Source organism: Coenobita brevimanus, chromosome 87 (assembly GCF_032717465.1).
Source record: "Coenobita brevimanus isolate Jiangsu-jjx chromosome 87, ASM3271746v2, whole genome shotgun sequence".
Taxonomy (NCBI): Eukaryota; Metazoa; Arthropoda; class Malacostraca; order Decapoda; family Coenobitidae; genus Coenobita; species Coenobita brevimanus.
In genome coordinates, this window is record NC_137040.1 from 5045329 (window position 1) to 5180328 (window position 135000).

General features: G+C 42.6%; 1 protein-coding gene across 1 annotated transcript; it reads right to left on the reverse strand.

Moving 5' to 3' along the window:
• Positions 1 to 15101: 15101 nt before the first annotated feature.
• Positions 15102 to 112891, reverse strand: LOC145410968 (protein Wnt-2b-A-like). Its single transcript, XM_080281024.1, has 6 exons — positions 112833 to 112891; positions 22121 to 22356; positions 20105 to 20220; positions 19761 to 19922; positions 16494 to 16758; positions 15102 to 15441 (listed from the first exon to the last, which is right to left on the reverse strand). The coding sequence occupies exons 1-6, from the start codon at positions 112889 to 112891 to the stop codon at positions 15119 to 15121; spliced, it is 1161 nt and encodes a 386-aa protein (XP_080137150.1). The 3' UTR covers positions 15102 to 15118.
• Positions 112892 to 135000: the final 22109 nt, after the last annotated feature.

The following is a 135000-nucleotide window of genomic DNA, read 5'->3' on the forward strand; positions in this document are numbered from 1 at the left end:
TTCTAACTCATACGTGGTAAATTTCTTGCCTTCATGTGCATTTACCTGACATTAACTCGCCACCTATATATTTTTTTTATTAGCATGTTCAGTTGCGGACAAGATATTCAGTCCATTTTTCAGTTTAACCACCGTGAAACTCAAACTCATTATTCTGAAAAGTTTGTTGGTCTCCGAAGATCGCATTGTTCATTTTCGAAAGTAATTGTTCACCATTTAATCATATATCGCTATTATGTGTACTGATGTTTATGTTCGCAACTGTTATGCTCATTTCACCTGACCTCGCTTCCTACCGGTGCCTTCCTAACATCATCTGGGAGTTGACTTCACTTCCTACCTCCCTTTAGCCCTCCCCTCACCCCACCTGGCTTCTCCCCACCCCACCCTCACCTCACCTGGCTTCTCCTCACCCCACTCTCACCCCACCTCCCCTCACCCCAGCAGCTCATCCCACCAGCTCACCTGCGGCCCCACATCCATCTTCCCGGGGCTGTTGTTCTGAGTGGGAGTAAAAAGTGGTGACCCTGAGTGGTGGTAAAGGTCAGATATAAACACCTCACCGGTTATACCACATATACACCACACATGGGTTACACCACACATATGTATCACACGTACACATCACCCACACCAGCCACACCTTGAACATACTGTAGATATACCACACATACCCCTCAGATATACCACTTATACATCAGCCAAAGCACACATATACAATACATGCACTTTAGCCACGCCATACACTGTTTACATCACACATACATTACGATCACACCAAAACTACACAACACCATAAATAAACTTTGCCACGCCACAGACATACCACCACACCACGCCATAGCCACTCCACACACATACCCCAGCCACACCAGTGACATAATTTTTACACTTCGACGTAGCACATGCAACACATCACACCACTCCATACCACCAGTTCTCAGCCACATTACATTTATGCTATGGACACACCAACAACTTAAACACACACACACACACACACACACACACACACACACACACACACACACACACACACACACACACACACACACACACACACACACACACACACACACACACACACACACACACACACAGTGCCAGATCGTTCGAAGCTGTTTTTTTTTTCTCCATTTTCTTAGCTGTCTCTAGTGGTGTTCTTTTGGGTACTATCTCTCCGACTCTTCTTCTAAGTCACCAGGGACCCTACATATATGAACTGACATCCACATTTACTCAAATGCATACTGATGTTTCCACCCTTCACTCGTGTTTTGCAGTTTTCTCCCACCAGTCATTACAACAGTCAATACAACACACGCAACAATGCAGTGACACACTTAAACCTATGAATAACCTACTATTTCTGACTGGCGATAAAGTGGCCTCAATTCTAAAGCATCTACACTTTAATTCGTACACTTTTCTTCTCGGCCCAATCTTCCACCTGACTTGGTTACCCTCATACCTTCAAGAATACACGACTCAGTTCCTCATCTCCTCTTAGTACCTTCAGGGTTTCATTTTCTCGTGATCAGTTTTGAGATCACACTGCCTTTCTTTCAAAAACAAGATTCTCAGAGGTTGGGTATGCTGGATCAGTTCCGTGCTTTACTTAACTCTATACACCCGTTGACGTACAAGGGTCTTATTCGCCATCGTGTTAAATACTACTTTCGCGCGAGCTTGTGTGCGTGTGTGTGTGTGTGTGTGTGTGTGTGTGTGTGTGTGTGTGTGTGTGTGTGTGTGTGTAGGGAGGGTGATGAGAGAGAGGAACACTGCAGCTTTAACAAACAGAATGGAATTAAGGCGTCGTGTATTCATTGCTTATTTTTTTTTTCTAAATCTCCGTGTACATTGGTGTTTCCCGTTACGGTGGTCACACAACACCATATACTGTAGCCTACATATTCTCACACTGTTTCTGTCCAACTCTCAAATGCAAGAGTCAACCGGCCTTCTTATTCCTTCGTATACACAGCTGGTCGCCTCTGAAATAGTCTGTCTTTCCCTCTGCCGACGACCTCCACTATCTCGATTGCATTGAGTTCGGGCATCTTTCAAACCGAGATGGTCTTGAATTTGGCGGTATAATTATGTCAGCTGGGGAAGGAATAACCTTTTCAGGCTTTCAGCGTTTTATGTATTCTTTCATTTTCCATGAAATCCATCACACACACACACACACACACACACACACACACACACACACACACACACACACACACACACACACACACACACACACACACACACACACACACACACACACACACACACACACACACACACACACACACACACACACACACACACACACACACACACACCAGCGAACCCCCACGACTAGGCGAATGTAATTGATTGTAGCCCCTCATTACGCCTGCCACTCCCCGGTGTAATGACGGCAGGGGTGTACATTGGCACGTCGGGAGGTAGTACAACAGATTACACCTTGAGTACACCTGGGGAAGAGCTTGATTGCCTCCTGTTCATTACACACTTAGGTTCTTTAATTGTGGGATGTGGGATGAGAGAGGTGGGATGAAAGATGTCTGAGAAACATGAGGTATGTGATGATGCATGTGAGGGTGAAGGGACTGGATTGTGTGGTGAGCGGGGTGTGAGGTGATTAGTGTGAGATGTAGGATGTAGCGTGTGAGGTATAGGGCACAGGACGTGTAAGGCAAGAAGTGTGTGGTAAGGTGTGAGTGTTGTAAGTTGTAAGATGAGGATTTTGTGATTACGATAAGCTGCAAAGGCGAAGGCTGTGTGAGTATATGAGGTTTGAAGTAAATGCCAATGTTATATATGGATGTGATACTGGGCTGTGGGATGTGAAATGAGGTGAGAGATGAGATGCATGATGTGTGATGTGGAAGGATGCATTCTGAATGTGTTCTGAGGTGAGGGCGCACTCTAAATATAATGTGTGAGAACAATGGAAACGCGACTGTTAAGGAATGTGAGGGCTGCGAAAGTTGGATAAGATAACATATATATACTGTAGATTCATAAAAGCGGTGGAGCAAAAAAGTCTGTTGATAAAATAGTGGAAGATGGTGTTCTTAGATGGATGGTGGAAAGGGTGATGAAAAGGTTTAAATGTGAGTCTGAGGGTCGGAGGTGGTGTGGTAGACCAAGAACATGGCTGTGTGAGGAAGCGAGGCACTGAAGGTGAGAAAGCTGAAGGAATGACGGAGGACAAAACTGTATGGATAAAGTATAAGTAATTATGAAGAAGCACATAGCTAGTACTGCATTTAAAAAATCTTGATAGGTACTTGAGTGAGAGGGGATGCGAGCTGGAGAGAAGGCAGCTTGATGTTGAGGGAGATGGTGATAAGGAGACTATTCGTTTGTGGCCACTCCTTCAAGGCGTCTGACTGAAGATAGATGGAAAGACAGACGAAGGAATGGTCTCTATTACAGACATTACGAAGCATTTTTTCGTGCATTGTTTGGCCACTGATATGGAACTGAGAATTCTGAAGGCTTAAATGATGAGTGGGTTTATTGCTCACGTAATGCCACTCAGGGATGAGTGAGGCTGGTCACTCTCATCTTAAATGTCGAGACCAACTGCCTAGCCCCGGGCTCCTACGCTCCTCATGGGGCAATGTAGGATTGGATGATGATGATGATGATGATGATGAAAAAGTGTACAACCCATTCCACTGGACACTCCAATGATAGTTCTTTTTCTTGTAATTTCCTACTTCTGTACCCACCTCACCCCATGTATTAATGGCAAACTGAGCTACGGCAATGATATCGGCAAAAAAAAAAAAAAAATGATGATGATTATGATGATAATGATGATGATGATGATGATGATGAGAGTAAGATTAGAGGGGTGTGAGAGATACTTGAGATATGTGATGAGATGTGAGGTGCGTGGCTGTATATAGACAAGAGAAACAGTGGGTATGAAGTAGGCATGCAGTGGGTTTCATCAGCGTCTCAGGAGGTGCCTCATTAACTTAAGAGGCGCCGTTGTGGAGATGATGAGGAATGGTGGGGGGAGAGGGAGGGGAATGAAAGAAGGAGGGGAGAAGGCGAAGATGGGAGGAGAACGAGATGACATGAGAGTCGAGACAAGGATAGGATGGTGATGAAGAAGACAGAAAAAGGATGGAAAGAGTGATGGAATTAAAAGAAAGGGAGAGTGGAGCTGATGAGGGGGGAGCAGGGAAGGATGGTGAAGAGGAGAGAAGAGGATGGGAAGGGAAAAAGGATGATGATGATGATGAAAGAAAAGGGCTGGAAGAGAAGAAGCGAAGAGAGGAAGGGAAGAGGGTGCGAGGAGTATACAGGAGAGGGGGAAGGATGGAATGCATATAGGAATACATGGGAGGTACAGACAACAGCAGGCCTATTAGTTCACAACAAGATGAACAGAAGGGGTCCCTAAAGGTCTGACCAACGTGTGCGGGAAAAAGGACAGAAAATAATAAGTATAGGGATTAAGAAGAGACAGTATGACTTGGGCAGGAGAGAGTGGAGGAAGTGATGTTGGTGAAAAAGCGGAGCAATGATGGGACAAGACGTGGGTGTGGGTGAAGAGGGGAAAAGGCTGGAAAGGAGGATGAGGAATCTATGCAGCTTCGGAAGGATCTTTTGGACATAAAGAGTTAAAAAGTATCAGTCAATTCCTTCACTACAATTATTTTATCTGTTTTACTTTATCAATACATTTGATTTACCTAAGGAATAATATATCGATGTCAAAGAGTTAACTCTATTTTCCCACCAACAAAAAGGGGCGGTAGGACTCATCAGTAGGAAAAGGAAAACACAAAGGCAGGAGAACCATAAACAGTGCCCACTGAAATGAGGGAGATACAAAATTGCGCGCGTTTTCGATTAGGCGAGTAAAAGAGGATAGATGGAGCAAAGAATCCCACTACCATTGACCACATTAATGTGATGACACTTATTAAAATTCCCTTCTTCATTCTCCCAGACTATTTTATTCAGTTACGGAAAGCCCTCTTTTAGTGATGGGGTTAACAAAGTCTGCATCTAACTCCTCCAGTTTGAAAAAAAAAAAAAAAAATCTTTAGGTACGTGGAACTGTCTGTGGATGGCAAGAATGAATTAAGAAAGTGGCCTTGTGCTATAGGTGTTAGAATTTAATAATCCACCCTCTAAAAGGATTCGTTGGCCTCGGTAAATAAATCAACACTGTAAAACGCACAGAGGAGAAGAGAGAGAAAAAAAGGGGAATATTCTTTATGTAAGTGCAATCGCTGTCGGAACCATGGTGGTTCAAGGGTTATCGCTTTCATCTTCCAATCTCTGGTGCCCTGGGTTTGAATAAGATTGTAGCGGACATTTGAAGTGGCTGCCGGTTGTATGCCCTCTCATTATGTTCCAAGCCTATGGGTTTAAGCTGATGACATACACGGACAATGAGACACAGGAACATACCCCTTGCAATATCTGACTGTCATGCTTTACTTTTATTTAGATATTCTTTCTTGATTCGTACTTGGTCCACCTTAGGAAGGGTATAATCTGCCTCTCACCACCTCCCCCCCGAGAAGAATGTCCTATCCTGCAGGGTGCCTCATAAGGACTGATAAAGATACATATATACAACACGGTAGTGATAAATACTTCCTACTTACCGTTCCGAAAATGTACGAAAACCTATTGGGATATTTTCACTTTAATTTAGCCGCAATGTGTAATCTTTTCATCTTCAATGATGAAGAGAGAACCTGTATTTTTACACAGGAAAAATCATCAGAGAAATTACCAATATGCCGGGAATCGAACCCGGGTGCCTGGCTCCCACCTGACAGTCCCGGGTTCGATTCCCGGCATATTGGTAATTTCTCTGATGTTGAATGATGTGTTGTTCCAATAGATTAAATGTGATGGTGGTCACAAAGGAGTGCTATGCCAAACAGGGTGAGCCGTAGTATTATAATTTTCCGTTACTGATTTTCGGGAAATAAGCAGCAAAAAGGCAAAATTATGGGCCAAATTAAGGTGAAAAAAGTATTATCAATTGATTGCTTGATTGGAAGCTAGCCTCACGAAGCCAAAAGCGCAAAAGAATCACAGATCGAGAATGTAGACTCAACCAGGATGGGGTGAGAGAGGTGAAGGGGTGACTTGCAAGATGGGGTGAGGCCTGAGAGGTGTGTAAAGGTAGTCCATTAAACACACAGTCCCTCTGGAGTTAATGGACCCACCGTCGGTATAATGGGAGTGGGGACACGGGGTAAGGAGGAGAGGGAGGGAGACAGGGGGTAACGGGAAAGGGGAGGGAGATAGATGATAGGGGTGGCAGGGAGAGGAGGGGATAAGGAAAGGGGAGGACAGGGGGTATGGGGAAGGGGAGGGAGACAGAGGATAAGGGTGACAGGGGAAGAGAGGAGGGGAGTACAAAGGAGTGCAAAGGAAAGCAAACAGCAACAGACCTTATGGTCCTTTCGAGGCTGTTTGTTACAAGATGGGGAAGGGGAGGGAGACAGAGGGCAGGGGTAGAGGACAAGGGGAGGAAGGGACATGGAAGAAGACAGAATGGATGGAGGGAAGGTGGACTGGAGTGAAATGGCAGGCGAGTGGGTGTGGGGTAGTGCATAGTGACTTGAGGATATTTGGAGTACTTGAAGGTATGTATGTGCGTTTATGTGTGTGTATGTACGTAAGTGTGTGTGTGTGTGTGTGTGTGTGTGTGTGTGTGTGTGTGTGTGTGTGTGTGTGTGTGTGTATGTATTACTGTAAAATGGATTACACAAAGGTATGTATTTGTAAACATAAATATATGTATGTACAGGTACTCCTCGGTGACGGGAAGACATGTGGGCAAGTGGAGGTATGTACTGCTTGTTTGTAGTGGAAGCGCGGAATAATATGAAAAATATTTTTGGATGTGATGAACCTCAAAGGAGAAGAATGGATTTTGTAATGAACAGTTGCACAAGGAAAGATGATACGAACTGATCAGCTTAGCTATGAAGAACTAATCTAACTTGAACGTATTTGGCGATATTTATGTTTACAGCATTAGAATTGTTTGTGGAAAGCAGCTGCTTATACGTTTGTACTGGTGCTAGACTGAGAAATGCCATCGTGAAGCAGAAACACCGACTGCTTGAGCACGGAACCGGTCCCTTTCTGTTTACTCACCTTGCCAGTGGAAAGAGAGAGAAAGAGGGCGGGAGAGAGAGCCGGATTACAGCGTTTTATAACCCGGATCAGTGCAGGGGAGTGAACACTTATTTTTTTTTCTCTCTTCCCTCCCCCGCCATATAAATATATATATATATATATATATATATATATATATATATATATATATATATATATATAAATATATATATATATATATATATATAATTGTGGTAGGAAACACTGTGATGGTGGTGGTAAGATATGGGTGTTGATAGTGATAACAGGGGTGTTAGGGCTGAGGTACAGTACTGTATGTGCCAGTTGTGATAATATATGTTATTCGACGAGGGCATCGAAATAATAGTGAATGTGTATACTTACTGTCTCTGTGCTGGACTCTGAGTTGACGCTGTTATTGGCAGTGTTCATGGATCAGTGGTCTCCCACGCCCCAGCAGATGGTGCAACACACTGAGTCCTAATACTTATCCAGGTGACTCATAGGTCGGTTTGGTTCTAGCCTCATATTCAGATGATGCACTTTCGTGAGTTCGACCCCCCTGATTGCCACTGAATTTTGGGTGGAAGCTCACAAGATAACGCCATTCTCAACAACCGAAACTACATCAGTAGCACTGTCTACTACAGTTATCGTAAATCCACACTGGTTTTGACGTCATTATTCCTCACGTTCTCGTTTAATGGGCAGGATGTCAGAAAACGTGATGTTGCTACAGCTGACATGATAAATATGAGTTTTGCAAGAGTAGGTATGAATAATGAATTAAAACGTTCAGACTGAAGTACAAGGAAGTTACAAGGTTAAGGTACCAAAACAAAGCTTCAGTTCATGCTGACTAATAACCAACTAAGAGACAAATAATTTTATCCACACTCATCAGATAATAATAAGAAGTAATTAACCGTATAAGTTACATTCATTAGTTTATCCCTAAACGATAGAAACATATATACAAGTAGCCAACCAAATACAAACTGCTTCAGTTTGTCCACAGCCAGTATGACTGCCCAGATTAGAACGACAAAGTAGCCCCTTAATTCTGGTCATATCTTTTTGTCTTTTTTTATCCCTTTTTGAAATTAATTCCTAGTATATGGAGACATTTTCATTCAGCTTTTCGAGAGCCCTAGTAGCAAGGTGGTTTAACAAGGCTGTCTCTAACCTCTCCAGGTTGAAAAGTGGTATGACCTGAATAAAATCGTCAGGACATGGTATGAAGAACTTAAAAAATAATTGTGCAGAAGAGGTTGATGAGTTAGAGACGAAATGTTTGAGAATAAGTACACCAGGAGATATCTTGATTTTATTATGTCATCGCTATAATATTTATATACTGTATATATTTTAAAGATAATATATATAAAGGTTCTCTATGTTACAGATCGTCTTTCTCGATACACCGCCATACTGAGAGACAGACAGACCAATGCGGCACATGAAGGAGGCGAGACCAACATGGCGGCCGTAAAAAAATTAATGAAAATAAACTTTGGATAAAATGGGTGGGAGGGAAGCACATGAAGGAGCGTAATCCCTTCAGTCCGATAGCGTATTATATATATCTTGCAACCTCTAGACGATTTTGTTTAGCCTGAGGAAAGTCTTTAGGCTGAGAAGTTAATGGAGACGATTTCTAACCCTAAAGCTACAAATCGTCCCTCCGAAACTTAACAAAACCTTCAGGAGATGAGAAAAAAAAAGACAAAAAAAAAAAATGGCAGGATAGTGAAAGAATTGTAAGTTCTTTATATTCCTAATGCCTGGAACTATATACAGTAGAGCCCAACCTCCTTCCTGTACTTTCTCCTCCCACCAGATTTATTCCTTCGTCACTCTGAAGCAGCTACGTAACGAAGGGTGTTAGATACGCAATTGCAGAATTTTCTACATTCAGTCGTTTGTTTGTATATAACACTTGCAGGAAGGTAGCTACACCCACTGAAGCCACAGCCACAGCCACACACACAGCCCCCCCCCCACACACGCACACGCACACGCACACACACACACACACACACACACGCACACACACACGATCATCTGTATTAGTGCCTTTTTTTTTTTTCCTGGTTACAAAGTGCAACTGTTACGTAGCCAGCCATGTCCCCGCCTCCTCCACAGCCGCTTTCATACCGCAGACAAAATATTCAACCACAGTTTCATTCCATTCCATTGACAGATTACCTCTGTATCACTTAGTAATAGAACATTTTCATTATTTAACTGCATTTCGAAGCACTGTGCCACAGATAAGGAATGAATTTTGCACATCGTTGGATAAAATCAGGACTCAACAGTGGCGTAGCCAGGTCTCCTTAATTGGGGTGGGGGGGAGGGAGATAGAAGGAGGGGTCAATTCCTGTTCACTATTAAGCCCTCTTTGTAAGCATTAGCTGAACTACAACTTAATGTCACAGCTGTGGTAACAGCGCTGCATACTCCTAAACTGCCTAGCAGAGTAGGAGTTAAAACTGTGAACGATTTTTAAAACACCCAGATCAAATTTATAGAGAGTGTAATTTCAAGTGGGGAGGGGAGGATCTGACCGAGGGGCCTCCTCCCCCCTCAATCCCTCCGTAGCTACGCCACTGGGCTTCAACGATGTATTTTGATGTGGTTTGGAAACTATGTCATTGCACCCTGATTAATAGTCCAGGCCGATGTTTTAATATTATTCTGCTTTAAAAAAGGATTTTTTTTTTTTTCCCCCCCCCAGAGGACTGAAGTTTTCTCGGCAAATGTTTTCTTAGAGTTTCCTTAGACTTTTCTTAAAAGTTCCCTTTAAACAAAGTGAAAGACGTGACTATGCTCCACTTACGATGCTCTTAAAATGATTGGAATTATACTGTACATCAGCCTCACCGACTTGTGTAGATAATAAAAAATTCTTATTCGATAATCCATGGACTGTCAGGGTTACAGACCGGAAGGGACTGAAATTCAAGTCAACAGTCGCGAGAGACGTCAACAAAGTTGCTCTCTCACATTTCACTCATATTTGTATTGTATTCTGTTAAAAAGTTGTTTACATCACGATCAGAACCACAACCACACGGATGCTGTATAATTGGTGTTGATATCCGCCGTACCAGAACAAAATTCCACAGAGACTAATCTATGCCACATTATACAACCTACAACGGGAGAGGGAGGGGGGGGGAGATCAGTTGGGAGGGGAATTGTACAATAAAATATCCGTATAATCAAGGGCAATAGAGCTGTACCGCCATTACATGTACTACCTCATATAAAATCAAATTCTCAGAGATTCATTATGTGCAAGTGATTTGTAAGTACGTGGGATGGCGGCAAATATTTATCACAACATTAATATACTGAGACGAGCTGTAGTACTTGGACGGTTTAGTTGATAAGGATTCCTTCATCTGTACCTTGTTTATCGTTATCAGGGTTGTCCTTAACTGAGAAAATTGTACTCAAAAGGATAATTTCATTTTGATAGCGATCTGATAGTGATACTGGTTAATTTTTTCGATAGTTACCGGCATCAATTATCTCCTAAAATCAGCTACAAGACCATTGTCATAATTATCAAGTGAAACCTGCATATACGGATAGAGTAAAACCCTAGAATAAAAATAGACCGCACAACTTCCACCACAGGAGTGCTTCCTTCACCCGCAGAGTCAGTGTAGGCTAGTTATTGTTACAACGTGATTTTTGAGGCTGATTTATCCCGGCCATTGCCAGGACAGCCATACACTGCTGAGTTGGCGACAGACGCAACACAGTGACATGATTTGTGCCACCTGCGATTACCGTTTATACTCTGGTAACGTGTATTGACGGGACAGCACAGTTGCCCAGACTGTACTTCCTACATGACTAGGATCACCGGCACCCAATCACTCACTTTTGGCGCCTATATACACATTCTTCGTAACAGGAAACTGGGAAGACCAATGTTGATATTATATATATATATATATATATATATATATATATTGTGTGTGTGTGTGTGTGTGTGTGTGATTTGTAGGCTCGAATTTAAGCAACTTCGTGGAGACTATATATATATATATATATATATATATATATATATATATATATATATATATATATATATATATATATATATATATATATATATATATTCTGAAGTTCCAGATTAATGAAACGAGACTGAAATTAGTTTCATTTTTGCTGGGCAGAACAGCAAGATGTCATAAGGTTTTCACAAAGTTTTGAAGTAGTACAGCAGAACCATTAACAGTACCTGTACATTGTCGAATCGAAAGAACGTCGTGAAGATAACCTAAGCATCATTTGAACAAATGTACATATTAGTGTTGTAAGTAAATCACGATTATTATCATGTTCATAATCCTAACTGTGATGGACAAGATGGAGACACAGGAAAGATTAAACAAGAACAGCAGAAGCTACAGAGGCAATAGACCCAGTCCCCCAGTGAAATGGATCATACGTCCATGCACTTATTACTCAAAGTTCCTTAAATGTGAATTAACATTAACATGAAATTAGGTAACTGAGCCACGATAGCACAGGTTAATCCTTTCAGTACGATGACAACTGATTTTATATTAATCTCGCTGTTGATATACTGTTTTATTCGGCTCAGAAGAGCCCCCTTGTACTGAGAGGGTTAATGAAGGCTTTATATAACCCCCCCACCTCGAAGTCTCTCCTAAGCTAAAAAAAAAAAAAAATGAGAATAAGGCAAGAACAAGACAATAAGGCGTCATCGTGGTGGTCAAGGAGTTAATTAGAGAGAAGCCAAAATGAACCCAGCTTGAACCCCTGTAACGTGGCCCTCGTCGGGTTCAGGGAGTCCGTAGCAGAGAAGACGGAGGGAGGGGGAAGAGTGGAGGGGGTCGCTTGTGGGGTAGAGAGAGAAAATGAAGGGTCGAGTAGGGATGGGAGGTGGGGGAAGAAAAGGGTGTGGGCTACTAAGATGCCCTTGTCCGTGTACACAGCGAACCCTAGACCACTTAGGTACACTTAAGGTGATAATTACAGTACAGTACAGTCACGCCCAATTATCCCTCCACACGTCTGGGACTTTCAGCTTCCAAAAGGAGATATCTATTCTCTACTCGTGTGTGTGTGTGTGTGTGTGTGTGTGTGTGTGTGTGTGTGTGTGTATGTGTGTGTGTGTGTATGTGAGGGAAATTAAGGAATTGAAGGTTCAGAGTCTGCAAAAACTGTTCGTTTACCAAAAAAGTACAAAAAGAGAGAGAGAGAGAGAGAGAGAGAGAGAGAGAGAGAGAGAGAGAGAGAGAGAGAGAGAGAATCAAAACCGTGATCGTTTCATTTTGAGATTCCAGGCCACATTGTGGTTTGACTCAGCTCTGATACAGTGTAATGAAATGTTTCACAGGAGCCCCCCCCCCCCCACTTATATTTTTTGCCCAGTGCCCCTTCCAAGAGTCGATAATTATTAGTGCTCCTTCACCAAATTCTGGATAGCTTTTATAACTGAATCACTTCTGTGGATACGTATGTGTAGGTATGTTACAGATCAATAAATGGTAGGCTACTGATCTGCAGCGTACCTAAACATGTGGTATACAATATGATGTCATGCATAAACATTTCTTTTATAATTGACACCTAATGAAAAAGTCTCATTTCATAATGAGAACAACAAATATTATACATACGGACTTTTTTTGTGTCGAAGAATATCCCATAAAAATATTAAAGGCCTAAATTTAATTGTACCATATGCACATCAATATCTCACTTCTAGCTGATGTTCATGAGAAATATTAACTATATCATTATCACTGGGCCGACAGCCTGATTATGCAATTAGGCCGGCTGGTGTACTGTAATTTTCATACATGCCTGTGTAATATCAATAATAAAGGCAAATGCACCAAAAAATTCTGAGCGTCCCCTGGTGTGCGATTTGTCTTTATCGCTTCCTTTATTTTGAAAACGCTGACCAAGGAGATGGCGGATGGGGGGAAGGCCACTGGTGTAAAGGAACTATAGGCATTATCCGAAGCTGTATATGGTATATCCCAAATAAGATATATATTTTGGTACACCTCACACCCTTTCACACCTGCCCATATTCCCTCAAACTGACTCCATTTGTAACTAGTCCATGCTAAATTAAATTCATAATTATAGGTAAGAGAGCATAGGTGGGTGTGGTAAGGTGCGAGTTGTGGTCGAGTGTGGATATTGGAGGTTTTCAGCTGGCAAAGCAAGATTTCACCCGCTTTATTGAATATTTTAGTAAGATCTCTCTGGGTCTAAACACAGTTCCGAGACAGTGTACTGTAGAGGTGTTGACTGCGACTGTACGTGTGGAGGAAAGGAGCTGATGAGAGCGTATAATTGTTGGGTTCTCAAAGGTATAGAGGAAGAGCGCCTCTCTCCACTTTAGCCCGAGATCCTCCTGCAGTACATTTCGTAACACCAGCACATCTATTATATAACATAAATTCACCTTTGGACATAGTTCTGTACAAAGTATAGTTAGGTACATCATTTCAGCATAAAACCACGTATTTACACAGGTTTATATTCACATAGTCCATGCATTCGCAGATACATCAAACACTCATTCGTTATACCTAATTAATATATTGGTTAAATGGTCTCTGTTGAACACACATTTTTACATTCATTTCTAGTTCATGCATTCATGAGTTTTTCAAAAACTCATTCGTTATAAGTACGTACTTGGAAAATTATTTCGATGGTATGTAAGCTTAAAATTACAATATATATATACACATTATAATCCACGTATTTATATGTACTTCAGAAATTCATTTATTGTAAGTACTTGACAAATTCATTCGATATACCCCTTTTTATGATACACAAGCTTTTCATAACACCATAATTTTTACTCAAGTATTAGTTATCTTATAGTCCTTGTGTTCCTAATTCTTTCAGAAATTTTTAGTCCTTGAGAAATATCACGGCTATTCAATTATTGGGAAATTTTCTGGGTGTAATGTTTTTGTGTGCTGTACCGTCATAGTTTGTGGAGCAGTCGTTAGGACTTGGCGGGAAGAAAAAAAAATTATAAAAAATAAGTTCTTATTCTCCCACGGTGAGGACAGTTTTCTGTCATCGGACGTTCTTTAGTATTATACCCATCTTGACCCACGATACCCGATATGATGCCTTGATAAGATACGGCTCTTCCAAATACGATTTTTCTTTTTCTTTCTTTCTTTTTCTTCGTATCCTTACATCATCAGTTATTGCAGTGTTCGTAGGAGAGAAAGAACGACCGAGGAAGTTGACTGTAAATAAATATGCTACTCTTATCCCCGTGGTCGCTAATCTTTAACTCATTCATTTTCCATCTCTGTCCCGTTGATAGTGCTGTTTTCTCTCAGAGGACTTTTGGATATCCGATTTTAAGCTCTTCAGTGCGAGAATTGAGTCTTCTATCCTTTTCTCTTACACGTTGGTTAGGTCTTAGTAGACTTATTTTTTTCTTTTTTTCAATAGGTAACTTCATCATGGGCCAAGAGGTCTCCCGTCATCTGTACTTCCTGTGTACTCCTATGTAACGGGTAAAAGTCTGGCGGTAGCGAGATCAAAATAAAGAAAAGGCGCCATTGTACTGAAGAGTTTATTCAAAATTGTTCTCACATCTCCACGACGAGAACTAGCTCCTAAGTAAATAAGAATCGTCTGGAGGTAACAGGAATAAAACAGACGACCTCATCATACCGATATTAGATGAAACACAAGAAAGTGAGCAAGACTGGCAAATCCTATGTTCTTCATCCAAGTTCTGTCCTGTGTTCTACGGACTAAGAGTCAGATCCCCTTATTGTTTAACACTGCCAATACTGTTCCATAAGTGGTAGTGAGAGGGCTGATGCTGGCTTGGCGATATGGCGGTAAAATTCAAAGCACTGTTGTTGTTGCCATGGCCGTTGTCAGCAGTGGTGTTCGTAATGGGAAGACCTCGTAGTGAACGAACCATTTGTCTTGCCAGTCAGTGCCTATTCGTAACGATAGCGGAGTTTGGCAGAGAAGACGTTTGTAGGGTAGATTGCGCCAGAGCAGACAAGGCGAGGGGCGACGTAGGTGATGGCCCTAACGTGGAAGGAGGCGCGTATTTCAGGTTGCAAAAGTGTAGATCCTTCCACGCCGAACACGTTTTGCAATCCACGGAGCAACACCACTGAAATCTGCACTCGCACTTGCTGGTCACAAGGCGGCGCTGTGTGGTGTACCCGCGGCCGCAGCACAGGAACTCACACCCGTCCTGACCCCGCGATGTGGCGTTGCATTCCCGACCCCCTGTACCTGTAAAACCTGTAGGGCAAGAAGAGGAAGGGTTATATTTATGCCTATTGACTGCACGAGGGCCATTAAGTCTGACAATCAATTAACGCTAAGTTCCAGTGATTCCTAGGGAATCACTGGAATTTAGGTGAAGGAAGCCGGGGTTGGATTACAGTACATTTGTCAGTCAGTAGATTGCAGTTAATACAGCAGATTATAGGTGCAAGACGCGTTACGGTCACAATCGCAAACTAATGAGACTACAGTTTCACCCTCTTGTGCCGGCGAAGTGTATGGGAGTGGCGGGAGAGAGATGTGAGAAAGTTTGATTCGACATCAGTATCGTTACCATTACCATCGTCATCATCATCAAAATCATAAGCTTATTTCCTCTATAAATAAGGTGGCTAGGACCAAGACACCTGTAAAGGAAAACACAGAAGGGAGAGAAGTATCAACATAGCAATCACCCATACCTCTGAAACCTGTGAGGAAAAGAGAGGTACCGTAAGTGTTATGTGTTGAAGATGATGATGCAGTCCCGTATGTAGTATTCTAGATACCATTGCTATCCTTTCCTCCCATATCTATCTACCTGTCTGTCTCTCTATGTTACATGCATACCTAAATCAATCAGTTCGTGAAATGACTAGTCAGTTTCTGAAATAGGGTTAAACCGGGTTGGGTAAATTTACGTTAGGTTAAATTTGGCTGAGGTTTGGTCAGGTTGGGATAATCTAGGTTAGGTTTATATTACGAAAGGTCAGGTAAGGTTAATTTGGAATAAGATATATATAAGAGATCCTAAACCATAACCACAGTTAACCATGATTACTCTACCTAACAAATTTAGTTTTAATCTAAATTAACCTAACCTACCTTAACGCTGATTATCCCAGCCTAATTTGACGTCAACCTAACTAACGTAACTCAAATTAACCCAACCCAATTTAACCCCAATTTACGAAATGACTATCCATTAATGAAATTACTGATTTCACAATCTGCCTGTAACGTATGGACAATGTGAGCACCTTCTCTCCTCCCACGGAGTTTAATAATCTATTCTTTTTTCCACGTACCGTAAGTGGCATCAGCGAGGCAGTAATCCGGCGAAGGCTCCAGGAATACCAGGTCCTTCTTTCTCGGGGGTCTGTGATGTGCGTAGCTGGGCACGAGTCTGCCCCCATCAGGCAGCATGCTCACCTCCGTCGCCTCGTCATAGCGGGACTTGAGCCATCGCGCCGTGGCTCCGAAGGGTGCCATGGTTTGCCAGCAGGTCCGTACCGTGCACGAACCAGAGACCCCGTGGCACTTGCACTCCAGCCGTAGCTTCTTACGTACGCCCTGTCGGTGACCCAGAAGGAGCGGAAGAGGGAGGAGAAAGTTATTATCAGTCTTAGGTTCCTATACTCATTCTTACTTAAACATAATCGTATGGCGTTAATTGGAATAGATTGCTAGGGCTGCTCAGATCGCGCAAGGGTTAGTAAAGGAGTGGATATGAGTTACTACTGCTGTGGAAAGTAACTACTGTAGGGATACTGGTTAGCCTCTTCAATACGATGATGTCTTTTTTTTCCTTTTACTGCCAAACTATGTTTTTCAGCTCAAGATTTCCCTAACTTTAGGGGTTGCGTGAACTGTAGCCTTCAATAGCTTCGCTACTTGGGTGCTCTCCTAGCCCGAGTAAAATCGTTTGGTACTGTCAAGAATATGGAGAACGCGATGGCTTTAGGCTGGAACTTAATTACTGCAGGAGTGAAGAAATTAGTCACTGGTACTAAATAAGTTAAAAGTGATCACTGTAGGCCTACGTCTTTTAGTACTTAGGTGTAAAGGAAAGCAACAAGCACAATCATTTAATAATCTCGTCCAGAATCCTCCTATTTGGAGTGGTCATGGTGCAGTTTTTATTTATTTATATATTTGCCAACTCGTTATTACCATCAGCTGCTGGAAACGGTTTAGAAACAGGAAATCCAAGATATTCATTAACACTTGCAACGGCATGAGTAGCAACTGGACTTGGGCTGTGCGTGCTTGTGGCGAAGTTCCCGCTCAGATACTGATCGTGCGGATTGATGCTTAACTTGTAAACATACAACACTCATGTGTTTGTATTTCTCTGGGTCTGTGGTAGCCAGCCAACTACTACCGAACTTAAACAAACATTTTAGCTGAATTTATGTACTGTACAGTATGTGTAACACGACAAAATGTAACCAAAATTAACAACTGTTGTTTTTTGTGAGTGAAGAAAAAAGGTTCTTAGTTCAGAGCTGGCCTTCATGTGTTTGTCCAAAAAAAAAAAAAAAAAAAAAAAAAAAAAAAAAGCTGGTTAGGTTAGTTCTCTGCAGGGAGACACCCATTTCATTTCATTCTCCTCGAAAACATATTGTGATACTAAGCACTGGCTCATTCTCTCAGCTCTTCATTTTGACCTCTCCAGATCCCACCCATTTTTTTAAAAATCCATTCCCACTCTCTGTTCTCCCGACACCTCACAATTACTGTGCTGCTTGCGAAGTTGCAGACCCCCGACCCTCCCCGCTACCCATTCTTCACACCTATGCAGCATTTCCAAGCTTTGAAAACCATCGCATTTGGCTTCCCTGCACTCCCTCATTGCCTCCTCTCCGTCACCCCGACCCTCTCATTAAACTCTCACTCACTCCCTGGCCATGATCACGCTCACCCCTCACCAATCATCTCACCTGCCACACTCACCGGCTCACTCCACCTTCATGCCTACCAAATACCAGCCTCACTCATTTCACCAGCCTCACTCATCTCGCCTGCATGATACCAACCTCACTCATCTCTTGGTTTTTCCTCACCTTGCACTTTTGATCTCGAATTTTCATAATCGTAAGAGGGTCCTTGGTAGATACCTCTGCCTTTCCACTTTGTTCCTAAATATGGTACGTTAACCTATATCCCAGAGACGTCTTTCCTCCTTGCTAACACCAGACGGTAATAACTAGCTTAGGACAGACCTCACGTGGCTATAGGAGTTAGAAGAAATATCAGCAATAATCTCTTGTATAATACTGATTGAAAGCATGTCCACATAAAGAAAATATAAATAACATACAGTTGAACTATTGAAAAGTAATATGGAAATAAATGACTAAGTAAAAGGCGCTACGAAGCCTCCAAAGCCCATCAAAATATGACACTATCTCTAATCTGTATTTAATTCCCGCTTCCCCCTTAGTTATTACTCGCTTCCTCGTAATTTTTACTTCTGTTGTTATCTAAGTAAGTTGATCATCATGTCCTTTGTTTCTAAGATCTCTGCTGTAATCTCTTTGCCAACGTTGCGCGACCCGACGATGCCTCCTGTGACAGACACCTCGACCATGCGACCTCTTAGTGTTTCTGTCTCTGCTTAATAACAAATCTTCCTGCCCTGAGATTCCTTCTATAAACTAACACACTGCCGGACAGGGGTGCAACTCAGCTGAATAAAATCTTCTAGCAGCTGGTAGAACAGAATGTCCAAGTAATATCCTGAGTTTAAGCATCGCACGAAGGTCAGGGAAAGAAGGGGTGTTGCTACGTAGAGACAAAAGTACTTCTGGAGGTCACTGGGTAGGAATCATGTTTTACCTCACCATCAGCATCACCTTCTACACGCAACATCCAACCTCACGCGATGCTCTCCCCCTTCCCCTTCCGCTCCTCCCCACTCCCTACTCCACTCTCACAGCTTGCATTCTGACCTCTCCCAATTCTGCAGCCCACCCTCTGCGTGAAATAATGGAAGGAAGGATAGGGAAAGGTTACGTACACATTTAGGCTTGACTTCTGGCGCAGTTTGTTGAGTCGTGTACGGTAGGGTGGGATAGAAACTGGTAAAAGGCCAGACCATTTCACTGGTTCGTATCATTGGAATTCCGTTCCTTACTTTTACCTGCAGTAAGTCTGGCAATGAGAACGGCTTGCTCTGACAAAAAGGTGTTTTTTTATTATTTTTATCTCGACCTACACGATCAGACACCTTGGGACAGAATACACCTCATGTTGGAATCCGACCGAATACATCTAACGTTCATCTCTTCTCTCCCCCTCCTCCCTCTCTCCTCTTCCCCACGGACCCTCATCCTCTTTTCCTAATTTACTAGCCCTACTCACCATGCACGTACAGTCTCCCGGCACCATTCCCCTCATATTGCTTCCGTACTGTCTTCCATTCCTACCCCCAACTCCTCGGTTTAGGATAACAGGAATGAAGGCAGGACCTAAATTAGGCTATGGAAAGACTCACACTGCATTCAGACCTCCTCCCTACCCCTCACTTCTCTCTCTGCTTCCCCTTACCCCACTATTCTTTCTGCTCCCACCTTGCGGCCCGCCCTGTTGTTGTGTAGGTTCATGAGGGCTCGGGCATCCCTCTGACCGCGATCTCTGGCGTCGATGAACTTCCTGGCGAAGGCGGTACCGTAACGAATGTTGTCAGAGCACCCACCCCACGTGAACTGACCCGCCCTGTCATGGTGCTCACCCTGCAATGTGAGAGAGAGTCTGGAGATTACGTAAGGATTAGGGTATACATCATTACCATCACCGTTACTCAACAACAATACGGCACAAGAACTACACTGCTATTATGAGTGTACGTAGCCTGAAATCAAGCCAATAACTCTGGAATTCCGAAATAAATTATCAACAGTATATCAATAACTACCTGCTTCGTAAGGTCGCAGGCACAGTTAGCGATGGCGCCCCGACTGCAGGCACGAGTGAGGGCATGCACGACACCAGCGCTGTTGATGCTGTACACGAAGGCTGACTCCCGCGTACCTGCTGCATGGAGGAGAGGAGAGGAGAGGAGAGGAGAGGAGAGAGAGAGAGAGAGAGAGAGAGAGAGAGAGAGAGAGAGAGAGAGAGAGAGAGAGAGAGAGAAAGAGAGAGAGATAGCGACAGAGACAAGGTCAATCAGGAGGGCAAATGATGAGGGAATGACCGAGGAGGAAGAGGAAGATTGAGTGGCAGAAGGGGAAGAGAAAGGGGAAAGATAGAGATGAAATGAAAGATAGGGGAAGGGAGTGATGATGAAAGGAGAGAGATTGACATTGAGATACACAGGGAAAGGGAGAGAGAGGTAATCAGGAGAGAAAGAGAGAGAGAGAGAGAGAGAGAGGGAGAGAGAGAGAGAGAGAGAGAGAGAGAGAGAGAGAGGAACAGAAAATCAAGAACGAAAGGGGAGAGGGAGAAAATAAAACGCATGGTTATTCGTAAGATATGTAGAATAGAAAAAAAAATCACATTAATACCATGACTCTAATTCACAAACTCACACTGTCACTAGCTATGTAACATCTACTCATCCCATATATATAAATATGACACATTAAGCTTTTATTTCGTGCGTCAGTCTGTAGCTGAAGTATAATAATCGCCTTGAAAAAAAAAATATAAGTGGGTTTCTAGAGGTTTCTTTCTAAGTGGTTTTCTTGGCTTTGCAGCAACGCCTTCTTAGCGATTGTTTATGCATTTTACATCTTGATGTTCTTTTTTTTTTTATTTTATTTATTAAGCCTGAACTCGCAACAAGTTTTGGTCGGAGTGTGTGTGTGTGTGTGTGTGTGTGTGTGTGTGTGTGTGTGTGTGTGTGTGTGTGTGTGTGAGACCTACTGGACCTCAGGGAACAGTCATCCTGATCTATACCTGGTCAATACCTAGGTGCAGCTGAACAGTTCTGTCTGGTGTCATGACTTGTTTCTGACGCTGACGATTTTCTATATGATTATACGGTAAATACGTTCATATATGTAGCTATGTATATAGAGATGTTGTTAACATTAGAGAATGTGTGAGTCCGTGTTGCTGGTGCGTTGTGGGAAGATTACTGGTCCAGGTTAGAAGTTATAAAGGATGTTTCGAAACCCTGTAAGAAGCTTCAGGACGTTATCTTTTTTAAATAAATATGAGGAAAAAAAAAACGCTGCACCAACGTGTGTACAATTTTCATTCGTTAAAGGAAACACAATTACTGGCGATCTTCTGAGTGAATAAAGATCATTTTTACTCATAAGGCCATCCTGCATCTCCGTAATGATTGAGATATCAGCCAATGCTGACAGAGAATTTATTATTGAAAATTAGCCCAAGAGTTACTCCCTGAAATTTCTCACACGATTTCTTTAACAACCTGTATACGGGTATACATGCTGCAACCAACATGGGTACCTATGGAGGACAGCCACACTTGCTCGAAGCATGTGATCGACAAGATGACGAGAAGCTCATAGTTAATAAAACTGCTTTAACATTTTGTGAACTTTGAACGGTGGTCTGAGTCTCGTTCACTTTTATCGGTCTATGTATCGAGCAAGTGTAGCTGCCCCCAAAACGCGTAGAGGTATTATCAGTCGCAACCGCAGTATCCACTTCTTATTACATGACTAAAAAAAAAAAAATCCCGCTGTACAGTAAAGCAGTATCCATCTGGCTTGGTGGAACTGCTTTTGACAGTGCCGTCCCCTGTGGATGGCTACGTGTAAAGGCACTGTTGACATGTATGGGTGTGTGACGTGTGTGTGTGAGGTAGAGGGGGTTACTTCTAGTTCTGAGAGAACTATGCGATAGCCAGAGCTAGAGTGCTGTGGGGAAAGACGTAACCCAGGAAAAGAACTGTGTATAAATGTCTGTATGTCAAAACAGTTGGATTCACTTAAAGCATGAAAATAAAACTACCTACTTTTAACTACGTGTCTGCCAAAAACCGAAGCATCCCGCGGTATGGTAGAACAGTTCCATCTGGCGTGGTGGAACTGCTTCTGACAGTGGCGCACCCCCTGTATGGCGCCCTCCGTGACGGCCACCATGGCGTCGGGGTGTCTCTTGCACAGCACCCTTTGTCGTCGCACCAGCCCGGGGATGTTCTCACAGTGGACGCGAGTCGAGCTGTACGAGGCGCTCAGCTGCGACATGAACCTGGGGAAGGGGACGTAGAAGGTGAGGTACTGCAGTATAAAAGGATATGTATGGTCTCACAGCGCACACAGGCTGAGCCATACGAGGCGCTCAGCTGCGGCGTGAACCTGGGGAAAGGAGATGATGAAAGCGAGATAGGGTACAACCTTAGGTGAGATAGGGATGAAAAGGAGGGGATAATGATGAATTTGAGATAGGGCAGAAGCAAAGGTGATATAAGACGGAAAAACACAGGCCTCAGGAGTCAACACTTGTCGGTCCCAGGTCACAGAGGCATAGTACCCTAGTATATAGATCAGGAAACACTAAAAACAAAGCTCTCTATCTAATTAGCTTGAAACATTGATTGACTAACCTTATATAGATTGGCATATGGACGGATGGATGATTAGATGGATAACTTGACACAAACAGATGGATGGACTAAACTAGTAAAGGGGAGATAGCTAAATAGACGGATTGCTAGCCGGCTAAAGAACTGGCAAGAGAGTGATTAGAGCTAAGAAGTAGGAAATTGAAAGACAGAGACAATAGACACTGAAGAAGAGAAACACACACACACACACACACACACACACACACACACACACACACACACACACACACACACACACACACACACACACACACACACACACACACACACACACACACACACACACACACACACACACACACACACACACACACACACACACACACACACACACACACACACACACACACACACACACACACACACACACACACACACACACACACACACACACACACACACACACACACACACACACACACACACACACACACACACACACACACACACACACACACACACACACACACACACACACACACACACACACACACACACACACACACACACACACACACACACACACACACACACACACACACACACACACACACACACACACACACACACACACACACACACACACACACACACACACACACACACACACACACACACACACACACACACACACACACACACACACACACACACACACACACACACACACACACACACACACACACACACACACACACACACACACACACACACACACACACACACACACACACGTCAATGGAACTGCTCTTTTCAGAACCACCAGAGCCCCTCCCCGCGACTCCTCCCCTTCTTTTTTCCTCCTTTCCTTTTCGGTTCTCTCTCCCTCCCTCCATCCTTCTTCTATTCTGCCTCCCGCCCTCCCCCTCTCTCATTATTCTACCTCCCTCTCCTCCTCCGTCCGTCCCTCTCCCCTCTTCTCCCTCCCTCTCTTCCCTTCCCTCCTCTAGATAGTCCTTCCTCTTACCCTTTAATTCTTCCCCCATTTTTTCCACTTCCCTGTCTGTTGTTTCTCTCTCCCTTCTTTTGCCCCTATTCTCCCTGATTTTTTTCTTTTCATTTTCTCTCCACCTCTGAATCTTCCTCGTTTCTAGTCTACCTCGCCCTTCCTCTAATCTTCCTCCCACTCTTATTCCTCCCTCTTCCCTTTATCCCATTCCCTCTCTCCTTACCCCTCCTTCATTCCTCTCTCCTTCCTTTCTTTCCTTCGTTCCTTTCTTTTCTCTCCTTCTCCCTCTGCTTTTCTACTCTTTCCCTTGCACGTACACACAGACACACACACACAAGGAGGAGCATCCTATTGACGTGTTCGCCACTCCCTCCCCCGCACACACACACACACACACACACACACACACACACACACACACACACACACACACACACACACACACACACACACACACACACACACACACACACACACACACACACACACACACACACACACACACACACACACACAGTAAAATCCGTACACGCACTATAAACTCACACAGCTACCCTCTTTCTCTCTGCCATACAAATTTAGGTCGTCAATATTAAAACGATACAAATAACAAATAAGAGAGTAATAAGATATAACTCCACGATGGACAAGATATTACGAAGCCTCCTAATCCACCAAACGACCGGCTGTAGACTGATAACTGAATGGACGCTTGCCTGATCTCAGACTACGCAGGGAACAGCTTGGGGCTTTGAATTTTATGAAGACAGTGGTAACCAATCCTTTACAAGATAATAACGGCGTGACATACTTTCCCCTCCACTAATGCCATCACACTAATCCTGAGTGAGACAGACATCGCATTTATTCAGCATGGACGCTGGATTTTAACACCCAAGCGGTGGTATAAGAAGGTCCATTGAGTCAGTTATTGTGCAAAGTTCTGTTAAGTCTCAGGGAACGAACTGTCTAGCCTGTGCCTATTTGGCTAAAATATAATGAACTGATGACACCACTTCCATCTTTACCACACCGCCCTTACTTTTACCTTAGCCATCACTTTTTACTTAATTCTAGTAGTCAAATTGTTAGCCTGTCTCAGTTAACCTAATTGCTGCAGTGAGGGCAATTGGTTTTATGAGTTTTATTCAAGCTAACACGAAGCTATTTTGTACATCCGAGAGAAATTCTATCCACCAGAGTTTTATATAGAAGTGGTAAAATGGAGGAGGGTGAGTAGGAAGGAAAGAGTGGAAAGAGGGAAAAATGTAATTGCGAGGAAGAGAGGAGAGAAAGGGGCCATAGTCTGTTGTGAATGGCCATCAAGGATGGGGTAGGCAGGGTGGGTGGGTAGGGTGAAGAAGGGTGAAGGTAGAGAAGAACAGGGTGTAGTGAAGAAAAGTGTCAGGGTGGAAGAGAAAATGGATAGCAAAATGGTGCGTAAAAGTGTGCCGGTGAAGATGGTAAGGTGAACAGTGTAGGGTGGAACATAGTGACATAGTGAAGTACGGCCAGGGTGAAGGGTGGCGCTGGATGAGAGTGGAAGGTGGCGCAGGATGAGGATAGAGCGGGGTAGAGTGAGGATAGGATGGGGAAGAGTGAGGATATAATGGAGATGGCTGAGGACAGGGTGGAGCAGGGTAAGGGGGACAGGATGAAGGTAGGACGTAGAAGGGTGGAAGAAAAAAATAAGAGAGTGCCCCCTGTGAGAGTAGACTGTGAGGGCGAATAAAGCCAGAAATTTTAGACTGAAAAAAAAAGAAGAAAGACTAGAGTGAGAGGGAGGAGTGGGATGGACACAAGGATATACTTGGAAGATGGACGAATTTGAGTATCATGAAAATCGTAGACCGTCGACTCTTAAGCTGACTATAACTGCATGACGTTGGTTTAGATATAATGGTTAATATCTCTACCGTCGACTTGGGCTTAATATCTCACACAAAAATTCAAAATAGACCAGGCTGCCATCACTATATAATATGCATAACTATCACATTCTGTTTGTGTGCTCGAAGTTCACTGAAGCTGTATAATGAGCAGAAACTGATATTGCCTGCAGAACTGAAATTACTGGTATCTAGACGTTGAGTGTCAGCCTCCTTGTAACAGAATTAGATGGTAAGGATTAGATAGGCTATTACACGGACAGAGAAAGAGTAGCATTTTATGGCCACACGCAAAATATCTTGTTATTACTCGTACATATTTGCGTCGAAATGAGTCGTGTGTGTTACAGAAAGAGTATGATTGGTTATTATTATTTTTTTTTTGCAAACCTATAATGAGTTACAACCTTTTTTAACCTTGCAATCAATCGCTTCTTCCCGATGACTTTTTCTTTACCTTCATTTTCGCTACCCGTACTTACAGACGATAATACTCAACAGAAGGGAGACTTTGCGTACAGGAGGGGTTAGATAAAGGCTTAATTAACTCCTTCACTGCGATGGATTCTCCCTATGTTGAATTAAATCGTCCGGTGGTAACAAGAATAGAAGATTAAATATGTCATCGGAATAAAAGCGTCGACATCATAGTCTTTACCCTACAGGAGTTGTGAGAGGGACTTAATCATTATAAATACTATAGTGTGCAAGGTGTATACGTTTGAGGTGTATACAGCTGAGTTTTTCGAGATTTTACATGATCAGTGAATGGATATGCAGTCCATTTCTTGCTTGGCATTTTGCTGGTAGATGTTGGTTTGGGTTTGCCATCTCCTGTTTCTTAATCCTGCCTACTCCATTTATTACCGTGAAAAAAGACGATGATGATGTTGATGATTTTGAAGGCGACGTAGATGATGATGCTGAAGAAAATGAAAACAGATGATGATGATGATGATGGTGATGATGATGATGATGATGATGATGAGCCTAACTGATGGGAACAGGGGCACAGCTGGGTGGTGGAGAAAGGATGGGCGGGGCGAGGGGCAGGCAGGGATCACCAGCAGAATGGCAGTGTAAGGGGAGCTGTGGGGGTAGAAGGAGGGAGAGGTAACCTGAGATGGGGCGGTGCTTGTGTGTGCTACCTCCCTCCCTTACCCTCTCCCTCACCTCTAACTCCTCCCTCCCCCCCCTACTGGCCCCCTACAACAGCCCCTACCTTCATTGTCTTGTCCCATATGTTGCTCCCTCGGTGATTTATAAAGCATCCTAGCTGAGGTACCCATGAATTGTTAGGCAAACCACTATTACTACTGCCAATGTCACAATCATCTCTACTACTTTATTATTCCAGCTACCATTAGAAGATATTTAATTAGCTTTGGAAAGATCTCGTACTGAAGGGGTTAATGATGTGTCAGTGGTGGGTACCCTTCAAGCAGTCGATGATGGAGGGAAGCAAATTACCTGATATGCTAACTGACCAGGTGATATGCACATTTACATATATGGCACTTTCACTTATATTTTTCTTGTGCGGAAGATCTATTGTAGAAGCCTTGTTCGTCTGTCTCCCAGCAATGACTTTCGGAAGATCTATTGTAGAAGCCTTGTTCGTCTGTCTCCCAGCAATGACTTTCGGACACGAGATGCTTCACTCCCGTAGACTTCAGTGACTTTAGTGAAGCCACACCACACCACATCACACAAAACACCATTCCATCCTCTCAAAGCAGACTACACAAAATCACCCCACCACACCACACCACAACACACCACACCAGTGACATTAACCGAAGAACCCTGAAGTTCCTGCATCAAATATTATTGTACTTGTTTCTTGCTATCATCAGACTCTTTTATTCATTATAGTGAAAACCTTTCATTATGAGAAAGAACTGGAAATAATCTCCATTTACCTCTTGTATACAACGATGTCTGTATTCTTACCATTCCTAGGCGTGTATGTGAAGAAATGTATGCAGAAATGAGTGAAGCGAAATGAAGGTCTAAAGTGGAGTCAGATTAATGACTGAGTGTATATCTGTCTATCTATCTATCTATGTATATATATAGGCCTATATATATATATAAATTGTAGCACCATACCTATGTCTGTCTATATGAGGAGTATTACATTCATCTGTAAATTATTGATAAATTCAATTATGATTCTCACGGATCTAATCCAGGCACTATCTTCATCTTATTCTTTATACATTTTGCAGTGCAAAATTTGGTCTTTTCCTCGCTCGAGTTTCCTGGGAACGAATAATTTAACAGACTCTGAATTTGGTTTCATCTTTTTTTTACGTCATAAACCAGTAAACTATCATTGCGCATCTCTCCCTTCTGCGGCATATAGTAATAAAGTGGCTCTGACTAATTTTATTCATTGCCAGTTTGTAGCGTTTATGTATTCAGCCAACTCAGAAAGAAGAGAATAGTACTGGAGTTGAGATGCAAATTGCGTTATAACAGCTCTTAGCCCAGTGCAGGGAAACTGTATCATTGGGATTCTCGGCTCACTTGTGCATTCGGTCCGCTAGATAGGCGTGCAACCCTGTCTTTACGGGATTCGACCCGCCTGAGTAATCGAAGTTAGATGAAGACAAGGAATATTCGCCTCTGCAAATGTTCACATTTCTCAAGGGAAGCCGAGATGTGATGCAGAGATTTCACTCAAGCGTTACAAAAAGCACACTGAATCGGTCACTAGAGGCAGGCAGCGCCCTCCTGAGCACATTTTTAAGTATAGACCCCCTTGCCAGACACTCCTTGTAATCGCCTCTCAATTAAGATAACAACAGAGCCAGAAAAACCTAACCTACATATTCTCAGTCTCTTCAGTATCATATTAACATTTTGTATTTTATTCACGTTACCACTGGACAGTTTTATTCAACTTAGGATAGGCGCCTTAGGCTAAAGTAATAAGGCTTTCATTACCAAGCCTTTTTATACATTATTTTGGCGAACTCCAGACGATATAAACCAGCTTAGGAGAGAACCCTCCGGCAGAAGGAATTAACCTCTTCAATTAAGTAACTTTTTCCTAAATATATATATAATGCATTTATTGCATTCTGGCAGTTCGCCAGATGATATTATTAAATTTTGGGGAGACTTGTGGCAGTGGAGGGGTTAAGCATCTAAAATTATTTTTGTGGTCGTTTAAGAACCTGCGCAACACAACCTGCCGAGGTACACTACCCACCTCACCCTTACCCCACCATGACTCACACTCACATCCACAACCTCACCCCAACAATGTCACCTACTTCACATCCATATCCACGCCTTCATCCCCACCCACACCCTCACCCACACCAATACCCACACCCTTACCATCACCCCCACTCCCTCACCCTCATTATCACCCCCATACACCCTCACCATCACCCACACATCCTCACCCTCACCATCATCCTCCCTCCACACCCTCTCTCTCACTATCACTCCCCAAATCCTCACCATCATCCCCCACACCTTCACCCTCACCATTATCCCTCTCTGCTCATCCTCACCTCTTACTCCTTCCCCTGTCCGTCTATGGCCGTCGGGTACACAGTCGGCTTTGGTTCAGCTCTCTGCCACAAAAAAGCTGCTCGCCTATCCCCCGCATCCTATCATTTCCTATGCAAATTTGTGCGTGATCGTTCATGAGGCGCCGTAAAGCAAGCCGTAATTATGTGGCATTACTGGAGCGCTGGTGGTGGTGGGGGTTGGGTGATGGTAGCGGGTGTCGTGAGGTGGGGAAGCAGCCATATTGCAACACCAAGGAGCTTATATGCATACAGGCTAATACACTGAACGCCACATAGACTAACAAAATCATACCACCAAATTCACTCAATGTACCAATCAACCCACACACCTGCCACACTGCACCCTACAGACCTTTTCCTTCACAGTGGGATCGCAGCGCCCGTCTTTTCACACACACTCGCCTCTTTTCTGTCCAGTTCTATAATACAAGAATTAATTGTATTCTCAGTTCTCCACGTATACAGCTGATTAACTCTGGAACTGCCCTTTTCAATATGACTCTGTCCGCTTACGGCCTTCAGTCTGTTAACCTTTTCAGGACTAAATGAATACTTCGGTAAATTCTGGCTAACATCAGAAGATTTAATTCATTTTGAGAATAATGCCTGAAAAAAAAAAAATCCTGCCTTGATTAAACTGTAAAGTGTCTTGGCATCTCGATATGAACAGTTCTTATTTTTGTCGCTCTCGTTCATTTGGTTTTGAATGGGAAAACTTTTGGAAACTTTCAGCCTTTGCTTCTGGCTTTGTCTATTAAAAAAAGGAAAAAAAAAAAGCCAGTACATGCACCCAATCCGATAAAAAAAAACATCCAAGAATTACTGTGAGTATATTATCAAAGATGAGGATAAAGTTCCACACTTAGTGATACACACACACACACACACACACACACACACACACACACACACACACACACACACACACACACACACACACACACACACACACACACACACACACACACACACACAGACACATAAATAATATACAGATACGATACCAAACAACAAACCAAAGTCATTGGAGTTGGCAACCAGTGATCACAAGATATTATCACCAGCAACAACCACCAGGAACCTGTGTATTGGCCTCACACACACACACACACACACACACACACACACACACACACACACACACACACACACACACACACACACACACACACACACACACACACACACACACACACACACACACACACACACACACACACACACACACACACACACACACACACACACACACACCAACGGTAGGGGAGTAGACTGGTGACCGTGGGGCCGTAAGATCAATCCCCGACTGTGGCAGGGAATAATTTAAGAGTTGAATAGCGCTAAAACCGTCTTAAATAATCTTGCACAGGACCCACCGACATAATCTTAGAAACCCACCCGCTAATACCATCACACCAGGTAAGAATGAGACAACCCTAGTATGCTTCGGTATAGATGGTGCGGTGTTAGTGCCCAAACGGTGACATGTGAGGGTGTGTGCTGTCATATCTTGCATTTGAGAGGACTGTTGGCCTCTGGGAACGGAATGTTTAATCCTAGTCTATGCCCAGAGTTGGATACATGAAAAAAATCTCTGTCTGTCTGTCTGTCTCTGTCTGTCTGTCTGTCTGTCTGTCTGTCTCTCTCTCTCTCTCTCTCTCTCTCTCTCTCTCTCTCTCTCTCTCTCTCTCTCCCAGCACTGTGCTTAGTAACCGCTGTATATAACGAAAACCGGTCAAATTTAAGATCAAAATAGCTGGGTATTGCGGATCTGGCACGATAGAAGAAGAAGAAAAAAAAAGAAAAGTAGGGGTAAGGCAGTGGAGAGGGCCGACTTGCTCTCTGTGTGTATGTCTGTGTGTATGTGTGTTTTTTGTGCTCATCAGTGAAGAGGACGAACTCTGTGTGTGTGTGTGTGTGTGTGTGTGTGTGTGTGTGTGTGTGTGTGTTTGCCGTATTTCTGCTCACCACACCGTCTACGTCTACTATTTACTTAGGCCTATTAATCCATCGCCTGCATACTTTAGTCAGGTTAAAGTTGTGTCTTGGAGGCAAAGGATCACAATTTACCTCGTTTAACCCCATTTCTGATTAGGACACGCCTAAGTATTTAGTCAGGGGTTTGTACTTTGATTACCGTTTGACATTTTTATTTGGCTACCTTTGAGGGGCTATGTTCTGGTTACCACAGTACTTTGTTCTTGTTCACTCTTGAATAGCTAAACTGTTTGCTGCCGAATCCTCAATGAAAAGGCTAACTCAGCTTTATGTGAAGAAAAAAGTCTGAACACATGAGCAAAGTAAAATCCATTAAATGCTTCACGAAAATCTCCCGGCGTTTCACGGAACTCTTATCCCCTCCCCCACTCAAAAAAAAAAAAAAAAAAAAAAAAAAAAGTTCTAAGCGACTCCTGCCGGATGGACCATCTAAGGGGGTCCTAAAAAAAGTCCCTGTAAATGTCCTGGAGGCTTTAGGAGGCTGCAAAGGAAAAAAATATCATATCAGGTACTCAGTAACTCAGCGACAAAGGCATCTGCAGGCCAGCCCCCTACTACGAGGGTCCGGAAATTAGGAAAATCTTCAACATTTAAGGGTATAAATTTTTGCGCATCGATTAACCCTAATATTGGGCTCCCACGTAAAAATGATTCTGGTTAATGCTAGATGATTTTTTTTTTTTTTTTTTTTTTTTACCGATACCCTTAGTTCATCGTGTATTTTATTAGTCAGCTTTGAAGTGGTCTTCCTCAGTCTGTATTACCTTCTGCTCATGAACTTCTGTCCTTAAAAACAATATGTCCAAGCATATCGAAATGAATGAATCTTCATTTGGCTTGCGTTCAACTTTTCCCTGGAAGAGAAACCTTTTTCCTAGGCCTGGGTGTTCAGCCTTTGCTTTCCCTTTTTTTTTCTTTCCTAAAATTACAAACTTCTAGCAGAAAAAGGGTTATGAAAACCCATGAATCCATGTTGATTGCATGTATTTGCGAGTTTAAGCGTATCTATGACATCACTGCGCTGCAAGGGCAGTTTATAAATGATAGGTATATCAGATAGCTGGTGATCACAGTGCTACCAGTTTGGAAGAGAAATCAACTTTGGCCGAAACTGTCGGATAATCAGACGAGATAAGGTTTAATGTTGGGAACTTTATTTAAAGCGCAAAATAATGTGCTTTGTACGTGTGTGTTGACATTCTTACAACAAAAACGACACTTTAAAATAGTTCATTGATCTTATGGTGTTCCTCTTCACTGTTTTTCAGTCCTTTGCATGAAACATTTAAGACTGTAAAAAGTTCAGGTTCTTGTGTACTTTAAAAAGTTCACAAAAACCTGACATGTGTATGGATTTCTCTTTTAAGTCCACAGTTTAATTGTCTCGTTTAACAACAGGATAAATCTTTACTGAACATAATCATCCTGATTTGCAGGTTGCTTCATGTGAGCAATACCCAGAAACTGGATGTTTTCCGGTTTGCTACTGAATCCAACACACTCTCCCATAATCAGACAAACCAGAAGTAATGGTTTTGAACACCTACGGTTTAAATGGATGAAGCTTAGTTTAGTCAGCGTATGAGCGGGTAGAACTGGCGAATATCGCTAATTTCAGGAGTATATAATATATATATATATATATATATATATATATATATATATATATATATATATATATATATATATATATATATATTAATGCAAGAAAGAAGGAACCAAAGGCCAGGGCCCGCAGACCGTTCCCTCCAAGAAAAAACAAAAACAATACAAAAGAGAGCAAAAATCAAGATCCGTTCATTTCGAGATGCCTGGATACACTGCGTTTGAAAAACTGGAGATCATAGGAAGCAGGAAATACAGACAGAGGGAGACAGTTCCAGAGTTGACCTGTTGCATAAATGAAGGACTGGGAGTAACGGTTAACTCTTGCATTAGAGACTTTGACAGAAAAGGGATGAGAGTTTGTTACTAGACGGGTGCTACGCACCCGTCGTAGAGGTGGAGGGATGCAAGCAGACAGTTCAGAGGAGCAGTGACCTTGGAAGTAACGATAGAAAAGAGATAAAGATGCAACAATGCGGCGAAGAGACAGGGGTTGAAGGGAGCCAGTAAGAGGAGGAGAGTTGATGAGACGAAAAGCTTTTGACTCCACCCTATTGAGAAGAGCTGTATGTGGGGAGCCTCCCCGCACATGAGAGTTGTTCTCTAAACCGGGGCGAATAAAACCCGTGTATAAAGCCAACAACTGTGCAGGGGTAAAATAGGTACGGAGTTGGCTTACCACACCTAATATCTTGGAAGCAGATTTTACAAGAGATGCAATATGATCTTTCCAAGATAAGTCCCGAGTGAATGAAACCCCAAGCATGTTCAAGGATGATGCAGGATTAAGCTGAATATTATTAAACATTAGTGGGTACTCCTGTGGAAGATTGTGTCGGGTTGATAGGTGTAGAAACTGAGTTTTTGATGCATTAAAAACAACAAGATTATTTTTACCCCAGTCAGAGATACGAGCCAAGTTAGACATTAGGTGTGCCATAGCCTCATCCCTTGTTTGTTGAAGTAACTGCTGAGATGGACGTTGCGGGAACCGAATGGAAAGGCGAAGGGTGGAATCATCAGCTTACGAGTGGATAGGGCTAGATGTACACCTTAGAAGGTCATTGATGAATAAAAGGAAGAGAGTTGGTGATAAGACAGAGCCCTGAGGAACACCATTGTTGATAGATCTAAGAGAAGAATGATGGCCGTCTACAACAGCGGCTATAGAACGACCAGAAAGGAAGCTAGAGATGAAGGCACAGATAGACGGATAAATACCGTAAGAGGGTAGTTTGGAAATTAAAGATTTATGTCAGACTCGATCGAAAGCCTTTGAGATGTCAAGTGCAATGGCAAAACTCTCGCCAAAGTCCCGAAAGGAGGATGACCAGGTGTCTGAAAGGAAGGTGAGAAGATCACCAGTGGAGCACCCCTGACGGAACCCATACTGACGATCAGAAAGAAGGTTATGATAGGAAAGATGCTTTAAAATTTTCTGTTGAGAATTGACTCGAAAACTTTTGAGAAACAGGATGTTAAAGCAATTGGACGATAATTAGAGGATTGGGAATGGTCACCCTTCTTTGGGCCTGGCTGAATGAGAGCAAACTTCCAGCAAGAAGGAAACGTACAAGTTGACAGACAAAGGCGAAAGAGTTTACCTAGGCAGGGTGTAAGCACTGAAGCATAGTTCTTGAGGACAACAGGAGGGACTCCTGGTTAGTTTTGAGGTCAGTGATGGCAGAAAATACATCAGCTGAAGAAATTTCAATGTCAGCCATGAGGAAGTCTGAGGGGGGAAGCGATGGAGGAACAGCACCGGAATCGTCTAAGGTGGAATTGGAGGAATAAGTCTGAGCGAAGAGATCTGCTTTATCAGTAGAAGAAATAGCTACAGAGCCATCAGAATAGAAAAGAGGAGGGAAGGATGATGCGGTAAACTTGTTAGAAAGGTTTTTGGCAAGGTGTCAGAAAGAGCGGGAAGAATTCGAGTTGGAGAGTTGGCAGCATTTAATATGGATGAAATTATTTTTAGCAGAGCGAAGAACAGACTTAGCACGATTCCGGGCAGAAACAGAAACAAGATATGATTCAGGGGTGGGTTGGCTCCGGTACCTTTTATAAGCCCTCTTCTTGTTGCGGACAGCATTAGAACACGAGTGATTAAACCAAGGCTTTCTTGCATTAGTCGAGGATATGAGAAGGGAATGTATGCTTCCATGGCCGAACGAATAACCTCCGTAATGCGCAAGGCACACTCAGATGGCTCCCGGCCATGGAAGCAATAATCATTCCAGGGAAAATAAAAGACGTACTGCCTGAGGGCCTCCCAATCTGCAACTCCAAAGTGCCACAGACGACGTTGTTTCTTTGGAGGGTCCGCAGGCCGTACCGGAGCGATAGGACAGGTTAAGGCAATAAGGTAATATATATATATATATATATATATATATATATATATATATATATATATATTGATTAAACATTTTTTGCTTAGAATTCCCTCATCTATCATTTCCCAAAGTTATGCCCTTTCTTCCCGGGACACTCTGTTCATATGTACTCTTGCCTATGGTGAATAAAATCGCTTGGAGATGATAAGAATAAACTCATGAACCTACGCCACCGGATTCAAGGAGATAAAGTTGGCTATGAAGCACATACTACACCAATGCCCAGGAAATGACGCCACACACCAAAAGGTAGGCGCCACACACCCACACACACCACCACTTGGACACTAATACCCAGCCGTGCATAACGAGATAAGCCAGGGCTATCGCATTCACGGCTGGTATAGTGATGCTGGCGGGAAGATTTTATGATGACACTGAGCCTTCTGGAAACGCAATAAAAACCTGAGATGAGAGTCAGATCCATAAACTATTTTCTGCAGAATCAAGAATTAGACCCGTAGCCTTGCTTAGTAAAGGCCACGTCTTTGATACAAGGGAATATTTTCTTTTCATTTATTTTTATTTCTTTCGCTTTGTGGTTAGATATTTTATTTTTGTCCGAAATGGCGCGAATTCGATGCCAGGTTGGGAAGGGGAGCTGTTTGATGAATTTCACTCAAACAAACTTAACTGATCAGCTACAAGACCTATCGGCATGTTAAAATTATATCCCCGTTAATATAATTGCGCCAGCCCTACCCTGTATTCATTATGGACGGTGGTTGTTCGTGCCCAAGTGGTGACATGTGAAGGTGTGTGGAAAATAGGAGAACTGCTAGGTTTAAGTGAACTGGACTGTTAAGCTTATGCCCAGAATCGGCAACAATAACAAAAAATAAATAAATAAAGTACAACTAAGGAAAGACGTCTTCTTGTTGGGAGAGTTGATCAGTTGACCATCAGCTTTTTTTTTTTTTCTTTTTTTTTTGCTCAAACATCTGGCTAGAGGAAAACAAAATGTATCCAGTGTTTGAAAATTTCGATTCATTACCTTTCGACTCATCACAGACTGACAAAAACATTCCCTTACCCCTCAACAACATATTTTTGTCACGTAAAATTTGTCTCCTAATGTATCTTGGAAAGACCACATTATTTCTCTTGCATAATTATCATCTCAGAGGTTAGTTGCATTGAATTAGTCTCTTGCTGACTTTCAACTCTCTTAGGCTGCTGTGACTCACCTTCAGCTTCATTAAATCTTTCTACTTTACCTGGAATACTAAAGATACTATTAACACTCTCAGGTTCTCATAGTAACTAATAAAATCGGGCGTTCGCATGTTTGTGAATCTACCCCAGTTCCTAATTCCCAACACCCGATATCTCAACACCTGCGTGGGCTTTACATCATGCTGCTGTTTACGAGGTGGAGGGAGGGGGGTTCTCTCTCTCTCTCTCTCTCTCTCTCTCTCTCTCTCTCTCACACACACACACACACACACACACACACACACACACACACACACACACACACACACACACACACACACACACACACACACACACACACACACACACACACACACACACACACACACAGTCAGCCAGGCAGGCAGATAAACAGACCAGACATTCTCTCTCTCTCTCTCTCTCTCTGGTTAATCTTAAATATCATTCCTTTTTACTATGTTTTCTCTTTATCCCATTGCTCATTCTGCTTCTTCGTATACAAATCTCTTATCATCATCATCATCATCATCATCCTTTTTTCTACTTCCCTTCGTCTTCTCCCCATTCTTGTTTACTCTCCTTTTACCCCCTCCTCCTCCTCCTCCTCCTCCTCCTCCTCCTCCTCCTCCTCCTCCTCCTCCTCCTCCTCCTCCTCCTCCTCCTCCTCCTCCTCCTCCTCCTCCTAATCTTCTACCGCAAGCCAGCGTCTCACAAACAATAATTAATAATTCCTCCAGGTAGCGATTACTTTAATGACTTCTCCCTAAAGTTTAAAAACCTATTGTGTTCTATATTTAATCCTTATCATCTTTTATCTCAAATAGCCGGACGACGCAAAAACAGCTCCGATGGCCGCCATATTAGGACACTTTGATATTGTGTAAATGTTCGTAATTTCGTTGTATTAATCAGGAACTGTCAGATATATTGTAGGGCTTTTGAAAGGGAGTAGCATTTTCTTGTACCTGTTTTTTTGTGGGTGTGTTTGAGAGTGGGGAGTGTGTGCTTCGGTGTATGGGTGTGTTGGAGAGATACTGGAGGGAAGAGATGGAGAGGAGAATGAATTTTGGAATTGGAGGGATGTGTGTTTTAAATGGAAGAGAGAGTGTTGTAGGAATGAAGGAGGGAAGGGTGACAGGGTGTGCCAGAGGGAGTGAGGGGTGGGTTAGGTTGTGGCGGGAATGTTGGAAGTTTACTTTGAAAATAAAAAAAAATAAAATACTTTGAAAATAAAAAAAAATAAAAGACTGAAGGCTTGCCAAGTTTGGCCCTTTATAAAGAAAGATGAGCAAAAGAAAGCCAAAATCTAGATCCGTTCATTTCGAAACAATTGGACACATTTTGTTTTAAATAATGGAAGTAATAGATACTGTATTAAGAAAAACAGACTATTGAAGACAGCTGTAGAGCTGACCAGTTGTGCACATGAGACAGAGTACCGGTTAACTCTGAAACGGAGAGTTGGACGAAGTACTGGTGGCAGGATATTGCTAGACGAGTGTTGCTTTCCATCCACAAGGAGGAAGGGGTGCAAACAGATTGTTCAGGGGAACAATGACTACAGTAGCTGCAACAGAAGAGAAACGGAGGTATGTAATATTGCGGCGAAGATGAGGAGCCTGATGGGAATCAGTGAGAGGGGGAGAGCTGAATCGACGAAAAGGTTTTGATTTCACTCTTCTTGGATATGCTGTATTTGTTCAAATCCCCTACTCATGAGAGCTGCATTCTATACATGGGCCACTAATGCTCCTGTACGATGTCAAAATTTGAGTACCGTTAAAAATAACACGGAGTCGGTCCAGCACGCCTTTGCAAAGGTCATCTAAGTATCTGTCTATATATAGCCCGATGCCCTAATCCCGCAAAGGATGTCCGCAGACAAAATGCCTCCAAGTCGCTGTCACCCACAATTCGGCTGCCCTCTCCCCAACTCACTCCCCCCTCCCTCATATACCTCTCAACTCCATCCCTCCGCCTCATCCTCGTTTATTTTTTGTTTGCACAATTACCTTTGCAAAGCAAAGCAAGCTTTACAAAGGTAATTCGCAAAAAAAAAAAAAAATACTCGTATGATTCATCTAAGACGCCTCCAAAGATAGTGTGAGATGATGGCACGTTAAATTGGTGTTGTTAAGATAAGTGAACTATCATGTGGAAGACTGTGCCTAGCTAAAATATGGAGGAACTGATTTTCTGAAGGATTTAGAACAAGGTTTTTATTGCTTCAATAAAAAATATTAGATAACTCAGAAGTCAGGTGAACGATACCCTCATTTTAGCGAATATGATAGGATAGAGCTGCCCAAGATGTAAAGCACAGTAGGTTATTGATGACGGTGAAATTTATAGCATGCGATAGCAAAGAAATATGAGGAATTTCAGTGAAAAGTATGCCAAGCCTCAACCGAGCTACCCTCACACTAATTAATCAAGCCCTACCCCTACCCCCCCACACCCACCCCCGCCCTCCCCCCACTCACTCTCAATCCCTCCTCTCCCCCCCCCGCCGACAGTGCCTTAGGGAGGGAGCCTCACATCCTACCACACCCACCACCACCACCAACAAAACACAGGGATGGATTCTCGGACATATTCTCGACCGTAACTTAGATTTGCTTTGTGCAGGAGGAACAAAGACATGGGGAGATTTTGCACCATCCTTTCCTTTTGCGTACTGCAGAAAAAAACATAACTTACGATAATTTTCTTTTCGTAATGAAGATAGTATTTGTAGGAAGAACAGAAAGCATGGGAAGCCTGTGTATTCTCCCTCCCTTGTCCTTCCTGCGAAAATAAATCATGGTTACTACAAAGAATCGATCGTAAGTAATGTTAGAGAATCCAGCCAAAGGGTCATGTTCTCGAGGACTTAGGATGCTCTCGTAACACCTCTTCTTTTGCGAATTATTCTACGGACTACAACTTATTTTGCCCACGCGAGCATGTGTGTACGTGCGTGTAAGTGCTTGTGTGTGTGTGTGTGTGTGTGTGTGTGTGTGTGCTATTTATACCTTGTTCTATGTCGACATGGATTGCAAGAATTAATAAATATACCAGAGTACAAGAATTAATAAATATACCAGATACAGAAATATACTGGTAAGGGAGAAGCGATAAGGGAGCCTTCTTGGCCTATCTGAATGTAAACCCGGTGGACCGCAGACTGACGTTGCTATTCTTCTACAGTCCACCTTTCTCCTTTTGTGGGATAGGGCGGAAATTGAGGAATGTTTGTGTAACCGGGTAGCTCCACCACTTGGTTATATAAATGCCACCACACGAAGGCGTCCCTCTCCAGCACAGGGAGATTTCCTAACCGACGAGAACACGGCTCCCAGACTCTTGAGCAGGTTTCATGCTTGTCAAACAGATTCCCTCTTAGCCTCATTATATTTACATGTAATATAAAAACGAAACTGGCTTCTTGTTGGATGATTATATGCAACTAGTGAAGCGTAACGAGAATCTTGTCTTAACAAATGTGTATCTTGGATGTAGTCTGGAAAATCTGGAAAAAACAGTTGGTTTTAAGGTCGCATTCTTCTGAGTTTAGGAGGCTGTCTAAAACTTATCGTCTGAAGGGAAAAAGTGTATATAATGTGAAGAGCAAATGAGTAATGGACATGTGCTTAGAGAGCCTCTTAAATGTAGGAAAATGCAACTCTTACGGTTTTGTCGATTTCAGCAACTACTTACTCGGACATGTGATTTAGAGTTAAGACTAATTCTGATATCCATTATACTATCATGTTCCTGTAGAAATTTGAGTCAGGATGGTGAAGATTATATGGGCTTCACCCCCCCTCCCCGCAAAAAGCAGCGATTTCAAGCTAGTGAGAGGGACATAAAGGATATCAGTAAGGTTTATGTCAATTCTAACAACATTCTGGTAAGTTTACATTTTAAAAATATAAATATTTCAGAACAGTAGTAAAATTGACCAACAATTCATACTGGTATGCTTTACATCTCTCATACAAAATCAAAATCCCTACACTGTTTTTGGAAGACCCAACAGTTGAGGTAAGGAGTCTGTATTGCAACTCCGCATTAACATTTGTAAGAGAAGAAAAAAAGTTAAAATTGGTGAGATTGTTGTTGTTGGTGTAATCTTAGGATAATCGTCTAGTTACACACAAATTAGTAAGATGGTATCTGCTTAACGTGCGTGTGTGTGTGGGCGCCATGGAATGCTGTCAGAGGTGGGTGGGGACGGGTGGGATTGAGTGGGAAGCTGAGGTTGGTGGAGATGGGAGGGGATGGCGGGGTGAGTGGGAGGGGTAGGTAAGATGATAGGGGTTAAGGGGGTTGATGGGAAAGGAGAGGGTGAGGAAGGATGGGAAGGGTTATGGGTGGGGATGAAAGGAGATGTGGGGGTGGCTGGAAGGAGTGTTTGGGGATGGGTAGGAGGGGAAGTGGGTGGGGATCAAAGAGGATGAGACAACGTGTGAGGATGGGTGAGATGGGAGGTGGGTGGAGATGGGAGGTGGTTTGGAGATTGGTATGAAGGGTGGGTGGGGATGGGAAGGAATGAGATAGTGGAGGTGGGTGGGGGTAAAGATGAAAATTGGAGTTGATAGGATGGGTAAGTGAGGGAACGGGGAGGAAGACCTGGTTAATGGATTCCTGTCAAGATGATTGTGTCGGCGGGTCTATTTTTATCCATAATCAACACCTTGAGTACCCAGGCGTCTTTTGTATTTCTTTACTGGGATCCTCCGACGGTTTCATTCAGCCCGTGGATCACCTCTCGCAGTGAACGGGTTAGAAACAATCTCTATATATCACTTCAGTACAATCACCAAAGAGTTAAATCTGCAACACCCTCGGCAGACCTATAGTTGTTTTTTTTTTTTTCTCATCTGACAAAAATTCTTAGCTCCTTTCAGCTCTTCTGATGGCCAGGTGTAGTCAGATGGCCAGGTGTAGTTAGATGGCCTGGTGTAGTCAGATGGCCAGGTGTAGTCAGATGGCCAGGTGTAGTCAGATGGCCAGGTGTAATCAGACTGGAGGGTTCATTCGACTCTTAACCAGGCAGACTCTCTCCTACCTCATAAATAAAGCTTATCGAATTTCATGCAACCACGGTACAGCGTTTAAGTTGTGAGAGTGGCCCAGTCCCGTCAGATGAAAAAATTATACAGTAGTTACAGTAGAGGTCACGCGTTTAGGTACCGTATTTTAAGAGGCACAGGAGGCTCCGTAGCATCTCCCCCATAGCGATTTATTTTGCATATTTCACTTTAACATTCTCTTGCATGTTATTCCTAGCGCTTTATCACCACATTTTGCTAACATACAAGAGGATAATGAGGATTAACGTGCGGAATAAATCGGTAAGGAAGAGATGCTTCGAAATCTCCCAAGTAACTTAGGCCCATATTCTTGTCGGTTAATGAAGCTTCCTAATTCCACTTCCTATGCGGATTATTTTACTTATTATACTTTGCTATCCTCTTCTGTGTTATTTTAATAATTTTAATATAACCATACTCTTCATAGATAACGTGCAAAATTATACTAACCAGACTTATCCAAAAATTAATCGCTAAGGAAAAGGTATTAGGGAGTCTCCTTAAGTGACGAGAATACGTGTCTTAGAAAAGGATCGTGGAGCCGGTGAACCCACGGAAGGTCATTACGTACTGTGCCATTTCCATAAACCATAAAACCTTTCAGTACGATGACGTCTTCTAATTTCCTTCTTGCTGCCTCCAAGATGTTTTATTCAGCGTGGGAGGAAACAAGTGGAGTAAAGGAGTTAGAAATAAAACTCCATACTTGTTACTGTAGTGTGTTTTCGCTAACCTGACAAATATCCTCAGTCCCTTTCAGCTCAAATGTTGTCCAAGTGTTGTCAGATTGAAGGGTGGATATGACTAGACTGGAGGATGGATCTGACTAGTAACCAAGGAGAGCCATTCCTACCACATAACTAAGGCTCGTCGAATTTCTTGCAACCATGACTTAATAATCAAATTGTATGAGTGACCCAGTTCAGTCAGATGAAAATAAGGAGACTATGCCACCTGAATGTTCCAGCTTTAAAAGACACCTCTGGTACGGAAAGGTTACTATAATCCTGTTATTTTTTCCTCGCGTTTTTTCCATCAACAATCAGTCATGGAACCTGTGAGACTTACGTTCAATTCTGATGGCTGCGATTTCTGTTTTGGTACTAGTGTGTATTTTATTTATTTGTTTATTTATCTGGGTGGAGGAGACACACACCAATAGACAGCCTGAATGATGAATGAATGGAGATGTTTATTTTTCTATAAAGGTCAGCTGAGTATTCCCATGGCTAAAACAGGGAGCTAGTGAATATGTGACCCATTTTCCCTAAAGACTCAGAAGATAAGACGCATGGTGGTCTAGTGGTCTTAGGCTTCGATTGAGGTGAAGATCATGGGCCGTGTACCCAGCCAGGAACCTAGGACGGTTACCTACCCCTTAATGGCCTGGACTCCTGTGCCTAACCTGCAGTCCCTGTACAATTTACCAGGGGTATTATGGGGCAGGTTATATGACCTCTAATGATAGTTTTCTTCCGAGTGTGTGTGTGTGTGTGTGTGTGTGTGTGTGTGTGTGTGTGTGTGTGTGTGTGTGTGTGTGTGTGTGTGTGTGTGTGTCCTGTTTTTGGATCCTACTCACCTTGTTTACAACAATGAGTACAGAGCTGAGTTGATGATGATGACGATGATGATGATGATGATGATGATAATGGCTGTAATAATAATAATAATAATGATAATAATAATAATAATAATAATAATAATAATAAACAATAATAATAATAACAGTATAAATAATAATAATAATAATAATAATAATAATAGTAATAATAACAGCAATAATAGTAATAATAACGACGATACTAACATTAAAGCTCTACTTGGCTGGAGTGTGTACTTGTGGGTACTGGTGGGTAGGTGTTGATATTGCTGCCCCTGCCCTGGGTTTATCAGGCTGGTTATCAGTGTATCGACGGCTGAGGGCCTCATAAAATACCTACACGCTTGAGGTGATCGCACGATGCACGCTGAGACGGGTCCACCAGAAACTGCACAAAAACAGGCCACTGACTGGGGTAAAGGGATAGTAAATAATTGCCTTTACCTGACTGACACCGCAAATATTGCTGTAGAGGTGCTAAGAGTTGCAACATTCGTATTCGCGTACTGCTTGAGTGATGATTATTCAGCGTGACATCCGTGGGATTATATTCTAGGAAGATAGTTTGAACCTGAAAACACTATGAGAGCGCATACCTCCGCCAAGACCAATATGATTTATGATTTCCCGTTGTAAATCCTCTTTCCTATCGGACGACTACTTTTACAGTCTCACATAGTCAGCTAGATCTACAATCTTAGTCTATTATGCTTTCTTAGAGAGCAATGATTTCGACAACGCCAATAATATTTATGATTATTCACGCATCAGGTCTTGATCTACCTCAGAATCTTATCAAATCTTTATTGACCCGCTGCCCACCTATCCACCAGATTTCATTAAAATCTGAGAGCAACGTTTTAAGACATACCGAGCACAAACAGAGAAATGGGAGGGAAGTTAAGTAAGCACTCGGTAGACAACATATTTCTCAACTACAGTGGCGTATTTGTGCTTTATTCTCGCTGCCTCTGTATGACTTTATTTAGCTCAGGAGATAATGAAGGCGATATCTCACCCCTCCACTCCGAAAAGTCTCATCTGAGCTAAATATAATTATTAGGAGGGAGCAAAAATGAGAGCGAGAGAGAGAGAGAGAGAGAGAGAGAGAGAGAGAGAGAGAGAGAGAGAGAGAGAGAGAGAGAACGTACATCACAGGATTTAGGTGACTAATGTGGATCGTGTAGTGGTAACAGACTTAACAGTAGCAGTTGTAGTAGTAATGATAATACTATTACTAATACTAATAGTAATAATAATAACCTATATTTTAATGATCCGATTTCTGTACGTTTGTTGGTTTGTTACCGTAACACAGCAAAAACGGCGCAACGTAGCTCAGTTTTTGTTAGAGCATGGTACCGTTCAAATGCTCTAACTTGAAGAATAAAACAATTTTCAGTTCAATCGGGCCACCCGTTCTCGAGTTATGACTCATTTCTGGCCTTTGAAGCAGTGGAGGGGATGGATTCGTCCTTGGTCCGGCACTGAAATTACCAGCATGACAGAAGAGAGAAGAGTGAAGTGTTTGTTGTAATATCACTCTCTCGCCTCTCCTGCCTCCCTCCTTATGCTTCTAAAATTATATAGCATAATGCTATAGTATAATTTAGTACAGGTGCAAACACTACTATCCTACCCCCACCCCTCTCTCTCTCTCTCTCTCTCTCTCTCTCTCTCTTTTGTCAACGGATGTCCTAGCAGGACAAAAATAAGGGAAAAATACTCGCTCCGTCTCGCTCACGGCATGAGTAATTCAAACTTCTTTTACATTTCGACTGAAAATAGGAATTGGCTTGACATCGAGCGGAGGTCGCCGAAGGCGGCCAAAAGAGGGTAATAATAATAAGAATATTACTACTACAAACTAGAAAGCGCTGAGAGAACGCATACCTCCGTCAATGCCATTGTCATTAAAAAAGGATCCGGATCCGGAGTAGAATCTGGATCCTCTCCAAAATTTAATCAATTCATTCTTGGTCCATGGCCCATTTTCCCCCAAAATTTCATTGAAATTCTTTGAGAACTTTTGTAGGTATTGTGCGGGATACTCTGGATCCTGCTTCGCATCTGGCACAAAATTTAATCATTTCTTCATTGGACCATGGTCCACCCTTCCACAAAATTTCATCAAAATCAGTTCATAACTTTTTGAGTAATCCTGATAAAAGACAAACAAACAGACAGACACACAAACCAGCGCTGGTTAATACATAACCTCCTTGGCGGAGGTAATAAAAACTAAATTATCGGACCCAAGGCATTAAGGTGGGTCAAAATGGCGGGCAGGAGGCTTTACAGGTTATATTTAGTCATGCGTCATTCCGGGTCTTCCCCCTCCCACCCTCCTGCCACCAACACGTCCAGCCAGATTATCTTCCTCACTGAGATGACGTCTCTCTTATCCTGTTAAACGCTATCACCAGACGATTTTTTCCATCCAGCTTTGGTACGATTTTTAACTATCTGGAGGGGTTAGACAGTCGTCATTAATCTCTTCATCACTATGAATCCATCCTACCAGACGATTTTTTTTCAAGCTTTGGAGGCTTTTCAAACTGGAGAGGTCAGATACAGTTATCATTAATCCTCTTCAGTACTAGATTTCCTTTCAGCCAGACGATTTTATTCATCGTTAAAGACGCTTTTCGAGCTAGAGGTGTTAAAGGTAGCCTTCCTTAATCTCCTCGGTAGCAGAATTCTTGCCTACCAGATTTCATTAAACTTTGGAGAGACTTTTAGATCTGGAGGAGTTAGATACAGTCTTCAGCAATCCAGGTCAGGTCTAGATTTCCTTCCAACCAGACGATTTTATTCAGCTTTGGAGAGACTTTTTATTCCGCAGTGGTTAGAAAGTCTTCATTAATCCGATTCAGTACTAGAAAACCTTCCTATCAGACGATTTTATTCAGCTTTGGAGACACTTAGGGGTTAGATGTACCCTTCATTAATCTCTATAGTATACCAGAATGTCTTCCTGATTCGGATAAAACCGTCTGGTGGTAGCAAGAATAAAAAATATATGTAAAAATGTCATAGGATCCACTGGGGTTAAATCCTCCACTGCGACGATGTCATTTCAGTTTACACCCTTGAATGGTGATGGAGAGGGACACCTTCGTGTGGTGGCACCGATAGAACGCGGTCGATCAACTGTCTGGTTATACAAATTTCCCTTCAGCTACTTCCTTATCCCCCCAAAAGGAGGATGGTGAACTGCAGGCAATTAGTTTAAGCCTGCAGTCTGCCAGGTTCACACTTCAGATGAACTTGGGGCTACTACTACTACTACTACTACTACTACTACTACTACTACTACTACTACTACTACTACTGCTACTACTACTACTACTACTACCACTACTACTACTACTACTACTACTACTGCTACTACTACTACTATTACTGCTGCTGCTGCTGCTACTACTACCACCACCATTACTACTACTACTACTACTGGTACTGCATCCTTGAATCAGTGTGACGTCCTTGTTAGCCTATTCTTCCTACCACCAGATGATTTTATCCTGCTTAGGAAAGGCCTCTCGTACTAAAGGGATTACTTATGCTATATTTAACTCCCTCCCATTCGAGCAGACTATCCTTAGCCGAACAAAATCGTCTGAAGGCAACAAGAATAAAACAGGGAATACGTTACACGATTTAGGTTAATACAAACGATTTTATTCAACTGAGGAGAGGTTTTTCGATCTTTAGCGGTGAAGGGGTTAACCCTGACAATATCTAACTCTGTCAGCGTTAAGATTATCCCCTAAACTAAATTATTATCGTCTGAAGGTATTAACGAGAGTAAAGAAAGACGGCATTGGGTGGAAAGCGTTAGCCCCTATATTACCAGGCGTCCTTGAAAATAAGAAAAAATAATAAAGAAAATTTTGGTAATAAATAGAATAATATAAAGTAAGGAATCACCGTATTTTTTCACATATTTGGCCGTAGACACATGCTCTACTTTTTTCTCCTCAGATTGGAACTGATTTTTACCGTATTGATTGATTTTTTTTTTTTTTTTCACGTCCTTAAGTTTCCTTCATTTCCGTGCCAACCAAGAGCTCTCCCCCTCACCCCTCCACCCGGGTGTTTGTGGTGGTGACGCCCTGAACCGAGTGTCCCATGACGTAACTGGCCACACGCAGACCATAAATCATCGCAGGAATGATCGGAGTGGGTGGTGAGTGGGTGGGTGGATGGGTGGACCGGTGGGCGGGTGGGTACATGGGTTGGCGGATGCGTGGATTGGTTGGAGGGTGGGTAAATGAGAGAGTGGATGGGTGGATCGGTTGAAAGGTGGGTAGTTAGGCGGGTGGATGGGTGGATTGGTAGGCGTGTGGATACATCGGTGGGTGGATGAAAGGGTAGGTACAGTAGATGTGAGTGGCTGGTGTGCATTGGTGGGTCGGTGGGTAGGACGACGGGTGCCTGGATGGGTGGGTGAATGAGTGTATAGCAGGTCGAGTAGGCAGAAGGGTGGTGTAGCTGAGTATATTAGTAGGTAGGTGGGTGGAGAAAATTAATGTGTGTGTGTGTGAGGATGCTTGACTGAGGATTTTTGTTGTTGTTGATGATTTTTGGTGATGATGCAGATGAAGTTTTTGTTTTTTATATTACCAGGTGGGTGGGTCTATGTCGTTCTCGTCATTGTTGTTGTTCATGGTGTTGATAGTGGTGGTAATGTTGATGTTTTTATTTTTGTTGGTGAGTGGGTGAGTAGGAGTATGGGTGAGTGAGTAGGGTGGAAATGCGTAGGGTGTAGCATTATCTCCCTTCGTCCCTCCCCTACAGTCTCTCCTGCTTACATTATCCCTCCCTTCATTCTTTTCTCCTCCCTAATCCCTTCTCATCGCTCTCCTTCCCTCACTCTCCTACCGTATCTCCCTCCCTCTCCTTCTGTCTTCTCCCCCTCTCCCACCAACTCCCTCCCTTCTCCATCTCCTCCCCTTCTCAGTCTCTTTCTTCCCTCCCTCCCCCCATGCCCTCCATCCCCTACTCCATCTCTTCCCTCCCTCCCTCACACCCTTCGTAAAAATATCTCTGATTTTATCTCCGTACAAACCAGCGATATTTTTGCAGCTTCGTCGGCGCCTTTGCATATTTATTTATTATTATTTGCTGTCAGTGTAGCCGCAAGATTTTTTGCAGAACATAACTCACTCTCTCTCTTTCTCTGTCTGTCTGTCTGTCTGTCTGTCTGTCTGTCTGTCTGTGTCTCTGTCTGTCTGTCTGTCTGTCAGTCTCTCTCTCTCTCTCTCTCTCTCTCCATCAAATAGGATGTATTCTCGCTGACCTAGGAGATTCCCAAGTATCTTGTCCTAAGCGATTTATTGTGCTCATCTCTTGTGTAAAACGTAAATGCTCTTGACCTGTTTACCAACAGAGGTTTCTTCTGAACTGAATAAAACAGTCTGGCAACAGCAAGCGTAAAATCTGAAGTACGTCCTCATGCTGAGGGAGTAGCTAAAGGAGAGTGTTCCTATCCCCTCAGCCACCAGAAGTCTTCCCGAAACCGGATAAAATCGTCTGGTGGTAGCAAGAGGTGTGTATTAAAAAAATGTGGTGCTGAGAGGAGTAAAGTCGTTAGGATTATCTTAATAATTACTTCACTCTTTTCACTCTAACTTGGCTTAAAATTGTATGTGGAGTAGTAACAATAGATTAACACTACAGTATGATGGTAGTGGCGAAGTGCAGTGGAAAGGATGTGGAGCCGTAGCATTGTCTTATTCTGTTACTAAGCTACATGAAATAATCAGCGAAATGACAGCAATCTGAGCCAAGTTAAAGTGAAAAGAGTATAGCTTATTTTTGTATAGATGGAACTGGGCCGTACTCAGAGTGGCGTGAGAGGCTACGTAGCACCTCTTCCTCGGCGATTTATTTTGCCTAATTCACCTTAACACTTTCTTGAATGGTGCTTACATCCTTTTAATATCGACATAGTTTGCATTAATAGCACACAAGAGGATGCTGAAGTGTAATGTGGAGGATAAGTCGCCGAGGAAGAGATGTTACGAAATCTCCAAAGCCACTCAAAATACAACCCTAAATCTTGCGACAGTGATTCGTTACAGTTCCCGCCATCTGTGAGTTATGGCTGACCTTATGACCTCTCTCTCTCTCTCTCTCTCTCTCTCTCTCTCTCTCTCTCTCTCTCTCACACACACACACACACACACACACACACGCACACACGCGCACACACACACACACACACACACACACACACACACACACACACATATATGGGTTCGTAATTTCGTGGGCTTCGGAGGCTCCCTAGTACTTCTCCCTTGCTAGTTTATTTCTACATGTGGTCATACAGTGCGGTCCGAAAACAGCCTTCCACTGAAATATCTCACTTGGACCTATCTTATGTTTCGCGGGGAAGGCTCAGTCTGCTAGTGTGGGTGTGGATTTGGCAGTGGGAGTAGGAAATGAATAACTGGTGTAGGATAGGCCTTAACAACACTGAGCCGCCCCCACAACACTCGAGAAATTACCCTGCTGAGAGAGAGAGAGAGAGAGAGAGAGAGAGAGAGAGAGAGAGAGAGAGAGAGAGAGAGAGAACACACACAGGTAAATACTGAGGTGTAATACATGAAAAAAATGATAAAGTGACGAAATAGGAGAATCTAACCCAACGAGAATTAGGCCAAACTCTGAAATGACCACCCAATGAACAGGATACCCAGTTGTGTTGGTGGCAGCAGGAGGGTTGACTTCTTCATTCCATGGCGTCTATTAAGTTTCGTAGTTGCTGCCTTCAGATGATTTCACGAAATTTACAAAAAACCTCTAATATTGTTGGAAAAAAAAGGCCATTTGTAACTCGTCTAGGGTCGAATATCTCCCAAAATCTATTTAACATCTGGAAATACAAAAAAATGGAATACATATGCGACGTTCTTGGACTGAAAGAGTGAATCATCACACCCGTCCCGAGAAATAAAGAACAGTTAATAATGTATTATGATGTAAACTTAACCATTTCAGCGTGAGTCTTGACACCTTCAGACTTAGCTTATGGAAAATTTCTGTAGTTCTTTCATATTAACTTGGCCCAGATGTTCTTGTTGTTGTTGTAGAGTCTTTTTGACTCTACATTCATTCTCCCTACGGCTCTACATTTTTTTCCATGGCATCAATGAAAATGAATGATGAATCTTTTCAAAACTGTCATCATATTCAAATATCAGTTCATTCTTACGATTCAACATTTTAGACGAAGAGATATCAATTTTCGGCAAAGTTAAAGTAAAAGGAGTTTAGTCATAAATGGGCAAGAAGCAGTCTCCAAAAACCCCTTCAATGCGACGTGCCAATTTTTACTTTATTCTTGGTATCCGTAGAGATTTTCTTCAGTTTAGGGTACAGTCTACTTCCACTAATTCCTACAGTATATTTAACTCTCTTGTATTTTATTTCTGCTACTGCCTGATGATTTTTTGTTTTCAACTTGGGAGAGACACCTTGCAGCGAAGGGGTTAAGAGCGTGTTCGTGCCAGCTTTCGAAACCATTTTTTAAAACAAGTACACACACACACACACACACACACACACACACACACACACACACACACACACACACACACACACACACACACACACACACACACACACACACACACACACACACACACACACACACACACACACACACACACACACACACACACACACACACACACACTTCTAAGTTGTCTGAAAAATCTTTGTACTATAGGAAAGAAAGGTGTGGCAGTGTGAGGTGATGTACAGTAGTTTTAGATTCTGTGTGTGTGTGTGTGTGTGTGTGTGTGTGTGTGTGTGTGTGTGTGTGTGTGTGCGCCTGAAGTGTGAGAATGTAAGATATGTAAGGTGAGCCAATATGAGGAGCGGTAGTGTGAGGTGTGGCAGTTTGAAGTGTGTGGGAAGTGGCAGTTTGACTTATAAATGAACTGTGGTAGTGTGAGAGGCGACTGAAGTATGGCAATATAAAGTGTGACTGTGTTTGGTGTTCCACTTTGAGGTGTGTATAAAGTGTGAATGAAGTGTAACAGTGAGAAGTGTGACTGTAAGGAGTGGCAGTATGTAATATGACAATGAGAGGTGTTTCTGCTTCAGTGTGACTTTTCTTACTCTCTGCATATGTGAAATAAACTAAATTCTCACTCCAAATCTGAATTCTTTTGGGGGAAAATAGAAAGAAAAGTAATGATGATGAAGATGGAGTGTCAGAAGAAAAGAGCAAAAAAGCAAGAAAAGGGACGTTACTATCTCTTCGACGGAGGCTTAATTAGAGGAGGTACCTGAAGGGAGCGAGGCCGCGTGTGTGTGTGTGTGTGTGTGTGTGTGTGTGTGTGTGTGTGTGTGTGTGTGTGTGTGTGTGTGTGTGTGTGTGTGTGAGGGGCGGGGTGGAGTGACCGTGATCTCGCATCCATTATCTCCTACTGACATTTCCACTCCACTTCTTGCACGCACACACGCGCACACACACACTTACGTACTTACATAGGCTACGTGCATACATATACACATGCCGGTAGATGCATAATTTCACATCGAAATATACATAGATATAAACATACACAGATACATACATGCGTACACAGGTAAACACAGGCAGATACACGGACAGTCATAAACCACTCCCTGGCATTTATACACTCACGTATTTATATTTACACACACACACACACACACACACACACACACACACACACACACACACACACACACACACACACACACTTTAACTCAAACACTGGTTCATACATACATACACACAAGCATATGTACACAGACAAACACATGCAAATATACTCACATGCATACGCCACTCCTTGGCACACATACGGGCACACATACATACACATATACCTTACATACATTCATATATGCATACGTACATAAATACTCACACAAACTCTTAAATAAGCACACATGCGTACATACATACACAAATACCATTTGGCACACACACACACACACACACACACACACACACACACACACACACACACACACACACAGAATTCCACATCAGACCCTCTCTCTACGATCCATTAAGTAAATATAAAAGCAGTGTCATCAACCGTAAGAAAAAAAAAATCTCAACCTGCTTCACCCGCAAAACATTTATTTTTCACTGAATTAAGAAGCTGCATCAGAATTGTTCGTCATATTTCGCAATTTATGAGATTCTTTTGGGGTCATTATTTCCTTGTTTGCTCATTCAGTTATTTCGCAGGGATTTTCATATGAGTGTTCATTTATTCCCATTCTTTTGTTTGTCACATCTGTTTACTGTATTATTATTGTTATTATTATTATTACTATTATTATTCACATATATTGACTCTTTAAACTTTTAAAATAATACTTCTTTTAACAAGTATTCATTTATATGTGCCTATACATTTAACATTATTCATTTATACGTGTAAACTGGTATGCTTATTTTTTTCATTGCGTTTTTGTGGATGGTCTTGTCTGTCTGATGAGGCTAGGAATTCCAAGGACTAGAGCAATGAAGTGATGAAGGTGGGTGGGGTAGATCTCACTCGATACTCTCTGTTGTTGTTCCTGGTATTTGCTGGAGCTCTCATGGTTCACTCTAATGGAACGACTGAGATAGAAGGATAGACAGGTAGATAGATAGAGACAGATAGATAGAGAGACAGAGTTGGAGACAGAGATAAATATATAGATAGATGGGGATAGAGATAGATAGACAGACAGACAGACCGATCGACAGACAGACAGATAGACATAGATAGATAGGTAGATAGATAGATAGACAGACAGATAGACTGATTGATAGATAGATAGATGGATAGATAGATAGATAGATAGATTGGTTGATTGATTAATAGAGAGAGAGAGAGAGAGAGAGAGAGAGAGAGAGAGAGAGAGAGAGAGAGACAGACAGACAGACAGACAGACGTAACTACAAGGAGAGGCAGTCCAAGTAGAGCGAATAAGGAAAGAGAGACTGATCAGGAGAGTGCATGAACGTGGAGTGGCTGGAAGGAGAAGAACACGAGTATCATGAAGAATGTATAGAGGAGGAGGAGAGAGAGAGAAGTGTGCGAGAGTGAAGTGACTATTTAGGAGGGGAATAAAGGAAAAGGTAAGGAGAAGGAAGAATGAGAGACTGACCGACCAGAAGAGTGTATGAAAGTAAAGTGACTGTACTTAGGAAAAGAAGGAAGAGCAAGATAGAGAGAATGAAGTGTGAGACTGACTAGAAGAGTGTATGGGAGTGAAGTACCTATCTAGCAGGGAAAGGCCAAAAACAAGATGGAGAGAATGGAGAATCAGAGACTGACTTAAGGAAGTGTATGTGAGTGGGGTGACTGGAAGAAGGAATAGAAAATGTAGATGGGGAAAGATAAGGTGGAGGAGCATATGAGGGAATGTGGTGTCTCATGGGAAGAGACATCGTTGCTGGATAGGTAAAGAAGGATAAATAGGAATGTGTGTTTGGGGATGAGAGGTCGTTACTGAGTAGGGACGGAAAGGCCTACTCAATCCTCTGTCGAAACTAACCCTCATAGGATGCGGTGTCGGTCAGTAGAGAAAGATAGAAAAGCAGAGAATCGTACAGAGAGAGACAGAGAGACAGTCATGAAAACGGGCTGTCTAACGGACTACTGACTGGTATATTGCACAGAAGATGCAGGCAGGTAGACAAACAGACTCATACATATTACATTTACTTTTTCCACTTGGGGTATGCGGCCGGGATATGTGTTCGTCTCAAGGAATTGGACTCCCTTGCCCTGTGTAGTCCCGGGTCACCCCTGGGCAAGACGTTGCACCCGTTAGCCGCCAAAAAAGGTAGTAGGTGGATGGTAACCATCGTCCCGGGAGGTACCGGTACTACCATGGGAGAGACATGAGGCCAAGGTCCGGTAGCTGGTTTTGCACATTCCCAGGCGGGGAACTCAGCCATGTTTATCAGTACCAAATAGTCAAGCTCCAGTACAACTCGTATTCGTATTTATATCCCATTCACAGCTCATCCTCTTAGGAGCTATTCCTCCTCCATTTTCCCTGCACCTCGCCGTGTGGAAGGACCTTGTTCCAACACTGGCGAGGTTCTGTCTGCCTCAGGAAAGCGGCTGCTTGCTTGTGGTCGATGGGTCTGTTCGGCCAGATAGACTGGGGTAGAGCAATAACAACAGCAACTCATTCTACTTCAACTCGGTCATCTCTCCCCCTCGAATGCTGAGCTGGAATATGAAAGTAACGCTAGAATGATGCTAGTCATGAGGAAGTCCTATGAAAAGGATATAGAGCCGTAGTAGTGTCTTAGTCTACCACTGAGTCACGAGGAATAAGCTGCAAACGGACGAAGATCACCAAAGTAAGGTGGACGAACTAGCTGAGTGAAAATGGAGTTCATCTCTCCTTTTCCTACACGCTGGTGTAGTGAAGAGCTGTTACTGAATATAAAAAAAAATGCCGATATCTTTTTGTTCAACGATAGATAAACAGACAGAATGGACAAGTCAACAGATAGACATGTAGGTAGACAGGAAAGTAACTACATGTAAAGAGATACACAGATAGATATAGATGGACAGATTGACAGACAACACCAGAGTAAGACAGAGACAGATAGACAGACAAACATGTAGCCCTCGATGGACATGTGTGTGTGTGTGTGTGTGTGTGTGTGTGTGTGTGTGTTTAAGTGAGGACAGGGGAAGAGAAGAAAGCCAATGAAAGGAGAGAATAATAAAGAATGAAAAGGAGACTCCAACTCCCCTGGCCAAAATCTTACTCCCAGTCCATCTTCCCTGAGGACACGGTTATACAGCTGTCATAAACCCCGCCTACGAGAACATCTAAGTACCCCATAAAACACATTATTTTACTCACGCGTAGAGGTGTGGGAGGGGGAGGGGAGAAAATGTGGTGTGTACCCCGTTTTCTCTCCCTTGGACTGTCTGTCTGTCAGTCTGTCTGTCTCTACCTGAACTCCAGCCACAATATTTCTGACCTATTTAGCACTGCAGCGGTAATTTTGTATTTAAGAAGTAAATTAACTTAAACCAAGACTTCCTAAGATCTGTTTACTTCTGCATGTGGAACGTTAAGACCTTCATTATGGTGCCGTGTTCTAAGGGCCGAACATTTCACTTTGCCCTGTGACCTTGACCTTCGACGATTTCTCTCAAAAGAGAATTTCTTTATCCTTTCCTGATCCTTAACACTTCCGCCAAGTTTGGTTCAAAACACATCAAAACTTGTTTACGTTGACCTTGCCTTATGAGCATGAATTTTGATCTTTCCCTGTGACCTTGACCTCTGACATTATCCTCAAAATCGACTCCTCTTTACCTTACCTGGAACCATTACACAAAGTCTGGTGTAAATGGGATAAGTATTTTGAGCTAGTAATGCCGTATGACCGTGACCGTAGATCTATTGCTCAGATTTTAAAAAAAGTAGTTAATCCTCGACTGATCCTGAACACTTCCACCAAGTTTGATTGAAATAGGATTGAAATTGCTTTAGTTATTGTGTTCACAGATAGGTTACACGGGTCGAATTTTGACCTTGCTCCACTTTTGACCGATTGCTCCCAGAAAAAAAAAAAAAAAAAGCTTTCTTTTTGCATCACCCTCAACTGTTCGACCAAATTTGGTCTAAAAAAAAAAAAAATGCTTTAGATGATCTTTCAAAGGCAGAATTTGACCTTGCCTTATTACCATGACCTTTGACTTATTGACCTTGAAAAAGATTAGTCGACTTCCTAAATGTCTCTACCTCTCCACCGAATTTGGTTAAAATGAAATAATAACTCTTTGAATTATTTTGTTCACTTGCATGCACATAGACAATGAGTAATATGCAAAATAAACAACCAAGGAAGAGGCGCCAGGGAGCCTCCTACTCCCACTAGAACACGGCTTCATCTCCATTCGGTGGGTACGAAGTAGTGTACTCCAGAATTTCACAACTCTGTTCCCCTTTCCTTCGTCGAAGCTCCAGGGTTCAGATCAGTTAATTTACGTTTTAGAGGATATTACATAGCATCGAAAATTTTACCTATTTCTAAAGCAGTCTGTCGATCTGCTGATAGATGAGTAAGAATCACTGGGGTTTGGAGATAGAAAATGTTACCTACATATTTTATGTTTTTCCTGTAATATTTTCTTTTCAGTTTGACGACCTAAAATTTCCACCTTTCCATCTTCAATACTGAGCTAGTATAAGGCCAGAATGCGGTGGTAGTCACGAAGCGCAGTGGAGAAAACGTAGAACTATCGCAAACTTCTCTTCTGTCACTGGACCATGTGAAATAAAGTGCAAAAAATCGGAAATATGGCCCAAGTTAAGGTAAAAGAACAACAGTGTGGTTAAAAAGAATTGTGTGCGGGCTGAACTGACACCTCATTAATTCCCTTCTTGTATTGGTGCAGGAATGTCACATAGCTTACACCACTGATGGTACGAGCAGCCTTGTAGCTCCTACTAGAAAGGAGGAAGGAAATCAAGGTGAGGCTACAGCCTCCTCTTGTTCATGTTCCGAATTAAAGTGCCGTTCTCAAGACCTTGTCCAATTGCACATAGGAATCAGGGCGAGGGAGATGATTGTGATCCATTATAGTGGATTATACATGTGCCTGGATTCCTTTTTTCTCATATCAGTTGATGATATTACTTTAAATCATAAAAAAAGGAAAGAAAAGAAAAAGTAAGCACGTGCTACTTTCATACTCTTGGTACAGTCACAGTCAAAAATTTTCTGGCACTTCCCTGCTGATAGTGGCGATGAAAGGAGCTACATGAAATGTTTTTATATGATGGCAATGAGAAGCACTCGACAAAAGATTATGAGAAAGAAGAATACTCACTGACGTCCGGGAAGGAAGAAAAAGTATGGGGGGAGGCCAAAAGCTGGCAGGGGAATATCGGCGAACTTTCGCTCGTGACAGAGCATTAAGACGCAGCTAATAAATTCCTCCACAAACACAACCTCTGCACAGGGAGAGTGGCGGTGAGAGTGGGTGGGTACGGCGATGCAAAATTTCCCGCTGATTGAACTGTCAGCGGCGGTGTGTGGTGGAGCGAGATGAGGGCAATGGCGTTTTTTACTACTCCTTGTAGTGGCGCGGCAGACACGGGGCACCATTAAGGATTCTGGCCATTAGGGAGTCTAGCTATAAAACGCGGCCAGGTACCGGGCGGGGGCCATTTGTGTCAGACCACAGCCGCCTACCCTTGTCGGACGGGGAGTGGGAGGAGTGTGGGGAGCAAGTGCAGGAGAACTTAGAGAAAGATGGGGAGGGAGGGGGAGAGGAAGGGAAAAGGGAGGGGAAGGTTGCGGTAAGAGAGAGGGGGAGGGAGGGTGGAGGGAAAGAGAGAGAGAGAGATGGGTAGGAGAGGGCGGGCGAAGGGAAACAGAGATGGATAGAGAGAAAGAGGATGACATGAAAGATAGTTAGGTAAAAGAGGGAGGGTGAAGGGAAAGAGAGAGAGAGATGGGCTAAGGGTTAAAGAGGTAAAATTGGGTGGAAAGTTCGTATATTTTGCGTGGGGGGAGAGGTTAAGACGAGAGAAAGAGTTATATGAATGGTGCTATGGAAGAAATATAAGGCAGAACACTGGATATAGGAGCGTCCCTAGTGAGAGATAATGGAAATTGTCTGTAGTATTATTGTTTGGTAATGATACTGTTCTGGCAAATGAAGACGAGTGGGGGATGCAAAGCTTGGTGAATGGGCTAGAGGGTTTGTGTAAGAAACGAAAATTGGAAAGAGACTGTGGCAAAAAGTAAAGGATAGTTATTAAGTTTATTTTACTTAAGGAAGCTATAGAAACCAAAATTAACAAGAACATTAAAAAAAGGAAAATGAAAGCATGCTCTCTCTCTCTCTCTCTCTCTCTCTCTCTCTCTCTCTCTCTCTCTATCCTTATCTCTCTTTTAGGTCAATGAAGTCGCTGGGTGCATAGTGAGAATGATTGGTCAGAAATGGAGAACATGAGCATCTCCACATATCTTGGTAGCGTGATGAGCAAGAAAGGGAGCTCAGAGGATGAAGTGCAAAATAGAGTGTAGCAGGGTAGAAGGGTTGCAGTTACTGTGCATGGAGGTTGGTGGCAAGGAGTAGGGAAGTGAGTATGAAAGCAAAGTAGTCGTTGAATGACAGTACCTCGATACCCACACCAGCATATGGAAGTGAAACTTGAAGATTAGAATTTGCTGAAAGGACACGGGCCAAGAGGAAGAGGAGTGGAAATGAGTTGTCGGAGAGGGACGTGTGAATTTGTACGGAGAGACAGACGGACGAATAAGGACGTTCGGGAGCGATGTGGCCTTTGGATGTGGATATGTTGAAAAGTGTTGATGGAGTTAACCTAAAATGGCTTAGCCTTTTGAGGCGAATGGGGAATTCTATTGCATGGACCTCCTTTCTTCAAGATTATCAGCTCATTCTTATGGATAATTTTATAGTGTGAATTTTCGTTTTTGGCATATGTAATCAATTCTCTTTCCTGAAAGAAATTATTGGGTGACTATCCTTTTCTGTCTGCAAAATTGTTCACTCAATAGCATTGGATAATAAATGAGAACTGAGCATAAGGCACAGAGTAAAATACAATCTCCACTTTTCATAAACAATCTGTAATTAATTTCATATGAATCACCGTACAAAAGTAGACAAGACAGATCAAGAGTACAGTGTGGAGCCCAGTGATTAAAATTACTCACTTATATTTTATAATCATCATTACTAATTCCGAATTATTAGAAGCAGCATTTGTCTCCTCAGGGGTTAAGTCGTTGCCCCGATTTAGAGGACATTGTGGGGTCGTGTAGTCCTTTGTTACCGGAATCTCTTCTTAGCGTCAATCAATGGATCCAGGGCTGGATCGAGTATTGTAAGACGAGATAAAGAAAGAGAAAGCGAGAGAGAGAGAGAGAGAGAGAGAGAGGGAGAGGGCCTAGTCGCTGAAGTGGTCATATGCCTCTTAGGTAATTTTTTGTTGTTGTAGACTTCATTAAAGAAACGCATATAGAAGGAGATATAGACCAAGTAAAAAGCTCAGTGTAATTCCCTCTTTCCCCACCGGAGGCGATGGGTAAGAGGGAAAAAACTAGAGGGTGGGGAAAGAGGAGCTAAGAAAAAGTAAATGCGGTCTGCGTCTGAGAAGGTGCTGGCAGGCTGGCATTACATGGGCCAGGGGGCGATGGGGGAAGAAAGAAAGAAAGAAAGAGAGAAAGAGAGAGAGAGAGAGAGAGAGAGAGAGAGAGAGAGAGAGAGAGAGAGAGAGAGAGAGAGAATGTCTTTACACCTACGCACTAAACTTCAAGCCATTACGTCACTGGTTCCAGAGGTCTTCGCATGAGACGGAGAAATGATCAGGGCAGGGCAGAGAGAGAGGAGAGGGAGAGGAAAGGGGCAGGAGACAAGGGGAAGGAGTAGGTTAGGGGGATGGGGGAGTAGACCCAGGGAGAGAGGGAAGAAAAGGAAAGGAATGGGAGAATATGGGAAGGGACCGGTGAGAGAGGAAAGGGAGTTGGAGGAGAGGGGAGAGGTAAGGGAGAGGAAAAGAGGGGGAGAAGGGGGGAGGACTAGGTGAGAGGGGTATAGAGAAGTAAGAGTGAAGGTAGTGATTTTTATTGGTTTTTATTCGCTTCACTTCTTACCTGGAGCAATGTTTCTAGTTATTATAGATGTGCGTAATCCTGTAGTGTTTATTTTCATGGGCTGCAGGTTGGTAGAGGGTAGGGAGAGGGACGGGGGAGAGGGAAAGAGAAGAAGGGAGGGAGAGAAGGTATGAAGAGAGGAGGGATGAGGAAGAGGAGAAGGGGAAGAGATAAAGAGATAAGAGGAAAGAGTAATGCTAGACGACGGAGTATGGATGGAAGAAATGAAGAAAAGGAATAATAATAATAATAATAGTAATAATAATAATAATAATAATAATAATAATAATAATATAAAAGGAAGAGGAGGAGGAGGGGGAGGAGAGAGAAAGGAGGGGGGGGGGTAAGCTACTAAACGCACCCGCCTCTTCAAAGCGACCGACTAGGTAATAAAACAAGATGGCGACTCCACTACGCACTCACACGCACGCACACACGCAAAAACACACACCCATGTGTGCGTCTGTGTGTATGTGTGGCCGCACGCCAGGCGATAGAGAGAGAGAGAGAGAGAGAGAGAGATCTGCGAAAATCTCTGGAACCAATGATGTAATGGCTAAGTTTATTGCGTAGATGTAAAGGTATTCTCTCTCTCTCTCTCTCTCTCTCTCTCTCTCTCTCTCTCTCTCTCTCTCTCTCTCTCTCTCTCTCTAATGCTGATTTAATCTCGAATGGAATGAACATAAAAATCCGTACAATTCCTTAATGATCACAGATTTTCCCCTCGGCCTCACGTCGCTTATCTCCACCTTCTTATGCCAAAAATAGGGAACGTGCAATCACAGCCACAAGTCCCTGTACACGCTCCGGAGTCGAATTCTTGAAAATGCCACTCTAGGTCTTGATAATTACTTGTTACCCTGTCGAAGTCTCATCAATATTTTTACTCGATTTGCTAGTGTTCAGGTACTGTCAGTGACAACTGTGCATTGTTACTGACACTGAAAATGTTCGGGATTCAGCGTTAATATAGCTTCGTTACACACAAATAACAATAGACAGGTAGATAGATATACTGATTAGTATAGGCAGGTGAGAAAGATAGATAGATACAAATGGATAAATAAATATAGTTAGATAGCCAGCTAGCACGTTAAATAGATACTGTAGTTAGAATGATGGGTTAATAACCCACGAAATACTTAGATAGACAAATAGATAGGTAGACTGACTGATGAACTGAAAGAAACATAAACATATTTCTCTAAATTGTAAGGTGGAGACTTAAGTTCTGACATACTTTTACCTATCTAGTGTCATGATGGTCCTCCTTTCTTTTGTGTTTTCCTCTCTTAGAGTTTATCCACCCCGTGTATATTACTAGGAATGGAGTTTTGATAATGATGATGATGATGATGATGACGATTGTGATTATTTTTATTATTATTATTTTTTTTCCAGATGTCGCTGACAGATTTTTAAGACGCACACCTTACTACGTAGCTCATTATGGCGATTGTTTTAGCTTGCGTTGTGCTCTCTCTGGATGCACTACCCACCCCATTTGTAATATGGGAACCAGGTGATGATGATGTTGATGATGATAATGATGAAGATAATAATGGTAAAGATGATGAGTTCCAGAATTTGTCACTGCATTTCGAAGTTCATAAAACCATTATACAAGGCACTTCTCGCACTTCTTATCTTGGTAGTCTGACGTCAATGTCCTGTTTTTATTTTTATTTTTCCTGTTTTGGGGAAGGAGTTTGGAATGGTAGTGGAGATACTAAACCTGTGCGTGCATTTTAATGAAAGTTCGCACCTATTGACTGCAGGAGAGAAACTGAAGCGGATAATAATTTTTCCCGTCTTTTTCTGTCCATCTCCCGAACTGCCCTGTAAGGTGAACATGGACATGGCGAGAGACAAAGTTTGTGCTACAGTCTGACCGGCTCGAAATCGGAGTTTTGTCCATTATGAACTTGATGTAGTAGTATTGAATGATATCTAGAATTTATGTAACGACGCAGTTCTTGCCTGTTCCCCTGGCTCTCCCCCCAACCTTCATTCCCCCTCTAACCGATTGCCAGGCTGGAAAAAATACGTCTGTCTCGGTTTCTTATCGCAATACTTCACTGAGGAAATTCTCGGCATGCGGACGGAGTGACAGGTAAATTGGTGAGGGTTGGTGTGCCGAGCTGCCTTCCTCCTACCCCATCCCACCCCAAAGCCCAGCCGGCCAGACACAAGCCTCATCAAAAGCTCTTCATCGTCTATGTTGCCGTGTGGGAGGCCTGGCGTTATCGGCGTGGGAACTATCTCGCCATTGCATCCTGTACCTGGTTTAGTTCTATGCCTTTGATTACCTTGCAGTTCCCTGTGCTAAATGGTCAAACTGCTAGAACGTAAAGTAAACCTGTGTGTTCTGCAAACTGGATTTCCGCAAGTGAGGCTTTCCTGCGCCGATTACAAATGACACCGAAGTATCCCAGTCTCGCCTTGCTGGAGGGCGGGAGGGAGGAGGTGGGTAGTAAGCTGACCGTAGAAAAAACCCGCCTCCTTGACTTGTCCGCTTATTAAGTCCACATCCAGCAACTGATTATCATAAATTTCTGCTTCCCCAATTAGCCTGGCATTTAGTGGAGCCGGTGCAGGAAGCTGGTGCCTCCATTTATCAAGATCACTGATGCAGATCGCGAAGTCCGGCAACACCGCGACCTCAGGCTTGGCAGAGGCGCACTCCGATTTGATTTGATCTTAATTTATACCGCAGTCGGCTTTTTTCTACTGCTCTACTTTTAATGCCCGGCCGTATTATCGAGAGTCATTTGCTCTAACAGTCGTGGAAACTACTCGAGGCGCATTCAAAAGCGCAGTCAGGACTTTACAAGGGGTGTATTTTGTCATGAAAAGATTTTATACTTTTGGTTTAGCGAGCGAGAGAGAGACAATTTGCGGACAGGAGAAACGTACGGTGCTGTGGATAATTTGCCAGCAGGGTGATATTTACGACGAGGCTGTAAGTTACAACGGCAAAATTTATAACTCTTGGGAGGGGATTTGTGGCGAAGGAGAAATTGTTCTAGGAGGGAGCAGAATGCGGCCGAGGAGTGAGGAACAGTCTTGAATGGCGGATACTTGGAGCAATTTGTGGCACTTCCCTTGCATAATCTCAAGTTATTATCCTCTACTAATGGGAAACTCCGGCCTAACTGACAGCACTATTGTTTATAATTTAGCGATGGAGCTTGATAGGATTATGATTGGCCTGAAAACTCTCCTTAATATTTCGGCCAGTGGTTAGTTCGGCGTCCACAAAGGATTCACTCCGACTATCTCCACTCTGGACGTAATCTATCTGTAACAGGATCTCCAAGCATATCCGTCCCTACTAAGTAACATCCACTCTTCCCACGCCACACCACCTTTCCTCATGTAGTTTCCTACCAAATCTCTCCACCATTTAATTTTTCTTCATTTTCCAATTACATCACTTTCGTATTATCTGTCTATCTACCTGTTTATAGCAAGATGCCTCAATTAGGGACGAGGGGGGAGGGGCACAGAAAAATTGCCTCCATGCCACCCTATCCTCTGCCATCAGTGTACCAGATCCTCAACTCACATCACCCTCACCTCACCAACATAGCCTATCTTTCCACCCTATCCCACTATCTCATCCTCGGACTCCTCCTCCACCTCACATACACGTTCCTAGTCACACATCCCTGTCATTTGGTCACAGGTCAGTAAAATTAGTGTCATTTAGCTCCCTTTCAGTGACATTAATGTTGTTTGCTAAAGATTCAGAGATTGGTTTTCAATGTCCATGGAGAAAAAAATAGGAGAGGCGACAGGATATTTGTTGCCGATAATATTTTAGTATCATGTTCCCGTTATCGGCATATATAACTCTAGTACAGTCATTATCATCATCATCATCATTCTCACCAACTCGACCTCTTTTGCCCAACCAGCGATAGGGAAAGGCAGGTCTCAGAAAGCAAGGAAAGACAACGACAGAGAAATCGTACAGTCCCATTCCACCACAGGGGACTCTAACAGTGACCGCAAATAAAAGAGTGGCTCCAGAGTTAGCCGAAAACCGTTTTCTATAATGTTTTGAATTAGAATCACATTAGTCTCCATCTCCTCCTCCTCCTCCCTGGAAAGGAGCCGTATCATAACCACTTCCAACGAACTGTGCAGTGGAGAAATACGATAGAGGGACAACTACGTAAAGCATACTCAGTAAAATTGACCACATACTCGTTCACTTACCATTCAAGTCATCAGATTCCTGATTCCACCTCACGGGCACGATCATCCACATGTTTTTTGTCACAGATTCGCTCCATATTACTTATCATTTACTAGACTTTAGTGAGCACGGTTACCCTTGTTCTCATACGCGGATATGTATGTATGTATGTACGTGCGTGTGTGTGTGTGTGTGTGTGTGTGTGTGTGTGTGTGTGTGTGTATAGAATGATGATATATATTTTTCCTTCATTCGTTGCAGCTATTGGGTGAAACACAGGCCCTTAACCCTTTCACAATAATGACGTTAATTATGTTATTCCTCTTACGTCTAGGCGAGATGCTGAAGAGGAGCCTACAGTATGCATGGTGACGTTGTGAACCCTGGGTGGGCAGCTGCGCCGTCCACTCGGGAGCCAAACCTTCTCATATTTCTCTGCACCTCGCCTTGGGGAAGGACGTTAGTCTGACCCAGGTGAGACGCTGTCTGCCACAAGGAGGAGCCGGTTCCCTACACTGTGTACTGTATGTCCTATACTGTACCTACAGGACGACCCCACAGAAGTAGTTTAGCACCTGTCAACGACGAATCTACAGTACGTGGCCAGGCTGGGGTTAAGCAACAACAGCAGTAACGACAATAGTAACGACAACAACAACCTTCAGACGATTTTATTTAAGTTATAGAAGCTGTCTGATAATAACTCATGGCTTATTTATCTACAGCAGCCAACAGGTGAAAATATACAGGTCCTTAACCTCTTCACAACGATAATGTTGGTTATTTAATTATTCCAACGTCCAGATGATGTAATTCAACTTAGGGATGATTTCTGGTAATAGGGGGTTAATGGAAGGCTATATTAAACTTCGCCACCTCGAAGACTCGCCGCTTAGTTGAATAAAAGCGCCTGAGAGTTGCAAGAATAAAGCTATCTCGTCATCGTAGTGCCAGTGTTCTATCCCCACAGGAGTTGACCTGCTGACTGTGCCGGATCTTAACCCCTTCAAACCCAGAATGCATTTTTAGGTCATTCTTGCAGCCTCCAGACGATGCTAATCACTTTTTGTCGAGAAATAAGATTGTAAAGGGATTAACTGAAACTGCTCCTAACCCTGCCACTACAAATGATCTCTTCAGAGAGAGAGAAAAAAAAGCCTGTAAATAGCAAGAATGAAAAGGAAAAATATTCATCGGACTGAAGGGGTAAAAACGTCACTGAGGCGGGAGTGAAGCGCAGGCACAAAAGGACACACCGTCTAATTTCAACCCACACCTAGTTTGGAACTCTTGCGGATCACCCACCACGGCGCGCCTTAGGTTACACTTGACAGGGGTAGAGCCCACCTCCCCCACACGGCTTAGGGCGGTGTTGAACTCGGGTTATTTTGACTCGAAAATAGCGCCTTATTAACCACGCCACCAGGTGTGTGTGTGTGTGTGTGTGTGTGTGTGTGTGTGTGTGTGTGTGTGTGTGTGTGTGTGTGTGTGTGTGTGTGTGTGTGTGTGTGTGTGTTCAGCCCTTGGTCTCACGCAAAACAGGGACAGTATTAAATGGATTTTTGAGTTTTAATTTCGTGTAAATTCTTTTAAAGGAATAACAAGAAAGGGCACAACAGTAGATCAAAGGGCCAGATCTTTGCCCTTCCCCTGTGATCTTGACCTTTGACCCTTTTCATTCAATACTAAATCACTTGTTCATCTGGTGGTTCTCTTCATTGTTCAAGATTTACTCCTTCCTACCCAACAGATTTTAGAGAAGACATCAAACATACCAAGCCAAACACGTGACACCAATCAATCAAAATAATTTAAGCGTGTTTACTGTGAGGTTGAACAGCTCTGGCCAGATTTGGATTGTCCTCTGTACAAGTTGTATCTTTGCAATAGATACGGCACCTTGAGATGGTTTGGCTATGTGTTGAGATGGAGAATGAGAGATGGACTAGGAAAGTGTACGCGAGTGAGGTAGAGGGGGAAAGGGGAAAGGGGAGACAGAGAATGAGTAGGAGGGATGGGGTGAAGTATATGAGTGAGAGGATGTGAGGTGGAGAAAGGGCAGCCAAATGGCGGAGGACAGGGTGACATGGAGGCTACTCGATTGTGGCCACAGCTTCATAGATTAACGTGTCTGGCTATAAATAGAGAGCTTAATTCGTCCATTATATTATACCTAAGATCACCGTCAATACTATGCGATTTCCTCAATGGTTGTCAGCGGCGCATGTTGATAGGATTACGATTCAAGATTGAAGCCATAAAACAAGATATGATTATACTGTTGAGCCTTGTCTATAAACTGTGTGGATATGATCTTTCTGAAGTCTTCCAACGACCAGGTTTTCCACACTCACAGGGACGACACGTGTAACTGTTGTATAGCTGAGACTCAACATAGTAAACACACACCGTTACTAGATAATTTCCGCCATTGTGGTACCTGTGTTACCCACAAAGCTGCTGCTGTTTTTGTGGCCCCAGGCTCATCTGAACGTGAACCAGGTTAACTTCATGCCGGAGTTGTACCTTTCCCGAAACTCACCATCATCCTTCTGGGGAATAGGGAGGGAACTGAGGTACACTGGTATAGCCGGACAGTTGATTTGTCAGGTTATATCAGTGCCACCACTTGAAGGTGTCCCTCTGCAGCACCCAAGTAGTTGTAGACATTGCTAACTCTTGTAATTCGTATGGCTGGTTAATTCAGAAAATTATATAATATAATGACATTCAGTAAATAAAATAAAATAGCGTGTGTTTCAATGTACTGAGGCTTTCATCAAACAATTTTAATCACGTAAGAAAGGTCATTAATAACAGAAAGGTTTCATGAAGACCATATCTAATTCTTCAGTTCGAAAGGCCCCTCAGAAGACTTAAGACGAGGTCATACAGTGTGACTTCAAGGATAAGCGACCGAATAGAGAGGCTGCTAAAGATCGAGAAGAGTAGAGAGCCGCCACTGGGTGACCAGGGCCGACACATGCAAGTATGTTGGAGGATTTATAAACGAAATGATACGGAACGAAGTCGAATAAAATCGTCTGGGGATAAGCTAAGAAAGACGTCGTGGTTGTGAAGAAGATGAACCAGCCATGCGGACAAATACTATAAGGTCTAGAAGCCACATGCGTTATCAGTGTGAACAAAACATATAAACTGACAAGAGTAGCACATCCAAAGCCGACTCCCTTCACTTTCTCTTCGGTGGACATTGCTCTTCTGAACTATCCGCTTGCATCCCTCCCCTGCTACGGTGGACACGCAGCACCCGTCTGACCACACACTCTCACTCTTACTCTGTCCAACTCTTTATTGCAAGTGTAAGTCTGTATTCTTATTCCTGCATATGCAAAACAGGACAACTCCGGGATGTCTTCTTCAATCTGCCATTCCCTATGCCTGTCCAGTCTTTTAATCGGATGTGTGGAGGCATCACGAAATGAACAGATCCTCCTCCTCCTGTTCGTTTTCTTCTTCTTTCTTTGTTTCTTTCTTTTTCTTAGTTTTCTTTGGAAGGACAATTTTGCTGCCATCCAGCTTGACTTTTTAACTTTTACTTCATATTTTTGCAGAATATGAAAATTATTACGACATTCATGTTCCTTAAATCAGTCATACACGACTGTAGTGGATATTATCTTTTTCGTTGCTTTAATGTTTTGTGCGTGGCATATTCGGAAAGAAACAGTGTGCGGGAGAGTTAATGGAGGAGAGGGGATTATTATGTAAAAAATGGAGGAATCAAGACTGATCATGCAATATCCCCTGCAGATTTATAGGATTTCACGCTTTGGTTTCTTAAAGATTGAAGAAAGCCTCATTCAAGATCATTTCAGTTTGAGACCTCCTTGGAAACAGTTGCGTTCGGAAGACTGGAGCGACGGACACCTTTGCCCTTACAGCAGCAAATCGAAGAATTAGCGTTAGGAGGGGGTGTTGTTGGCAGGGTGTCTGGCTCCGAGAAGGGCATGGAGTTGTCGGGTTTAGCGTCATATTTAAGTGGCTTTAGAAATCTCGTAACACCTTTTTCTTAGTGATTTATTCTGCACATAATATCTTCACAACGTTTTGTATATTATTAATAAAGGAAAAAATAGAACTATGTTGATATTTTGGTAATACGAATATGATACATGAAATAGTGACGGGAGTAATGTGGAAATAATGTTGGTGTTTGGGGTGGGTAGGGGGGGGGAGGGAATGGAAGGGGTTGGGGGATGAGGATATATTCCGAGATCACAGTAGACACCTCCTCCTCCCTTTTCTTCCCTTCCCCTCTCCATCCCTGCCCCTCTCCTCTCCTTCCTCCTCATATGTTGTTGCCATAGGGGCGTATTCTCTGTGTTTAACGAAGCTACCAAGCACCTCTTCCTAACCCATCAAAATTTACATATAGTACAGTCATAGTCGACAGTGATATTCATACAATTTCGCCGATATTTATTGGCTAATCATATAGGCAACGGCGAGGTGTGATATATAAAGTGAAACATTATAGAAGAGATGCCATAAAGCCTTCTAAGCCCACGAGAATACGGCCCATAATCTTGACTGACACTGATGGCTGTAAATGCATCCAGCAGGTTGGCTGACTCGAGTGACCGGTGTGAACATTTCATATAAGAGGAAGGCCTTGGTGGGGATTAGGAGTGGCGAGGTGGCTGTGTGAATATGTAAATATGTATATGTTTTTTACCACTTCTGTGCAGTGAGGTCTTACGTGTCTTATTCTTGTTATCACTAGATGATTTAATTCAGCTCATTCCCCGCACTCTTAAGACGATTTGGTCAGTATGTTCAAAATAGGGCATACTTTTCGAACTGGAGGTGCGACATACAACATTTTGCCGTCTGGAGCTTTCTTGTGCTTAACAAAATCGTATGGTACTAGCAAGAATAAACTACCCAAATAAGATATCGAATTGAAGTGGTTAATGGAGACCTACCTTAGTTAAGTGAATTATGCCTGTACAATCAACAGAGCATCGTTATTCTTGCTTTGCTATGCATTCTCAAACACAGAACGATAAGTCTGAAATAAGTGTATTCATGTCCTATTTCAATTTCCATTTAATTTTGTTGTGTTAGGAGCTTCCCGTGGTTGGGTTGGAATCGTGTGTGCAACAGTGAACTTGCTTCGATCCCATCAGGGCAGGGCATTTAAGTGGATACGGTGGTAAATACTTACACGCTTTCCAACTTATGCGCACGTTGAGGAGGTTCTCTTGACAACATATGCATCATAATCATTAAGGCTCTAACAAAAGAAATTTTCACGTGTACTTTACCCAATTGTTCCAATACGTCTTACATAAATATACAGGCAAGTAGCACACGGTGAGGGGATGGCCACTTCGCTATTGATGGAACGTGGTCTTCCACTGTCTTACGGGTCAGTTCACTCTCAGGACTTTAAAAAAAAAAAAAAAAAAAAAAAAAAAAACTCTCCGGGACCCAGATCAATAGAAACCAGTGGTCGTTCAGCAGAAACTAAATGGACATGAGAACCTTTAGGAAGGAAACCCGCACAGGATTTCATATCCTTTTAATCTTTTTAATATCCATATCCTAGCCTTACAAGTCCCCCTCCGCAAAACAGCTGGTTCCACTCACCTTACCACATCGTCTTTTCTGCACCATTGCCCACTGTCAAAACTGACTACATGCTGAAGGTATCTCATTCAAAAAGATTGTGATGGCATTATCGAGGGCCCTGTTATGACATATCGACTGGCTTTGTGGAAGATAAATAAAGATTGGCTCAACAAAGTTCCTGTTCCTAGCGTAGGATTGATTTCAAGTGCTTTTGAACGGCAGTCTAGCACCATTAAATGCCTACCGATTCCCTGTGGAAGCCGTATGATAAATTTAGATGGTATGCATAACTGACGTCATTGTGGTGCTTCTGTCATCTACCGAAGCACCGTAAATACTCTCAGCTCTTGAAATCTGTATGGGTAGTTTATTTCAGATATTACTACAGTTCTTTGAACTTGGCTCAATTTGTTGCCCTTTTGAGGCATATTTCGCGTACCTCGATGGAAGAATGAGACAATACTGCTGCTCTTCATTCCTTCCATAGCATTTATTCGTGATGGGAGCTGTGTTCTTGTGCTAATCTCTTGCTATAGCTCAGTATACAAGAAGTAGAGGCGTCAATTTTAGGCCAAGTTACAGTGAAAAGAATAAAGGGCATTCAAGTGCTTTAAACCTGTCATACAAATCACAGTAGTTAATTGCATGCAACACTTGGGTGAGTGACAGAAGCCTCACATGGCAGATGTTAACCAGCCTCTGTTTAATGTACGGGTTACGGTAATCCCCAAACTGCTTTATCAAGGGGAAAGCAGCGCATCTAACTGTTGTCTCCCGTTACTGTGGCCTATTGCTGTTCATTTATTTATCGTTTAATTTATTCCATCGCTATCAATCTCTTTTTCTGATTTATGTCTCTTATCAAGTAACCCATTTCTAAACTTAAATAATAAAAAAGATCTTAAGGACGGTTGAAAATGTGTAGTTGTTGCGGCTACTCTGATTTTACTCTATTAAGATGCGGGTAATTGAGTTCCCCCTTCTGAACTTCTTAGTCGATCAACCAAGTCCACGATTTGTTGTTGCAAGTGCCATAAAAGTCAAATGAGGCAGCACCTGAGTCATTCAGCGCACAGAGTTTATTAGATTCTATCCAGGGTGCGGGGGAGGAGGAAGGCGGGGGGGTTGGAGGGGGCATGGGGGCTAGAAGGTGATGGAACTAATTAAGAGGTGTGACGGCCAACACAAGGTAGACATCAGACACTCAATTAGCACCCAGGTGGAAAAGATCTTCACCCATCAACCTATCACTGCCATTATTAGACATCCAAGGGCTACACACCGCCAAAGAGCACCTTACAACAACACACAACTTGATAATAGATAATACTAAGCAACACACTGGCTGATAACACAGCTACATCCTCACTGCACCACCAGCGGCCACAACACGCACTCTGAACAGCGTTGTGTCTAATTTAGGAAACCTCCGGGCACTGGCAATCCTGCTCAGCTCACAGAGACACTAAAGACGATAGTAAATGCAAGGATGATCGAGCAGCCAATGTGTGCACGAAGCGGATAATGGGAGAGCACACGACACTGCTCCTGTACATACATAGGTTAAGGCTAAAGAAAAAAAAAGATCACTGATGAGCAGCTACTAAACTAAAAAGCCAGAGAAACAGCACAACAGACATCGTGGTGCCTGATAGAGGCATGTTACAACTGTACTCTACACCATCAGCTACTGAAAATGGGGTGGGGGGAAGAGGCATTGTAATAATCTTGTTCGAGTAATATGTAAAAGAAAAATTACATAACTTCTAAGTCCTGTCACTCTGGCTTCACAGTAAATTCTACAAACACTATGATAAAAGTCATGTATATGTTTAAGTATCATTCAAAAAAGCAAACGCGCGTCTAATATTGAATCTATAGGTTTCAGTTCCGTAGTTTCACTGGAGACAGTTTAGATGAATGTAAAAGATGTGGTTTTGTAAATGTTACAGGGTTTACCAAATGGTCCCCTTGAGTGATGATGTAGAGTGAGGGAGAGGCCCCGTTTCACTGGGCACTCATGTGGTAATTCTAACTTTGTTGTTTCCTTTTTCCTGTTTCTTAATACTACTCATCACATGTGTAATCGTGGGAATAGGATAGTTATACAATGATGATGATGGTGATGATGATGATGATGACGACTCGCGTTTGCAGGTTGTTTATCGAGGATTCGGTTAGATTTTTGGAATTTAATGCTATGGATACTTAATGCCCCAGTTAGTGCTTTTATCCTTAGCAATCTCTAACCCATAAAACAAAGATAAATACGGAATCACAGAAAAAGTCAAGACACTGCTAATATTTTCCCTGATCTCTTCATTCTCCTCTTCTTCCTCCTCCTGCTCCTCATCATCATCATCACCATAACTCTATTCTTGTTACTATGTACGGAGTGGGTAGAATTCAGACACAGATTAACATGCTAAAATCAGAGAACGATTAGCAGCGAATCCAGTGAAAATGGACCACACCTCCATTCAGTCATCATTATCTCTTTGTAGGGCAGAATTTTATTAAGGTAGTTTACAGTTGCTACCACCAGACATTTTTATTCAGCTGAGGCGGACCCTTGACCGACAAAGCGTTTACAAAGTCTTAGAATCGCTGAGCTCTTTAAAAGAATGAAAAATACGTGTACAATCAATCAGCATTATACTGGCGTGACAGTGGTGGGGTATTAGGGTATTGTATCGGTCATTAGCAGCCAGGTAAGAGTGGCGGCACACCTGTAATTATGGCTGGTAATAGGTGGAGTGGGCAGAATCACCATTTATATCTGTGTGGCCGCCGGCTGATGGAGCAAGACAAGTGAGGCTCAGTACTATTAGTCACCTCTACATTACTAAACGATAGTAACTGAGTCTTACACATTTCTGTAACTGGGTACACATGAGTGATGGCTGATCATCCAGCTTCAGTAGATTCACATTTAAACTTGATGACGAGAACTTTTTATCTATGTCTCTGTGAGACTGTCACCTAACTTACTACTAATCTGGCTCCCACCAGACGATTTTATATATATATCTATATATCTACTGTATATATCTCTATCTCTATCTATCTATCTATCTACCGTACGTATGTATTTCCTACTGCCTTTGATCTCCAGTCTTTGAAACGCAGTGTGTCCAGGCATCTCGAAATGAATTGATCTTGAATTTGGCTCTCTGTTATCTTGTTTTTGTTTTTTCTTGGAAGAAAAATTTTTCGGTCTCCTGGCCCTTGGTTCCTTCTTCTTTGCATTTAAAAAATTTATATGCATACTTACGAATACAGAATGTGCTCATGTAGTTTTACGAGTATATGAGAGTTTGTAAATATGGTAATATGTTATACGAGTATTCTGGACCTTCATTTCTGTATAGATTTTCAGATACATTGATCGTGCTGCTTCGCAAACGAGCATGCACACACACACACACACACACACACACACACACACACACACACACACACACACACACACACACACACACACACACACACACACACACACACACACACACACACACACACACACACACACACACACACACACACACACACACACACACACACACACACACACACACACACACACACACACACACACACACACACACACACACACACACACACACACACACACACACACACACACACACACACACACACACACACACACACACACACACACACACACACACACACACACACACACTTAACCCAGCATTAGCACATCGCTCTTCGTACTGAATGCTCACTGTTGAGTATGTGTGTGGTGAATAAAACACCACTTTTCATGTTATCGTATTGATCAGTCAGATATTTTACGTGACATAGTGAGAGAAATACACGTAGGAAGATTGAATAACCATAAGCATCGAACACCCGAACCTACTGTACTGTGAGCTTGACCTTGCTCACGAGTAGTCGCCTCTTAACATTTTTTTTTTTTTTAATGCAAGGATGAAGGAACCAAAGGCCAGGAGCCCACGAATCGTTCCTTCCAAGAAAAAAACAAAAACAGTACGAAATCTGACTGTGGACTGACTGGGAGGTGCTCGGAACATTGACTAAATTACTCTGCTATTAACCGGTTATACACAGTCTCGTAATATGTGTGATCAAATGGGTAAATGGACATCTTGTGTTGCATATTTAACAGTCATGCGTAACAAGCCAGATTTAACTTTCAGTACAATGACGTCCTCTCTCTTTTACTTTCGTTATCCCCAGATGATTTTTATTCAGCTTATTTTAGACTTTTCTACCTGGAGGAGTTATCGTTAGCATTCGCAACCTCTTCTCTACAAAGGGACTCTCCTATGTTGCCTATGATGTTTTGGTAGCATCGAGAATAAACTACAAAAAGGACTTGACCGAACTAAACTGATTAACATCTATGGGAGTTCATGTTCTATGTCCTCTCTAGGGCTGGTTAGAATGTATCGTTGCAAATATTTAGTAGTAGTAGTAGCAGTAGTAGTAGTAGCTGTTGTTACTGTATTGTTGTTGCTGTAGCCCAGGTTAATCTGAAATGTTTACCCAGTGGAATGCAGGCTAAGGCTGTCATCTTCGTACAGTCCATTATCGTCTTTTCGGGGTTTAGGGAGGAAAATGAGCACGTTAGTATTACCAGGTAGTGGAGCCACCCAGCTATATCGGTGCCACCACGTGAAGGCGCTCCTCTCCAGTACCAAAAACGAAGTAGTATAGTTGATGCGATAGAAGGTAATGTAACTGATATGACATACTCGCACGGTAGGTCAATAGTTAAATAGCATACTTCCCGGTATATTGCCTACCAGTATATTATCTGTTATTGGACCGTAAGCCTACTGCATTATCGAAGCCGTGTGAATTATGAAAGAATTATAGAGTAATGTTTTATATATGGGAAGTGAAGAGAAATTTTCCTGACTTATCCCAATCAGCCGAGGGACGTCTTAAATACAGGGTCGTCCTTAAATAGCGCTGCACTGGAAACTCATCTAGTGGTATCTTGCTGACTGCGGGGACGGCTCAGTCTGCTAGTGTGGGTGTGGGTGTGGCAGTCAGAGCAGGAAAAGAATAAACGATATGTAACAGACTCTGATAACACTGACTAAGCCGTCCCCAAAACATACGAGAAAATGCCCGGCGGAGTGGAAGAAGAGCGCTATACATGGACTACCCTGAGGTTTATATTTAAGATAGAGCCATCATTAACCCCTCCATTACTAGGGCTCTTTCCTATGCAGTATAAACCTTCTGAAAGCAGCAAGCAAAAAAAATGGAGACCTCGAGCTGAAGGGGTTAATGATAGGAGTAATTAGTAGGATGTCTGGGTAATCTGGTCACTTCCATCACAGATACCACCACCACTACCATAACTATTACCATCAGTACCACTACCACTATTGCCACCACAACTACCACCAACACCACCACCACCACAGCTACCACAGCCACCACCACAACCACCACCACCATCACCCCCATTACCACTACCACAGCCACCATTACCATCACCACAGCCACCACTACCACCACCACCACAACCACCACCATTACTACCATCACCATCACCACTACAACCACCACAGTCACAACAGTCTCCACCACACCTTCATCAGCCATCACTTCCAGAGATCTGTACTCACAGCCATCACCACTCACAATCACCACCACTTTCAGCCACTACCATCACTACCATACCTACAATCAGCACCACCACCAGCATAATAATAACCATGGTCATAACTACTGCCATCATCACTATCACCACAGCTATATCCAGTTATCACCATACCTTCAGTTGCAACCCCCACCAACACCACCACACCCTCAACCACAATGCCACAACACCGTTATCTCCACAACCACCGCACCACTACCACCACCTGACAATCCGCAGCACCATAACTACCACAATTATCACCAGCACTACCACACCTCTGAAACAGCCACAGCCACAACGACTACTAACTGCCTCTGTCACCAGCGGACAACCACTCCTACCACCACCACTACAATAACAATTATCTCTGTCATTAGCACCACCACTACCACCACAACACGCACTCCTGCCACTAGCACCACCACTACCACCACCTGCAACCACCACCGCCACAATCACCACCACAGTCACCAGCTGCTACAACTACGGTCATCACCTACCGCCGCCACAATCACCACTTACTACCACAGTCACCAGTTATTGCTACCACCATCAGCACCATCACCACAACACCCACAACCACCACAACTACCGCAACTACCACCACCAGCAGCGGGTCGGCGTCCTTCATCATAATTAAATTGTTTATTGCCAGAAAGTCCGGAGCAGGAAAGTGGGCACGCCTTTTTTGGGAGGAGGAGGAGGGGGAGAACTGGTGTGGGGAGAGTGGGAGAAGGCAGGGGGGAGAGGCAAGGGTAAGGAGAAGAGGGAGAAAGAAAGAAGGGAGAAGAGGTGAGGGGAAGAGTAGGGGCTGAGAGGAGAGGAAAAGTGGGAGAGAAAGAAGAGGGCAGAGAGAAGGGTGAGGAGTGGAAGGGACAGAAAGAAGGTGGGAGTGAGGGAGAGAATGGGAATGAAGGAGAGGAGGAGGGAAGAAAATGTGAGAAGCAGGGAAGGGCAAGAAGACCGAGAGAGAAAAAGAGTGGGGAGGGGGGACGTTGTAAGAAGAGGGAAGAGGAGGGCATGGATGAGTTGTAAGGAGAAGAGGGAAGAGAGATGGACAGAAAAATGAAAGGGAGAGAAAAGAGAGATGGATATAATATAGAGAGGAAATAGAAAATAGGAGGGGGGGAGGATGAGTTAAATGAGACAAGTAAAAAGAGGAAAGAAAGGACTGAGGAAGCAGTGGAATGATTAAAACAAAAAGAATGAAGGGAGCAGGGTGAAACGGAAGGGCAGGAGCAGGAGGGAAGGGACAGGAGAAGGAGAAAAAGACGGGGGAATGGAAGGGAAGAGGAAAAGAGGAAGTGGTGTAAGAAGGGAAGCTAATTGAGGAAAGACAGGTGAATAGATGGAAGGACAAGGAGAGTGAATGGCGGAGGGGAAGGAAAAGAGCAGGGGCATGTGAAAAGATAAAAAAAAAAAAAAAAAACAGGAGGGAGAGAGGGAAAAGAAGAAAGGGCAAAGGAGAGAGAAGAGAGGAGGAGGCGGGGAAGGAGTGAATGGAGGGAAGAGAAAGAACTGGAAAAGATGGAGAGAAGAATAGATAGGGAGGAGAAAAAATTGTAGAAAAAGCTATAGGAAGAGGAGGAACTGGAGAGAAGAGAGAAGAATAGCGGTAAAACGGAACGAGAAGAGGGAGAGAAAAGAGGAGGGAAAGGGAAATGGACAAAGAAGAAGATAAAGGAAAGACGGAGGAGGGAGAGTGGAAAGGGAAAGGGAGGAGGAAGGAGGAATGTGAGATAGTAGAGGAAGATTCTGATATTTAGAATTTGAAAAGGTATGGAAGTGGACAGGGACAGGGATGGGGAGAATGGAGAGAAGAGGGAGACTTTACAGGGGAGGCAATGGAGAGAGAAAGAAGGGAGAGCGGAGGAAGGAAGGACTGAGAGGAGAGGTGGATGGGAAGGAAAGAAAGCGAGGAGAATATGGGGAGAGAAAAGGGAGGGAGCTGAGTAAATTGGATGGGTGATTGGTGGAGGGGAGAGGGGTAGGGGAAGGAAGAGAAGAAAGGGGAAGGGGAGGGGAGGGGAAGGGGGAGGAGGAGAGGAGATGAAGCTGAGGCTAATCGATAATTACAGAGTCTCCTTATGTGGCGTGAGGGGGGAGAGGGAAGGGGAGGGGAGGGGAAGAGTAGGGAAGGGAGGGGAGAAGGGAGGCAGGGGAGACAGAGTAGTAGTGAAGAGGTGGAGAAGCAAGAGGAAGGGAGATATGGAGGCGAGAGAGAAAAGCAGGAGGAGGGAACAGGGAGAGAAAGGGAAGGGGTAAGAGGAGAAGGGAGAGAAAACAGAGGATGCTGGGAGGGAGGGAGATAGGGAGTGGGGAAGGGAAGAAAGATGGGAAGTGAAGGAGATGTAGCGAGGAAAGGAAGGAGGATAGTAGGAAGAGGGAGGGGGGGAGAAAAAGAGTTAGGAGAAGAAGAAGGAGGGATTCAGGGAGAGAATGAGGTAGACTGGAGGGGGACTGAGAGAAGAAATAGAAAGGAGGTGAAAGAAAACTAGAGGTGATGAAGAAGGGTGGTAGATAGGAAGGGAGGAAGTAAGGAGAAGAATATGTAGGGAGGCACGCAGGCAGCAGAAGAGGAGAGACGCAGGGAGAAGAAAGAGGGAGTTATGGGGGTGAGGCAGGAGCAAGGCAGGGAGAGGAGGAAGTAGGAGAGTTATAAGAAAGAGAAGGAAGTGGGATAGAGAGGGAAGAAAGGTAGGCAGCGAAGGAGATAGGGAGGGAAGAAAGGTAGGGAGTTAAGTTTTGAGGAAGAGAGAAAGGACGCAAAAAAAAGGGAACAAGAAAGAGAGGATAAAACCAGGTGTGAAAACGGGGGAGAGGAGCAGGAAGGGAGAGTTTGAGAAAGCAGAGAAAACGAAGGGATCAAGGAGGAACGGAAGGATGGAGGAAGAACAGTGGGAAGCAGGGAGAATGGGGGAGGAAAGGAGAACGGAGAGAGGAGGGAGAATGAGGGGAACGAGGGAGAATGAATGTGATGAGGGAGAATGGCGCGAAAATGGGAGGATAGGGGAAAGGAGGGATAATGGAGGGAGGAAGGGAGAATGAAGAGAAGAAGGAAGAATAGAGGGAAGGAGGAAGAATGGAGGGAAGTAGGGAGAATGATGTGAGAGAGAGAGAAACAGAGGAAGGAGGACGAAGAGAAGAGAGAAAAGAAGAGTGAAGGAAAAATGAAGGGAAAAAGGGAGGATGGAGGGAAGAGGGACGAACAGTAGGAAGAAAGGAGGGAAGAATGGTCAACTGCATGAATGAGGTAAATGAGAGGGAAGGAGGGAGAACAAGATGGAAGTGAAGGAGGTAGAAGGAAAAGTAAGAGTGACAGGAAATAAGGTGGGAAAAGAGGCTGAAGGTAGGAAAGAAGGAGCAAATAGAAGCTAATGGTAGTTGGGTGATGTATATGAACCACTCCTATATTTAGCTACATTACTTCCATCAAGAATACCTTTAATATAGTTCGACTTAAAAACTTTACTTTGAATCTCCTTTTCTATCATAGCAAAAACAGTCAAGGACAAAACTTCGCCCACGAGTCCACTGCGTCTACTTCACTCTTAGGCTCGTGTTCTCGCAGGTTTAGGAGGCTCCCTTGCACTTATTTCCCAGCGTTTTATTTCTGAATACTCCTCGTTAATATCCTTCTGAACGTTATTTTTGCTGAGTATGGCGATATTAGACGGGTTTACGTGACGCAGGGAAAGACAGTAAAGTGTTATAAGCAAAATCAACCACTTAAGAAAAGGTGTTGAGCTTCCAAACGCGACAAGAATACAAACCTTAGGGTATGTCCGTGATCTTTCCTTCCTGTTGCATAATATCAAAGAAAATCAGTAATGGGCAAAGGAACATACCAAGCCTATCTGAGCCAAAGAAATATTAGTTAGGGGAGGTTAAGTGAAGAGTAGAAGTGGTGGAATATTAATTAACTTTTGTCTCTGGCTGTACACCTGGCAACCCTGACATATTCGCGTGTCTGATGGCGGTAAGAAGATGAATGAACGGGGTTGCCAGTTATTATGCCCATTTTACTCTAATTTGGCGTAAAACTACCATCTTTCTATCTTGAGCAGCCTACTGACTTGTAACAACAGATTATCACCTGAATATGATGCTAGTCACGAAGAAGTGCTCTGAAAAATATGTAAAACCATAGCACTGTATTTCCTGCCACTAACCTACGGGAAATAAACTGCAGAAGGAAACAAATCTGGGCCAAGTAAAGGCAAGAAATCTGTAGCTGAGATGCCCCATGTCAAAAAGTGTAGCCAGACCGCCGCTACATTGTCCCTCTTTTAAATGTAGCAAACCGTACATCGGAAATCACTATAGCCATTTACTTTCACCTGATGGGACTGGACCTCTACTACAACTTGATTACTAGGCGGTCGTGGCGTGAAATCCGTCGAGTCTTAGCTCCATATTTCTAAGCGATTTATTTTGCTTACTACTCCTTTCTATTCTTTTCTGTGTAATTTAAATAGTTCCAATATCACTATACTAAAAAAATAATATACGAATTGATATCAACCAGCCGCATCCGAAAATAAATCGCTAAAGAAGAGGCACTAGGGAGTTTTCTTAACTGACGAGAATACCGACGCTTGGCCCGTATTCTTGTCTAATAAGGAAGCTTCCTAACATAATTTCCTTAGTGATTAATTTTCCATACTGTGTTTTCTATTTATATACTTGAGCACCAACACAGAAGGCAAAAATAACACATGAGGGATTATCAATGAACTATAGGCAAAAATAAACTGGTAAGGAGAAGGTGCTGAGACATCTTAACCGACGAGAACAATGAGGTAGCGATGAGTATCCTTGGTTATTAGCTATATCGACTTTCCAGTTTGTATATACTTGGCTATTAACTGAGCTGATAGGGGGTTAGGGATGTTTGTCAGGTTAGAATAAATGCACTATAGTTTCTTCACACTGTCTCCCAACACGTCAATATCTAACGCCTTCCCTCGAAAATATACAACAGTAGTTTCCTTACACTGTCTCGAAGCGTGTCAGAACTTAATGAGATCTTAAAGGGGTTATAAGCTATGACCCATGTATGCCAGGAAGCTTGTGGTCATGCAAAAACTACCCGAAGAACCCCATGTGTTAGAAGGATGCAGTGTTATAAAGATGATGATGATGATGATGAGAAAGGTCTGTACTCTCTAGTCTTTGTCCCTCTTCACCTCAGTACTGCTCCGGCTCGCCCTGTTCCTGTTGTCTCATACTGATAATATTCTACGGCCGTATTCTTACAACTGCGAGAGCGACAGTGATTCCAAGCCCTCAGAATCTGACGATCATTGATGGAGCAAGTGTTAGTATTTGCTCTAGTTAAGACGCACGCTACGTTACAGGGCACATTAACCCCTTTGGATCCAGCATCATTTTTTATTTTTAGGTCAATCTTACTATCACCTTACTAGGACCTTTTTGAAGGAAGGAGATAGTGAAGCCTATATCTAACCTCTCCAATTCAAAGTCTCTCTAAAGCTGAATTAAAACGTCAGGAGGTATAGGAATGAAACAAAAAGTGGCGTCATCGGCTTGGAGGGATTTAAGAGCCAGGTAAACAAGCCATCACTATGACTGTCATATATTGGGGGCTTACCTAGATCTTCCAGACTCTCGTTGATATTAGGAATTCGACTGTTTTATAAATTCGACAGTTAGTTCCATACTCTTCCCTGGTTTGTCCAATACCCCTCCAGTTAATGTGCATATACTGTAAGATACAACGTTGAGTAATGGTGATTATGTTATGGCAATTCCTTGTTTTCATTATTTTGTTCTAAACTATGTTACAGCCATTTCTTTTACCCGCCATGCCTCTCTCTCTCTACTTTTACCCAACGTTCTTTCACCGTACCTTTCTCCAAATTAGGTCACAGGAAACATCTACAAATTTCGAAATAAATTTTCTGAAGCCACCATCACCTCCGTTATCATCCGTAAATTTCGCTCGTAAATTTTGAGATAAATATTCTGTCGGTCTCCATCACCTCGTATTTATCCGCTCTGAGGATGGAATCTGAGGAGGTGATATGCCTCAGATTTACTGATAAGCGTGGTGGCCGTGAGAATGTGTGATGGTAGTTTGTGGTGTGCTGGTCCATTAGCAAGTGCGTTATGTGATGTGATGTGACCTGGGTGTGGTATTGTGGTACTGTGGTCATTTGTGGACGTGGTAATGTGGTGTTGTGGTAAGTGCAGTGTGTCAGGCAATTAGTGTGTGTGCGTGTGATATGGTATGACACGGGTGTGGTGCTGAACGACCCTTAATGTCTGCCTCACTCCCCTGGTAGTGCCCATCATGTACCATCATTTTTTATTTTTTATTTTTTTAGCTTCGTTGATATAGATTTATGCCTCTCAATGCACAGGTGTCATTAAAGCAGATAACCATTATGGATTTAAGAGATGAGGAGAAGTTTTACAACCTCAACCTCCCCTGCATATCGATCAGGGACAAAGATTCGCTCACATATCAATTGCGTGTATTTCACTCTTAGAGCATGTACGTCACTTTCCTTCCTGCTACATCATATCGAAGAGAATCATCCATGGGTAGATAAGATACCAAATCTCTCTCAACACAGAAGTATTAGCCAGCAGCGAAAAGTGTGAATCAGAAGAGGTAATTAATCAGTTAAACTTTGCCCACCAACTATAAGTCAAAGTTTTCTCTCGCTCTCAAACCCTGTCTCTAGCTGGAAGGAAGTCATAGTCAAGGCTTTACACTGAACGATTAATTGTTGTTGATAGTTTGGAGGTTATTCAGATTGCACGAGTCATAGAGTCATAGTGACCTAGTTTTAGTGCAGTCTTACAAAATCTTCTCATAGCCACCACAACTCTGGAAATAATGGCCGTTCCATGTGAAATCTCGGCTAGCGACTTCCCTCCATCCTAAAGTTAAGGTTGAGGATGAGCAGAAAATGTCTTACTGGTGTCCACAAGAAATATGGAGACCTGCTGTACTTTGTATTTTGAAACACAGGATGGAGAATATGGAAGTACTGTTCCATACGTCCTGCCTCAATAACCGACTCACCAGACAATGAAATATTAGGATAAATATAAGTCTAGGTTTTTCCAATATAGGGTTTTTGCTTATTTCTTTTGATAACTGCACAGTAGTGGAGAAAACTGTCTTCCTAATTTTGTTTGAGATTTTTACAGACAGGAAAATTAAAGAAGCATTTGCTTGACTAATGCGTGTCCCCGAGCCATATTTCGACTTTGTATTTATTTATTTATTATTATTTATTATTTGAAGTCTTCACAAAACCTTGGGAAGAATATCAGTACCTGTTTCGCTTAATGTAAAGCTGAATTCCACTAGTTCGTCCTGAAACCCTGTCAGAATTTAATACAGTCTTGTGTTATTACAGTTTTTTTTTTTTTTTTTTACGTTATCAGTAGTTATTTTGTAGTTTCGAAACCTTATCAGAATCTAATACAGTCTTGTTGGAGTTTTTTCTACAATATCGCTTCCTTACCCAACTTAGTGTCATCTTGTCGAAAATACGGTCAGTAGGTTCTCTCCACTGTCTCGAAACCCTGTCCGACCATAATGAGATCTTACCCAAACTAACCAGTAAAAATCAAGCCGGTTGGAATCTGGCTTCATGGGTTCGGAGCGCCAGGATGATGTGCAAAGGAGTTATGGGCCGGGACTGTGCAATTCCACGCTATAATATTGGCGTGCAGCGCATCGCTTGTAATATTTACGGCGGCTGTGTAAATAACGCTGTGATTGTGGCCTGTGCATTACTCGTTATCTGTCAGTGCTGGTAGGTGAGTCTGAAATATGTACTGGGGTTTCGAAGCAATAAAGGAAGATCCCAGACGATCTGATCTTCGCTGATTACTTTATCGACATCTTTGTAGGTCCTGATGACGGTTTCGAGATGGGGTACAGGAATTATTGCCCGTAAGTGTATATTTTACATAATAGTTTCTTCCCCCCCCCTTCTCTCTCTCTCTGAACCCCTGTACTCTGACGAGGTCTCATTATAATTTTGTTAAAGTCAGAATACTTTATAGAGCTTGGCAGAAACTTTTCGAACTTGCAGAGTTAGGTGTGCCCATCAGAAGCCTCTCCACTACTAAATATCCTTCTTAAATTAACTAAGAATTTTTTGATGTAGAAGTAACAAAGTATAAAAATACATCATTGGAGTGAACAGAAAAACCGAGGGAGACGACTTAATATATTTTACTTCGACCAGATATTATTTCCCAGCCCTCCGTGGATTAAGAGTTAAGCGCAGGACACATGATAATTTCCAGTGACTAGGTACAGTTGACATCTCCATAACTTCCATCCTAATAACTCCTCCGATTCTGATACGATTTGGGGACGGGGTAGAAGGGCTATTGACCCAAACTGTGCATAATTATATACTAGGGGTTTGTAACTGTAGGCGTGTTGTAATTTACGGCAAGTGGGTATCACTGACGTCTTCATAACTTGTGGTGTAATGGTTCCTCTGGTTCCTTATGTGATATTTGCAAGTACGCGTAATGTACTGGTTGGATCTAGAAAAGGATTGGAGGTTTATTTGCTGAGAGAGAGAGAGAGAGAGAGAGAGAGAGAGAGAGAGAGAGAGAGAGAGAATCTACCCTTATATATCGAACTGTGAACAACTAACAGCTCCATAACTCCTAACGTAATAATTCCTCTACCACGGATAGTACACCTGAAGTACACACATATTACATCCAAAGTACTCATATATTACACATGAAGTACTGTACTCCTAAAATTCTTACGTCAGGAAACGGAAAATAAAGTCAATGTAGATGTTAACGCAGCCTGAGTCATTCTATACCAAGTGAATATGAGAACAGGGCCTTATATAGCTGTGTGTGTGTGTGTGTGTGTGTGTGTGTGTGTGTGTGTGTGTGTGTGTGTGTGTGTGTGTGTGTGTGTGTGTGTTTGAGAAATCACCTTCCCACACACACACACACACACACACACACACACACACACACACACACACACACACACACACACACACACACACACCCACACCCCCACACAAACACGTCCCTCCCCTCCCCTCCCCCACACACACCTTCTTGCAACAAATATAATCGTTTATGTTTTTTGGCACAGCAGTCCAAATGTTAAAAAAATTTCCGAGGCGCTTCCATGAGTCCAGCGCAGAATTACAGCATTATATATTTTTACAAATGTTACCCCCCCACCGTTTTCTCAAAATTTACCCAGCGAAAGCCGAATATTATCATCGCTTTCGAAGACTATGAAAGCAAAATAATATATCAGTCTAAATTTTTACTTGCCAGAATTTCCAGTCGCAACCAGCCATGCAGAGAAAGACTTTGAGTTATAAGCACACCAGAATTTGTTGTAAAAGCGGTCATAATTCTCAGACACTTCTAAAAGTAGTTTATAGATAGACAGACAGATAGTCGGACAGACAAATAAAGAAGACTGACAGACAGATAAACAGATGAAAACATGAATACACAAACAGACAGATAAATACTCAGAATCACCAACCACACCGCAAAAGATAGTACAAACATCGCTCACGTTCAATACCATCAACTTTCGTGTGGAAGCTTACTCATGTCGCTTACTGTATTGCACATGCATGCTCAGGACATCATCCGTTCTCGGTATTTTACGATCCTGTGAATAATTGAGCGAACAAATGTGTTGAAGGTAAATCTCAAGGGTGGGTGAGGTGTAGTTCAGTGTGAGTTATTGCACGAAGCTGTGGCACGCGAACGAGTAGGCGGAAGTATGAGGCATAGATTGTGTTGTTATTATTATTAGTATTAGTGTGATGATGGTGGTGGTGGTGGTGGTGGTGGTAATGGTGATGATCTTATTATTATTATTGTCATTATTTTACGCAGCCGGTATGCCATTCTATAATTCTTGGGTAATGACAATATAACCATAAAGTTCCCCACCAAGAACAGATAAAGATAACACACCCAGAAGACTTCCACGTCCCTAAAGTCACGATAAAGACGGTCAAGCAGGGCGCGGAGTTGGGGACACATTTCATCAGTGAAGAAAGAAATACATGCCCAAAATTTCTCCCAGACGTACAGTTCCAGTCATTATTTCCTTTACAATGTCTAGAAATATGTCAGCACCTAATGAAAAATTGGGTCGTATTGTAGGTGAGATGGGAATCTTTGTAGCGTATTTTTCTTGGTGATTTATTATGCACATTAACCTCGATATTGTATTTTATGGTTTTTATATCTTTGCAGTGTCGACATAGTTAGCGTCAGTAACATACAAGAGGATACTGAGATGTAATGTGCAGAATAAATCGATAAGGGAGAGGTGTTACGAAATCTCCAAAGCCAATTACGGCACGACCAGTTACTAAATTAACTAGCAGGCTTCAAGAGATTAAGAACGACCATATTCTGTCTTCTCCAGTTCGGAACCCCTGATGTGTAAAATTATTGTTGACCGTAAAATTGTATATGAAAATCAAGGACAGAAAGAAAGAAAGAACGAAATGCTGAAAACCTGTAGAAAGTTCCCCATTCAAAGGAAGCTGAATAAGAAAAAGCCAGAACTCAAGATCCGTTCATTTCGCGATGCCTGGATGCACTACATTGAAAAGACTGGAGGTTATAGGCAGTGGGAAAGACAGAATGGAGAAGACAGTACACCATTTGCTAACGATCAGGCTCAAAAGATCAGCCTACTTTTCCACCTTGTCTGCTTAACACTTGAGGTATGTCTGTCACTTTCGTCCCTACCGCATCATATAAAAAACGCTCATCTATGGGCAGAAAAACATGCCAAGCCTCTATCAGCCTAGGAATATTAGCTAATAGAGGAAAGTGAGAAGCAGAAGAGGTGACCTATTATGCAAACTTTTTGCCCCATGTGTGCATGAAGACTGCATAAACAGCGTTAGCCTTATACTGAAGCGTGCGTTGATTGCCAGTCGTAAAACCAGGTATATAGATTGGCCTGTGTTGATATACAAGGTGTGGCCCGGTACTTTGTGGTCGCAGGAACATAAACTTTCTCTCCTTGTTTACGGAAGACGGGCTGTGGTGGCTGCAATGACTCTTTATCTGATTCTCACTCAGGCGTGTCTAAACTGCCATTTGCCTTGGCAGGTAACTAATTTACACATTAACTTTTAGGTTGGCCTCTTTAAAGGTTCGAGTGTTCTGCCAAAATGTGGGTCTCCATCCTTGATATCACTGGGCCGTTCTTACAATTTTGATTATGGTTAAAGAAAAAATCTACATTTATTTTAATTTGGATACCCTAAGAGAACGGAAAACAGTTTTCAGATGAATGAAAATGTCTGGCAAGAGCTAGATTTGAACAGTTGCCATTTTTCTCGTTCTAAAAAGATAATGGAGACTATGATTTAATTCTCAAAGACGTAAAGTCACTGAATAAAACAATCTGTCTGGCAGTAACCAAAAGAAATTAATTTAAAATCTGGCGTACTGAAAGCTTTAAGCATATCAGAAGTAGCTTATTACTTTGATTAAGTAAGTCACTGATAATCGAGGGGACACAATAGAAAAGTTACAACTACTTGAAGTTCAAAGGTGACTGAAAAAATTGGAGAACTGGCTTATTCTTCTGTGAATTAGTGTGAAGATGTATTAAGTGTTGGCATGTGAAATAAGTGTAAAGATATTATAAGTGTTGGCATGTGGAATGAATGTGAAGATATAATAAGTGTTGGCATGAGGAGTGAGAAGATGTAATAAGTGTTGGCATGAGGAATAAGCGTGAAGATGTATTAAGTGTTGGCATGTGGAATGAGTGTGAGGCTGTAATAATTGTTGGCATGTGGACTGAGTGTGAAGATGTAATAAGTGTTGGCATGTGGAATGAGAGTGAAGATATATTAAGTGTTGGCATGAGGAGTGAGAAGATGTAATAAGTGTTGGCATGAGGAGTGAGAAGATGTAATAAGTGTTGGCATGAGGAGTGAGAAGATGTAATAAGTGTTGGCATGAGGAATGAGTGTGAAGATGTAATAAGTGTTGGCATGAGGAGTGAGAAGATATAATAAGTGTTGGTATGAGGAATGTGTGAATTTGCAATAAGTGTTGGCATGAAAAAAAAGCGAGAGAGTAAGGCAGAAGGAAGAAGAATAGTGCATCTCGTGGTGATTTCCATGTTATATTAGCACTCATCTTATCTCGTGCTTCCCATTTTCTGTCATGGATCTTGTCCATCCCACTTGTATGGTGGATAAAACACAATCCTGATGATGATGATGATGATGATGATGATGATGATGATAATGATGATGAAGGCTTGTCGTTGATGATGATGATGTTGATGGTAGTGTTGTTGTCAATGTGTTGCCGATAGTGTTGTTGACGATGTGTTGCTGCTGTTTCTTGTTAGTTTAGTGTTGATACTGTTGTTGTTGTTGATCTATTCTTGTCTTAGTCACGTGAATTTCAGACAATCAGTCGTATTTTAGGTGGCATTGGCGACCTCGCGGTGCCTCTTAGCTATTTATTATGCATATTACACCTTGATCTAGCTACCCATTTGAATTATCTATGCATTTCTAGTATCGACGCAATTTGCCCCAGTAACGTACAGGATGGAAACAAAATTGCTAAGGAACAGTTGCTGCGAAATGATGATGATAGCAAACAGGCAGATGGTGATATGGCAGAATGATAACAAATATATTAATAAGTAGAAAGATAATAAAGTTGATGGTGAGAGCAAACAGGCCGATAATTATGAAATGGAAGAAAGATAACACAAAGAAGTATATAAGTAGACAGATAATAAAGATAGAAATAACTTGGGATACTCACCACCAGGTAGCATGGGCAGGTGGGGGCAGCAGCCAGACCAGGACGAGAAGTGCGAGGACCACCCCAGCCTCACACCGCCACCACCTCCACCTCATTCCGACCCCCTCACATCCCTCCATCCACATCCCTCACGCCTCCACCCAGCCCCCGCCCCGCCCCCGCCCTCATGTCGGGGTGGGCTGGGGTACGGCCGCCCTCACCCACCACCCTCACCCACCTCAGTATCGACAAGTCTTCAGGTAGGGCTTCACTATCACTTTCAGTAGATCAGCTATGTTCGTAGAATAAGTTCAAGTAGATTTTCAGTGTCTAATTCATGTAGATCCAAGTAGGTTCAGTAGCATCTCTGTATGTAGCCGATTACGTAAGTTTTCTATGCATGTTCTGCATTTTTTTTTTTTTTCAGGTTGGTCGATTTAAGAGATTTCTGGGTAGGTTCTACAGGGTGCCTGTGTATGTTGTATTTCTTCAAGTAAATTCTGCAATGTCTCTTTACACGAGTTTTCCGGTAATGAGTGAAACTGTCTGCGGTTAGTCAGAGTAAATCAGAAAGTCATCAACTAAGTTTTGAGGGTAAATGAACTGGTTCTTCAGGTAGGGTCTGCAAAGTCTTCTCAGGTTCTTCAAGTGAGCTACAGGAGGTGATCAGAGGCAGCGAAGTAGTAGGAGAGGCAGTTGGGAGAGGCAGGTGGTGTAGGTGAGGCAGGCCTTTTATCTAGGACAGGATGATGGTGTTGCCTGGGGTTGGAGGCAAGTGTAGGCAGGGTGCACGTGGTGACCAGACAGGCAGGCAGGCAGCCAGGTAAGGCAAGGTGGAGGGTGAGACAGGGCAGGACAGGTGTGGTGTTGTGTGGAGGGTAAGGCAGGTCCTGTTGTGAACCGCCTGACAGTGGTACGAGAAGCGCCAAGCGAGGTGGGAAGGTAGGTCACTCCACACTTCGTCTCTTTAATACTCCATCACATTACTGTCTATCTGTTTTTTTTATACAGTCCCTTGATCAGTGCATTCAACACATTACCATTTCTTTTTTCTACGTGTATTTATGTTTCTCTATATAGCCCTGTTTGATCACTGCTGTCAACACAATCACACTAATGTTTCTCAATATGTCGTTGTTTGATGAATACTTCCAACACACTGCGGGATCTATTTTTCTGTATACCTTGGCTTGATCTGCACCTTCAACACACTGCAGATAAACTTTCACTGTATATCTTTTATTTATTTATTTATTTATTTTTTTATAATATTCCCTCCTTTGGTTGAGATATACTCTTAGCACACAACTATATATATATATATATTTTTTCTTATGTATACCGTTGTTTAATCGATAGTCAGCACAGTGTTTTATATGTGTTTCTTTTTATACCATGCAAACTCGTCTCACCGTAAACACTACTTCAGCTTCACTGTAGCCTATCCTAACATTGCACTTTGACCAGTTCTTTCAACATGAATATTTTATCTTTACTTTCAACGTACTTTTATATCTGCGTCTCTCTATATACTGTGAACACATTCCTCGTTTCGTTTATACTGTCACCACACTAATATGCCTGTTTCACTATGTACCTCTCTTTAATATATAGTACTTTCAGTGTACATTCATGCACATATACTCCTCACTCACTGATAATACTCTCGTCATCATAATTGCCTCTATCTTAAAATATATGGATTTTCCTTATGCAAACAGGTTCTGCATTTGATCAGTGCTGTTAACATCCACTTATATCTATGTTATTCTCTCTGTGTGTTTCTCTGTATATAGTGAACACTCCCCTAATATCATTCTACCTATATTTTCCTCATGCATACAGATTCTGAAATATATAGGAAAGTTTTCAACAAATTCATGTATATTACTTATCTCCATTTCTTTGTGTATCCCTATGTTTCTCTGTTTGTGTGTCAGGATACCTTGTGCACCTCCATACTATGCTCTGCCTGTCTCAGTCTATATATCTGTCAATAGCCAGACGCCCTAATCCAGGAGGGGGTGGTCTAAAACACATCGCTTTCATGCCATCCTATCCTCGGCCGTCACACTGCCCTTCCTCTAACTCACATCATCCTCATTCATATACCTCTCTACCCCATCCCTCCGCCTCATCCTCGGTCTATAATCAGTGCCTTGCTATTAGTGTATTTGAATTCTTATAAATACTGGCACTGAGCTTCTTTGATGTTTACAGTACATTAATTTTTCTATATGTACCTGCATCCGTAAGTCCCTCTATATTCTTCATTCTCTTGCGGACATAAACAGTGATCCATTTCGTTGCGGTAAAGAACAACACAGTGACCAATGACTTTTGAATCCCACTAATGCGATATTCTGAGCCCAGCAAAATTTTCATCACATTATGTAAGAGTTGCAGAATCGTTCGCCTCAAAAGTGAAACTATTTTGTTGTCCGAACCTACACATTGCCCTAACTCTAATCACTGCCTCAGCATCACCGCACCTGCATTATCCCTACAACAGGTTTTGCTCTTGATCACTGCTTTCACCTCACTTCTCCACCGTATTGATGTTTTTCTTTCCAGCCCCTCCCCCCCACGTCTGTTTCCCTTATTCTTTCATCGATATTTTCATCTCCCTTGTCTATCTATGTTCACTCCGTATAGAGTGATCGAATAAGTCCCTTAAGTCTGACGACATTTCTTTCTGTTCTTTTTTGCTGTCTCCGGACGATCTTATTCAGGTTAAAAGAGCCTCTAGTTAGTAAAGGGGTTAATGAAGGATATATCAAATACTTCAAGTTCGAAAAATCCATCTTAAAATAAGTGAAATCGTTCGGGCTGGAAAAAAAAAGTAAAAGCAAGAAAGCGCCATAAGAGTGAGGAGGTTAAGTATCTCCGTAAACTCTGGTATCGCGGGAAAATCGAACCATTCCAGACACGTAACATTCCTGGCAAGGCTTTGGTTAGGTTCGCCCGGTTTTAAGTAATATTAGGACAAAACTGACAAAACACTGGAATCCTTCCATGACTATACCCACACCTGACTGAAATCTCTGGCTCCATTTGACCGACCCTGCATTTTCCGTGTACAAACAGGCTTTCATATTGATTAAAGCTTCAGATACACCCTTGTACCTACATTTCTCTATCTGCGTTTTTTTTTTCTATTAGTATTTCTTTATAATTGCACATTCCTCCAACTATATTCATCTGTCCAGTCTTACCCTTCATGCTGAGTAAAGCTTCGAACACATCATTGAATATGTATTTCTCTGTCTGCATTTTTTCTGTATTTCTCTATGATATGTATTCATCCACTCATTCCCACTCTTCATGGCTTTTCCTTGTGCTAACAGTTTCTAATGCTAGTAAAACTTCTAACAATTTTGTACTTAAGTTTCTCCATCTATATTTGTTTATCTGTGTTTAATGTACTTTCTTCTAACTATAATTGTTAACTGTCTCATTAGTCCTGGGCTTTAGTATTGATAGGTTGTGATGTTAATAAATGTTTTCAGTACATTCCTGCATTTCTGTGTCTCTACCAGTGTTTCTTTATTTCTCTAAAATACGGAGTCAGGGATGAATTTCGCCTAATAAATCACCTCTTCTACTACTCACCTTCTCTTTTGCATAATATTCTTAAACCGAAAGAAGTTTGTTAGGTTTCTCTGTCCATAGATGATTCTCTCTGACATGATCCATCAAGGAGGAAAGTAGCGGAGAGTCTCTAAGTGGGCAGTTGATTAAGCTGAATAGTAGACAGATTTATATCCCGTATTGTACTTTCTTCAACTTACATCATTATCCAGATCTTACAGCTCCATTTCCCTTAAACAAATGGGCTCGCACGTAAATTAAAATTTTCAACACTTTCCTGTATCTCTGTCTCTGTGCCTCTCTATATGTTTCTGCGTCTCTGTTTTTCTGTCAGCATTCCTGTACCTTTGTTTCTGTGTAAGTGTTTCTGTATCTTTTTCTGCATTAACGTCTCTGTTTCTCTATCCGTGTTTCTCGATTAATTTTTCTCCGTGTCTGTTCATGTTTGCGAATCTGTGCCTATGTTTTATTATCTCTGTTTTTGTCTGTCTCTCTCTTCCTTGCATCTCTGTACGTTTGCTTCCCTGTCTGTGTCTGTCTGTGTTTCTCTGCCTAGCTCTATGTCTGTTTCTCTTTATACTTCTTTTCGTGTGTGTGTTTTTTTTTCTACAGTTGTCTCTACCTGTGTTCCTTTCTCTTTTTATTTGCAATTATTTATCCGCGTTTCTCTATTTTTTGTCTCTGCGTCTCTTTATCCACGTTTGTCCGTCCTTCTCTAACTATCATACACACTGCCTTACCGAGAACCACTATCCTGACCTAACCACCCCTTAATTTCCTCAAACAAACAGGCTCTGCTCTAACTGTACGCAGACCTTCATTCATCTCTTGAAGTCACTCCCCTCCTGCTCATGCTTCCTGTTGAGCTTCCTGAATTGAGTTGTAACCCTAGCTTGCACGACCAGAGATATTTAAACACCTTCAGCACAGTAGTGGTATTTTCTTGCTATATCCAGGCGATTTTATTCAGGTTTGGAGAGATTATTATTATTTTTTTTCACACTGGGTTTATATACGTCCTTTAGTACAAGTAACCTTTTTTTAATTGTTGCTATCTTCAGACGATTTAATTTAGGTTTGGAGAGACTTTTCACACTGGAGCGATCAAACAGCTTTTATTAATCCCTTCACTGTTCAGATGTCTCTCCTAAACTGAAGGAAATCGTCTGAAAGTAATAAGGTAAATATGAAAATGACGTCCTCGCGTTGAAGGGATTAATTGTTCTGTTCTGGCTACTTCCCAAGCGATTTTGTATTCAGTTTAAGAATGGTGGCTTCCCATCCTCTGAGGGGTTAAGTGAAATCAGCGAGATTTCCCCAAAGTGTGACGGTTCTCTGTATTCGTGTCATGTCAAGTGGCGGCAAAGACAGACATCACATAATAAAAATAACATTACAGTCCCTCATTACCTGATTCACAGCGAGGAAGTATTTTTTTTTTTTATGGCACCTGCAGATGATCGTACTCAACTAAGGTGATATCTTTTCTGGTGAAGGGGTTCATGGAGGCAGTATTTAACCCCTCTTGTTTGAAAAGTCTCCTCTAAGCATAATAGAATTGTCTGGTAGTAGCAAGAGTAATATAAAAAAAAGGGTCTTGGGTTGAAGAGGTTATGATAACAATCATAATTCACTATTAATATATTCAAGATCTGGAGATGGCGTTCTTTGTTGTGACGTTGGGTCGTAATCATATATACGGTACAGTTTTCACACGGTTTGGTCCAGTTTTAATATTCCTTGTGCTCACATTTGTGCAAGTTGATATTTAGTTTACGGATTTTCACTTTCCTTTTTATGATTATTAATTTTCACAGCACTTTCTTCTGACTCCACATTAATGCCCCTTCCTGATAAAGTACGAGTACAGAGGTGAATCTCAGACAGTTATCATGCACATACACTACGAGACAACACTGTAACGATACCACTGCATGCCGTTTAGCATGGACTTTCGCAACAAGCTCACCACCACATCCTTCCCTCACTTCCTAGACATTAACATCACCTTTCACGGTCCCCCTCAACATCGACATCATCTTTGCATGGCGGAAGTGGAGGGATGTAAACACCCTCTCGCGAAGCACTGAACACGGTAAGAGAGAATACAGAACTACACGCTGCTCATTTCTTCAATCACATCATCACAGCCCCTTCACACCCACACACAAGTATCCGCTTTTCATAACGTAAGCACAATGATGTTAATAATTTCACCCTTGGCATAGAACACGGTAGAACAAAGTGGAACAGAAAACACACGTACATTCTGCTCAAAATGTACCACGTATCACATCATCATAGCTTCCCTCACCACTAGCACATCAACATTATCCTTTCACGGCGTAAGGGCAAGGATAACGCACTCTCGCCTGGCAAATAACACGCTAGAACATGGTGTAATACAGGTAGAACAGAGAGAACACACGCGAGGAAGGCAGAGCAGGTACACCACCACTAGCTTAGCTTCTCGGAACACCACAAACAGTGCAAACCCGACCACGACGCTCACCCGCAGAGGGAGGTAGGGGTGGGGAGGGAGGGGAAGGGGAAGGGGGAGTAAGGATGGAGGGAGGACGAGGCTGGGTAGGAAGAGGCAAGCACAGTGAAGAGAAGCGGAGGAGGGGCGGAGGGTCAGAAGGAAGATGGGATTGGGATGACTGGATGGTGGTGTATGGATGTGTGGCTTGGGATGGAAGGATGGATGGATGGATGGATGGATGGAGAGGGGGAGTGGGGGAGGGGGGAAGACAGTTTTCGAAGCACCTTTTCCTTAGCGATTTATTCCGAACTTTATGCCTCAATTTCCTCTTGTGTATTGTTGATGCAAACTATTTCGATCTTAAGACGAAATAAATAATACATAGGAGAATTTTAAAGCGTAATTATCAAAGTAAATCGTTGTAGAAGATACTAGTAATGAAGTCTCTTAAGTGACCTAGAATACGACCCTTTGTATTCCACAGATATTTACACAGACCACACAGACCTTACAGTCCTTACTAAGTGGTCGGTCCGGTCTGAATGAAAACTCTTGCTCTTTAATTACAGGTATTCAGGAATGTATGTGTGTGTGTGTGTGTGTGTGTGTGTGTGTGTGTGTGTGTGTGTGTGTGTGTGTGTGTGTGTGATAGGGAGGGGGAGGGCGAGGGGGGGATGCAGTAGTCCCTGGAACACTGGTCTACCCCCCCTCACTCCTATCCCACTGCCCCTACCAACCCCCAACGCACTCCCACTTACATGACCATTTCACACACACACACACACACACACACACACACACACACACACACACACACACACACACACACACACACACACACACACACACACACACACACACACACACACACACACACACACACACACAAACCCAATCATTTGTCCTCTTTTCCTGACTAATCTCCCTCCTTCCTCACTCACTTCTAGACCTACTGTACATTCCTACCTTCCTGTTCTTACACTCCACTGGTTCTGTCGCCCTTCATTCCTGTCTCACTGTCCCCTCTTAACTCATTTCCTTCCCGTATTATTCTCTTTTTAAGCTTCCTTCTTCCCCTATCCTTTTCATATCTATCTCCTTTACCTCACTTCTGTTCTGCAAGGCTGTTCTCCCTCCCTGTCTCTTCATACCGTAGCTCTCTTTCACCATTCCCCTCCAAAGGTGCCTTTCTTATTTGACCCCTCTTAGCTTCCCTTGCCCTCACATCAGTCTGTCAAAGTTGTCTTCCTTCTCTGTCCCCTCTTAGCCTATCCCCTTTCACTCATCGTTACCCGCAAAAGCTATCCCCTCTCCCTATCTCCTAACCATTCTCTCTCCCTCCCTACTCCTTTCCAAAACTATCTTCTCTCCTTCCTCATGTCGCTCTGAAGGTGTCTCTCCCCCTCCCTCCCTGCCTCTCACCATCATTAGAGTCATCCTCTCCTTTCCCACTTTTTCCTTCTCTCTCACTACTCCCCTGAAAATTTTTCTCTCGCTTTCAACTCTTTTCTAGTTCTGCTTTCATCTTCCTTCCTCACTACTTAGCCCTTTGATTATTCAAAGTTTCTCCCAGTAGAATAAAAGCTTTCAGAGCAGAATTACAATCTATACGATTAAAAACATTCTTAATAAAAAAAAAAAAACTATTGATCAGATGGGTAACCCTTTCAACCCGCGGTCATCTCTTGATTTATGTTCTTGATTAACGTTACACTATATCTCTCACCAGACGAGAACTCACTAAAGAGTTAAATCCTCGCTTCCCCTCCACTCTCCATCCCCGTCAGCCCCGTCGTGGTGCTCTCGTGTTCCTTGTTCGTGTCCGTCCCTCCCACACTGTGCATTTCCTCTTGTCCGCGCTCCTGTCTGACCACCCAAGTTATGTATCCTTCACCCCAGTCCCTTCCCCTCCTCTCCTTTCTCCTCCTCACCCCTTTTCCTACTGCCCTCCACCCTCCTCCACATCCCTCGGGGGGCATACTACCTGCCTAGCCCCTCACCCGACTCTGACCCTATACTGTCCACCTTTAACTTTGCCTAAAATTGCCATTTGTTTGATTTGTATACCGAGAGTTTATGTAATGCTAGTCATGAAGAAGTGGAAAGGACACAGAACCATATTATTGGTTCAATCTGCCACTGAGCTACTGGAAATAAGCTGCAAAAGGACGAAAATTTCTGTCAAGGCAGACGAACTAGTCACATATGCACATCCCACAGCCTCCCTCTCCCCTCCCCTCTTTCCCTTTCCTTTCTCCATCCTCTCCTCCTTCCTTTCCATCACTCTCTTACCATTCACCCCCTCCTATGAAACATCCACAACTCCGGGAAACGTATTCTTTGTGGCTTAGATATATTTGTGGCACCTCTTCTTTATCGATGTTTTGGATGTTATACGTTCAGATACTTTTATGTGTTATTTGTATTAATGATATTGGCATGACTGTGTATGCAAAGTACAGGAGAATATTCATATGTAAGATGCAGAAGTATCCATGTAAGGAAGAGGCATTGCAAGACCTTTTAATCAACGGGAATTTTCACTTTAGCTTGAGAGACTCTTTAGGGCGTCTCCATTAACTGATTATTATGACGCTGCCTGTCGTATTTTATTCATGTAAGCTATATACATATTACAAAGATGTAAAACAAACACAAACAGTGATAAATAAAGTGGTGCTCGAGGACCAAAGGATGCAGTTTTGTTTTGTTTTTTATCATATACAGAGGAAAAGAAACACAACAGACCCAGTAGTTCTTTCAAGACCATTGGTTACAGGCTAAGATATTACTAAGGTATCTTCCCTTATGAGTGAAGTTACAGATGGAAAACAAGAAGGGCATATATAGAAGGTGAAAGAGAGAAGATGGAAGATATGTGTGAGATATAGCCTACAGGAGAGACGAAGTAAGGGATAGATAAACAGATAGATAGACGGACTGATCGAGAGAGATGGGAGGGAGGGAATCTTGCTTTTCTATTTTTATCCGTGACTCATAGACTGGATATTATAGTCAGACTTCTGAAAAAAAAAAAAAAAAATCATAAGAATAACTGAACTATTGCTTTTTGTTTCCTTTGTACAATCACCGTCAGTAATTCCTTTACATCGTCTCCAAACAGCGCCACAATCTTTGGAGATTTTGCCAACATAGTGAGAAATATTTATATGAGCTGCAGTTTACCTTTATTTTTTCTAATACCCAGATGTATAAGGGAATTATTGGCCGAAACTCTTTATTATACTTGGTACTCCTCACAATTTTACCTTCCCCCCCTCCCCACCTTCGCCTTCCCTCCTTGCATCTTCACCATCTCTCCCATCCCCTTTTCCTTCCCTCCCTCTTTCTCCATCTTCCTTCCTTCTATGCTCTTTTCTTCCTCTCCATCACTCCCCTTGTTTTAAACTATCTCCTCACTCCCTGACTCCCTCTCTGTCTTCCTTTTGTCAATAGAGGGTACAGTAAAAACCCGCCTAATTCGGACTCTTTTTTTTTTTTTAATCGGTAAACACACTGAAAATGGACTGGCTAACCACCCCAGACTATTCCTGGGTGAGCTGAAATGATAGATGCAGCTCAGCCCACAAAGATAGTTTGGAATGGAGTCCAGCTAATCCACGTGTCCAAAATTATAATCAAAATTTGAAAAAGCATCGTATTCATGTACATAACTGAATATATCACAAGACACACACACACACACACACACACACACACACACACACACACACACACACACACACACACACACACACACACACACACACACACACACACACACACACACACACACACACACACACACACACACACACACACACACACATGCTCAGTTCCAGCCAGCCGATTGATATGAAAACAATGGCTTGAGATAGATCTCGAGAACAGATAATACTCATTAAGTTTTTCCTCTGCCTATGGTTTTACTGTAACGCACAACAGGAAGTCCTGATTCTTATTGAATTTGCAAACCAGACAATGAAGAAATTTTTAAAACAGTAACTCAGTATACATTACAAAATGGTAGACAAAACTGTGGACATGATTCATCTTACACTTCGTTGCTGTTTTGATAAGTTCTTCACTGTCCATATGGTTATTTTAATAATAACTGAGAATTTTTGTGGTCCTTTTTGTGTGTTATATTAAAGCCATGGGCAGAAGAGGCACAATTCATGTAGAGTTCTGGGTCATATGGCGTCCATGCCTGTGTTTACGAGACAGTGCCTTTAAAGTCCTTTGGCCAGACCACACATGAGAATTTCCCTCTCGCTGGAACCCGATATATCCGGAAAAATCGGTTAATATGGACTAATTTTCACCCCTATTAGTCCGGATTATCCGGGTTTTAATTTACTTTCATTTAATCTCTTCATCCCTAAAGGTCTTTCCAAAGCTAAATGAAATCGCGTGGCGTTAACGACAAAAATAAATGTTTGAACAGGAATTCTCGGGCTTAAAGGATAAGGAAGTCGTTTCTGAATTCTTCAGTCTCATGGGTACCTCTGTAGTTAAGAAAATCATCAGCGGCTGGCCAGAATAAAATAAAGGCGTCCTTCAGATGAAGGAGTTAATATTAAGACCAGATCATGTAGTAAAGACCGTAAGGTTTTGTTCGAGAGAGAGAGAGAGAGAGAGAGAGAGAGAGAGAGAGAGAGAGAGAGAGAGAGAGAGAGAGAGAGAGAGAACGACCTCCCCACTTAATTGCAGGTAATGCCCAGTGTTGCTTCCCACTGTCTTCCTCCAACGGGATAAGAGGAGAAGGGAAGGAGGAGGGGGAGTGGAGGGAGAGAAAAACAGAAAGAGAGAGGGAGATTGGGAGGAGTGGGGAGAAAACTGAATGAGAGAGAGAGAGAGAGAGAGAGAGAGAGAGAGAGAGAGACTCCACTCCACACCACATCACCTCCATTCACCTCACTCCACTTCTCGCCACTCCATTCCAATCCACTCCACCACTCCATTCCAATCCACTTCACCACTCCACTCCAATTACTCCACTGCACTCCTCCCTGTTTAGGCTACCCAGTGCCACTTAACTCCACTCCACTCCACTCAACCTCACTCCATTCCACCCAGCCCCGCTCTACTCCACTCCATTCCACTCTATTTCACTCCACTCTGTTCCATTCCACTCCACCCCACTCTACTCCAATAACCCCAGTCCACCCCTCTCCATGTACCCCAGTCCACTCTACCCCACTCTACTCTGTTCCACTCCGTTCCTCTTCATTCCACTCCACTTCACTCTACTTCACTCCACTTCACTCCATTCCACTCAACTTCGCTCCATTCCTCCCCACTTCACTCCACTCCACCCCACTCCACTTTATTCCACTCCACATCATCCTTCTCCACTCCATTCCTCTCCACTTCACTCCACCCCGCCCCACTCCACTCCACTCTACTTCACTTCACTTCGTCATGACTACCATTGCAGGATTTATGATGGTTTTGTTGTTTATCGGGTCCACGTGTACTGGAGAGAGAGAGAGAGAGAGAGAGAGAGAGAGAGAGAGAGAGAGAGAGAGAGAGAGAGAGAGAGAGAGAGAGAGAGAGAGATTGTGTGTGTGTGTGTGTGTGTGTGTGTGTGTGTGTGTGTGTGTGTGTGTGTGTGTGTGTGGATGCTGTTTACGTATGCCATAAATGCACCATATCCAATGCAACTTTACTCATAGCCCCGAATAAAGATGGTTATGGCACTGAATTACAGTTGCTTATATGTTTGTTTGTTCCCATGCAAGTGTCCCAGAAATCGCTTTACTACTACTACTACTACTACTACTACTGTTATTACTACTACTACTACTATTACTACTACTGCTAGTACTAGTAAGAAAAACAAACAAATAAGAGCAACAACAACAACAACAACAATAATAATAATAATAATAATATTAATAGTCATAATAATAATAATAATAATAATAATAATAATAATAAAAGAAATATATTGTTGTCTTCCTTTGAATGTAATGTGACTATCTCAAGTTTCTCATATCAGCTTAGGAGAGCTTCATGGTAGTGAGAGGCTTAATGATGGAAATGTCTAACTCCTCACACTGCCATACTTCATACTTTACACTCTGCTGCACCACACACACACACACACACACACACACACACACACACACACACACACACACACACACACACACACACACACACACCTCAATGACACGATTCACTGCCATACCACACACCCTACTTTGCTACATACTGCCACTCCAAACACACAAATCTCATGCTGCCACACCTCAAAACACCCCATGACACTATTTTTTTTTTTCTCTCTCTCTCTCTCTCTCTCACACACACACACACACACACACACACACACACACACACACACACACACACACACACACACACACACACACACACACACACACACACACACACACACACACACACACACACACACACACACATCATTGCTACACCATACACTCCCTGTCTTTCAATTCAATGAGCCTTTCTGACATCCAGGGCTGAGATGCACAAATGATAGCACATTTAATTCCCTGCTGTCGCTATGATTTCTACTAACAGGAAGGACAGCGACAGCAAAGTGACAGATTCTTCAGTCTCTCGTTCTTCTTGCAAAAACAATTATTTTCAGATACAGCAGGAGTTCGAAAGGAATTTTGTTTTGTGAACCCGGTCCTACATCTGCATAAAACTTGCCCAGGTGCTTGTGTGTGTGTGTGTGTGTGTGTGTGTGTGTGTGTGTGTGTGTGTGTGTGTTTCGAGTCGACTTCTAGTTGGACTAGGAGTTTGACTTGTACATTTTCCTAATTCATGTTTGGATGTGTTATGTCAATATTTGCTTATGTTTTATATTGCCACCTGTGTAGACTTCAATAGATTATAATTATACCGAATATCAAAGCATAATGCGTTATAAAAATTGCGAGAGATGTTTCCACTAAGTATATAGACAAAGTACATTTATTTCTGTACATATACTTTGTCCCTGGATGCCTTCCAAGCTCGCAATAATAGGATCCTTGGTCTGTGAAGCAAGAAGAAGGGAGGAGGGTAGGCAGTTTTATATTTTGTTATTTATTTAGTTTATTTAATGTTCATGCTTCCTGTGGTTCGATCTTACCCCTCGTATTAAAAGCAGTTGGATATGAGGTTATGATGATGATGATGATGATGATGAATATATTGCTGTTGTTGATGATGGTGATTGTAATGACGAGGAATGCTTTAGTATTTTTAACTGTCTGATGGTGGAGTTGTCCTCTGCCTGGATCTTGATATGCAAATTTCGCGGCTACAATTACCACATGCATCAATGGCAACAGACAAACAACACGTAGATCCACTTTGAGTTGCACCTGTACTAAACTGAGCCGAGGTATGTGAGGTAGAATTTCGTCTGTCTGTTTGTCTATCTGTCTCTCCCCCCCCCCTCTCTCTCTCTCGTACACAAACACGTATTTTTTGTGGCGTTGCACCTCTGATATGATAATTGCGCACTCCACATGTTTTCCTTTTTTTCTCCATCTTTTTTCTTTTCCGTTCCTTTTTTCGTTTTTTTTTTCTTATTGCCGCAGTACATCTCGACCAACCTGTTCAATTAGACATGAATTATTGAAGAGATCGAGGAAGCTAACACCACTCCACCACCACTACCTTACCACTATACTACCACTACCAGACTATTATACCACCTCTACCACACCACACCACCACCTTTGTCACACCACTATACCACCTCTACCACATCATTATACTTTCTCTACCACACACTATACCACCTCTAACACACCAGTACACCATCTCTAACACCACTACACCACCTCTAACACACCACTACACCATCTCTAACACACCACTATACCACCTCTACCACTCCACTACACCACTTCTAACACTCTACTATACACCACATTACTCTGCCACCTCTACCACATCACTACATCACCTCTACATCGCCACTATGTCACCCATTTCACACCACTGTGCCTCCTCTACCACACCACTATTCCACCACATCATTATACCACCTCTACCACTCCACATCTATCACCTACTCTTTTTCATACCACTTTTGTTCAGCTAAAAAGTCATCATAATACTATATTTACCACAGCACACACACATCACACCATAACACCAGGTCAACGACACCTCTTCCACATTATACCAGCCATCACACACCACGCCACACTACGTCGTCACTATCACTCTGGGAGTAAAGGAACATTTATAGTAGTCTCTGCTGGCACCGTCACTGATGTGAAACTCGGACGATGCTTTAAGGACACAAGTCGAAGGTGCTGGGTGTGTGAAGACGAGTGGACTGGATGGGCTGAGATGGTGATAGGCACTAGGGCAAGGTGAAGGCAGGGTCGAGTACACCCTGTTAAGTTGGGCGTTTAAGTTCGATTGTACTATCGGGGTATGTATGTCTGAATGTCAAGAGTAGATATGTAAGAAGGTGCTGTCGCTTTTCAGTTCTGTCGAGGGTTTCCGGGTGACATACACAGACTCTTCCACTCACAGACACGGTTTCTCCAAGCCACAGAAATTTCCGTATGCACATTTTACTCTACGCTACGAAAACCTCCCACACCTATACTCATGCATGAAGCACTGGGTATGGCGGGTTACTTCTCCAGTGACAAAAAGTAGTGTTCCCCGACCATACTCTTCAGACTTCCATCAGGATCCATAGAGGGAAAAAAAAAAAATCGGATTGCATGTGAATAGCAGATCTGTCCCTTCATGTCAGACGTGTGTGCAAGGCGGTTGCTATGATACACACATATTAATGGGGTGAAAGTTTAATTCAAAATTTCCTTCAGGAAGAGCAAGGATAGGAAGAACGCAGAAAAAAAGGCCCAGAGTTAAAATGTGGCAAAGACTTGATTATTGTGGAGAACACCTTAATTTACTCTCCAACGTTGTGTAGCTGCAGGACATTGAGCAGTCGGTACAAAAACAGACTTAGATCATTTTTGGTACTTTAATGTCTTATATTGTCTTCTACCGGGTCCAGAGAATTTTAGCTGCTTTAACCTCTTCACTACGATGATTTCTTTATCTTCATTTTTTTTTCCGGAAGTCAAAGTTGTTCAGCTTGAGACATACGTACCTTAATAATAACTATTTTCTCCTGTTCGGATAGGTCTTTTAAGTTCATGTAATATCGTCTGGAAGTAGCAAGAAAAGAGACGTCATCGCACTGAAAGGGTTAAGAGAAATTGCCGGAAGCGATGTGATTGGCAGCGATCTCTTGTAACCCCTTCATGATGGCGAAATCTTTTATATTCCTACCCCCGCCAGACGATCACACTCGTTTTATGCAAGACCTCTCGTATAGGGTTAGGAACGATTGCCAGTCACCTTGTCCTAATTATATTCTTGCCGGCACCAGAACACCGTATTCGTACTAAGATGGCTAAGGATTGGTATGGGTTTATTCTCAAGAGCCTGATTTTTGTTCTTACTTCTGATTTTGTTCGGGGTAGGAAGGACGTGCTTGACTGAAATCACAAGAAACAACTCCTTAAACCCCAAAACTCCGATGACAGTTATTCTGAATTATTCCACCTGACCTAAGACGAGTTTATTTGGCTGACGAAGAACAGCTCGCACTGAAAGAACTAAATCAGGTGCAGGAGAGGGACGCCTTCATATGGTGGCACCGATACAGCTGGGCGTTGGAGATGTCAGGTTATTCAAAAGTCCCTCAACTCCCTCCCTCCCTATCCCGCTAAAACGAGGATAGTGGTCTACAGGAGAAAGCAACTTAAAGTCCATTGGGTTCACATTCAGGTAAGTCTAGGATTACAACAACTACTACTAGCTCTTAAACTAGACGACGTGTTTTTCTTTTCTGTTTTGTTTTATTCTTGCTACCACCAGACGATATTATTCAGCTTAGGAGAATCCCCTAGTTGTGAAAGATGCAACCAATTTCTCTTATTCAAAAAGTTTCCTGCAATGAATTTTATCATTAGGTAATAGTAGGAATGAAGTTCAAGGGCGTCCTCGGGTTGAAGAGGTTTATGGGGAGTACTTGGTTGCATCTTTCATGACGTTCAGATTTACAGACAAAGTTACGATGAGTATTGTTCTTAACTGTAATTTAGATTTTTTCTCAGTTTAGACAGGGAGAGGAGGGTGCATAAGTATCTCATGTCTCTTGTTCGCCTTAAGCGCGCGCACACACACACACACACACACACACACACACACACACACACACACACACACACACACACACACACACACACACACACACACACACACACACACACACACACACACACACACACACACACACACACACACACACACACACACACACACACACACACACACACACACACACACACACACACACACACACACACACACACACACACACACACACACACACACACACACACACACACACACACACACACACACACACACACACACACACACACACACACACACACACACACACACACACACACACACACACACACACACACACACACACACACACACACACACACACACACACACACACACACACACACACACACACACACACACACACACACACACACACACACACACACACACACACACACACACACACACACACACACACACACACACACACACACACACACACACACACACACACACACACACACACACACACACACACACTGTTGTTTATGACGGGGAACTGATCTTAACTGGAGCTGGGGCTGAAACTGATACAAGGTACATACAATCTCGGGAAATTGTTCGTGCACACCCTCTCCAAATGTACAGTCGCAGGCAATTATTCGTTTACACCCTGTAGAAGTTGTGTTCAATTGTTCAGTCGGGTTCAGTTACTCGCCTGCACTCTGGAAGCTTTGTGCAAAAATTATCTTGAATGCTTTCTCGAGGGTATGTCTACAAAGGTGTCATTAGCTGCAGATGTTCCTGTACTTTATTTTATCTCGAGACTGTGTCCTGGGGTTCAGTCGTGATCTCTCTCTCTCTCTCTCTCTCTCCAACTTCTATTAAAAAAAAAAATAACTAAATATCTTGCAAAGTCAAATAACCAAAATCAAGAGAGGTTGCAAGATAACTTCATCAATTCGGGACTTCAAACGCTTAACATTTGCAAGATCAACCTTTTTTTGCTATATAGTCTGGATGGCGTCAAACGAATATGTTAAGCTCAGGGGTGAAACCTTTATCATCTCCCTGAAAGTATGTCAAAACATAATGAGATCTGACATTTATAATCAAGGAGGCTGGATTTTAGTTCATTAATTTGGAACCTCAGGCGCGTAAAGGAGTTGTTGACCGTGACTTAATCTCCAAAAATAGAGTGAAGTTCCAAAGGTGATCAGTAACAGTCAAGGTGATAGGACCCCTCGCCTCATTAGTCCGAAACACCTGACGCTTAATGAGATATTTGATCGCGGTTTGTTTTCTCATCGTCACTGGAGGCTCCCTGGCTCCTCTCCCTTACCAGTTGATTTTTGCGTATGCCCCGTCAACATGATACTGTATGGAAAAGATGTCGATGTTAAGATAGTATAAGTAAAGTAAGAGGAAATTTGTGTTTGGTGTGGAATATACAGTGTGGTCCAGAAACAGAGCTCAACTAGAAACCTGTCTGATGGTATCTTATGTGTTGCGGGGAGGGCTCAGTCTGCTGGTGTGGACATGATGAAATGATGCAGAATAGGCATTAACAGCGCTGACTGAGCCGCCCCCGCAACACATGAGAAACCCCCCGCGGAGTAAAACAGTGAAGTTAGCTTCCTTTTGTATCACTAATGGTCAAGATTTGCCTCATGGGCTCCTCTTTTCAAACCATGTTTTTTTCTGTTTCACCTTTTTTTTTTTTTTTTTTTCTGTACGGGTTGATCTCATATACGTCGTAATTTTTTTTTTATTTGCCTCCTTTAGCCTTGGATACTTTCTTCTCTGCATCAGAAAATAATAAACTAAAGAGATTTTAACGTATACAGATAGCACTACTTTGCCACGCGCAAAAACTATAGCTCTCTACAACACCAGCCACAGCACCTCGTCCAATTCGTAATATATCTTTAGCGGGGATAGAAGAGGTTAGTTTAATTTCTAACACTACATCCCCAGCCACCTACATCAAAGCTACTCACACACACGCTTCTAACACCACATCCCCAGCCACCTACATCAAAGCTACTCACACACACACACACACACACACACACACACATAAAAACGAATAAGTAAATAAAAACCTGGGAAAAAATCGCAGAAACATGAGCCGGCAAATATTCTCCCAGAGAGGTAGTTTTATACATTAATATTTTAAGTGAGATGGCGGCTTTATAAATTTTCAGTTGAATTACTTATTTGCTTAGTAAGTTTTTGGCTCCCACCGGCCACTTTCATCACTTTTAGGAAAATCTTCTTCAGTTAGTGAAAGGATTAATAAAGATTGTTTGCAACTTCTTCGCTCCAAGAGGTCTCTCCAGAGCTTAATAATAATCGTTTGCGGACAGCAAGAATAAAATATGCCACGTTTAGAAAGTAGTAAAGCAGTAAAATTAGCAAGAAATCACCAACAATTGTTAAAAAAGGTCAAAAATAAATAGAACATTATTTTTATATGGTCACTTTATATTACATTATCAGTCAAAAGTATATTAGTAACACAATCATCCAGTTCCAGATTTCCCCCTTCCTATGTGTAGGATACCGAGGTTAGGCTCCCATAGTTCCGAATATTTGAAGGAAAATCAATGGCCTACGACTTCGGTGGCACTACATGTTCAAAAGGCCTCCAACAGCCTCTTTAGAGTTTATCCCTTCAGGACGGTGACGGATTTTTTTTTTTTTTTTAGTTTACTCATGCATCCACCAAGCGATTTATTTCTTTATTTATCTATAGGAAATATATGTGGGATTGCAGGGGTTAAACAGTCTCAGGAAATCCTCTCAGTACGATTACGTCTTTATTCCTGCAACTATCAGATAATTCTATTCGGCTTAAGAAAAAAGAGAAGAATTAACTATTTGAGTATGGTATTGACTTTGCTTGGTACCGCCATGCGATTTTATTCAGCTGTTGAGAGACCCCTTACATTAAAGCTACAGTAAAGCTTTAGGTGTGATGGCGAATTATTTCTATTGTTGCTACCGCCAGACAATTTTAATATCCTACAGTGAGAGCTGATCTGACCGAGTTTTGCTTCCTCTAGACGATTTTCATTTAGTTCAGGAAAACCAATGAATTTTTATTGTGCTTGGAAATCTCTAGTGGTGCGGAAATTGGCTTCACTGTGTACCTATACCAGCCAAACGATTATACCAAGATTAGGGAATACCTTCTAAAGCGATGAGAATAACTAACAATAACTTTTCAACATTTTTTATTCTTATTACTTGGCGTTTGCTCAGCAGTAATCGACTTGAAGGGGTAAAGAAGTCTGTATCTATAACGTCCTCCAGTTCCAAAAGTCTTTCCTAAGCTGAATGAAACTGTCTGTAGGTACAGGAACTTACTATAAAGAAGTAACGGTACTGAAGAAATTAACTTCATAGTATTAGACAAGACTATACACTGTCCACTTTCACTTGCCCTCAAATTCCCATCTCAGAATCTAGGCTGCTGAACTGCAACAAAAGACTAACACCAGTGCAAGAGCAAGTGCCGAAGAAACGCTATGGACAGGCGCTGTAGCAGTGTCTTATTCTGCCAGTGAGCTACGAGAAATAAACTGGTTAAGGACGAAAATATCTGCCAAGTAAAGTTGGACGAACTTTGTTAGCGCCATGTCAGTGCCCCATCCCCATTACTCAGCAAAGCCAACAATTATTTCGTGAGAGCGACAGGAACCCCCCCAAACTCTGTATCGTAGGACTGGAGCTGGAGCTGCTACTGGTCGAAAAAATTACATGCTATTTTTTGCTCCCCCCCCAAAAAAAAAAAAAAAAAAAAAAAATTACCGCCAAAGAGGCCCTGCCGTTACATTAAACCCATTTACAATGCTGAGATTACACGCCGTATTGCGAACTTAATATTGCTTATCGATCAGCTTTCTCTCTTAACCCTTTATCCCTTTGGGGCATGCTCACCCTTCCTCCCACAATGATCTTGGTTTCAGGAAAGGGGAAGAGGACTTGGGAGTGAAGGGGACTCGGAGGGAGGGGAGTAGCCTATGCGTGTGTGTGTGTGTGTGTGTGTGTGTGCTAACAGAAAGAAGGTTAGCCATGTTAGTGTTTCATTTTCCCCATTTTTTATACGAGGATGAGTTTAAATTCCACAAAACTGTCTCTTCCAGTGATTGTTTAAAATTTCCGCAAAACTGTCTCTTCCAGTGATCGTTTAATGATGTTTACTCAGCCATGATCCTGCCTTCGTTCGGTGCCTGGAAAATTTTTCGGCAAATTTACTTGAGGTCATAGTCGAGGGAAAAGTGAAATGAGGATGGGGCAGAGAGAGAGAGAGAGAGAGAGAGAGAGAGAGACCTGAGATTGACAGGAATATGAGTAACGATGTAAAATTCACCCCTTGAATCTGGTCTGTATAATCAGCTTGTTCCTGCTACTCCAGACGACTTTATTCAACTTGGAAAAGAGCTTTCGTACAAAAGGGGTTAATGAAAGATTTATGTAACCTCTCCAGCTTGGAAAGTTTCTTCTAGACTGAATAAATTCGTCTGGAGGTAGCAATACAAAAAAAAAAAATATTTAATACAAATAAACCATATCATCGGGTTGAAAGGGTTAATGGAAGGACCTCGACTGAGAATGGGGACTGAAGATGAAGTACAGCATAAGGATATCTGCTGTTGGCTGTGATAATTGTCGATAGTGAAAAACCATGTACTGAGAGGCGACCCAGTGTATCCTGCATTTGACTGCGCTTTCTTCAGGATACACTCAGTGCGCCGAAACGTTGGATGGAAGGAGCTGTGTTCTCGTTGGCAGTGGAAAATTCGTAGCACCTCTTCCTTAGCGATTTATTTAGGATATTAAATTGCGGGATTTTACGGATTCTGTGTTGCACAAAATGTTTACGTCTGAATTGGAGGAATTGTGAAAGCCTGACTGGTGAGGGAAAGGATATGTGGTTAAGTACATAGGACATTCTTATGTTCATTAGCGTGCTTTTGTGTTCCCCTTTTCTTGTTTGTGGGTCATACTGTACATACATCACTGATATCCTAGGAATAAGGTGCTGATGATGGTGACGATGACGACGATGATGATGAAGATAAAGATGATGATGATGATTAAGAAAATAACACCCGAGATCACAAAAACTAAATAAATCTAATCTCGAAAGCGAAAGCATGTATGATTATGCCTGAACATCGCCTACTCGCACGATTTTAACCCTTTTAACACTACGCATCATGAATGTAATCTATTGGCGGTAGTAGAATGAACAACAGGACGACATCATACTGAAGGGTTTAATGAAGACTGCTTCTAAATCCTTCACTGTGAGAAACCTTTCACATCACCCAGTCCACCATAACCACTAAAGGGGTACCGAACAGCGATGGGGGGAGGGGGGAACGGATTTTTGGCAAGGCTATCGTATTTAAGGCGTAGGACACCACCTTACGTCACTGGTAGCGTTTTGTATGACAGAAAAAACATCTGATCACCTCTTGGATTCGAACTGTGACTCGCATGGTTTCCTCCGACCAGTCAGAATGTCGTCGTATTAAAGAGGTTAATAAAGACTTTCTCACCCCTTCACATGAGCAGTCTGTGCCGCCTGTCTATATCCAGAATCAAGGTTTAAGGTCCAGAATGTAGCCAGAGAGACGTTTTCGTGTTGAAGGCTTTAAGAGAGATTTGTACCCCTTTCAGTACAAAGGAGTCTTTCCTAAGCTAAATAAAATCATCTGGAGGCAGCAAAATTAAAATAACATCGTATTAAACGAGTATGTAGAGACTTTCCAACTCCTTCTGTACGAGATGTCCTTTTTAAGTGGAATGATATCGGTTGTCGGTAAAAAGATAAGACATCTAACTGAAGGTGGTAATTTCAAACCCTGGAATGATATTACGAACACTACATTTGGAATTGTATCAACGAGAAAGTGAGAGGGGGTGAGGGTGGGAGTATTTTAATAACTGAGCTCCGTGTTTCTTATGAGTGACTTCATCCGTAAATATTCCCTTTTTAACCCATTAGCTCCCAGAGTTCCTGTGCGAGGGATCTTGCTGGAAGGGCACTAAGTGTACCGCCCTCCGTCTATCGACTCATAGTTGCGAAGCTCATTAGGTCCCTAGCCAGGGGTTCCCTTCTTTATTAAGTTTTGAACATGCCCAGTTCCGTCCTATATTGACGACGCTGGGCGCGAATGGGTTAAAGCATACTACAGCATTTTCGAACCTAACTTAATCTGCTTGTCCGGAGCTGGTTTTCTGGGTTCAGCTACGCAGAGTTCCCTAAAATGATGATAAATGGGTGTTTCGCTTTTGTTACTTATTCACTGCTGTACTCACATCACACAGGCAGGGTGTTTGCTTGGCTTTCAGATACATCTGGTTCAAAAGTCAGTCAATCCCCAATCCTTTCGCCGCTACTAACCTAACTTAATCTAACCTAACCTGATCGAACCTAATCTAACCAAACCAACTTAATCTACCCTAACCTAACCTAATCGGACCTAACTGGAAGAATTTGGGGACGGATGGGTTCTGAGGCTGAATCAATCTGCTACCACCTGGGCGACACATTAATATATTTTTTTTTAAATCCTTTTTGGGATAAAGCTTACGTCTGCAATCGCAGGTGTACTCATACGTCGATAATCACTTTACTGCGATTTTCCCCAGCCATTCAGCCTCTTTTTTTTTTTTTTTCTATTCTCTCACTCGTGTCTTCAGTACTTTAGCCTTTGCTCTTGTTTCTCCTCACTCCCTAGTCCATTCAAAGTACATGTCCATAAGATTTTCTTCCGTATTCCAGTTGTTTACGTTCTTTTTTTCTCCCCTCTCACCTACCTTCCCACGCAGACGTCATGATTTCTCCTGCTGAATGTTAGTCATTCCTCTCGTTGGCTCAGTTGGGAAGACACTTCAGGAGAATCAGATGCGCACTCTGAGATTCACTTAGAACCATATCCGAGCGGATTCAGCAGGCTCCCTGGCATAACTTCCTTTCCAACACTCCGACGATTTTTACCTGTACTGCTAAGAACATTAGTTATCTCCCGCAGCTCATCACAGCCTTGTAGGCCGAGCGAGCTGTAGAAAAACCGTCACCACAATCCTCACACTTAACTGAAGAACTATTTCACTGTGCCGGCGACTAATTTTTGGTAACACTTTTCAGTACTCTAGGGAGACCAATTTGTACAACTAACTCAGTCTGAACATTCAGGCTACTCTGTTTTATATTCAGCTCCAGCCATCTAACGTGACTAACTCGTACTGTACACTTATATATTTGTATGATTAAACTGAGCCACCCCACGATACATCAATCATCTCCAGTGACTGGACCAACTTGCTGAAATATGTCCTTATATCCTGGCGACTAAATTATAGAACTACCGCCAATAATCTCTCGAGATTAAATTATACGACTTATTCCAGACATCTACCGCGACGAGCTTGTACCGTACACCAACACTCCATCAGTCTCCCTTGCTGAACCTGCAGAACTAACACCGTGTAGACACTTCGGCCCGACTAACTTCTAGAATTAACACAAGCCATCTCCCGCGACTAACTAGCACCGTACACTAACTAACACACCAACCATCTCCCGCCGCCCTCGAAAAATTTCCTCTTCGTCCCTCCCTTTCTAAAGAGTCGGCCATCAGGGGTCCACTCTCATCTCTTAGGATCCCCGGTGTCGGTACGTCATTGGCCGCCGCCGCTCCTTCACCCCCGCGCTCTCATTGGCTCCAGCGACGTCCCTGCTCCCTGGTTGGTCGGCTCGCGCTCGCCCCGACAGACAGCCCCCTCCCCTTCGGGTTTATTTTTTCAAACTTTCTGGCATTGTAGTTGTGAATCTGGCGCGCGAAATTAACGAGTTTTTATCCTCCCAGCAACGAGGCGGAGATTGTTTTGAAGGTTGGGTTGTCGATATTTTTTTCTTGTTTCTTCGTACTTTCTTAGTTCTCGTGAGTCCTTGTTATTCTTGGTTCTTTTGTTTCCTGATTCTTTGCGAAACTGTCAAGTTTTTATTCTCCGGCAGTTAGACGGAGATTGTTTCGAAGGTTCAGTTTTTCTAACACCACAGAGTGGTCAAGGAGTAGTATTTCTCCAGGATGGAAGGATCACAGATTTTCAGTGAAAGCATTGTCAGGCAATCGTGAGCGTTCGGGATCTGCTGGGAAACATAAACCTTGAACAGTGGTAGATCTCCACCCGTACCAAGTTTAAGACAGGGTGTGTAACTTCTTACACATTTCAGTTTCTGGATTTTAATAGTTCTCTTGTTCTCTCCGACATGGAGAACACGTTTTCACCCCTGTTTGTTAGTTTGTTTGTTAGTTTGTCTGATAGCAGGATTACTCAAAAGCTAAAAGAGAGATTTGGACCAAATTTCCCCATCTCCCAGAGAACAATTGACTAACTTTGGGACCGATCCGGATCGTATTTCAGATTCTGAATCGGGAAAACTTTTTTTTTTTTTTTTTTTGTGAAATCCTAATCAGTGATGAGAAAACCTAACCCATTATGAAGAGTGGTTTTGAAATTACGTTGCCCTTGTCGGAGAGATTGCGCTCCACTGAGTGACCCTCTACTTTCGATTTTTTTTTTTTTTTTTTTGTTCTCTCGTTTCTCTTATCTTCATTAGTTTTCTTCTTCTCTAGCCCTGTGTGGTTGTCTCATCTTTCTCAGCTCTCTCTTCTTACTTATCTTTTCTTTCTTATTACCCTTTTTTCTTGGCTATTTCTTTCTTAGTTATCTCTTCATCCTTATCGCTCTTGTTCATCTTAGTTCTCTCATTTTTTTCTTAGTTCTCTCATTTCATTAGTTGTTCTCTTGTTTTTCTGTCTGTTTTATTCCAGACTTCTCACACTTCCATCTTGTGTGTGTGTGTGTGTGTGTGTGTGTGTGTGTGTGTGTGTGTGTGTGTGTGTGTGTGCACGGGAGACTTCGTAGTAGTTACTTATTTAGCTCGGGAAGGATCTATCAAAGTGAATGAGGTTATAAGCATCCTTCATTAGGCCTTCCTCACGATGACAGTTTTTATCTTTTTCTTTTTATCCCGCTACTACCAGACGATTCAACCCCTTCAGCCCGGTGATATAGTGTATTTATTGTTTCTTACTTGCTCCAGACGATTTTATTCAGCTCTGAGGATATCCCTGGTACTGAAGGGGTAAATGAAGTGTATGTCTAACCTCTCCAGCTCTAAAAGTCTCCTCTAGGCTACATAAAATGGTCTGAAAGGAGCAGGATTGAAATAAAATATATCTGCGTCTTCAGATTCATACAGTTTACAAGCGACCTTATGAACCGGTATCAGAAGTATCAAGACCCTATATTCCGTGGAACTCTCTCTCTCTCTCTCTCTCTCTCTCTCTCTACCTACCTACCTACCTACCTACCAACTTCCATCCGTACCAAACTTCCTACTTATCTACTTACCTACCTACCTATCTACCTACCTATATAAGCGAAATTTTCACCGTTTGGTCCATGGTAATTATGAGTAACTAAAGATTCAGTATCGTATTATCAGTAAAAGAAAGTTTTGAGACATTTTTCTCTAAGGGGTTTATTCTCCATATTTCACCTTAGTATCCTGTTGTGTGTTATGTATGCAATTTGGTGTCGATACGAAAGCTATATGAACAGCATAGAGGAGATCGCTCAAGGTGTAAATTCCAAAATAAATCGCTGAGGGAACTGTGCTACGATATCTTCTCTTCCCCTGGGAGGATATTATTTCAATCTTCTTAGTCCTGTATTTCAAAACGTAAAGCACAGTGGGAGTCTTGGTATATCTCTTGCTGTCTGTTTGTGTGAGAGCCGGTGCCGTACACAATACACACACATACACACACACACACACACACACACACACACAAGAGAGAGAGAGAGAGAGAGAGAGAGAGAGAGAGAGAGAGAGCATGGCGTGTACGTGACAGGGTTGTTACATGCATAGCTGTCCGTGAAATGAAGATCCTTTATTAAACCATTATTTTTCAGGAGACGTGTAATTGTTTTGAGCGTGCATAGTTATCAGAGACATTAATATTTTTTTATCTTATTATTTTTCATGTGTTCAATAACTGTGCTTACCTAGTTACCCAAGAAATCAGTATTCTTTGTTAAGCATATATTTTTTGAAGAGAGGGATGATTGTTTTATAAGTGCGCAACTATCCGGGAAATTAATATCCTTTGTCAAACTATTTTTTTTTTTTTTCTGGGAGATAGATTGTTATATATAATTAGTTGTCCTCAGATACTTTAATTTTTTCATGTTGACTAGGGCCTTGGACAAGAGGCTCCTTATTATCTCTTTCTAACTATACTCTATTCATTTTAACTTGGTGTAAAACTGCCATCTCACCACCATGAATTTTGAGCCACAGCAAGGGACAAACACGCAAATATAGTGCTAATCACGCAGACGTATCATGGAAAGGGTGTAGAGCTGTAGTATGAACAGTGTCTTAATCTGCCACTAAACTGCATGACATAGGGTGTAAAAGAACGAAAGTCTCTTCCAAGGTAAAGTGCAAGAGCTGTTGTTGATTTCTGATTATGGTGAGACAATGTCTTCAACATGATTACTTTTTTATATACCGATACCATTCTTTCCACCACCACCACCAGACTATTTATTTAACTCAGGAGAGACTTTTCGAACTGGACGGGTTAGATATAGCCTTCATTAACCCCATCTCTACTAGAGTACTCTGCTAAGCTGAATGAAGTCGTCTGGGGACGGCAAGAATAGAATAAAAATGAGCCCTGGTAGTAAAGACGTTAAATTTACTGGTTAATTGTTAGGGGGTGCTGAGATGGACGCCTTCAAGAGGTGACACCGATATGACCGGACGGGTCTCTCAGTACCATCCCTATCCCCCGAAAGGATGATGGACTATACAGAAGAAAGGCAGCTTTAGCTTGCAGTCAACTGGATTCACTTTCAGATGAGCTTTGGGTTGCAACTTTTACTACTACTGCTGTTACAACTACTACTACAACTACTACTACTACTACTACTCTTGCCACTACTACTACCACTACTAATGCTACTACTATTACAACTACTACTACTACTACTACTACTAAGGAAGAAGCAGTAACGAGTCGATCCCAGGATAATAAAATTTGGCATCGTGGGCAAGATGGAAGGTGAGGAGGATCACTGTAGTTTGTGAATAGTGTGCATTTTTACTGTCGTCCTCAGCTCGTCTATGGAACGAGTAACTTTTTCCCTCTTTTTGTATATCTTTTTTTCTTTTCTCTCTTTTTCTTATTTCTTCTCTGTTAGTACCTAATGTGTCGAGGAGGGATTTAATTACATGCATTGTAATCATTAATCGTCATCTTTATCTCTTTTCTATCGCTACTTCAATGGTCACCGCTCCTCTGAACTTCCTGCTTGCATCCCTCCACCTCTACGACGGGCGCGTAGAGCCCGTCTAGCAACAAACTCTCACTCCTTTTCTGTCCAACTCTCTAATGCAAGAGTTAACCGTTATTCCCAGTCCTTCATTTATGCAACAGGTCAACTCTGGAACTGTCTCCCACTGTCTGTATTTCCTACTTCCTATGGTGTCCAGTTTTTCAAACGCAGTGTGTCCAAGGCATCTCGAAATGAACGGATCTTGAATTTGGCTCTCTTTTGTATTTTTTTTATCCTTGGAAGGAACGGTTTGAGGGCTGTTAGCCATTGTTTCCTTCTTTCTTGCATTAAAGAAACCCACCATCATCATTATTATCATCATCATTAATATTATCATCATCATCATCATCATCATCATCATCATTATTATTATTATTATTATTATTATTATTTTTATTGTTAGTATCATCATCATCATCATCATCATCATCATCATCATCATCATCATCATCATCATCATCACCTTTATTCCATTCCCAGTACTAAAAATAGGGTATGTAATATTCAGAATGAGGAACAGGGACTATCATCGTTCTTCGTTAGCAGCATTCCAGGTCTAACTCAGAATTATAATTGAACGACATTATTCGGCTAAGAAAAATTTATTAGTCAAACTGTTAAAGTGCATTAAAATATACGGACAGAATTAGTTAGAATGAATTAGACTGGACAAAATAAGAACACCTGCTAGGTAAGTTGAAAAGGTGTGTGTGGGAGAAAGAAAGGGTGGGTGGGTTACTGGGGGTGGTGGGTGGGGTGCAGAAGGGTGGGAATGGGGTTGGTGGGGTCTGGAGGTGGAGGGGTGGGTGAGTGGAAGAGGGGGAGGGGTAGCAGGTTAAGGGTGAAAGAGGACAAGAGGCGCTTTTGTCAAGGATGCCGGCGGGGGAGGGGGCGGGGGATAGGGGAAGGGGAGGGAGAACTGGGGAGGGAGAAGTCTGCGGGGTAGAGACCTCGGGTTTCACTTAGGGGTGTGCTGTTTTCTCGTGACCTTAGTTGGCTCTCTCTCTCCTCTTTCTCTCACTCTCTTGCTGTGTCCTTTTCCTAGAACTCTTCCTCCCCCTTTCCTAATTCTTCTCATTCGTTTTTCTCTCTCATTCTTGTCTTTTACTATGCGCCGTCTTTATCTCTCTCCACCTCTCCATCTTCCCTCCTCCCCTCTTTCTCTTGTATCTATTCCTCCTCTTCCTCTTTCTCTCCATTTTCCATTACCCTTTTCTCCTCCTCCACTTCCTCTTTCTCCTCATCTCCTTCCTCCCATACAACTTACATCCTTATCAGCTACTTATCTTCGTCTTATCACCATCTTGTATCTCCTTTCCTCCCGCTTATCTCTCCCTCTCTTCCATTCCTCCTTCATTCCCTCACTCCCTCCTTCGTCATTCCCTCCGTCTTTCCCCTCTTTCACCCTCCTGTCCTCTCCTGTTTCCTTTCTTCTCTCTCTCTTTACCTTCCTCTCGTTATCTCTCTCTTCTTCTGTCCTCCACTATCTTCTTACTTTTCATATCTCTTTCTTTTTTCACTTTCATTTTAATCAATTATTCTTTTTTCACTTTCATTTTAATCAATTATTTTCATTACTCCTCTCTCTCTCTCTCTCTCTCTCTCTCTCTCTCTCTCTCTCCAGCCAAGAGCCCTTCTCATTTTTAAAACATTAGCCTCTTGTACTCTCTCACTCTCTCTTCAGATACCGTCCTCACTCACCTCATCATCTTGTTTTTCTCCGTCTTCTTTTTCAAGGAGAGAGAGAGAGAGAGAGAGAGAGAGAGAGAGAGAGAGAGAGGGAGGGAGAGAAAGTCAGGAAGATAAAACACGTAGGGTGAGAGGAGCCGAGTATGGTTGGAAAATGAGAGAAAAGGAGGGAGATCAGATACTGTATATGAGAGCGGCGTTTGCATACTTCTTTTTGTTCATATCATGCTTAGGGAAAACTCTAAAGTAAACTATCGCTATGCCCATACTGGCCAGCCTACAACACCCATCTTGGCAGGGTGTGTTCATCTCGCTGTGCCCTGCCACCCGCCACTGTTCCATGCCGTCCTGTCCACCTCTTTCCACCCATTCCATCCTTTTGCTGCCCCTCCGCCTTCCCCACATCGCACTTCTGAGAAGACTCCGTGACTTACACCTTCACATCGCCAACACCGCCGCATCTTAACAGGGTGTACCCGTCCCGGTCTGCCCCACTACCCACCACTAACTACCCCACCCACCACTTTCATTTTTTCCCCATCCTATCGCTATGCATTTTTTCTCCCTTATCTTCGACTACAGCTTACCAGCTTATCTAGAACAACCATCTTAACAGGGAATACTTCCTCAGCAATGCCTCACCACCCACCATTATTCCAACCCACCCTGCCCATTCCCTTACACCCGCCCCAATTTTTTGTTCTGATGTGATGGATATTATAAAAAGAACTGCCTCTACTGCGGGCCGACCAAAAACGCTCATACTCACACCAGCTAGTCTCCGTCCTCCTCACCCATTCTGAAGACCTGAATCGCCACATCCCAAAAGCATACCACCGTCAGGGCTGATTTTTGGCACACTCTTTCATAGGCAGGACCTGAAACGATCGGTAATGATCTAGAACTGGTCGGATGGACGTAAATCCTACATCTCGAGGACGTAGTTGGCATGTTATCCTTGCAGTCACCAAACGATTTTACCCACTTTTGGGGGGGACTTCCAGCAGCAAAAGTAGTTAATAAAGATTGCTTAAATTCCCTTCACCACCAGTTATCCCTCTTCATCTGGCCAAATCGGGTGCAGGTAGCAAGAATACACTTAAAAAAAAAAAAAAAAGAAAGGGAATCTGACTGAAGGAGGTACTGGGACCTGAAACACCTGAACTGCCATCACTTCTTAGCTGAATACAATCGTCTGACGGCAGTAACAGTAAGATAAATAGAAAGTAAAAAGAAGGACTTGGTGTCACTGATAGTAGAACCTGAAAAACCTGAATTGCCATCTCGACAGTGCTGAATAAAATCGTCTGACAGTTGTAAGAAAAAGATGAAAAGGAAATAGTGAATATACATGATCGTAGTGATGGCGTTACTGAAGGCCTCTAACCCTGTTCACTAACGGGAAATAATCTATTGTGCGTTTTCTCCAACCTGAGAAGAAAAAAAAACGTTTCAGCTCAGACATTGGCCAAGTGAGACTTATTTCTATCTCATAACTAAGCCTCATCGAAATTCATGCAACCGCAATTCAGTATTCAAGTTGTGGGACTGGGGAAAAAAATAAAGATAAAGTAGTATCGAAAATAGAATACAAGAGATGCTCAAGCGGGTGAAGAACATTGTCTCCTATTACTTCACCACCAAACGTCTCACCCGACCTAAGAAAAACAAAGAAAAAATAAAAATTAGAACTCATAGGCATCAAAAATGAAAAAGAAAAATGTAGACTGAAAGGACGAGAGTATTGTATTGGTCGTGAGCTGTCTGCCTGGTTCGCTGTTTTTTCTGTCGTAGTTTCAAAGTTCCATTATCGGGAATATGGAAAGAATTCACTGACACATTCCACAGAGAGAGAGGGAGAGAGAGAGAGAGAGAATTCCTAGAATGAATAATGTGAGTCATATGGATGAGAGAATACCAGTACAAAGAAGTAAGTTATGTTGAGAGAGAGAGAGAGAGAGAGAGAGAGAGAGAGAGAGAGAGAGAGAGAGAGAGAGAGAGAGAGAGAGAGATCCACCTTGCTTATGAAAGGGAGGGTTCTCAAGGTATATTTGCATCTCATTAAGCAGGCAGACTAGAAGGACACCTCACGCTTTTTATTCCCCCCCCCCCTTTTTTTTTTCTCTCCAGGGACGGTTTCAAGTAAATGGCAATGTTATTAATTCGACGACATCTGAGTAGCCACTTTAGCCAGAGGAAGCCTTTTTTTTTTTTTTTTTTTTTTTTTTTTTTTTTTTTTTTGATCTAGCTAGCGTATCGATAATGTATTAAACTCTGAAGCCTCCATTCGTAGTACTGGAGGCGTTAAAAATATTCTTGCTTCTTATTCCGGATTTTTTTTTTTTTTCGCACAGAGGAAATCTGCCATAGTGAAGTTATAGTACTTTGTTTCTTAACTATAATTTGGCCCAGATTTTCGTCCTTTTGTAACTTCTTTCACGTAGCTCAGTGGCGGGGAAAGGCATTGCTACGGGTTTACATTCTTTCCATGATGCTTCTTCGTCACTAGCACCACATTCTTCTGTTCATTTACTGCTACAACTCAGCATTCAAGAAGGAGAGATAGCAATTTTAGGCCAAGTTGAAGTAAAGAGTATGCAAACACTTTACTTAGCCCGTTTAATAAGATGTTATTTTACTAGTTTCATAACTTTGTAGGACGCCAGGTATGTAAGAGTGGCACATGCTTACTTTGTTGTTGTTGGTCTTATTATTGATTCTTGCGGTAAAACTTAGGTCGTACCCTAGGCATCAAAGGAGGCTTCGTTGCACCTCTTTCATAGCGATTTATACACCACATTACGTTACACCTTAACATTCTCCTGTATATTATCAGTGTCGCTCTATTATCGACTTTGCATCAATAACATACAAGAGGATATTAAGGTGTAGTGTGTTGAATAAGTCACTAGGGACGGGGTGTTATGAAACCAGCAAAGCCGCTTAGAATACGACCCCGATTTAAACATTGACCATATCAATGCCACTGGATCTTCAACAGAGTAAACTACCTTCGTCCATTCCGACTATATAGTTCGTTTGCTTGAAAACGATCCCTAACCACTTTTAGCTCAGTTAATAGCCAAATGAAGCCAGGGAGGTTCGATTTACGGAGTAACCAAGGAAGACTCGCTTCTGTCTCACAGCTAAGGATCATCGAATATCCTGTAGCCATGTTGTAGACTTCAGGGTGTGAGAGTGTTCAAGGTCCATCAGGTAAAAAGAAATGCGCCGTACCTACAATCATCCCAACACAGTCCACATACTCCTCTCTGTCATTCCCACCCATTTTTGTGTTCCCGCTTCGAACTGCTAAATGAGAACTTCGACTTGCACCACACCGGCAGACCTTCAGTGCCCATCAACACAGGGATTCCTCACCACCCACCATCATCCCTCCCCTTAATCCCTTCAACCAGAGGACGTGTATTTACAATAATTTTTCTATTTCCGTATGATATTATTGAACTTAAGGAGGGCCTCTTCTAGCGGTTGGGTTAATAAAAGCTATATCTAAGCCATCCAGTTCGAATTTTTTTTTTAGCCTATGCAAAATAATGACAGAAGTACCAAGATTTATATAAAAAATACAACAGAGGATTAAAGGGTTATAATAATCTTTTCACACCACACCCATTTCAGCCGTTTTGTGGAGAATGTTTTCGCAGTAAAAACATTGCATAGATAGGGCTAATTTTGGTCACACGGCTATATAGGCATGACGTGCGTCGATTCGTACTACCCTGAATGGATATGACGAAAGCAAAAGAATCCGAGAGGACTCGAAAGAACCCTAAAAGACCTAGACTCTAGAGGATCTAACCTGTCATGCTTAAAAACCACTGTACCGATAGAACTGATTTTTTAAAAGCATAACCTAAATCATTTTCTATTGGCCTGATTCGATTTTTATTGGTCTGAATTGATCTTTGCTGGCCTGAATAAATTTGAATTGGTCTTAATGGTTCAATATTGTCCTGACTCGACCTTTACTGGCCTGAACTGATCTTTTTTGGCCCGAATCGATCCCTACTGGTTTGACTCGCTATTGGACTGAATCAACCTTCACTGACCTGAGTAAGTCTTTGCTCTCCTGAATCGACCTAATGGACCTGAAGCCACTTGGAAGGCCCTGAAACGACTGAAATAGGCATGAATTCATCTATTTGGGTCTGAAAATAGTAGAAGTGAAGTGGAACGGCTGCTAAAGAGCGAAACAAAGCTGACCTGATTGACTGTGAATGGATCTGAAGTTGCCTTATTACACCTGAAGCCTGATTAGACCTGAAGTTCCCTGAGTAAACCTGAAGTTGCCTGATTAGACCTGAAGTTCCCTAATTAGACCTAAAGTTCCCTGATAGAGTCTGAGGCTGCCTAATTACACCTGAAGCTGCCTGATTAAGTCTGAAGCTGTCTGAGAGAGAGAGAGAGAGAGAGAGAGAGAGAGAGAGAGGGCTGGGAAAGAGCGAGCCATGGGAGAGAAAAAAAGAGAAGGGGGTGGGTGGGGAGGGGGCGCCGTCCAAACACACACACACACAGGGAGGCAAATTGGCCCCCGTAAGTAGTGAGGAAGGGTAAGATCTGTGAATAAATAGTTAATTTACCGTCGGGCCAGCCTTTGATCTGAGAGGGAGAGCCACTTCACCATACATCCCGCCTGGAGGGGCCCTTGTCTCCCAGCGTTGCCACTTCTCACGGCATCACGGCAACCAAAATCTACCCCAAATATGGTTCTGTTATATGTCAGCTCTGTGTTCTTTCGCGTATTGATGAGCGGCAGTCGATGCTTGGATTATTTCTCGGTTAAGGTGGTATGTTATTAGCTGTGGTTTATTGAGGTAGACGCCAGATGCTTTGTGTAATTTCTGTATAGTTGGCAACTATTCCCCTCCCCTCTCCTTTGCACCCTATACCCTACCCCTCCCCACCCCCGCCCACGCTCAGAACAACCCCTCACATCCCGCTCTGAATACTAGCCTGATTGTAATTGGTGGCATTAATTGGCAGTTTGATCTTCCGTAAACCATATCCTCTCATCTACTTGATTTAAACCATTGAGCTGCCTGAGGGCTGGGGGGTAGGGGGGATGTGGGTGTTATTGAGCGCGGTGCACTTTGATGCCTTGTTGACGGACGGCGGTTCTCAGTGGTGGTAGAGTGTCTCCCCCCCCTACCCACACGTGCACACCTCCCCCTCCCCTCTTTCCCTTTCCCCCTAACCCCCTTCCCCTCGCCTCCTACCCCCCTTACCATTGTGCGGATCTGGAAGTCTCTGCACCACCTCTGTCGCCAGAAGAGGATTTATCAGAGATTTTTTTTTTTTTTTTTCGTTTTAGTGACAGATTTTCCACAGCTAAATAACATCGTCTGGCAGAATAAAAAAAATCAAAGGGATGCTTCTGTTATCAATAAATGGTATGTTACTGAGCGTTCTTTTTCCTGTGAGCGATACAAGTTTTCCTCCCCGGCATAAAATCGCTCGGCAGCCTGATCTAATCACTGAAAGGCTTAGCAGGAACCGCGCTGCCTCTGTTATAGTGGAGTACTGATTACTTTTAAGAGTTGCTAATCTGACGAGATCTCAAATCCCTTTCAGCACGGAAATGGCCAAGTTTAGTTCATATGATAAGTAACAAAGGGGATTCATTCCTACATAACAAATGTTCCTTGGATTTTATTCAACTATGACTCATTTTCAAACTGAGAGTGACACAGTTCCGTCAGATGAAAACTAACTGATTTTTAAATGTTACTTAGCCGAATAAAACCGTCCGGCGGCATAGATACCTGAGCAAACTCAACTATAGTACTTACAGTAGAGAGTTATAAGTTACCACACCACCTCTGCATCCTGCAGTGAATTAATCACTTTGTTTTTTAAGTTTGGCTGCTAGAGGGTTTACACGTACTAGCAAAATCGTCTGGCCCAGTAACATACTTAAGCAGACGTAACTGTTGCATTGAAAGAATTAACAGCCACAGCACCTCCTCTGCTGCCAATAGTGGATATGTCTCATATAGAAGCTGACAAGCGTCCCAACATTTTACACGTTCACTATGTGTGTAAGTGATTGATCAAAGAAAGGTCAGAGATACAGGTCAATTACTGAGCTATAATACACTGCCTTACACAGTTTTGATCCAATATTAACTAAACTTGTGAAAGTGTTGAGGGTTAACCAAGGGGGTGGCCTATTATCTTCTAGTTCAGTGGGCCAAAGGTCAAGGTCATATGGCAAAATCAACTTAAAAGGTTTTAATCTGAATCAGAACAAACTATGTAAGAGTTAGCGGTGAAACAAGAACGAAGGAATTCAATTTTGAGTGCAATCAGTCAAACGTCAAGATCATAGAGGAAAGACAAAGTCTGTCGGCATCTGTTGCACTCGACTGTATTAGTTTTTCTCTCATTTGACCACTAGAGCTTTTCCTTGTCTGAATAAAATCGTTTTTCCGAGTAAAACGCCTAAGCAGACTTAACTGTGGCAATGAAACTTATAGCGGCCACAGCACCATCTGTCGATAGTAAGAAGATATGTATCATCTCTCCATTTTGTTTTAATTCTTTGACTGTTAGAAGTTTCCCTTAACCATTTCAGTCCGAGGACGTGTTTTGTACTTTATTCTTACTATCTCCAGATGACTTCATTCTGCCTGGGAGAGATTTTTTGAACTGGAGCAATTAGACCTCACTTTCATTAACTTCTTCAATGCAAAAGATATTTCCTTCGTTTAGAAATATCGTTTGGAGGTAGAAGTAGTAAATTAAAACCAATCGTTGTCGTAGTGAAGAAGTCAAGTAAATAAATTCATCTGGCGCTGATAAAAGAAAATTACTAAGTGGGCTAACAGCACAAGCATATATTTATTTATTCAATTATACAGAAGAAAGAAACAAAGACAAAAGATCTTCGAAAATATTCTCTGTCAAAGAATCCTAAACCAAAGGGAGCTAAACTCATGAGCATTTCCATTTTGAGATGCTAGGACGCACCACATCAAGGGAAAAAGTGTGACAGTTGTAGCGGAAAACAAAGGGAGAAAGATGTTCCAGAGTTCACCAGATGCATGCATAAAGGACTTGGAATACCATTTAACTCTTCGAATAGACAAGCTGGGCATAAACGAGGTTGAGGATGTCAGCTTTTTTTTTTTTTTCTTTTTATAGCAGCGCCACCAGCTTTTATCTTGTGTTAGCGTTACTTTAATATTTTTGCTCCGTCACCACTGAATTACGTCAGTACCTCCGCAATTCAGTGGACCCGTTAAAATATACCGAAAGCACTGACCCTCACTGCCTCCCAAGCACTCTGTCATTGCTTACTGTATATACACACAACTTTTGGGAATTTTCTCTCAAGTCTCATCCATGTGAGCCATTCGTTCGGGTGCATTTTTTAGATGCCTGGAAAGCATCATCTACTACGGTACAAATAACACATAAGATCTTAACGTGTTTTATGATTACATATCAGACTGTGAAACAACAGCATGGGTATACGTTTTGCTTGTAAGTCTCAAGTTGCAGTAATATATACTAGTATATATATATATATATATATATATATATATATATATATATATATATATATATATATATATATATATATATATATATATATATATATAGAGAGAGAGAGAGAGAGAGAGAGAGAGAGAGAGAGAGAGAGAGAGAGTGGTCTGCAAATCATCTCAGAATTATAAAGTACAGAACAAGGTAGGGCAATGGATGTTGGAGCGTCCCTAATGAGAGAGGACAGTGTGTGGAAACTCCCTGCACTGTTGTTTGCAGATGATACTGTGTTGTTAAGTGAAGACGAAGAGGAGCTGCGAGGCCTGGTGAATAAGTCAGGGAGAGTGTGTAAGAAACGGAATCTAAAGGTGAATGTTGGGAAGCGTAAAGTTATGGTCTTCGAGAAAAACGAAGTCACTGAATGTACAGTGAGGGTGGATGAGGAGGAAATGGAAAATGTGGGTGCATTGAAGTACTTGAGTAGTGTGATGAGTAAGAATGGAAGTTTAGAGGGTGAAGTGCTTGAAAGGGTACAACAAAGAAGAAAGGTTGCTGGTTCTTTGAAAGTAGTGATAAGAAACAGGGAAGTGAGCTTGGAAATGAAAAAGTTACTGCATGACGGTACTGTGATCCAACTCTAACGTATGGAAGTGAAGCTGGACCTTGTTAGGGACACAAGTCAAGAGCAAGAGCAGTGAAAGTGAGTTACTTTAGAGGAGCACGTGGAATCACATGGAAAGACAGGCTGAGAAGTGAGGAAGCGAAGGATCGTTGCGGTGTGGATGTGGATGTGATAGGAGGCGTTAGGAGAAACACACTGAGGTGGTTTGGCCATGTGGAGAGGATGGGGAGCGAGAGACTGACCAGGAGAGTGTATGTGAGCTAGTTGGAGAGGGGGGGGTGAGAGGGAGGGGGAGGTCAAGGATGAGATGGAGGGATGGAGTGGAGATGTATATGACAGAGGGGAGTGTGAGCTGGGAGCAGGGCAATGAAATGGTGGAGAACAGGGCGACATGGGGGCGATTTGTTTGTGATCACCCCTTACGGGATTGTGACGTCTGGCAATAGATAGATTATTATTATTATTATTATTATTATTATTATTATTATTATTGCTGGTCACCCTGAGTAATTCAGATTCCCATATCAAACTTTGGGGTATGTTAAGCGTTTGTTTGTTGACATTGTGTGTTTATATTCCATTTATTGGCGTTGGCGAGGAGCCTACACGTGGTGGCAGTGTGCACCCTGAGTGGAGGGAATCAGACACACCGTCCACCCAAGAACCAATCCTCCTCGTATTTCCCTGCACCTCGCCGTGGGAAGGACACCGACCTACCCTGGTGAGGCGCTGACTACCGCAAGGGGACGCCGGATCCCTACACGGTGTATGTACCGTACCTGTAGGACGCCTCCACAGAAATATTTGCTTGCCTGTGGTCGACGTGTCTGCTCAGCCAGACATAATGCTGTTAAGCAACAACAACATCAGTCTAAAATTCGAAACGGCGAGGTGCAGGGAACCATGAAGAGGTTTGGCTCGGGTGGACGCCGCAGCTGTTTCGCTCCACCTGGGGTAAATAGCAAAACAACATGTAGGCTCCTCATCAGCTCCTTGGTCTGATTTAAATATCTGTAGCATTTAGAGAGAGAGAGAGAGAGAGAGAGAGAGAGAGAGAGAGAGAGAGAGAATCATAGTAGTTATTGTAGCAGTACTTAAGATGTGAGTTAAAAATGAATTATAAAGAATTATTAGAGAGAGGAGGGCCCAGGTAAGAGTAACAGCTTGAAAACAAATAATTCTGAGCCTGCAAAAACACAAGAGCCTTCCCTCCAGTGAGTTCACATTTTCTGTATACCAGCCGAGATAGCGAAACTGGTATCTTCAGTTTGTGTGTGTGTGTGTGTGTGTGTGTGTGTGTGTGTGTGTGTGTGTGTGTGTGTGTGTTAGTACGATAACTTCGCAACCGCTCTAGATATCATCACAAAATTTTATAGGTGTGTACTGTAGTAGGGAGGAAAACCTACTAGTGTTGTTTTCAGTTTGCCTCTCAGTCTGTCTATATGTCTGTTAGCACGATAACTTCGCAACCGCTCAAGATATCATCACAGATTTATGCAGGTGTGTTGTACTAATGAAAATCTACTTCGAGATCGAAACTGGTTCAAGTAGATCGAGGTCTGTGTGTCTGTTACCACGATAACTTGCAGCCGCTCAAGATATCACGACAAGACTTCACAGGTGTGTAGTAGAGATGAAAATCTTCTACGAGTTCGAAATTGGTAAAAGTAGGTCAAGGTTAAGGTCATATTCCGAGCTGGCTACATGTGTATCGGCTCGCGGCTGGTGCGATTCCTCCCTTGGGGGGGGGGCCTCTAGTTCCTTTTTCTTCCACCTTCGTCTGACACCTTTTCAACGCTTTCCTCCTCCTTTCCTTCCCTCCTGTCTCCCTTTCGCTCCTCCATGCTCTCTCTCTCTCTCTCTCTCTCTGCAACATTATCGTCCATATGTGGCTCAAGGATACTCTCAACAAATGTACTGTAGTACCATCATGTCTCCTTAGATAAGACAGCAGTCCTAGAATCGGCCCCGTTATTCAGTCACGCCTTAGGATTTTCGGACGTAATGTGTGAATACGTGGAATGAGGTATTCTGGTGAAATTAGTACGCTCTCGAGCATCTGTCCCCTGACAATTTAGTTTAAGTTGGTGTTGTTGCGGCTCCAGGTTCATTTGGACGTGACCCAGTGGACTGCAGGCTGAGGACAGCCAGACAGCTCCACAGGCCGGTCATATTGGTGCCTCCCTGTGAAGGCGCCCCTCTTCAGCATCATATATTTGAGTGCTACGCAGAGAAGATGCTTCTCCTATTGATGTTATTGTAAGTAAGAATGTTAACGTGCCTTATGCCAGGCTAAATACCAAAAGATGAGGTGTTTAGGTGTTTATTTCCATGAAGGAAACACTGGGTATGGGTTACAAGGTTCGTTATTACCAGGTAAGAGTGTGGCCAGATGTGTGGTCCAGGTGGTATTACATTGCAGGGCAGGGCAGTAACAGCACAAATCAGGTTTAGGCTACCCATCAAGGCCCGGACGGGAGGGGGGGGGGGATTCTCGTGATGTAGATTATTCAGACCATCCTGGCAGTGCTGATGGAGAATTCTTTTTTTTTTTTTTTTTTTTTTTTTTTTTTTTTTTTTTTTTTTTTTTTTTTTTTTAAGACTTGTGAGAATGAAATGGAGGGATGGAGTGGAAAGGAATATAAATAAGGATGATGGTAGTTGGAGGGGAGGCAGCCTGATGGCAAAAGACAGGTAGCAGAAAGACGATTAGTTTGTGGCTTCCCCTTCTGGGATCACCATATACAATACTTTCATAATGTCCCAAGTGAATAGGAGACTTTGGAAACCTCTGGCATCTAGCGGCGCGGCGTGGCAGTGACGAGTTGTTGGTGAGGATCATTTTGTCGGAAGAGTTAGTACTTTGTTTGTTCTGGAACGTCTGTGAGGATCATGAAGACGTGAGACTATAGTCTGAGACAGCTTCCTAACCTTACTTTCCGCATTTCCATGTTCATACACATCTTTCCCTCACCTCTCATCGTTTCATCCACACACCTCTCGCTCTCTCCCTCACGACTCTCCCTCTCACTCTCACACAACTCTCCCCCTCACACACCTCTTCCTCACATACCTCTCCCTTACACACCTCTCACTCTCACCCTAACACAACTTTCACCCTCACCCTAACAAACCTCTCATCCTCACCCTCACATACTTCTCACCCTCACTCTCACACGTCTCCCACCCCCACCTTCACCTTCGCCCTCACACTTACACACCTCTCACGCTCACCCTCACACACCTCACACCCTCCCCTCACACACCTCTCACCCTCACCTCCACACATCTCTCCCCTCTCCCTCTTTCCCTCACTCATCTCTTCTCCTCTCGCTCACAGACCTCTCCCCGTCACCCTCACATACATCTCTTTCACAATCTCTCTCTCTCTGTCTCTCTCCACTTTACTTTGCCGGGAGGGAGAAAGAAGGAGACTGCTCTTGTACACGCTCCCCCTGACCTTCCCTTGCCTCCTTCATCTCCACCTCCCCTCATCTCATCTCCATTCCTCACTTCTTTTCGCCTTGGTATTCACTTCTCTTACTCCACGCACACACACAGCCCTCTCTGTTTAATTTTCTTTCCTGTCCGTTCTGTCACCTTCCATGGTAGATCTTTGTATGCTTTATGTGTCGTAATTATTTAGACCCCCCCTTCTCTCTCTCTCTCTCTCTCTCTCTCTCTCTCTCTCTCTCCGATTAAAATGAACAATAAAAGAAAAAAGGAAATCGTCTGGTGTTCACAGAGAAACTTTAACCCTTGATAATATTTTAAGCCTCTGACTACTAGGATTTCTCTCGATAAAAATAAAAAATAAAAATAATAATGGTGCTAGCTTGAATAAAACACCTAAATGCACCAACTGCATCATTTGGGCGTGAACCCAGTGGACTGCAGGCTGACGTCCCCCTTTTTCCTGCAATCCGCTATTCTTCCGTAAGACAGGGAGAGAATTAAGGGAGGTCTTTGTCACCAGGCAGCGGTATCTCTTTTATATCAGTGCCACCACATCAAGGCTTCCCTGTCTACCACCCGCGCCGACTGAGGAGGTTATAATATAGAGTTTTCATTCTTTCCTTTACTGCTATGGTTTTCATTGCTATGGACTTCAATAATGTGGGCTTCACTATTAAGGGCTTCGTTGCTGTGGGCTTCACTACAATGGATCTCACTACTATGGACTTCACTACAATGGGATTTACTTCTTTGCTACTGTGGGCTTCACTACTGTAGGCCTTATTACTGTGGGCTTCACTATGCAGGCTTTACTATAGGCTTCACTACTGTGGGCTTCACAATGTGGGTTTCACTCCTATAGGCTTAATTACTGTGGGCGTCACCAGTACGGGTTTCATTACCTTGGTCTTCACTATGTGCGCTTCACTACTATAGGCTTCACTACAGTGAACTTCACTACTGTGGGCTTTTTCTGACTAGGTCCAGATTTTGGTCCTTTTGCAGCTTATTTCACGTAGTTCAGTGACAGAAAGAGAGAATGCTACGGCTCAGCACCGTTTCTGTTGCACTTCTTCGTCACTAGCATCATATTCTATTGTTAATATCTTGTTACAAATCAGCACTGAAGATACAGAGATAGCAATTTTAGGTCAAGTTAGAGTAAAACGAGTAGAGTAAATGTAACAGTTTATATTCTCTCACAAAAGACATTGTGAAAAAAATGGTGGTTTTAGTAAGAACTTCAATTGTGACGTGCCGTATTTATTTTTATCTTATTTTTTTTTATTCTTGCTTACTTCAGAGGATTTTAGTCGGGTTTCTGGCGCTTTGAAGTGAATATTACTCTCCAATAACCCTTCCTCTACGAGAGATATTCCTAATTCAAATATAATCGTCTGGCTCTAGCAGATTTGATGTTTGAATATATATATAAATGAACTTAAGATTGAAAAGAAAGAAAAGGTATGTAAACTTTGGTGCGACATCTGTAAACAAAAAGTACATTGTGCATCGTAGTCCGTTACTTATAGATATTTTGAACACTAAAATCTGCAACGATACTTTTGAGTTAAAAATATATGGATAAAATTACGTTCTTAGCTTCGGTGACGTTTTTATAATTTAAATTTATTTCAAGAATTTTCCTATCTTGAGACAGATTTTTCATCTTATTTTTCTTTTCATCCTGAGATTTTTTTCTTGATAGATTTATCGAAGCTGGAGGGGTTACATACAACCTTCATTAACCCTTTCACTACTAGAGGGGTTGTCCTAAGCTGAATCAAATCGTCTGGAAGCAGCAAGAATGACGAAAATATGACACTGAAGTAAGGGGGTTAGAATTCAACAATCAGATTGGAATGGAAATGAGTAACTTGAAGAAATCCAGCCAAAATTGAATATTTAATTTCCAGGAGGTAAAGCAGGATGAAGATAAGGTTAGGACAATCCTACTCATACCACCTTAACTTGGTCCAGATTTTCGTCTTTTTGTAACAATTCACGTCGCTCAGTGACAAATGAACATATAGAAAAAAAAAAAAAACGTGCTCCATATTCATTCAATAGCATTTCTTCATGACTAGCATCATATATCCACTCTATTGTTGCAGTTCGGGATTTAGGAAGGAGAGAAGTCAGTTTTAGGCCAAGTTAAGGTGAAAAACGTAGTGTTGGAATGAGATTAAAAATAAATGTTACTCATCATAATAAACACAAGTCTCTTGTCTCGAACAGGAGCTCGGTGAACCAAAGAAGCTTCGAATCCCGCCAGTCACCCTCTAGCCGTGAGAGGTGTAGGATGCTGGAGCTGTGTGTACATTTTGTCAGAGTTAATAGTGCTTAAACATCTTCCCCATCTTGCCAAGATGAACAAAGGTAAGCGAGGATGCTGTTTATCGATTCATTGATACGTACTAGTTCTTTCAGCTGAACCAAATCTCATCTATTAGTGCGAAAAGTGATGTGGAAATAAGTTATCTGAGAAGAGTGTAGAACTAAGCGGAGAGTCAGACACAAATGGGGAAGTGAAGGAGCGTTATGCTGTTTATGTGGATATCGAGTTAGGTGGAGAGACAGACAAATGAAGTAAAGGAACCTTGTGGTGTCGATGTGAATGTGGAGTTACGCGGAGAGGTAGACAGATAAATGAGAAGGTGAAGGAGCGTTGTGGTGTTGATGTGGATATGGAGCATGAAGAGTTATGTGGAGATACAGACAGACAAATAAGAGAGCGAAGGAGCGTTATGGTGTTGATGTGGATGTGGAGTTACGTGGAGAGATGGACAAATGAGGAAGTGAAGAATTGTTGTGGTGTTGATGTGGATGTGAGGTTACGTGGAGAGATAGACAGTCAAATGAGGAAGTGAAGGAGCGTTGTGGTGTTGATGTGGATGTGGAGTTAGGTGGAGAGACAGACAGACGAATGAGGAAGTGAAGGAGAGGTGTGGTGTTGATGTGGATGTGGAGTTAGGTGGAGAGACAGACAAATGAAGAAGTGAAGGAGCGTTATTGTGTTGATGTAGATGTTCTGGAAAATGTTGTGAGAAGTACCTTGAGATTATTTGGCCATATGGAGAGAATGGAGAATGAGAGATTGAAGAGGAAGCGTATGTTAGTGAGGTGGAGCGTGAGAGAGGGAGAGGGAGACCGTGGAAGAGGTAGAGAAATGTGGTGGAGAGGTATATGAATGAGGATAGTGTGAGCCGGAGGCAGGTTAGATTGATGCTGGAAGACAAGGTGACATGGAAGCAGTTTGTTTGTGGCTACTCCTTCCGAAATTAAGGCGTCTGGTTATACCAAGATAATATATATATATATATATATATATATATATATATATATATATATATATATATATATATATATATATATATATATATATATATATATATATATATATATATATATATATATATATATATATATATATATATATATATATATATATATATATATATATATATATATATATATATATATAACCTCCCTAGTAAATTAACCCATTTGCGCCCAGTGTCCTTAGTAGAGGACGGAATAGGACACTTTCAAAAATTAATAAAGAAGGAAACCCCGGGGTAGGGACCTATGAGCTTCCTGATTATGAGCCGATAGGCGGAGGGTAGTACGCTTAGTACGTTTCCAGCACAATCCCTCACACAGGAACCGTGGGAGCTAATGGGTTAAGGTCAGTTGAGAGAGATTTTATCGATTTGCTGGTATGGTTCCGTCTGTGGATAACCTTACCCTCAAATCAGAGGTAGAGTGAAAGTGAGAATTAAGCCTTCATAGCACTTCTTCGCGACTAGCATCATATTCCAGCGTTAATTTGTTACTACCTATCGGTATTGAGGATGGTGAGAGGATAATGATTATAATAATGATAATAATAATAATAATAATAATAATAATAATAATAATAATCACCACCACCACAACAACAGCAGTAATAATCTATCTATCTGCTGCCAGATGCCTTAACCCCGTGAGGGGTGGCCACAAACAAATCGTCTCAACGTCGCCCTGTCCCCCGCCATTTCACTGCCCTGGTCTCAGCTCACCCCCCCCCCCTCTCTCATATACCTCTCCATTCCATCCCGTCATCTTATCCTTGACCTCCCCCTCCCTCTCCCCCCCTCCACCTCACTCATATACACTCTCCTCGTCAGTCTCTCACTCTCGATCCTCTCCACATGGCCAAACCACCTCAGTGTGTTTCCCCTAACGCTTCCTATTACATCCACATCTATACCACAACGCTCATTCACTTCCTCATTTGTCAGCCTCTTCATGTGACTCCACAGGCTCCTTTCAGATAACTCATTTCCACTGTTCTCACTCTTGACTTCTGCCCTTCCGACAAGGTCCAAGCTTCACTTCCATTCGTTAGAGTTGGTATCACAGTAGTGTCATGTAATAACTTTTTTACTTCCATGCTCACTTCCCTGTTCCTTATCACCGCTTTCAAGGAACTAGCAACCTTTCTTCCTAGTTGTACCCTTTCAAGCACTTCACCCTCTAAACTTCCATCCTTACTCATCACACTACCCAAGTACTTAAACGTACTCACATTTTCCATTTCCTCATCCAGCTTCACTGTACATTCACTGACTTCACTTCTCTCGAAGACCATAACTTTACTCTTCCCTTCATTCACCTTTAGATTCCGTTTCTTACACACTCTCCCAAACTCACCCACCAAGCCTTGCAGCTCCCCTTCGTCTTCTCTTAACAACACAGTATCATCTGCAAACAAGAGTACAGGGAGTTTCCAAACACTGCCCTCGCTCATTAGGGCCACTCCAACATCAACTGCCCTACCCTGTATCTCTTTTATAACCCCATCCATATACAGATTGAACAACCATGGAGACATGACACATCCCTGTTTCAATCCAACCTTCAAGTAGAAAAATTCACTCAGTTCACTATCCACACAAACTGCAGCCTTAGCACCCTCATACTTACTCTTCACAGCATTCAGCAACTTCCCATCTACTCTATAATATTATACTCTTAATACTTTCCACAATCCTTGTCTATCCACCCTGTCATATGCTTTCTCCAAATCCATAAAGGCCGCATACAACTTCTCTCCCTTCTCTGAACACTTTTCCACTAAATATCTTAGAACAGAGTTTCCCAACCTGGGGGGCTCGCCCCCCTGGGGAGGCGTTTGAGATTGCTAGGGGAGGCGTGGGGTAATCAGAGTTCAACATAGCGCTAGGCCATTCAAATGCATACAGGGTATTCCCAAAGATATGTAGGAAAACTTCACAATCGTCATTTCAAGCAACCACGTGTAGTGTTGCCATCTAGCGTCTTAAGCATCCATATGGAACAGATAAAAGCATCGTTGTTTAGGCGTCAGGGGGGTGGCCCGGGTGGCGGGCATCATGAATGCAGTCCTGACCAAAGGGGGTCGCAGTGCTAAAAAGGTTGGGAACCCCTGTCTTAGAATGAATACCTGATCTACACAACCTCTTCCCTTCCTAAAACCTCCCTGTTCTTCTCCAACTAATTCTCTGTTATTTCCCTATCCCTGTCAATAAGTATCCTACCATATACTTTTCCTATTACACTAAGAGGACAAATGCCCTTATGATTACCACACACTTCTTTTTCCCCTTTTCCTATGTACAGGGGAATAATGAGAGTTATTTGATGATGATGATGATGATGATTATGATGATGATGATGATGATGATGAGGAGGAGGAGGAGGATGTGGTGATGATGATGTTGACGGTGATTTTTGTCGACAGATAGACGTACGGAACTGCAGGAAATCACCAGCAAGCCAGGAGGAAAGCCAGGAAGAAAAACAGGAAGAAACCCAGGATGAAAAACAGGAAGAAAGCCACGAAGAAAAATAAAAAGAAAGCCGGGAAGAAAAACGGGAAGAGAGCCAGGAAGAAAAACGGAAAAAAAGTCAGGAAGAAAAACTTGAAGAACGCCAGGAAGAAAAACAGGAAGAAAGCCAGCCAGGAAGAAAAATTAGAAGAAAGCCGGGTAAGATGAAAGCCAGGAAGAAAAACAGGAAGAAAGCAGGGAGGAAAACCAAGGAGAAAACCAGGATTTAAGCCAGGAAGAAATTCAGGATGAAAGTCAGCCAGGAAGAAAGCCCTGATAAAAGCCAGGAAGAAAGCCAAAAAGATAGTCAGGAAGAAAGCCAGC

What these genes read in the sequence shown, in the direction of transcription:
- LOC145410968 (XM_080281024.1), bottom strand. Translation starts at nt 112,891, where the DNA reads ATGAACAAGAGCGATAAGGATGAAGAGATAACTAAGAAAGAAATAGCC. An exon ending in TGGCAGACACGTAGTTAAAA is followed by an intron (nt 20,221 to 22,120) that starts GTAGGTAGTTTT and finishes TCCATGCAGCAG; the next exon opens with GTACGCGGGAGTCAGCCTTC. An exon ending in CCTCGCTGATGCCACTTACG is followed by an intron (nt 15,442 to 16,493) that starts GTACGTGGAAAA and finishes CTTGCCCTACAG; the next exon opens with GTTTTACAGGTACAGGGGGT.